General features: G+C 42.9%; 2 protein-coding genes and 1 pseudogene across 7 annotated transcripts; 1 reads left to right on the top strand and 2 right to left on the bottom strand.

Annotated features, from left to right (window-relative positions):
* Nucleotides 1-10,693: 10,693 nt before the first annotated feature.
* Nucleotides 10,694-73,119, bottom strand: LOC147465895 (peptidyl-prolyl cis-trans isomerase CYP40-like). 5 transcript variants are annotated; one of them, XM_086522562.1, is made up of 10 exons: nt 72,969-73,119; nt 71,568-71,878; nt 70,948-71,445; nt 70,781-70,868; nt 70,624-70,676; nt 70,449-70,553; nt 11,513-11,588; nt 11,396-11,433; nt 11,276-11,328; nt 10,694-11,166 (listed from the first exon to the last, which is right to left on the bottom strand). In XM_086522562.1, coding segments are annotated over exons 2-10 (1,083 nt in total). In that variant the 5' UTR covers nt 71,739-71,878; nt 72,969-73,119; the 3' UTR covers nt 10,694-11,165. The 5 variants fall into 5 exon arrangements, with proteins under 5 accessions (XP_086378688.1, XP_086378700.1, XP_086378695.1 ...); XM_086522574.1 differs by lacking the exon at nt 72,969-73,119 and adding an exon at nt 72,706-72,940; XM_086522569.1 differs by lacking the exon at nt 72,969-73,119 and adding an exon at nt 72,742-72,940.
* LOC147465896 (uncharacterized) lies at nt 60,577-63,096 on the bottom strand (annotated as a pseudogene). Its single transcript, XR_015188180.1, has 2 exons — nt 61,129-63,096; nt 60,577-61,022 (listed from the first exon to the last, which is right to left on the bottom strand). The product of XR_015188180.1 is annotated as an uncharacterized LOC147465896 (transcript).
* Nucleotides 73,120-80,920: 7,801 nt separating the features above from the next.
* On the top strand, nt 80,921-92,358 carry LOC147465894 (pentatricopeptide repeat-containing protein At1g03540-like). The gene is made up of 3 exons (XM_086501983.1): nt 80,921-81,104; nt 81,202-81,320; nt 91,531-92,358. Exons 1-3 carry the CDS (start codon nt 80,921-80,923, stop codon nt 92,356-92,358), a joined length of 1,131 nt encoding a protein of 376 aa, XP_086358109.1.
* Nucleotides 92,359-105,182: the final 12,824 nt, after the last annotated feature.

Raw genomic sequence — 105,182 nt, 5'->3', positions numbered from 1 at the left:
ATTGCAATGTAGCATGCCTTCAGCCCCTCTAGTTTGTGTGACAACTAACCGTGTTCAAGCATTGACTTTCTCTATAAGCATGTTGACCAAATCATCTAATGGATGCAGTAGTGGATTCCCAGTTGCCTCCTTTTGGCACTTGTAGAAATTCCAAGGGCCTCATTGGTAGCACGATTCACCCACATCATCTAGATGAGTGCAACAAGTCATCTAATGTGAGCTATCCAATCTAGCAGGAGAATGGAAAGCTACCCTCCTCTATTTTTTTTATCTGAAGCTTTGAATCTTCCATATGCATGATAATACTTTTAGCAAAGTCAGCCCAATTCACCGGCCCCTTCTGGCGTCCATACAAAAAACCATGTGCGAAGGCCTTTGTGGCCTCCAACATCCTACACTTGACTTTGCTTCCCCTCCTAGGCACCTCAATAAACACATGCAACCAATCTTCATCTAGGAAATTCTCCTCCAAACATAACCTTATTCCTTGGCCACTATCATTGAGGTTGTAAACTTTGGCAACATCAAGATGGACATCCTCTCTTGAACTTGGCATGCAGGGGTTGCCAATGAGAAATTATAAGAGGGTTGCTTGTAGGTGTTTGAGAGGAAGTTTTCTTTGAGGTGGTTTTTTCTAATGCAGATTGGGTAGCTACCTTCCTCTTCCTCGTAGGACACACTCATATAGAAGATATATGTGCACCCTAATCTCCCCTTTGTTACTTTACCTATTGGGCCCCTTTTTTCCTTTTTTTTCCCTCTACATGTGTTTGGACTGTTCTGTTGCTGGCACAAGAGGAGACAACTTGTAGAGGTTTGTTTCTTTTACTTACTGTAGCAGAGTGCTTTGCACTCCTCTTCTTCCCCTTCATTTTTGTGATGTCAGCTTTAGTGCACTACTTATTCTTAATATACCATTGGACCCCCAATGTGATTAAGCTATTGGACCCCACCTACTCTCTACTTTCAAAATTTATACTCACCAGCTTTACTTGGGGTTCCACCACCTACAAACCTAGGTTGCTCCAACCATTAGCTACCATCGAAAAAATGGGTAGCTAGTGTACTAGCTAACCATGCATACACCCAAGTGGTTAATCTTGTGAAAATATATCTTTGTATTCAGCTAAAAGTTTCTTTAATTTACTAGTAGAATTTTCTTGTTGAGGTGATAGAAGAGGAGCCGCAAGAGAAGGAAGAGAAGAGAAATAAACATGTGGCATTGAGTCTTTGACTAGAATTGAATTAATAGCAATATTTGATAAAAATGACACAAAGAGTAGCACAAAAAAAGGTTTCTGTATTTCATCATTAGAAGAGATCTTTGTACGCTTGGCTTTACAAATAAGTGGTGAGTAAGGCACATCCTTTTCCCCCAATTGTAGCACATGCACACCATTGGATTCAAACATTGGACTATTATGCTCATAGCTACGACGTAATCATGATCCGAACCCATGAAACCACACCCAACTTAGCATCATATATGCTCTATCCATATCCATTACTTGAAAATCCAAGGTTGTTATACACCCTTGGATCTCAAGAGTTACCCCCTTAACTTGTGTATCCCACACTTCAACATCATGACCGTTTATTGTAGCTACCTTGTAGTAGTGGGAACTAGGGGTCCATGTTAGATTGAGAGGTTTCACTAGCTTGTAGCTAATGAAATTGTGAGATGCTCCGTCATCTACCAGGATTCTTACCTTGTGACCTCAGATACAACCATGCATCATCACAAGCTGATGTGGTTCAAAAAGTCGGTTTCCACATAGAGGCCATAATACAACACTCATGAATCACTTCAGTATGTGTTACATTCACATTGGAATAATGAGAAGAGGATTCTAGGAGAAGCAATTGCACCTTGTTCACAAGTTTCTCCTTACCCTAGGCAGTAGATTTCCCCTTGGGATAATCCTTTTTGCCATGCTCACTTCCCAAATAATTAAAACATAACTTATCATTCTTTGCCTTTTCACATTCCTCACTTGTTAATAGATGGCATCTAGGCCCCTTGGGCTTCTTGGATGCATCAAATGAGGCTACCACAAATTTCCCCTTATGATGACTATGAGATCCACATGCATTTGAAGTGTCTAGTTATGTGTGATATGCAATTATTTTTCATCTGGATCATCATGAATATGAACCTACACTATAGCTTCCTCGAGCACTTTGAGATTTTGGGTTTTAACATGCTTCTTAAGCTTAGAATTTCACCCAAAAGATAAGCCCACATATACATTGAAAGGCATCTAGACTCTCTAGCTTGAGGATAACATCTCTATAATGCAAGATATAGTGTCTTATGCTAACACATAGAACACTTATTCCATGCAATCCAATTTTTATCCTTCTCACTAGAGGCATAAATTTCTTTCCATACACATCCTTGAAGGCAGCCCATGTGTATGGTAGGATGCTCTTTTCTTTGAGCCACAAAGGGAATCCTTTAGAAGAATGACTTATCTCCTACTTTCTATACGGGCTCAAGGACAATTTACCTTGTACATATATCACTTTGGTAAGCATCACTCCACTTTGAATGAGTGCTACAAAGATGCTCTATTTTACACAGATAATTGCAACCTAAAAGGACTTGTGGATGTGGACAACTATACCTTAGAGGCTTTGTGTGCAACCACTCATCATGCTAATTTTGAAGTGATAGTAGATCAAGTTTTACCACATATGCAACAGGAAGCCATAGGAATGAGCTATTACATGTGCAATCAACCTTCTTACCCTAGAGCCTATGGCTATATAATTTATGCAAGTAACCATCACATTAAGAGCTTCCACATAGGTACATATATATCTTAGAGTGCTAGTGGAATTCTCTACTATGATGTTTTTAGAAAAATGAATAACCATGACACTCCATTGGTTTTAAAAGCAGGTGGTTTAAATGATTTTTGAGAAGACCGGACCCTCCCCTTGAAGTTGCAATGTTATGGGAGAGTGGAGGACAAGAACATTGAAGGTTTAGGTGATCCCTTTGAGCTCATGGATCTTGTCAAGAGCATGAGGGCATTGCCATGGATCCTTGGCACAACATGACACCGATTTTATTGAACTACCATCATGTACTCAAGTATGCCCATTTTAGATTCATCTTGCGAGTTTTGAAGCAATCAATTTTGATGGAGGCAACAAGATGCACAAATTACTTTTGGCTATGAATAGTGCACTGGCTCGTAGCTAGCTAGCTACCTTGGCACACTTGAAGTCTCAAGGGAGCTAATAACCCATTTGTCTTGAGACTGTAAAGCCAAATGCAAATGCACAAGCTCAAAAAAGGACAATGGCAATGGCAAGCTTGATAAAGTATCAATGACATTGATTCCTCCAACCGATTGTCTTGGCAATTTGGTGACTATCTTAGTGACTTTGTGTGCAGACTTTGGATATTCCCACCTGTAGAATTTGGCCTGTAGATTGGACTTTGTGGCCACTATTTGGAGTGCAAGAAGGAATCAATCTTTTCCTAACCTAGAAGCTTCAATATGCCCCCTTGCTCGAGTGCTAGCGACAAATTGAACGGCGATAGCTACACCCATTGGACCTTAATTATGTGACTCTGGTTCATGTGAAAAGGCTTATGGGACATAGCCAATGGCTTAGAGCCCCATCCCACAAGGGATCCCAACGATACGTGCACCCACCTTCAAGATGACGACTATAAAAAATCATGTGTTGATTGGGATGCAAGTAATGCGAAGGCAATGTCTGCTATTACAAAATCTCTTACAAAGGAAATTTCTCTAGGCATATAGTCTTTGAAGACTACCAATGATATGTAGTTCAAGCTTGTCAGAATGTTTGATCGAGATTCTACAATGTGAGCGGTCACCTTTCTTGGCTTGATTATGCTTCAAAAGGCCTATATAGAGCTTGTAATTTCGTCACCATGGCCATTTTCGAGAAAAATTACAAAGGTATTGGATAGGCACACTCATTTACCAAAAAAAGTCCACTCTACAAGCTTCAAACGGCACAAAAAAAGCCCCCATTTCATTAAAAAATGGCTTTTATAGTGGGGGGTCTTCAACTTTGGAAACTGCTCTCTAATTGGCCCATCTGGCACCTTAATTTGGTATTTTTTTGGAAGGAGGAAGCCGCCTCATTTTCATCTGCTCTCTTTTGGCTTGTGCTTGAGAAGGGGGTGCACTAGCGACATCGCTAGTGTCCCTTATTATTTTTACCTTTACTTTTTTTGGCTTCATCTCTTCTCTCCCTTTCTATTTACTCCTCCCCCATCTGCTTTGGGCTTTGAATTGTTCTCCTTATCTATTTCGGATTGCCTCTTTGCTTGCTACCTTCGACCAACCTTTGACTAGGCTTGTCTTGCCATCTTGGGTCCCCTCTTTCCTTCCTTTTGGTCCGGCTGGCACTTTGATTGGCTTGTCCACTTCGTCCTTCCGCAGTGGAGCTCTTTGTTGCCATTCTGGCCGCCATTTGGGCTTCCTCCCTTTCCCGTACTCTTTCCCTCCATCCCCACTCTCGGACACACCTTCTTGCCCTCTCTTCCTCACACTCCATGCCCATATGATGCGTCCCCTACCCCTCAGCACTAGCGATGTCGTTAGTGGGGGGGCTTTGTCCTACTCTCAAAAGGGGCCCCTTAAGAGGGCACGAGAAACTACCCCAGTGCCGGGGGCTGCCACGTCATTCAACTGTTGACCATCACTAGCGCCATTGCGCAGGCACGTCATCGCCTACATCAACACCTACACCGGCCAAAACCACCCGGCATTAACGCCCGCAATACACGGCGCACAGAGCTCAACTCACCAGCCGGCCGCTCCCGCCATAGCTCATGAGATGGGGAGTTCTCTCTCCCCTTCACACACTCAACAAGGCTCATGGCTAGCTTATAAAGATACTACCGAATTCTCCCTTATGCGCATGCGATGCGCATGTGGGACAACTTCTTTGCCACGTGTCATCCAGTGGGTCATCAAGCCTCTAAAGGCTTTGAAAATTCTTTAAAAACACCCTCATACACTCTCTTTTTGGGCCCACCTTCCCCCTACTCCCATGTTTTGGATCCACAAGCTACAAAGCCCGGCCGAGACTCCATTGTGCCGACTCCAACACGGGCAAGCTTCATTGCTTTTAACCTTCTTCGAGCTCGCCATCCAAGTTTGTAAAAAACCGAGAAAAAATATATATATGGACTCCACCGCTAAATGCTCCCAACTTTACCAGGATGTAACTCGACGCTTGTGCACCTATTTTCCATGCCGTCTATTCCGGCTAGCTCCATACATCACCTACTAACTTTTCAAACCTTGTCAAGATCTAAAAGATACAGATGGCATGATTTCCCATGCGATCAGTCTGGTCATAACTGGCCTCCGACAAAACTTCAACTGGCCATAACTTGCTATTCAGAGCTCTAATTCACAATCCGAGAAGACAAGCATGCTCTATAATTTGAGCACTACAACTCCATCTGCTGACATCCACTCTAGCCACCTGTCTCTGTCTACCTTGCCCATCGGGGATCTGCAACACCTTCTAAATTTGAACTACAATATCTTGAGCACCGGGGCTCCGTTTGACGAGCCGTCTAGACCGGCTTCTAGAGCATGTGAGTTCACCCAAAGGTGTTTTTTTAACTTCAAAGAGTAAAAATTTATATGTACAAGAAGGGTTAAAAAAAGGAACTTTGAAATAAATATAGAGGTCTATGAAGTAGAAGGGGTCATTTCATTCATGGTGGTGTGTGTGTAGAGAGATTTTATATATGCCTCTTGAATGCATGTGCTATAGGTACTTTGGGAAGTTGAATTCCCCAAGGGATGGGGGTACGCTTGAATTCATGTCTAACTAAACTAAACCATGTATAGAATAATTATATCCAAGAATATCTACTCGAGGGGTGCACCTTTAAGAAACTATTCATATAACCAAGGCCCATCCCTCTAGGCAATTGCATCCCCTTCCATTCTTCTCTTTACACACCACTATCAATCATATTGGTGAGGAGGAGCAGCCACATCTTGAGGTATACTAGCTTGTTGAAGGAGGTCCTTGAGCTTATATGCAAGGACAAGTTAAAAGAAGCCATGACCAGTAGAGTGCAATAGCAGATGTAGACGACATTGAGTTTTCATGTTTCCTTTACCACCCTTGTCTTCCCCATGCTTGAGATTGCACAAGTGCACCATAGATACTATAATGGAATGTTGATGGATCCACCTCGCTCCTAAGCTTCTAAGCTTTTACATACATGGGTGTTTCCCAAAATCTCAAATGCCCTATAAGGGTATTTTGCAAGTTGATTGGATTCCATGCTTTACTTTAGATTGGTGTGGCTCACTTTGTTTCCCTCTCCTCCCTGATGTAGTGCAGCAGTGCCATTACAAAGTATGTGCAACTCTTAGTCTAGATGTTGCTACTTCTTCTTTTGTGGATTATGAGAGCGGTCCTCTTCTCCCACAACGCTTTTGTGTATGACAAGACATGACATCAACAACTCTTTGCACTTCATGACTACGGCACTCATGTCAATTAGTCTTGCTTCATCGTAGCAATGTAACTTGTTCATTAGCCGTGAGAGTGTCCATGGCTATGTGAACACATGAGAAGACACACCTGGGAGTCAAAACCTAGGGTAGGGTCTTCACGATTAATTCACTTCTTGATAACAACAGGTAATAGTTCCTTGAGTTATGAACACCTTTGAGCCTTAGGCTTTCTTTTCATTAAAGTGCACCATCATAGTACTGAGTGGCACTCTCGAGTCTCCACCTACATGATTGGGTTCTAATGCCCAGAGCTCCGACACTCCATCCCCAACGAGGGCCACAACTTGTTGTCTGCAGTACCTTCTTCAAAGTTTGTGTACATGAACTACTTGGGTCCTGAAAGTTGTAGTGGCAACTTGCAAGCTCTCCTCAGTGTTGCCCAAATAGGCAGAGCAGCCTTGTGAATTTTGATTAAGGCAGCAATAGGATTTGTTGACAAATCGGACTCATCCTTGGACTTGGCCCCTGCTTCTAAAGAATTGCGGCTTCTTTGAACTTTTTGGAGATATTGTGTGGATTGCAATTGGTCTTGAGGACTGAGCATGACTTCTAGAATCTAATCATTGTGCTCAATTTGTTGAGTCTCCAAATTCCACCGGGAGCTTTAACTTAACGCAATAATGATTAATAAGAAAATTTTGGATTTGTTTTTAGCTACATATATTCCTTTGTAAGTCATATTGACTTTGCAAATTTTTTAGAGAATGACAAGGGATGTTTTGAAACTTTTGGTTGGAAATACATAAACACATTTCAAGGATTTTTGGCAAAATTTTCTTAATATAAGGAATTTAGGAATATTTTGATACTCTTATTTTCATTTTTGTTTGGTAGTATTTGTCCACTAAATCTTTGTTAGTATTCATCGTTTGAGTGAAGAATGAGAAGAGGGAAAAATTTTAATGTTGTAGGAACAAACAATCCCAAGAGACATCAAACATCTATAAGACATGTCTTGAATCCAATGCTCTAAAATTAGGTTTGGTGTAATCCTGCTCTCTTTCTATTTGTAAGACGAAAATAGGGAATGGTTGAGTGATATTGATATGCACATGAAAAAATAGGGAATGGTTTCTTAATCATGAGAGTGATATTGATATGCAAGGGAAGAAGCATGGAATCAATTTGCATAAACTAGTTCTTATAGCTATTTTATATATTTTGAGAGTATGATGTTTCATTTGACTTGGCTTTCTTTGCCAGCAAAGCATAGTACTTCTTTTTTCTTTTGAAATAGCTTGATAAGTTATTGAGTGTGCTTCTTTGTTGATCCGTATTAACATCATGGTCTAGACTAAAATCCCACTTGAAAAAGTATTTTTTGTGTCATCTATCATGATTATCCTCATAGCTTAGTTGGGGAGAAACCTTTTTTGCTAACCACTGACATTTGAATATCAACTACTTGAAATACCTATCTAATATAAAGTGCAACTCAAAAAAATGTAACTAGAGTGTTTTTGGCAAAGCCAGGATTGTCCACTACATGAATTGTAATGCACAATCTAATAAATAAATAGGTCATCACGCAAATCATGTTCAAGTTGACAATTATTGTGTACCTTTGATAGGCCTTACGCGTCAAGAATTGTTTTAAATAGATTTAGGTTATGGTAGAAATTTCAACCTTTTATTTGTTCAATCTGACAAATTGAGGTCAAGAAAATGTTGTATTTTCAAGCAGTGGCTTTAGATTTTAAAGTTAAAGTTTAAGAGGTTAGACCCTTCATTGTCCCATTGTGCTCAGTAATATTCATAGCATGAGAGAGAGAAAGAGAGAGAGAGAGAGTCAAAAAATGAAGATGCAACCTAAGTAGCATAATATAGAATTTAAAAGGCATCAAGTGAAAAATTGTAGAGCATACACATTGTTACTTTATATTCAACATAGTTACAATTACACTTGACTCAATTTTCTACATGATCATATGGTTTGGCTGAGTGTGTTATCTCGAGCTATCTATTTTTACTAAATCATAATTCATGTCCCTTTTTACAATCAAAAGGGCAATAGACTTTAGGATTTTGAAAGCTTCAATTAAAAGATTGTAAATCACACACATTGTTACTTTCTTTTCAATGCAGTTATGATTTCAATAGTTTCATATGGCTTCACCGAGTGTGTTATCTTGAGCTATCCATCCTTACTTACTCATAATTCATGTATCATTTTACAATCAACAAGACAAAAGACTTTAGGATTTTAGAAGCTCCAAGTGAAAGATTGTGGATTATATACATCGTAACTTTCTTTTCTATATAGTTACAAATTCTATAGTCTAAATTTTTCACATGGTCATATGGCTTGATCGGGTGTGTCATCTTAAGCTATAGATTCTTGCCAAAACATAAATCATGTCATAACAATAAAAGTGGCAACAAACCATACATTGTAAAAAGTGCCAAGTGAAAGATTGTAGCACATTAAGTAGTGATAGTTTTGAGTTCGTTTACATACCTTGGGTCTGTGTATCACACACATATAGTCTCTTTATTTTCTACATAGTTACAAATACAATACTCTTTTTGTCACATGGTTATATGGCTTGGTCAAGTGTGTCATCTTGAGCTATCGATCCTATTAGTTTTCAAAGTAAAATTGATTGCTTGGGGCTATTTTTTCAAGAGATCTATTTGGGTTGCTCTTTAAGACATAATGACCCCCCTCCTGAAGACTATAAACTACCTTGCATGTCTTATATAGGCAATTTTACATAGTGGCCTTGGTAGTGTCAACATCATCTGTTGCTCACACATCATGGTTGAAATTTCTCGATGCCAAGTTTCACAACATCTAGCTTGCATGTCATACACATCTCAACAATGGTCCACAATATCTCTTGCTCAAAGCTCTAATGGAGCCTACGAATTTCAACTAGGTAGATTGATGAAAGCCCATGTTGTAGAGACTTGGAAGGCATTCAAGAAAACTACCTCCCTGCATAAGAGATAGTCCAAGCCTTAATAGTATAGCAACACTCACGTGTATGTGCATGCACAAAGATCACCACCATGTAGCTAAGATGCTAGAAAAACTCGAAATGGATGGAAGCATAGCGAATGTAAAAATTTGAGAACCCTATGCTGAAATTTAAGCAACAAGAGGCCCTTGAAAGTTTGGAATCAAAGGTAATGAAACATCGAGAACAAGTTGTAGAAAGACGGAACATATAGGCGTCTCATGTGTCGGCTTTTCATTCTTTAGGGCAATGTCCCAAGGATGTCTTGGCATATTATCCTAATGGTGGTGTACTTCTAGCATAACATGATTGCAAGTTGGCTTTCGTCGAACAATCATGTGTAAGTGCTTCCCACTGTCCAAACTTGTTTTGAAAGGCCGTCTTACAGAAGTCTTTCTATTTTCCCAGGCCGTCTTCCAAGAGGATTTCCATTGTCTAGGGCCGACTTCCAAGGATGTCTTGACGTGTGATTCTAATGAAAGTGCCATAGACAACTAGACAGCTAGACAATTAGTACCGTTTCTTCTAACCAGACAGTTTTTATTCACATAAATCTGATATTATGCGTAAGAAGTCACTCAACCAATGTTCCATGAAGAAGCTCCAGGCCAGTTTTGAAAATAACAATCTAAGGTGAACCTTTGCCACTGAATGACAAGAAAGAATTTGACAACATCTCAACAGTCCGAAACAAAAGTCCAATAGATTCTTTTTTCTAAAGGTCTCGTACATTCTTTGTGACATCGTCATGCTTGAACCTGATACGTGTCTCACAAATGCCATCTTCTCTTCGAAAGCTGTGTGTAAAAGCCTAGGAAAAGGAACATCGGAGAATGATGGTTCTATCTAAAGATGATTTTGCCGTTAACTTTATCAACACCCTGCCATATTTATAGATTGGGCCTGATGTCGACCTCTTACTTTGTCTGTATGCTTCGGTATTACAAAATTTGAAGAGCTTTCATACTTTATAGCTTCTCATGATTTGCTCATATCTGTGTAATCTGTAGCATTTTTGGCCATATCTGTGAAATCCAAGAGACTCAAAACCCAAATCCAAGTGGCAAGGCACAGGTGTATAACAATGCGTGCAAGTGAGCGAGAGAAGTAGCAAGCATGAGCATGAGAGAGAGAGAGAGAGAGAGAGAGAGAGAGCTATACTAGGGTGTAGTACACAATCAAAGAAACAACTGGGGGGCTCAAGACTTATCAGTGCTGTATTCTCGAGTTATCATATCAAAAAATGTAGGCATTGAGCCCTTAAACTCGCAGTACACTGAGCATACGCACCTCATCCTCAATGACTAAACCCCACATGTCTCGAGCCACGATGTCCATACGCTACACGAAACCCCACCACATCTGTACAAGCCTTTATATGACTCAAAAATTGATTGCTTATGCAAGGTTACCAGTTCGGTCCTCCTCGCATCTCGTTATTAAATAGTCCCCTGAACTCTGACATTTACTCTTGGGTGTGTCCAAAAGTTTTGCCTTACATCCCAGCCAAACAATTATCTTTCCTGGGAGAAATTTGAGTTTTCCTCTGGATAAAATTGTTCTGTCAGCCCCATACCAGATTCATAAACTTTTTGTCCAGCAGCAAAATGGCCAGATATACAAAACCAAGACATCTCCACCGTTTAAGTTAACCATCCTCCCATCTGCATGGTAGCATCAGGTCAGCAGATTGAGACATAATGTAATTTCAATCCTAACACTCCGTATTTCAGTGAATGATATGACTGCCAATAACACTCTACAGTCTATTACCATTGAAACATTCTCGCATAAACACTCCTCTCCTTATCACGCTTTTCTGCTATCTGAAATCCAGAAAATTGGTCAGCCATGAGAAGAAGTTACAGAAACGGCAGATTTCACGAAATTTACCCTTTTTTTGGCTTTCCCCAGTTCTTTCTTGATTGCAGCTGGAAAATTAACACATCAGAAACGTCTTACTGATTATCTAGCCTTATGAACACAATCTCAAAAGCCACCGACCCTTACCATCCGAGGGTTCTAACTTCAAGGCCTTGGCAAAGCTTGCAGCAGCAGCATCCACATCATTTAATGCCATATACGCCTGTACAAGTTTGTCCATCAGAAAAGTGGCAGAAAAAATTGCTGATCTACCCAGAGTATTCAAATTCACAGAGGGAGATCACTGACTTCTTTAGAGCAGAGACTCAGTAGCCGGATTAGATCCACAAGGATTCTATCAGTTTGGTCTCATAGGTCATTTTACTTTGATTTAGTCTTTCACTTTATACCTAAATGAATCCAGGATAAGCCCAGATTCACCCTTGAAGGAAAGTGCAAGGTATGGACCCATGGTAGTCACCCACAAGACAATATAACCATCAGCTCCATCATGCATAGTATTGACTAAATACCACGACATCCCCACTAACATCGTCAGTGCCCAATAGTGGGTGTAGAACTAGGTACTAACATATGCTCTCCAACCTAACACACACCACACACACACACACATGAGCATACATCAACACAAAGTTCAACGTACTGAGTTTCTATCATGACTCCGCAGATCAAATGCAGACTCAGTCGTAATGAAGCCTAGCACTAAAAGAAGCATTAAATCTGAAAAATTAGCACAAAAATGAGGTAGTTGATAGGTCATACGCACCACTAAAGATAGAAAGAACTAGCACAAAATCAACTGGTCGTAACTCGGACGAAAACTTCACAATGTGAAGTCTGCACGTCCGCTATAAGACTAAAAAATATACCTAGATGAATCCAGGATAAGCCCAGATTCACCCTTGAAGGAAAGTGCAAGGTATGGACCCATGGTAGTCACCCACAAGACAATATAACCATCAGCTCCATCATGCATAGTATTGACTAAATACCACGACATCCCCACTAACGTCTTTCACTTCACTTCATTTTATTTTTGTACCCAGACATTGGATTAGATCCACAAGGATTGTATCAGTTTGGTCTCATAGGTCATTTTGGCCTTTTGAAGACGTTTAATATAACATTTCATTTCATCTCTCTCTCTCTCTCTCTCTCTCTCTCTCTCTCTCTCTCTCTCTCTCTCTCTCTCTCTCTCTCTCTCTCTCACTGGCAATCACACGAACGGAGACTACAACAGAAGATTCGAGCCATACTCTCTCGACATCCAGAGTGCAGATGAGGATGGATCCTCACCATTTCTTCCATCTTTGTTTCACACACTGTTACATCCAGTTTACCGGGTACCTATTGTATCAGCTGCTACACCCACGTAGTTTTAGATTGTAGTAGTAGTAGTAGTATTTTGTTCCACTTCTAGTTCTTTTCTAGTTCTTTTGTACCCAGACATGGTATTAGATTCACTATTTTGTAACTGATTGGTCTCATAGGTCATTTTGGCCTTTTGAAGACGTTAATATAACATAACATTTCATTTCATTTCATTTCTCTCTCTCTCTCTCTCTCTCTCTCTCTCTCTCTCTCTCTCTCTCTCTCTCTCTCTCTCTCTCTCTCTCTCTCTCTCTCTCTCTCTCTCTATCACTGGCAATCACACGAACGGAGATTAATAAAATCATCCGCCAAGATCTTATACAGTTGGACACTACGAGGACATGGATAGACCCTACACAAGAATTGGGCACGAAGATGGCCGACTACAAAGAAAACTTCCTACAGCTATCTGAGGATGGTTTTGTGATTCGCCCGAGCTACATGGATACCCACCTATCTCATGGTTTGAGATGTGCTATTGGTCAGATTCATACATCCTCACACCAGCTCGAAATTTGGCAGATTTAGGGGAATCCCACCTGAGAGCAGAATTTGCAAGTTATGCGGAATGGAGCCGGAGACGGAATTAGACTACATATGCCATTGCACCGTATACTAAGAGATACGTGGGCGTTTCCATTGCCTATTTAAAGAAGGCTTTGGACCTCTAGATAGAGTCATGCAATACCAAGATCAAAGGTGCTTAGGCCTGTACCTACTGGAACTACATCGGCACAGGGATAATCTAATGAAAAGACAAAGAGCACTACAACCTCAGAGGCAGATCACAGATTTCTTCGGATCGAGAGAAGCAAGAATGGAAGGAGAAGCAAGAGGCCAGCAGCGAGCACAAAGGAGTGCCCACATTCATACCAAAGGCACCCTCATTGACAGGGCGATTGAGCTTAGGAAATCGAGACGACCATGACCGAGATGCAGAAGCACACTTCACCGAAGGAGACTACAACAAAGGATTAGAAGCATTCTAGCCAGACACCCAGAATGCTCCTAAGAAGTTTATCTAATACTTTGTATTTAGTTTTTCGCATTAATTTTCACACTTTCACACTTTTCAAACATTATAACAGATTCACCACTTTTGTATCAGTTTGGTCTCATAGGTCACTCTGACCTTTTGAAGACGTTAATATAACATTTCATTTCATTTCATCTCTCTCTCTCTCTCTCTCTCTCTCTCTCTCTCTCTCTCTCTCTCTATATATATATATATATATATATATATATATAGCTCGGTTCCCACCCATACACACACCAACGGTACTCTCATTGACCGAGCTATAGAGTTGGGGAGATAGAGACGACCGCAACTGAGGAGGGGAGCCACGCAGTACCGGCGGAGATTGCGGCAGAGGATCCACAGGATTCTAGCACGACACCCAGAGTGTCGACCAGGATAGGCTCCATGCTATTGCTTTATTATACCATGGTGACACTTATCCCCATTTTGTACCTTTTTGGCATGATACCATTGCTCAGCCTACCAGCCACCCATAGGAGTCGGTAGCACTCCTATCTCAGTTCTTTGTTTGTAGTTTTCTTTGTTTGTACCCAGACTTGGTACTAGACTCATCATTGTAATCAGTTGGTCTCATAGGTCATTTTGGCCTTTTGTAGACGTTAATATATCATTTCATCTCTCTCTCTCTCTCTCTCTCTCTCTCTCTCTCTCTCTCTCTCTCTCTCTCAGAGAGTGGGCATGAGAGAGCATGGTACTCACAGGTCAGAGCATGGTTTGAGGGACACGGTCTTGACATGGAGATCCTACCACCATTCCAGTACGACCCCCACTCACCATATGTTCACCTCTCTCGCAGTGAGAGGAACTTGGTATTGAGACAGGATCTGTGGCAGCTATACACTAGGAGAGTCTGGGAGTCACCTGGCTTGGGGACGAGGATGTCAGATTACAGAGACCAGTTTCTCACCATATTGTCTGGGGGGTTCATACAGAGACCACACTACATGGACACATATATGCCACATAGCTCACGGGTGGCGATTGGTCAGCTGAGAGTGGCTTCACACAGGTTAGAGATTGAGATCGGGAGACATACTGGTGTTCCCAGGGAGGAGCGAGTCTGCAAAGCCTGCACAGAGGAGGTGGAGAGTGAGGAGCACTTTGTATGTAGATGCAGAGCATACACTGAGATCAGAGGCAGGTATGAGGCCTTATTCAGAGGACAGCCCACTCTCCGAGAGATCATGGACTCTCCAGATCAGAGACAGCTCGGACGTTTCTTACTAGAGATACAGAGCCATCGGGACACACTACTACAGCCACACACAGCTACACAGACAGAGGGGAGACAATCGCAGCTCACAGACTTCTTTCAGAGGATTGCCGCCCCTCCTTCACCAGACACTCAGAGGGGAGTGACACTCCCACAGGCGGAGGTGAGCCGAGCTAGACGACGACCACGAGTCACAGGCTACAGGGGCGCGAGCTCCCACCACCGACAGATCGAGGAGATCCGAGCCCGGGAGCGCCGTGCCACTGAGGAGCGAGTGGCTCAGATGAGGGCCGACCCGACAGCTTTCATCCGGGTAGCCTTGGCACCAGACCCGCCCATGTACCACATCTTACATCCCCCCATTAGTACAAGATGGAGCTAGATAGCTTGATGCATTCTCATGATTGTACTACCTTGAGCATATAGACATGCATATACCCCTAGAGATAGAGCTCCATCCCTCCTCAGATACTCCACTACCTACATTCAGTTCAGTTTTGTATCAGTTTTGTTTCATTTGTCTTTCCGATAGACGGATGACATACACACCATGTACATTTGATTTGTCTCATAGGCCGATTTCGGCCTGACATAGACGTTAAAAATCTCTCTCTCTCTCTCTCTCTCTCTCTCTCTCTCTCTCTCTCTCTCTCTCTCTCTCTCTCTCTCTCTCTCTCTCTCTCTCTCTCTCTCTCTCTCTGGAGCTGTGGAGCTGTATATTGTGTACAAGAGAGTCTAAGACCATGCTCAATGCAGCCGCTTTCTCAGAAGAAGTACAAACTGCGAGAGTTGCCCTAAGCTGAGAATTACTTAAGTAGGCACAGGTTGAGAAATGAATGTCTATGCCACTCTGCTGCCCTGGAGGAGCCTGCTGATGTATCAACTAGCTGCACCTCCAACCAAACATATGAGCACAACAAGGTAGCAGATGTAGGTGAAGGTTGTGGGCCCAGTATATGAGCACAACACGACTTCCAAATAATCCAGAGTGATGCAACAAGCAAAGACTGTCTCTCGTGGATGGATATCCAACTGACGCACAATAGAAAGAAGCATATCGAGACATCCCCATCTGTAGCCCGAAGCATGAGCATGAAGACCAGACCTGTTAGAGATCCCTCGTATAAAGTATTTGACTCTGGAAATCGCAAGAGCAAGGTGACTGCCCCTCATGTCACAAACCCATCATGAATACAAACAACACATTGCTCGCCAAACTGGCTTTGCATGTGGGTATAACCAAAACCAGTACACTCTTGCTGTTGTCTATCACAACACTCACCTATTGGCTGATGTCCAGTACGTGCAGCCCAAGTGCAAACAGGCAATCCTGCATGTGCCAACATCCACATGAAGTAAGATATCCATCTGCTGACTTTGAGAATCCAAATGCAGGACCAAGACTGCAAAAGAAAATCATTGGAGAATAATGGGTTTCTGCCAAGGCCGGTGGGGGGAGTGCTGATGCCTCAAAAGAATCCACCACCCAATGCGAACAATGTCCTTGAAGAAAGAGACTAGCTCCACATCAATCTAGTCAGAGGACCACATCCACTCACCAAGATCACATATGAACTGTGCCAAGGGGTCTCGTCTTGAGGAAAGAATTGAGGAAGGAAGCTAGGACTTTCCATGGGGCAAACTAGCATTGTATGTGTGCAATTGGAGGCGAGGCTATATGAAATAGTGAAACACAAGAGTTTTGAGTTGAATTCTTTCTTGTGTATGAGTGGAGCTTTCATGACTGAAGAAAGGTTTTCTTCATTACGTCTCTACATTATGAGTGTGTGTGTGTGTGTGTGTGTGTGTGTGTGTTCTCATTCAAGCCACGAGCTCTCACAGTCAGAGACCAGTGTGTTTCCGAACGTACCGCAAACTTCTCGACACAATTTTGGTGAGCATGACTCAGACCCAGTTGAGTTGAGGATTCAAACGCCGTGATACCAAGCTTACAAGCAATGGATCAACAAGAGCAACAAGGGGTGCCGTGCAAATGTTTCATGCATTTTCAACAAGATGCAGAATGGAGAGAAGTGTCTATCACAAATGCTTTACATTCAATTGTGGACAAAATGATGTATCCAAATACCTGCAGCACTAAGTAAGTGGTGGGGTGACTTATTGCATTCTCAGGTGTAATAGAGGTAAGAGTAGCATTGTTTATCACCATCTTATCTCTGCAGTAGGGTCTCTTTGTAAGAAGTTAACATCATCCTCAACCTCCATCCACTCAATCTTAAAACCATGCTCAGTGTTCTTATTGTCTAGTAATAGCTTCATCTTCTCTTGAAGCTCTTTCTCTGTTGCTTGTAGAAGTCTTCTCTACATCCAAATACCTTGTTGAGATGTTGCTGAAAATTGTGCGTAGCGTTGCTCAAACTCCCTAGTAACCTCATAGGAGACAGTCCTTTTAGGCGAGCAACCCATACCAAAGATAGTACTCTTTGTTACCCGTTCAAAATCCTCCATGAAGTACTCTTACTTTAGGGATTTCTCAAGTGCTTTCCAATCTTCCCCATGATCCCTCCTTATCTCCCTTACATGTGCCCTAAATCCAGTAACCACAACCAGCTCAAAACTGACTGCTGTGTTAGTGGCAGACACCCTGTTTAGCGAATCAAAAAAGTGGGGAGTCTTCAATGCTAGATGAGCTTCTCCAAGGGATGCATGAGATGAAGCTCAACATAGCAAGGTTAGAACAGAAGGGACAACTATCCATATTATGCCATGCTCACAGCAGAGGCAGCTACTTCTCGAGCTACTTATGGGCTGAAGATTCAGCATAGGGAAAAGAGTTTGAAAATATTGTAAGAAGTTTGCTAAGTTTTGGTATAATGGTGTGGCTTTGGCTCCAAGAGAGTTGGGAGTTGGGACTCTAGGGTCGTAAGTGCAAATGGATAATGTTATAATTGTGAAAGTATATCTAGTTTCTCATGGTGGTCAGGTTAAACCAAGTGCTTTTCATGGTATGTGAGAAATTTCTGTGTGAAACGAAGGGTAAGAAAGTGGTCAATATGTGGGTAAGCCATTGCTGGTACGTGAAAGCTACCACATAAATTTGGACATGCAAGAGGTTTTAAATGCAAGTAATGCTGGAAATTGTAATTCAAGATTTCACCCGCTTATTGAGGAGCCAAATGAAGAAAAAGTACCATGTTTGACACTACGGTCTTCCACAGTTTGCAGATGAAGAGGATATCATTATGTGCAAGGAAAAGAGTGGCAAAGCACTACTTGATGAGGCTGGAAAGGAATATTTTGTCGATAGGGATGCTTTTGAGGATGTTTGTGAGCTGAACCATATTCATGCTTTGATATTTCATGACTTTCATAAGAATGCTTTTGAGCATATTTGTGAGCTGAACCATATTCATGCTTTCATGTTCCATGACTTTCATAAGAAACATGGAAAAGCACTACCTGATGAGGCTGGCAAGAAGGATTTTGTTGATAGTGATGCTTTTGAGGATATTTGTGATGTGCATGAGCTGAATTGTATTCATGCTTTGATATTTCACGACTTCGATAAAAATCTCGAAGGATAGATATTTCTACCAAAGGTGACGCTCCTGTCTCAAACATGTGGGATGACAAGATATCTTGGGATAAGCAGGCAAGTTTCCTAAAGGACAAGCCTATGGATGCAGAAGTTTTAGAATCACAATTTAATAGTTCGCATGGCGATTTGGAGCAAGTCTATGTACAAGATGTTTTGGTTGGCATTGCTTCCATAAGTTTATTCATGATAAGGACCACACTTGTTACCCTAAACAAGGTTAGTATGTGTGGAGGGTCTATGCATTGGTGATTATGAAGCATTTTGTGTTTGATCCACGACCATGATCCACGACCAAGAGTGCTTGTAAGTGATTCACTATTGTCATTGATCTAGGTGGATCAAATCCTATGGTTTATGGACGTATAACTGCTCACGACGAATACTCTAGCATGGAATCCTAGGTGGATGGAATCCTATGGCTTATGGGCGGGTTGTTCACAATGAATGCCCTAGCATGTAAGAGAAAGGCTTAAAAACTCTTCTTCTGCAAAAATTGTTAAGGATGAAGATTAAAGATGTTGGCACGTGCCAAAGGATGTGCAACTTTAGAGGGGATAAATATTGTGCTACGACACATACATAATTTGAAATGCAAGTTTTAACCGCTGTATGTGCCTTGTGATGTATGAGAGAATGCTACAATATACATAGTGTAATGTGTTTGCTAGCAGAGTTGTTATATACATACCTTATCAAGGAGTCATGCATAGTTACCGAAACACGAAATCAATATGCATAATGGGGAACAACGACGAGCGTGAAATGACATTCCCTATTACAAATACTCGCGTCTGAAACACGGAACGAGGATTCGGAACGGGAAGTTGGAATGAAAACAGGGAAAGCACACCTGAAAATGGCCATTCCTTATAACTATTGAGTCATGGCCCTACGTGTAGCTCGTAAATGGTTTGTCACTTGAGATAGTGCTTTTATGCTTTTAAAATGTACATATGTCAAGTGCATCATGGTAACACACAAGCTTTCATGGTCTTCATTATTCTTGAATAAGTTCTGTGTGTTATTATTCAAGCCAAGCACTCAGACAATCAAAGGCCCCGTACGTCCAACGCCTTTCTAGATGTACCACGAACTTCTCAACAACGGTCTTTTGTCATATCAATGCAAGACCCATAATCAACCAAATCCACAACAACACATGAAAGGAGACATATGAGACATGTCTCGTGGTGCATCTGAAAGCATGAACCGTATTTTCAGCGTCAAGGGCCATCATTGTCCCTAGAGCTAAATTGAGGAATTGCACGAGATAATGCTTGGTACAAAGATCCATTTCAAGGCTCTGCCATAGGAAACAAAACCTAGGCTATGAGATTCAAACACAATGCATACTCTACATCTCTCAATCAATAATGCCGGGGCCTCCCTCCTCTCAAGGCATGATAACAGTGAGCCAATGGGTAGGTCGAGTAACTCTAGACCCCTCAAAACCACCCTAGAAAAAATTGCACAAAGTGCGACAAATGAGACATAGCTCTAGGGTACAAAGTCCAACATGAAGTAGTGAAGCAAGCTATCGCAAGAAGAACCTTAGTCACAATCAACGCTTTGCATGCAAATGTCAAATGCATAGAGGACATGGATTGTAAGATCGGCTAAAACTGCAACTCAAGCGATACATCAATACCCACATGAAAAACAAGATATCTGCAGGTGCGGTCCCATGCAAACCAAGTGATGATCCTACACTCCCCATTGGCACTCCTCAACTCCCACCAAAAAACCGAAGCTCTTATGCCCAATTGATAATGCTAGGTTGGCTATAGTCAACATATGGACCCGTACCATACCGTACCATACGATCTACTACACGGGGAATCGAGATCTAGCTCGTACCGTACAATCGTATTTTTTTTTCTTTTTGGTTTTTCTTTTGTTTTTTTGTTGGCCTTGAAGTGAGTTATTTAGATGACCATTTGTGTGAGCGCTCTTATTTGAGGCTTTTAGGCACTTGTACTCCCTTATCAAACTCAAAACAAAGAGACTATTATCTTGTTATTTTGATGAGACTATCATCTATGATTGATTACCATCCACTTTGTGATCTAAAGTTTTCGAGTTTTATGTGTAATGTAACATTTGAGAGGTAATTGAAGTCTTGTATGTGTTGTTCAATTCTAATTGTTTAGTGTTGGATGTCTAAAGTGGTCCACAATACCGAACAGTCATTTCAAAGCCTCAAATTTTATAGTTGATGCAAGTCTTGGTTTGTAGTTTTACCATTTATGGAGTGATACTTAACATTATATTATAAGCCTCCTAAAGTATTCTAAATTTAAATTTGAAAAAAAAAACATACGAATTTTACATACCTAAAACTCAAACCATTCACACTACGTACAATACGTACCTTACCACTTTCGATAGCGCCACCGTCCATTGATAAAGTAAAACATAGTGAGAGTTGCTCGTAAACTATCCAAGATATTTGGAGCAACGTGAGTAAACAATAGAGTATTATCTGCATGCTCCTGATCTTCTAAATCAAGTTTCCCTCGCAAGGGTATGCGGAGACCACATAATTGAGAAGTCCTCTCAAGTGACGAGACATGGCTTCAACAAAAATTAAGAAAAAAAATAAAGCGAGTATTGCATCCCTGATGCACAAAAAGAGACAAATGAGGCCAATGTCCAACATGACCTCTGATAGTCACAACACTAGAAGCAAATTTAAACAAATAGAAAATGTAAGATCCTCGATTTTCGAATCTCTTTTAAAATAAGAGAATTAAAGTTCAATACGCGTTACTTTAATTTTTGGTCTACAATGCTTGTTGAGCAATGCTAGAAGATTTTAAAATAAAAAGCAAGGTCGTTTCCATGTTTCGATAGGTCAGACAGTGTTCTATTTAGTTTTAGAAAAAAAAAAAGCATTTTCTTGGCTTTTGTGCTTTTTGGTGCTTTTATGTGAAAAGCAAGGCCGCGTCCTTAATCTACGAATCTCGCGAAAGCTAGGGTTCAATTTTGTAAAAATCAGCTTTTTAAGTGCTTTCCCGCTATGTTTAGCTTTTCATGCTTTTTCGCTCTTTTCGATGAAAAGCAACTCCATTTTCGAGTTTGGATGGACGAGAGAAAGATGTGGTTCAAGTTTAGAAATTTTTGCTTTTCTTTGCTTTTTTACGCTATTTTTAGCTTTTTCGTGCTTTTCGACATTTCCGAAAAGCAGTGTGATTTTTAAAATTTTATAAACCTAAACATAATATTTTTAGTCACTGTTTGAGTGAGAAACGGACATACGCCGGAGAAACGAGATTAAAGACAAATTTTACGAGAATTATTTTTTTAAAAGCGGCACCGTAAATACACCGGGGTAGTATGGTAAGTATCGTGATATCACCGGGACACCACAATGCAGTCTAGTTCACTCACGGCCTCATCAGTTGCCTAGATGCGATTTATGGAGTTAATTTCTACATGCAAAATTGGATGGTTTTGGCCAGAGTTTACTTTCAAAAGCTGTGCCATGTTTTTAGCAAAGAATTCAAAAAGCAAGGGCTAAATCTAGCAAAATAGGGGACGCCTTGGACATCACTCTAGCCTGCCGGTGAGTTATAAACAAAGCAATTCTACTCATTTTCCAAGGCCGACAATTGCATTAGAATACCGTAAAACTCTACATACACATTATACGGAGTGGTACAAGCTCTCCATCACCATCTCCATAAGAATTTCTCACTTGTTCATGGGACGCGGGAAAAAGAAAACTTTTTTCTCTACTTGCTACTACAATCTCTTTTCTTTTCACGATGTACGCGCTCTACATCAACTTCGTGGCAAAATCCTCTACATAGCTCTCATCACCACTCTCTTGCGGCAAAGCAAGAAGCCTTCCGATTGCCGTTGGTAATCACTTCTTCATCACAGTAAGAAGCTCTAAACTCCATAGCCATCATCTCTCTCTCTCTCTCTCTCTCTCTCTCTCTCTCTCTCTCTCTCTCTCTCTCTCTCTCTCTCTCTCTCTCTCTCTACTTCTGTTTTTGAGAAACTACGCACTCGGTGGTTACTTTTTTGTATACATAGGTATGTATGGGATTGTCGGATGTGTATGAGGATGCTTCATGGTTGTTTCATCATGGTTAGCACGCTCATAAATACATACGGTGTGTTTATGATCAAGTAGATAAAAAACACTTTTTGCTTTCACGTCACGTAGACGGTAGGGACACTGTTTTATTTGTATCTCCTAAACCACTATGAATCGGATCGAACCCTTTGAGCCAGAGACTAAACACATCATTTAGAGCATTTTCTCTTTTATGTGTCACCTAAAAATTCCACCTGAGTAAAGAGTTATGGTCAAATTCCACCTTGCTGCCCACCGCACTTGGTCAATATCTTGGACTCGGACTCCTTCAAGAAACCACTATAGAGATTGGGGAACCCACTTAGCCATAAATTGATTCGACTTGCTGATAAATGTATTTACATCACCGATATCGCTTTAAGAGTGTGAGTTATTAATCGTTCTTTGCACGGGATTACCTGTACGTGTAGAAGGCCACCTAGGGGAGGTACCATATGGAGTAGTGAGTTTGAGAGTGGTTCATATATGTTCTATGATTTGTTTCGGTTAGTTGATTTTAAGTGTTTGATGTCCATAAACTTATGTGTGGATTTATGGTTAGTAAACTCGAATCGTACGGGCAATAATGCATAAAGTGGCTTTCACAGTTGTTCTTATGAGTTTCATATGCGTGAAGTGATGAGATAAGATATTAGACCATGTGATAGGTAAGCGCTTGGTACATTAGTATGAGGTCAAATACTTTCTTTTGCATATCGTGCACGGACCCAAAAATAGAAAAAAGTTCTACATGGTAACTATGGCATATGCTTGATCGAAGTGGTGGGGCTGTTTTGCATCATGATTGGATTGATTTGGTGTTGTCATATGATGTATGGAAACTCATGAATGGATGTGGATGTCTCGTGTACATGCGTGTAATGCTTTCCACCCTTTCAGGTCAAAACTAGCTCTAGATGCAAGAAAGGTAAGGTGTTGCCATAGTACATCACTGATGCATGGTTAAACATTATCCAAATGGGATTTTGAGATTATGTTTGATCGCTGGTCAAACTTCTTTTTACGTATAAAAGTTCGTCCTTTAAGGACTATATGGCTTGGTTTGGCTGCAGCGTGTATAGTCAAAACTCCAAGTGTAGAAGTTCGGTCAATGAGAAATATGGTTTATGGTCAAGGGTTAAGATCCCTTATGGATTCGGTTGTCATTTTTTATTATGTCTCTTAAATCTTTATTTTTTTGCTATGGCCGTCCTATAGAAATGTTTCCACAATTTTTGCAGCCATGTTATGTGCTAAGTGGTTTTGCAGGATGGATGTGCATCACCCAAGGTAGGGCGAAGTTCTCACCTATGTGATAAAGCTTGGATTACAGTTTATAGTTTTGGATTGGGTTATGAAGTGATTTTGATGGTTTACGTCAAAGATGTAAGGGTAGAGACTCTGTACAGGCTGACTGCCTTGGAAGGATTATTTGTGCATATGCAAGATGCTCTTTTGACTGGACTCATGTGTTATGTTTTTCATGACAGCCTCGATATAAGATTAGGCCGTCTACATCGCTTAGCCTTGGACAAAAGGGTCGATGACATGGGACTTTGCTACATTGGAGGTGTGGAGTCTAGATCTTCTTCTTTTATTAGGCTCATCTACACGGTTACCGCTTCGGGGATTGAATGACCTGCATAGTTAACGCGTCGAGGATCTTACCTTGGCTTGGCCTAAACACTCGATGTGGTACCGAAGAGGCATGGCGTATGGTTGGTGTTGATTTTCTACCACCTGTTGGTATTTAAAATCCTTTTAGAGCTCGAGTTCATGGAGGGAGGCGAAGCGGCCTCTGCTTTTTATTTTCAACATGAGGGGAGCTACATCAACATCAAAACGAGAAATATACAATGGGGGGATAAATCAAGATGTGGGAGGAGGAAATAACCACACAGGTGATCGGTAATGCCATCTACGAGCCCCATGGACAATGGTGTAGAAAGGCCCTGGACGCCAAAGTCGTAGAAATGCCTCGCGGCACTCCCGCATACGGTCAGAGCTGTCCTGTAGCATCTCAAAACGACCTTGAAGTGTGTGGATCAATTCCAGCCATATATCTCATATAGTCTCCACCGATGGATGGGATGAGCCTAGGAGATGTGCAACGGGCTCTCCATATGAACCAGAGAGTCAAGCTGCAGAGAAGCTCCCAACAAAGCTCTCTGTCACTGTTCCACTCTCGGTGCTTAAGCTCAATGATAGCTTGGAGTGTAGGCCGGCCCTCCAGTACCACAATCATCTTGCTAGCTGAGGACAAATCAAACCGAAGTGTTGAGCTGATGAGGGTGGACCAAGCAGAAGCCCTCCAATTGTATTGACTATCTCACGATAGGGCTAGCATTAGCCGAAGAATTTGAAGCCAAATCTACTGCACCAACGGCCTCGGCTTCTGTATGGCTCAAGTAAGTTGGAGGTGTTCTGGCTTGCTCTCGACGAATTGAAATTCTCTCTGTCCGTAGTAGGAACGGAAGTGAATGGGTAGACCCGTCGATCCCACACAGGGTCCGATGCTTCTACTTAGTCATTTACATTTTGAAGTTTTGATATACCCAAATTTTGTTATTGCATTAATTTATGGTTTGCCTGTTTCATTTAGATGGAGCATTTAACAATTCTCTTTTGTCATTCCCCTCTCTCTCTCTCTCTCTCTCTCTCTCTCTCTCTCTCTCTCTCTCCACAATGCGGTGTACACATATGTTCACCCTCCACTTGGTCATTTTCTTCAGTACGCTTTCATTCATACGAAATCAGGAGTAGCACTAGTCGCTAGGTACACCTCTGAATGCAATCCAACTCATGGCTTAAACTCCATGCTAGGTTGGGCATTGAGAGCTCCTCCTCTATACAAATGCTTCCGCAACTTCGATATATATTGAAATTGTATAAAAGTGTAAATTTTATAATTTTCGCACAAACCCCTAAGAGGGGTATCTACTCCACTATCCACTACTATGAAAACTTATCCTCTGCAAAATACCCCTCTAATAACCCAATTCACCTGATTATATGCCTTCACAAAGTCGAGAAGCTTAATAGCCGTTGGATAGATACCATATCAGATAATTATGATTAAAAACATTCTACAATATGGATAATCACTACCAGTACAGAAAATACGCTAAGTATTAATTACAAATAAATATAAATATCTACTTATGCATTATTGAATACATGCAAATATGCACGCATACACATTGACATACATGAACGCGTATACATGTATACATACATACGTCTTCAATCTAACATACATGGATACATGTGTATTGGTGAGTGTGTATAAGTAACAACCAATACATTAAGTACTAATATCAATACGCTTATTTGTCAAACGGTATGAAAAGAGTGATAAATACGAATTTGGATTGCAACCCTGGTCTATCCCACATAAAAGGAAAAGATATGCATCTTTCCTGAACAAAATCAATCAAAGAAGGGTCACAAACGTTGTGCGAGGATAATCAGAGCCGATACCTGATATACAAAGGACATAAGAGTAAGCAGCCTTTACTATCACACACAAGAGAAAACCCCACCTTTGGTAAAAGAAAATCGACCCCGAAGAAATACTGGGAGGCATCCTTTTTCTCTTAGTGATATGTTGCATACTCTCCAAAAGTACATGGCAAATCATATCCCAATGCTACAAGAAAAACTGACATCCTCTTCAAGGCAAGAAACGCAACAGTGAATAGTGCATGATGCATCAAAGCAATCAGAGGCAATCGAAAGAACCTTATATGGGTTTGTGTGCAAAACAACAGGTGAATCGCACAAAGCCTGTGAACCGAGCTGTCACAAACTACTGACGTGTCAAGCCACTGAAGAACGGAGCCAACCTGTAGATCCTAGCCAAGGAGCCTAAACCCTGAGTGAAGAAAATGAAGCAGTAGAAGAAGTTTTACCAACTTACGAAGTCTTATTGAGTGGCCTATTTTTAAAGAAGAGTTCCTACCAACTTATGGGACCACGTCCGATGGGGCCCAAGGGACCTGAAGCCCTTAAAAAAAGCGGGACCACACACACTTAATCTCTTGCAAAAAAGGTTCGACGCGACAGCTATATGGACGCCCGCAATTGACGTTGATGACATGGCAAGCTATATGGACTTTCGCGTTTTACGTTGGACTGTTGATGTGGCAATTGTACGAAATGCCCTGTTTTGCACTGGCAGCTTTTGGAGGTAGAGCTTTTGAAGGCCAGATGCTTTTGAGTATGATTCTTTTTATGTAACTGCTTTTCATAAGCCAAAGGCCTTTAAATATGTGCAAAGAGCTCCGTCCCTGGCACTCTTCCAAGTGAAGGTGAAGAGCGCAAGTGCCGGCATTGTACTTAGTTCAGCAATATAAAGAAATACCGAAATGGGCGCCAAACCAATGCTCTCTCGGGGTGGAACTCCGCCACTCCCCGTCTCATGTGTTGTTTCAATTCAGTGTTATTGGAAGTGCTAAAAGTTGCTCAGTCTGTTCTTTTCCGTTGGCACGTGGTGCCCATCCCTTGTTACACAAGCTCCCATTGAGACGCTCCTTAAAATCTGCAAAGTAATCTCTCTAATTATGATCAGTTTTGGATACACATGTAGATGATAGGTAAATTAAAATTTCTCTTGTTATAATCCACCTTACGCTCAACCCAGAAGTCGTCTCTTGGATAATCCTCAAGTTATCTACATACACATCTTAGTTTGTCTTGTAACTCCCTCATGTACATGCTTCTAAAGAGGCAAAGATGTAGAACCATTCTCTTGTAGAGAGGCTATTATGTAGCCAAATTGTCAGCAATGCTTGGTATAGTGAGGCATCATGTAACACGAATCAGGAATAGACCCTAATGATACATGGAATCTCAATTGCATAGAAACCGGAGCATGATCAAACAAAACTATCGTAGGTCAAATCGTGACAATACCTTAGTTCAAAGTTGCTCATGGGCAAGCATAGAATCTATCCAATCTTTCCAATAACCATCCAAACGTCTCCAAAGTCGGAGGAAAAAAGATTTTGACTAAGGAGTGCGAGTCAAGACAGACACATTCCATGCATCAACACAAAAAAACCACAAAGAGAAACCTATCCCAAGCATCTCTCTTGAAACGAGCAATGGATGGTAAGCCAAGGGACACATCTGCCCGCTAATCCTCCAAACTCTACATTAATAAAATCTCCCCTAGTAATCCAAAAATCCATTGTGGAGAATACATTCACAATACGCTCTCAAAACCAAGCCCTAGAACGACCTGTGAAAGGAGCACACACACACAAAATGCCCCCACCAAAGTTTCCTAAACTTGTAAAGAAAATCACATTGACAAAAAGCCTACATAAATCTGCAAGATACTCTGTACACACCCAATGATGAAGCAAAACCAATTAGTCTGGCCTCCTCTACCACAATGACCTCAAGTATTAGCATACTCACGTAGCATCTCATAAACTCTTAAGGGACTAAGAATCCCTACGTCTGCTTCCAGCATCTCCTTCATTCAACTCCTAAGCTCTCTATGTTAAATCAAAAATAGGGTGAAGTCCTCCAAAATAGCTGTACTCATAATGTGAAGGGAGCAATCCACTCATCCTCCATACTCAAAACCAGAGGAGGATAGAAAATGTAGCAAGCAATCCTTGATATACCACTCCTTGCAAAGTCTCATCAATCTAGCGCTCATACGAAGGACAAACTCATAGTCCATAAGCCTCCTAGAATGCAGTTATATACCCATATAAAACTTTTCACACATTTATGCATTCTAATTTGTATGATACTCGAATACCCATACAAGATGAGAATTTTTTCGATCAAAAACTATTTCCACCGAACTAAATTTCAATCAAAATATTTTTGATGAAAATTCAATTTTAATTTGAAATTTTCAGCACGTTCTTTTTTTATCCAAAGCTTTCTATGATCGAAAAAAAAATGCATTTCGATCGAAAAAATTCAATCAAAAAATATTTTGATCGCAATACAGAGAAATCAAAGGACATGCATAAATAGAGAAATCAAAGGACTTTATTACATTGCATTATACATTAAACGAAAAGCGTAACACTCGCGTTTTTGGGCGTTTTATATGATTGGTCTTTTAAAGCAGTTGTATTGTACATTGGCACGGCAACAAAAGCAATACAAGTCAATGTGTAGCGAAAGGTGTGGTGACAAGGGAGCACATGGAGATAATGGAGATTCTTTGGTGGAGTTTTCCTCCTATTTTTGCTTTAGCTCTCTGTTAATCTCCCTTGTTCCAACCTTTGATATAGCACCCATCGTTTGTAACTCTATATCATCAGTAGGTTTTCTCTATGGTTTGTTGTTATCAAATATCCAAGAGATTTTTCCACTACCACTTCCCTAGTATTTTGGTACACGAGCTGATGTGATCCCTTCGGGCTTGTAACTTAGTTTACAGAATACAAAGGGTTATAAGCCCTCCTTTTCTTGCTCAAAAGAGAGAGAGAGAGAGAGAGAGAGAGAGAGAGAGAGAGAGGGGGGGGGGGGGGGGGGAGAGACTCGATAGGTCCTCTAGGCAATGCCAAGGAAGTAAGAGCAACCGCCTGTGCCTAGTGTTGAGAAAGAAATCTGTAGAGAGTGTAATCCATCCACAAGTCTCTACGAGTTCCCGATGATACTGAAGGTAGGTGAATTTAGTGAGTAAAAACCAGAAGAGATACAAAACCACTGCCTCACCAGACCCTGAAGCGGAATTTGAGTTCTTTGAGCAATTCCTTTGAATAAACTCTCCACACTCATGACATGTCACCTCCTTCTTGGGTCTTCTCACATGTTCCAAAAGTATCATCTTTATGTGTCTTGGTGCTATCCATCCACAAGTCTCTACGAGTTCCCGGTGTTGTTGAAGGCAGATGAATTTAGTGTGTAAAAGCCAAAAGAGATACAACACCACCCCCCTCACCAGAATCGGATGCAGAATTTGAGTTCTTGGGTAACTCCTTCGAATAAACCCATGTTCTCCACTCATGACATATCACCTCCTTCTTGGGCCTTCTCACCAGTTCCAATAGTGTGCCTTATGCTTCTGCTTTGGTTTCTGAAATAGACTTGGACACTCCAAATCAAAGATCAATTGCAACACACGTGAGGGAGCTACAAACAACTGAATAAACTTGAATAGAGGGGAGAGAGAGAAGAGGAGAGTTGACACGGCACAATCGAGCCAAGATGCGATGACCCCAAAGACTGGTGCCCCTTCCGATATTTCTTTATTATTACTTTGCAAGGGTACCAATGTCCGAGAGTCCTCTCTCTCGTAGTAATCCAAAGCTCATCTGCTGAGAGTGAGGCCTTGGGAAGACTTGTAACGGCCCTTAGCCAAATGTATACAATGAAAATCTTTGCTGTGGTTGCTCTTTTGGCTCCCTGTCCACTAGCACTTTACCTTCGAAAGGCCTCAATAGACTCACATGAGATGCATTGTGAATCTTCTAAGTATCTGGTAACTTCAGTCCAAAGGATACATCGTCTATGTTTTCTTGTACCTGGAAGCATCCATAATATCTCATACTTAGCTTTGAAAAAAGTCTCTCCTTAGCCCTGCCGCTTCCGTAATCGTGCTTTCTCATCTAACCCTATGTGCATGTGGACAAGCTAACTCCTATTTCTAGGGCTTAGGACAGCCTAGAAAGTGTTCTTACACCCTTGTGAGCCTGTACGAAGGACGCACATGTTCAGACACTTTAGAGTAGTTGCATACCCTCTGATTGCACATGAGCATAGCCAATGTCTACTAGGTGTAGGAAATGGGGAGTGTTCCCATACAATTGCATTAGTACCCAGCCTAGATATTTCTGTGTATGTGAAGCACCTCTTATTAACTCATTAACAAGAGACATTTTCAGAAATTGTGGGATTTTTTTTGCCATTGCCTGACCCAGCTTTAATCCCATATATAAGTGACCCTAGGGGTCAATTCTCACAGGAAAGCATATCAAGCAGTGTTTTCAGATTTAGCCATCAATTCAGCCAGCGTTTCAAAATTCAGCTCTAGCCTCATCGTCAAATCGTAGTCCCAAGCCACATCATCCCTGACGTTTTAAATTTTTAGCCCTTGGCCCTCATATCCAAGCATCAATAGCAAGATCCCATCAGCATCTCGGACCAGTTGTATCAACATTTGTGCAATCTAAAGCAAATACCTCTGCTAGAAAGGGGGGCCTTGGAGGGGGGTTTGGGACCCCATCTAGTGTTAGTCTTCTCTCTCTCTCTCTCTCTCTCTCTCTCTCTCTCTCTCTCTCTCTCTCTCTCTCTCTCTCTCTCTCTCTCTCTCTCTCTCTCAAAACCTTCACTCACACTATCATTCTCTCTAGTCTTTGCACATCTCTAATGAAGTACAAGGAACTCTCTCATGAAGTCAAAGGAACCTTAGTACGCACCGAGCACTCATCCTGAGCATTCACCATTGATCACTTCCGTAGCACATAACAACTTGAGTAGCACCCAATCATTTTCCTTCAACTGCAAGTCACATCGAATGCCTCTCTGCTGCCTTCTTATGACGTGCTTGAGACTTCTCCAAAGCCTCCCTTACCTTAGCAAAAGCAGTGTCTAGATCTTGTGTATACTGATATGCTTTAAAAAATTTATCCTTGGTGCTCAGAATCGGTGGACCCTTTATGACAACCTCCACAATCTCAAATGGCGCATTCTCCATAGACGTATGAACTGTATTGTAAGCAAATTCCACTAAAGGCAAAACCTTTTCTCACTTAGTCTTCTGATCAGAGATATATGACTTCAATAAGTCTTAAACCACTGAATTGGCCACCTTCGATTGCCCATTTGTCTGTGGAGGAAACGAGGACAAGAATTTAAGTTGTGTGCCTATATTCTCCCATATTGCTTTCCAAATCAAACTTGTGAATTGGAGATCTCTATCTAACACGATAGATTCAAGCATACCATGTAATCTGAAAATATGTGAGACAAACACCTTGGCCAAATGATCCGATTTCATTGTCTTCTTTACCGGGTTAAAGTGAGCCTATTTTCTTAATCGGTCAATGACTTTCCAAATGCTATCATGCCCACTCTGAGTCTCTGGAAGATCTAACACGATAGATTCAAGCATACCATGTAATCTGAAAATATGTGAGACAAACACCTTGGCCAAATGATCGGCTTTCACTGTCTTCTTTACCGGGTTAAAGTGAGCATATTTGCTTAATCGGTCGATGACTTTCCAAATGCCATCATGCCCACTCTGAGTCTCCCAAGGTCGCTTAGGAATAGACAAAGGTTGTGGTAGACTTTGTGCCCTGTGTTTGTCAAACTTGACCTTCTGATACACCAAACAAGCGCATACAAACTCATCTACATCCTTTTTAAGCCGAGGCTAGTAGAAATACTTTTCCACACCTTTCAAGGTATTGTCAATGCCTCTATGCCCAGCAAAAGGTGGATTATAGCACTTTGTCAAGACCTTGTTCCTAAACCCCTCTGTGACACACAGCATGGTCTTTTGCATTTAATAACCTTCTTTTAGAGCATAGTCTCCTACTGTCTCCCCGCTTTGCAACCGATCAAACATGTCTACGAACTCTGGATCTATAGCATATTGATCAATCATATCTTCAAAATTCTGCTGATGTATCACCGAAATCGCAGATACTTGTGGTTTTCGAGACAATGCATCTACCACTGAATTTTTTCTCGTAACACAAACAATTTGGAAGTGGAAGTACGACAAAATGTTCGCCCATCTCATTTGTTATCCAAGAGTTGTTTCTGGGGCAAGCAGTATCTAAGACTCTCATGATCTGTAAAAACTGTAAAATCGGCTTCAAGCACGAAATGTCTCCACTAAGTCAGAGCATGTATCGCAGGTAACAACTCCTCGTAGATTTGTGCAACCCGCTCCGCTCTAGAAAAACGTTCTACTCTCAAAAGTTACAACATGGCCTTCCTGCATCAAAACCACCCCCAGACTGCGTCCACACGCATCACAGTAAACCTCAAAATGTTTATGCAAATTTGGTAAAATCAATACAAGACCAATTTTCAACATTTTTTTAAGAGTCTTGAATGCAACACTTTTTGATGGTCCCTTAGCAAAGGGAGCCTCTTTTTGAGTCAAGATGTGTAAGGGAGAAGCAATCTCCGTGTCAGGTGCAACGGAAGTGTTTTAAATATTTAGCTCGGATCTAGTACTCCGCACAAACACAAGGGACACTTCACTTCACTTGAAGAACTGAACTGAAAGAAAGAGAGACAAGAGAGAGGAAAGAGACGACACAAGGATGTCGGGTCCCAACCCTCAAGGATCCCCTTGCTCTGTTGCCAGAGCAACTACTTTCTTTATTCTTGCAAAATGCTCATACAATAACTGGGTGCTGAGATGTTGATGGTAATGCATATTGATGTCGTGGTACTTGATGACGACGATGACGATGTCGACGACGTCAAGGCTGAAAACTGAAAACGCTAGGTACTTCTGTTGTGGATCTGCTACTGAGGCAGTACTACGGCGAGGATCTACAATCGCCAATGCTTGCAAACCTGAAATGCAAAAACGCTAGCTGATTTGGGCTGAATCTGCAAAGCATTGGGCTGAAACCAAAAACGCTAGGTTGATCTGGGTATTGATGGTCGATATGGCAAGGATCTGCAACCGGAAGGGTGCAATACGGTGAGGGTCAGGGCTGATCTGAAAACGCTGGTTTTATGGGTTAAAAGCGTTGTCTGCTGATGAAAACGCTGGGCTGATCTTGAGAGAAACGCTAGAGAAGCCTAAGGTGCTGCCGATCGGGTAACTGCCTCCTTGTGTCTCTGCATTCATCTCTCTCTACCAGCCCCATGCTTTCTTTTATAGTTCCGTTAACCATTTGCCCTACCTACATTCCAACAAGGGTAATTGGAAAGTCACTTATTAATAAATGACTTATAAGACGTGGTTCACGCGGTAAAATGCTTGCATGATGAAAATGATTGTTCTGTGCAAGAGAGGGTATGCAAGTGTGACCAGCCTGGGCATCCACATCCTGCTAGAGGCTCACAAAGGTGCCAGGCTCAATCCTAAGCTATTGGATCATGCTAGATTGTGGCAAAACATGTCCATGTAGCGCAAGCGAAGTGCGCACGTGACACTCCACAAACTTTCTAATGAACCGCCTCTATTACAAAATAAGCCCAAAAAGCTTCAAACTTCATGTACATTTTTCAAATCTAGCCAATGCATGATGGTTTCTATTCTGACCAGGTCCATCTGTACATCTTTTGCAAAGACGTTGTGTCCCAAAAAGTGTATTTCTGACAAGGAAAACTAGCTCGTTTTCCCATTTACCACCAATCGATGTTGTCGTAGTGCTTGAAAAACCTGTAAGAGACGGTGTCTGTGTTCAGCTTCACTTTTGGAGAACACGATGATATCGTCGAAAAAGGTGCCCAACAAATCACCTGCACTCTCTAGATATCATGTACATCATCCTGTTGAATGTTGCAAGAGCATTTGTGAGATCAAAAAGCATCACCAAATACTCGTACAATCCAAAGGACGTCCTGAATGCATTCTTGTATACATCTCCATGAGTGATCCTGATCTGATAATAACCATTTTTTAGTCGGTTCTCTAGAACATGTACAATCTTGTATACTGTCAAGTATATCATCAATCCTAGGTATCAAAACCTGTTCTTGATGGTGATTTTGTTTAGAGCTCTTTAGTCAATGCACATTCTCCAAGATCCATCTTTCTTTAACTCTAGAAGCATTGGTAAACCATAAGGTGATGTATTGGGTTGAATTAGACCCTTTTCAAGAAGTTCTTTCCCTTGGTTCATAACTTTCTCATTATGGGCTCTACTTACTTTGTAAGGTGGCCGTCTCAACGACATGCTGCCCGGAATCAAATCAATCGTATGATCTTTAGGTCACTCAAGAGGTAGCTCTCCAAGTAAACCCTTAGAGAAACACTCGGCTTGAGCTTGCAAAAATTCTTGTCGTTCTTTCTTTAAGTCTGACATGTTTGACTTCTTATTTTCATTGAGTCCATTAAGTAGATCAAGTAAACAAAGAGACTGGATTTCATTAATTTTGACACAGCCAAAGCCAATACAAGTGGGACAAACTCGCCCTTTAATTTTACATCAAGAATAATTTCCTTGCCCTTTTCATTCTTCAACGTGGCCTTTCTTGCCCGATCATCGACCATGACGCCGTTCTTCTGTTATCATGGGATCCTCAACAGGACGCCACACGCCTCCAGAGGCATGATGTAGAAGTTCTTATGCCCTAAATACCCCTGGCGATGCAACCGAAATTTTCCTATGACAGGTGTATTAACCAGATCTCACCCTGGCGCCGCTAAAACTGCCTCCATCGATTGTCCCATTTCTGTTGATGTGATTTCAAGTCAAGCCGTCAATTCAATCGAGATGAAGCTGGCCTTGGCTCCTCCATCGAAGAAGATAAGGACTTCCTGATCGCGTACTTTGTCCGACACTCTGCAGAGCTCCACACTCTAATCTCTCTATTCTAGGTTTGTCCCCACAAAATCAGGAACCAATCCTGCCTTTGTCTTCCCTTTCTTTGCACGCTCCTCAGCCGCTTTAGAACTCTCTGGTTTATCCTCTGCTTGACCATTTGACGCTTTGTTAGGACACTTCGCAAGAATGTGCCCCTGCTCTCCACAACCGTAACACTTGCCCTCTTTGTAGTACTCCGCACGTTGCTTGACTGACAATTTTGACCCCTGGTTCCTTCTTCTGATGTTTTCCTTCTTGTTATCGTTGAACGAAGTTTGCTCCTTTTGAGGAGACCTTGGCATGTTGAGCAGACACTGGCCTATCAAAAGGGTACGTTAGTGTGTCAGCATGCATATCAAATCCTAGCTTGGCAAGGCCCATAAGTCTCTGAATGGAGTCAGACTTCTTTTGTAGGCAATATTGTCGTATCTCCTTGGCTAAACCGCAGCAAAACCACTCAACCTGTTGCTTAAAGGTAATCTTCTTAAAAGAAGAGGTTGGTAGAAAAGGATTCGAGGCTGTGATGACATCGTCTTCGTATGCTTTTGTAAGCCAAGAAAAAGTGAAGATGCATTTGAATTTCAACCACTTTTATGCTCTTCCTTGCACAACCATAGAGTCGACCACGATGCATTTGAATTTCAACCACTTTTATGCTCTTTCTTGCACAACCATAGATTTGACCACCATGTATGGGCATTCCTTTCAGATAAGACAACGCTCTTCGTACTTTAGAATTTTTGGAAAAAACTTCATATCGAAAAGACCAAATTCTTGTATGGATGCGAGACTTCTATGGGTGTTACTTATAGCCTGAAAATGTCACACTTGAGTACTTGCACGCTCTCTTTAAAATCCTTGGTCTTCCCGCCTTTCTTCTCGAGATGGTCATATTGGTTCAAACGGTACCGATGTCTTCGCTTCTTTCCAAACATTAACTCATCTGAATCACAACTATTAGCGGACGAGGTATCCTCATCAAAACTGTCAGAGTGTTTCCGATGCTTCCGAGATTTCTTATGGAGCCTACCGCTTGTTCTTCTTGCTCTCTTGAGTCTTTCTCTACTTCCGGTGCTTCCCGTCCTCCTCGTTGGAGTTAGAGGAAGAGGAACCCTTCGAGCTATCAGAAGGGAAAGATGAACCAGGGTCATCTGCAAAGCGCACACTATTCTTGGATTTGCTAGATGCCTCAAAAGTAGATTTCCGACCCAAATAGCATGAATAGTCTGTTGCGTGACTCTTGTTCCAGGAGTTGCTCATAGTCTTCATTACCTTATTGACCTGTTGCTCAGCAGCAGTGTCAAGATGAATCAAAAACTTTGCATATTGTGGATCCTTGGAGTACTTGAGCATCTGATTAGCCCAAATATCAACCTCCACTTGACGTTGAAACTCCATCGTGTCTAAGTCAGTAGGCTGAACTAGCCATACTCTGTTCCTAATTCCTCAGAAAGAGGCCGATTCCCACTTGAACCTCTGTTAGTCTTTTTACTCATGTGAGTAGGTGGAATAGTTTCCTTCCTGCCATATTCGCTGCCACAATCCATGTGTGTTGCGGAAAAAGGGATTGGATCCTTCGTAGAAGAAGAATCGTCTCAACTTTGATACCACTAAAATAGACTTGGGCACTCCAAATCAAAGATCGACTGCAACACACGTGAGGGAACTACAAACAACTGAATAAACTTGAATAAAGGGGAGAGAAGAAAAGAGGAGAGTCGACACGGCACGACACAGTTCCGAGCCAAGATGCATTGGCCCCAAAGATTGGCGCCCCTTTCGATATTTCTTCATTATTACTTTGTAGGAGTACAATGTTCAACGGTCCTCTCTCTCACAATGCTCACAAGCTAATCTGCTGAGAGTGAGGCCCTTCGCACACGCAACAAGGGAACAGACTACATTGGTTCTTTGGGTCGTCGGTCTTCTTTTGCAACTGCACAAAAGACAAAGAAGCCCGTACGTTTTGAGGGTGTTTCGAGTTCATCCTCATTTGACAATTTAGATCTCTTTCTTCTCTGATTCCAGCGATGAGGACCGAAAGAGCAGGAAACAAAAAAAGACTCAGAGACACAATAAGGCCAAGAAGAGTAGATCCCATCGAAGATCCAGAAAATTTTCTAACAGCTCTAAGGAGGATTCATCCTCTTCTTAGAGTCCGAACTCTGATGACCAGATGTTTTATTCTAAGCGAAAGCACTTTTATAGAGCCCAATCAATACCACTTTCTTGAGGATAAGAGCAAGAAGACCAAAGAATTCAAGGAGGGTGGACACGCACTAAAATTTAATACCTTTTCAGGGTTTCGAGATGCTCAAAAGGCCCTCACTTTTATTCAACAGTTTGACATAGCTTTTTTTTTAGATCGCTACTCAAAGTACTCTAAGATTAGGAGGGCAGCATCCTATTTGAAAGGAAATGCACGTACATGATGATCCACTCTTCTGTTACGTAAAGCAAAACAAACAAAGTAGTTGGGAGTACGAACGTGATGTGATTACCGCTGGGAACCGTCTTCAAATGACCAAGCAAGATACTTTGGATCTGTATTGTAAGAGATTTTGGAATGTTTTTCTACCTGCCTCTTCCTTTAAAAAAATCTCCTTTAAGCAGCTAATCGAGCGATTCTGTTGTGGACTTCTCAAAGAGATACGAGATTACTGCTTATTACAGAAGTTTGAGTCCATACAGCAACTAATGGGACATGCTAAGCAAGGGTTTGTTATGCATTTGAGTAATCTGACTTATCCAATTGACCACTTTTGACACCAAGGACCAGACAAAATTCGACGAATGATAACAAAAGAAGAGGAAAATTTCTGGAAAAAGAAGGATACTCGTCCCCGACTGACAGAGGAACAAAAATCTGAGTACCTCAAAGCAGGGAAGTGCTTGGACTATGGAGGACAAGGACATATATCCACACGGTGCCCCAAAAAGGCACATAGAGAACAATCAGATGATAGTGCGTCTCAGAGTTCCGATGATTGTAACTAACGTGCCAATGGACAAGGGAAGCTGGTGAAGCTACCCATCGGTCCCACGGCACAAGGAAAGAAATGAAAAGGGAATCAACCGATAGATCAAAGAATTCTCCAAACCAGGATAAGATTTTTTATTAGATCACTATGATCTAGATCTGGATACGGCTTTTTCCAAGAAAGGAAAGAGAAAGGTAAGTGAACGGCAGTTCTTAGTCAAGAACTATTCGACATTGGATGCGAGGTGAATGGAGGAGGAAGATCTAGCAGATACTCCTCAAACAATGGAACTTTACCTTGAGGCTTTTGGTCTAGTTGTGTCTATTCCGAGAGATCCAGCAAATCAGCAAGGTTGAATCTAGTGCAGATGGGATTGCACAAGAGAGGAGTCACTCCAATCCTTTGTCACAGATTACCCAAATGGAATGAAGTCACTGATTTTCCTTTTGGATTTAAGGTATACTGATGTGCTGACAATATTTTGCTTTATGACTTTATGAATGAAGTACTTTAAAATGGAAATTCCTAGAAATAAATCTAATTTATATGTGCTCACTCACGTGATAAGTGTACATCAAGTGTACACATGGATTCAATGTATTAGAAGTGTGCATCGCTCTTCAAGTGTTAAAGGTATAATGTTCACCTCTATAATAGATGGAAATGACAAAAGTACGAAGGTCTCATTAAGTCATTTGTATCTATGTATTATGACCTTTCTTGTAGGTACATGCGAAGATAAAAAGGGTGCTAACAACAGAAGATCATCAATGGCATGTATATATGGCAAGCGATCGAGGACGTTTGCGATTTCAAGAGGGGGGTATGCCACGAGGACATGGCAATCGCTAACCTTAGTTGTTGGCTTCTTTCTGATGATTTTTATTTAATTTTTGGGACCCTCCTTTTGAAGTTGCAAATGGCCGGACATTGTATGGATAGTGTGAAACTGCCGACGGCCGAGAGTTTCACCCGCAAATGGGAAGGTCTTGTCGCCACGAGTTGGTCGGGCCTACCAGCACTTGAATTCGAGCTGTAAAAGGGTGTCTAGGCTTAGTTCAAACTCATTTAGGCCTGTCGCTACAAGTGAATTCGAAGAAATTTTTCACAAGAAAACTCATCCGATTCAAAGAGCAAGTAGCCCAACACGTGCGGGAGTACGAGGGCTCGCTACGGATACGTTTAGCTTGCGAAACGGAGCCCAAAACAGGAAATTACAGCCTGCTGTGTAAATTTGCAGGTTTAGGGTTTCGGCCCTAATTGGTCCCTAATACCCCCATGAGGTCAGGGAAAGCGAGGGGATCGATAAATAGGTGATCTGCCCATTTCAAGGTTGCAGATTCTCGCCAGGTTTTCTAAAGTGTTCGTATGCACCGGGAAAGTCATCCACTACGTGGGGATTTTGTCTATGAAGTTTCCTAGTACAATTATGCTGCCGAAATCGGCCAGAACACGTCTTTTTCAGCCCGGATTATGCAGGACAGCTCGTAGAAAATCACATGTTTTATTCCCTTTTTGATAAGAATAAAGAAACACAAAAGCGGCGCCAATCTTTGGAGCCAACAGGTTGTCGGTGTTTGCTTGGAGCGCTCTAGCTTCCAAGTCGTGTGTGTTCGAAGTGTCAATTCCAGTTACAGGTTTTATTTGCAAAGTTTCTCTGTGTCCTAAAGTCTAAAGTAAAGTTTCGGATGAAAGCCAAAGTCTACCCCTCTACGGGCTGGTTTCATGGTTCCAACTTATAGGTCCCAATCTGACGGGACCCAAGGGACACAAAAAATAAAACACGCTGGCTGGCTGTCCTGGCAAGCTGTACGGATGTTGCAAATCATGCTAGACTGCTAACGTGGCACAACGTACAAATTCCCACGAAAGACGCTGTCAAGTGATGGCATGGCAATGTACGGATTTCCGTATTTTTCATTGACAGCTTTTGGGCGAGAAGGTTTTGAGTTTGAAGCTTTTGATGTATTGCTTTTGAGAGGCCGTGGGCCTTTAAATATGTACCTAGGGCCACTCTTTCTTTCAGATTGGCTGACAAGCACTAAGCAGAGAGGACCCTCGGTTTCTGTAACTTTGCTCAAGCACTACTACAAAAATAAATACCGAAAGGGACACCAAACTTTGGGGCCAATACTTCTAGGCACGGAACTACGTTGGGCCGTGTCAACTTCAAGCAAATGTTTGCATCTGCGTGGCTGTCCAATGAATTCGAAGTCAAAGTTATGATGGATTGGCACCAACTCTCTGCAACTACTTGCAAGAGCTTAGAAGAGTACAACAGGAAGTTCACTAAAGCGTTGTTCTCAGTAACTTCCTACAGGAGATTTTGAGTTTGAAGCTTTTGAGGTACTGCTTTTGAGAGGCCATGGGCCTTTAAATATGTACCCAAGGCCACTCTTTCCCTCAGATTGGTTGACGAGCACTGAGCAAAGAGGGCCCTCGGTTTCTGTAACTTTTCTCAAGTACTAATATAAAAATAAATACCGAAAGGGGCGCCAGACTTTGACACCAATACTTCTAGGCACAGAACTACGCCGAGCTGTGTCGACTTCAAGCAAACGTTTGCATATGCGTGGCTCTCTAATGAATTCGAAGTCGAAGTTATGACGGATTGGCACCAACTCTCTGTAGCTACTTGCAAGAGCTTGGAAGAGTACAACAGGAAGTTCATGTCACGTGACACATCCAACCCTATGTATCCGTGGACAAGCTAACAGCACGACAAGGGTTCAGTTCAGTCAAGTCAGTCTAGATTTAGAAGTGATCTGGCACTTTTGTGAGTCTATTCGTAGACCGTGCATGTCCAGACACTTAGTATAGATACATATCCTCTAGTTGCACACAGCATGATCATCAGTATTTTGACCAGAATCCATCAGATTCCATTAGGGGAATTTTCCAATGCATTTAGCCTATTTACCTATTTTTGACATTTTTCACTTATTATTTTTAAGTGACTTTTGTTGGAAAGAAGGTAGGGCAAATTGAGTAAGTTTGTATATAAGCAAACCTAGACTAGCACTAAATGGCAGAAGAGGCAGCAGGAGCACCTTGCTCAACAAGCAACTTCTCAGCAAGACCAACCCCCGCGACTACTATGGCGTTTTCTCCACAGAAGACCTAGCGTTTTTGCATCAGATCAGCCTTGGCAATTTGTGCATAGGAGATCAACCCCGGCGTCAACACGACACAGCAGATCAGCCTAACGTTTTGCATTTACAGAACCACCGGCGAGACAGCAGGTCAAAAATCAGCCCTAGCATTTTTGCATCAGCCTGACTCCTCAACGTTTTTGCAGATTACCACGACGGAACCTCAAGCAACATCAACGTTTTCAGTTTTCAGCCTTAGACATCGAAGATCAAGTCCCGAACCTTGCAGATCTCACCTTCCCACAGCAGATCTTCGCCGCACGGTCAGTTTCCGCAAAGTTCACAATTTCTGCCCAGACAACGCAGATTTCAGCATCTACGTTTTCAACGCGTCGTCATCGTACCATTGTCATCAACATCGTCATCGACATAGTGTCAGAATTCAACAGATAGAAGATTTGCAGATTTCAGCCCTTAGGTCGGTTTCGCCGTCCCCGTCGTCATCGCCGACATAACCTAGACTTGCATCAGTCACATGCATTCCCATTGTACCAGATTGTGCAATCATAAGTAGACCACTCTCGCCAACGAGAGTGGGGCCTCGAAGGAGGGTTTTACAACGTCTCTGGTGTCGTATCTCTCTTCTCTCTCTATCTCTCAGTCTCATACACTTGCACGCACAATGTCTATTCACTTTGTTTGTGATCATAGCATTCTCTCATTAAGAACGGAAGGCTCTCCCTTCCATAAGAACAAAAGGAACCTTGAGCACAGTTCAGAGCACTCATCTTGAGCAAAGCGCAAACATTCATTCCGCTGCACCTAACAGTTCACTAAAGCGTTGCTCTCGGTAACTTCCTACGGGTTCGTGCCATTGACACATCAGATAGAGAAGTATTGTTGTGGGTTGCCTAAAGGGCTCAGAAACTACTGTACAAAGAACAGAGTGGCCACCCTTACCCAGCTCATGGAGGTTACCAACACTGGAAACGACTTGTTGAAGGGGGAAGACAGTGGATTTCAGGACAACGTCAAAGGGGACCAGCCTAAGAAAAATTCAGCAAAGAAGCCCTTTGTGAAAACGGCTCTTGAAGCGTCACAGGGGTCAGAAAAGTTCAACAAGGACAAGGATTCAGCCGAAACTTTTGGAGCGCAGGCAAAGAAATAGAAAAGGAGGCCTTTTGTGCGCAAGTCGCTCGAGAAAAAGGTCTTGATTGCTAAAAATAAATGCTTTATATGCGAGCAGCCTGGTCACTTTTCTACAAATTGCCCACAAAGGAAAAGACCAGCCAACTCAGATGATAAAGAGGACAAGAAAGGAAGAAACCCAAGCCCACGGCAGGTTTAGTGCTAGACATGGTGGGTGACAGGCCAAGCACGGATGCCAGCAAGTTATGCAAAGCATGGGGTAAAGTCAGAGATCAAACGGCACTTATTTCCTTTGATCAAGGTGCCAAAGTGAACTTTACCTCACCAGAGTTAGCTATTAAGCTGAGCATTAGAGCTGAAGAGATGGGGTACACGTTAGAGCCATGCGATATATTTGGTGCTAGGGCGTAGCCCAGCAAAGAAACCTCCCTACAGGGTTAGTGCGGCTCACCAGAAAGAGATTATGGGCCAGGTTGAGGAGCTTTTTGAGAGAAGAGACTAATCCAACCTAGTTCACCTTTTTGCTCCCCAATGCTCCTAGTGCAAAAGAAGGATAGCTCTTGGCGCATGTGTATTGACTATCGTACGTTGAATAAGAATACCATCAAGAACAGGTTTCCTCTTCCAAGGACTGATGATATTCTTCAACATTTAGAGGGTGCTGCAATTTTTAGCAAGAAAGACCTTAAGAGCGGGTACCATCAGATCCAGAGGATGTGCACAAGACTGTATTTAGGACGACATTTGGTCTCTATGAGTTTTTAGTGATGCCATTTGGTCTTAAAAGACATGGCCAGACTATGCACGATGTCCGAAGCTTCTTGGGATTGTGCTCTTACCATAGAAGGTTTATAAGGAACTTTGCAAAGATTGCTTCACCTCTAAATGCTTTGCAAAAGAAAGAGGTCACTTTCAAGAGGACACAAAAAGAGGTTTCAGCTTTACATCTCTTAAAGGAAAAGTTGGCTTTAAATCCAGTAATTGTTTTACCAGACCTTAGGGACTCATTTGTGGTCCAGCGTGACACGTGTGGCGACAGCATTGGGGCAGTGCTAATGCAAGATGGTCGGGTAGTAGCTTATGAAAGCAGAATCTTGCAAGGGCCAGAGAAGACTATGAAAATCTATGAGAAAGAGTTCTTGGTTGTGATTCATGCGCTTTCTAGTTGAAAGCACTACCTCTTAGGTGCTGATTTTGTTGTCCAAACAGACCATCAGACCTTGCGATACTTCCTGACACAGTCAAAGTTATCGGAAAAGCATATGCGATGAGGAAACATTCTTTCTATGTTCCACTTCCAGATTATGCATGTAGAAGGCAATAAGAATGTTGTGGCTGATGCGTTATCACCAAAACCACAAATTTCAACTATGTAAATTCCTTATCATCATGAACTTGATGACATGAAAGAATAGCACGCAACGGATGAAGATTTCGCAAGGGTTTTTGAACAGTTGCAAGAAGGACAACACCATGAGCACTACCTCCTCAAAGACGGTTTATGATGATGCATGGCAGACTATGTGTCACTAGGCCATTGCGACATAAGGTCATGGTGGAAAGTCATGTCCCATCGTATGCAGGGCATCGTGGAATTGATGCAACAGTGAAAGCGGTAGAGACATTCTTTTATTGGCCTACTTTGAGGAGAGATGTGGATGCCTTTGTGCGAGCATGCTTGATTTGCCAAAAGGTCAAATCTGACAGGCAAAATTCACCAGGGTTGTTACAGTCACTGCCAATTCCGGATAAGCCATGGAAAAGCATTGCTATGGATTTTATCTTTGATCTTCCAAGAACACCAACAAGTAATGATGGTATATAGACCATTATCTGCAGGTTCAACAAACTGGCCCATTTCATTCCTGACAAGAAGAAGATAAAATCTGATCAGATGGCACGGTTGTTCATGTACGATGTGTTTAAGTACCATGGTATGCCACAGCCGATTGTCAGTGATCGTGATCCTCGCATGACGAGTTTGTTTTGGAGAGGATTGCTTCAGAACATGGGCACTACGCTCAAGTTCTCATCTTCATTGCATCCACAAACTGATCGACAGTCAAAAGAGACTAATTCTACTGTCTTGGATCTGCTGAAATGTTGCGTGTCAGATAATAATCGCAAGTGGGAACAGTATTTGCCTATGCTTGAGTATGCGTACAACAATACAGTGCATTCGTCCACAAGCAAAGCACCTTTTGAGATTGTTGAAGGTGGCAAAAAGGTCCCTCCCATTTTGCATACAAAGGAGAAGCTCATTGAGGCAGATTGATATGTTGAGAACATGGATGAAATGTATAAGAAAATTAAAGTTTCCTTGGAGAAGACTCATGTAAAGCAAAAAAAGTGCTACTGATTATCACCGACGTGAACTATTGTTTTCACCTAGTGATTGGATTCTATTGAGGTTTGAAAAGGCAAGGTTAAAGAAGATGAAGGGCAAGGAACGGTTGTTTCCTAAGCTCAATATGCGTTACTATGGGCCTTTTCAAGTGCTTGATAACATCAACGATGTTGCTTATAGGCTAAAATTGCCTCACACTTAGAAGATTCATAATGCGTTTCACGTGAGTCTTCTAAGACCCTTTGTGGGTGATGTGCCAGAAGATAAGCCACAGGAGGATCAGCCAGAAGTTAATGAACTTGATGAGATTTTGGTTCCTGAGCAGATTTTGCCACATAAGGAAAGAAAAGTTAAGGGACAGGTTGCAAGACGCTATTTGGTGAAGTTCAAGAACTATCCACCTATGGATGCAAAGTGAATGGAAGAGCATGAACAGTTAGAGTCACCAAATGTATTGCAACTTTACCTTAAGGCCTTTGGGTTGCCTACGTATGCCCCAACCAAACGTGTGCAAAGGAGGGGTAATGATAGAGATAGCACATCAAGTGTACACATGGATTCAATGTAATAGAAGTGTGCATCGCTCTTCAAGTGTTAAAGGTATAATGTGACCTCTATAATAGATGGAAATGACAAAAGTATGAAGGTCTCATTAAGTCATTTGTATTAATGTGTTATGACATTTCTTGCGGGTACATGCGAAGATAAGAAGAGTGCTAACAACACAAGGTCATCAATGGCATGCGATCGAGGACGTTTGCGATTTCAAGAGGGGGCTATGCCACGAGGACGTGGCAACTGCTAACCTTAGTTGTTGGTTTCTTTTCGATGATTTTTATTTGATTTTTGAGACCTTCTTTTTGAAGTTGCAAATGGCGGGACATTGTATGGCTAGTGCGAAACGACCGATGGCTCACCCGCAAATGGGAAGGTCTTATCGCCAAAAGTTGGTCGAGCCGACCGACACTGGATTCCGAGCTATAAAAGGGTGTCTAGGCTCCGTTCAAAGTCGTTTAGGCCCCTCGCTACACTTATAAGTTGGTGGGTACTAGGGCATTACCTCAAAAGAGGCAAAGTGGACACTTGGCGGGTCCAAATGATTTTGCCAAGTCCAGCTAAAGAGGGGGCGCCCAAATTGAGAGGCGGTTGATTTGCTTCATAATGTGACCTACAGTAGTTGGTGCAGGTGATGAAGCTTTAATGGAAAGCATGCCTTCTCCCTTGCATTATATAATGCAATGATTCCACTCTCGCACACCTCTCCCCGCTTTTGAACACAGAATCGTGATGCCCCGCTCGAGGAATACTCATTTGTATGTACACTTATGTGGGTTCATGAGCGTATGCCGAGGCAAGAGCCTCTTATCCAAGTACTCGATTAGCTAACTGCTAATCCCCCGCAGGTACAAGTAAATTCGGAGAGATTTCACGCGAGAAAGCTCGTCTGATTCAGAGAGCAAGTAGCCCAATAGGTGCGGGAGTACGAGGGCTTGCTATAGATGCGTTCGGCTCCCGAAACGGACTTCAAAACAGAAAATACAGCCTGCTGTGTAATTTGCAGGTTTAGGGTTTCAGCCCTAATCGGTCCTTAATACCCCAAGGAGGCCGGGGAGAGCGAGGGGATCGATAAATAGGTGATTTGGCGCAATTCCAACGCTAAAAACAGAGAATTCAACGTGCTGCAGATTCTCGCCAGGTTTTGCAAAGTGTTCGTATGCACCGGGAATGTCATCCAATGCGTGCGGATTTTGTCTATGAAGTTTCCTAGTACAGTTATGCTGCCGAGATCGGGCCACAACAGGTCTTTTTCAGCCCGGATTATGCGGGACAGCTCGTAGGAAATCACACGTTTCATTCCCTTTTTGATAAGAATAAAGAAATACCAGGCACCAGTCTTTGGAACCAACAGGTTGTCAGTGTTTGCTTGGAGCGCTCTAGCTTCCAAGCCGTGTGTGTTCGAAGTGTCAATTTTAGTTACAGGTATTATTTGCAAAGTTTCTCTGTGTCCTAAAGTCTGAAGTAAAGTTTCGGGTGAAAGCCAAAGTCTACCGCCCTACGGGCCGGTTTCATGGTTCCAACTTATAGGTCCCAATCCGACGGGGCCCAAGGGACACAAGGAAAATAAAACACGCTGACTGGCTGTCCTGGCAAGCTGTGCAGGCGCCGCAAATCATGCTAGACTTGTCACGTGACACATCCAACCCTATGTGTCCGTGGACAAGCTACAACACGACAAGGGTTCAGTCAGTCTAGATTTAGAAGTGATTTGGCACTTTTGTGAGTCTATCATGTCCAGACGCTTAGATTAGATACATATCCTCTGGTTGCACACAGCATGACCATCAGATAAACCATCAGTAGCATTTTTACAGTGCATACACCTATTTTCCCTATTTTTGACATTTTTCACTTATTATTTTTAAGTGACTTTTGTTGGAAAGTAGGTAGGGCAATTTTGCTAAGTTTGTATATAAGCAAACCTAGAGCTAGCATTTTTTGGCAGAAGAGGCAGCAGGAGCACCTTGCTCAACAGGCAACTTCTCAGCAAGACCAACCCCTGTGACAACTCTGACGTTTTCTCTCAATAGAAAGCCTAGCGTTTTTGCACCAGATCAGCCAGCGTTTTTGCACTTGCAGATTCCCGACGACAGTAGACAGCAGATCAGCCCTAGCGTTAGCAGATTCCCACAGCAACACAGCAGATTTCCTAACGTTAGCAGATTTCCCCGTAAGTTTAGTTTTCAGCCCTAGCATTTTTGGTTTGCAAATCAACCTCAATGTTTCTGCAGATCTTCGCGACAGATTCAGCCCTAGAACCAGCGTTTTCAGTTTTCAGCAGTCAGACATCGCAAAAGAAGTCCTGAACAACGCAGATCCCATCTTCCCAAAGCAGATCCTCGCCGCACGGTCAAATCCAGCGAAGTTCGCAGTTTCAGCCCTGATAACGCAGATTTCAGCATCTGCGTTTTCAGCGTGTCGTCGTCGCCGCTATCGACATCGTCCCCAACATAGAGTCGGAAAGATTTGGAGATTTCAGCCCTTAGAGTTTTCAGATTTCAGCCCGTCTCGTCGTCGACATCGTCGGCAAGTCCAAGCATTGTAGAGATTTGTGCAATCAATAGTAGACCACTCTCACCGACAAGAGTGGGGCCTGCAGAGGAGGGTTTTACAACGTCTCTGGTGTCGTATTCTCTTCTCTATCTGTCACGTGACACATCCAACCGTGTGTGTCTGTGGACAAGCTACAACACAACAAGGGTTCAGTCAGTCCAATCAGTCGAGAATAGGAAGTGATCTGGCACTTTTGTGAGTCTGTTCGCAGACCGTGCATGTCCAGACACTTAGATTAGATGCATATCCTCCAGTTGCACACAGCATGATCACAAGCATTCCCATCAAAATTCATTAGAATCCTTCAGGGGAATTTTCTAGTGCATTTAGCATATTTTACCTATTTTTGACATTTTTCACTTATTATTTTTAAGTGACTTTTGTTGGAAAGTAGGTAGGGCAAATTGAGTAAGTTTGTATATAAGCAAACCTAGACTAGCACTAATTGGCAGAAGAGGCAGCAGGAGCTCCACCGCTCAATAGGCAACTTCTCAAGCAAGAACCCCTTGGGGGCGATTTCCCTCAAGCAGATCCTCATCCTTGGAAGTTGGAGTTTTCCATCCGCGAGCTTCATCGCCGGAGACCCCATAGTCCTAGCGTTTTTGATCCCAACAAGCATCGCCAGAAGTCCTCAAGTGCTAGCGTATTCCATATTGGCAGCCTAGCGTTTTTGGAGCCCATATCGCCCTACCATCCCATGGCGATTCTCAGCCTAAAGACCATCAGTTTTCAGCAGATAAGCACCGACAATTTTCAGTCATAAGGACCAGCAAAACGGCGTTTTTTCAGCAGCAGAAATCAGCCTCAAATTCATTGTTTTGATTTGCAGCAGATTTCAGCCTGCAGCGTTTTTGGACAGCAGATAAAGAGTAGCAGATTTCAGCCCTTAGATCGGTCTCGCCATCTCCGTCGTCGTCGTCAATCTAGCCTAGACTTGCATCAGTCCCATGCATTCAGTTTGTACCCATTTGTGCAATCAATAGTAGACCACTCTCCCCGACGAGTGGGGCCTTCGGAGGAGGGTTTTACAACGTCTCTGGTGTCGTTTTGTCTTCTCTCTCTATCTCTCAGTCTCATACACTTTCGCGCACAGTGTCCATTCACTTTGTTATGATCATTACACTCTCTCATTAAGAACGAAAGGCTCTCCCTTCCATACGAACAAAAGGAACCTTGAGCACAGTTCAGAGCACTCATCTTGAGCAAAGTTCAAACATTCATTCCGTTGCACCTTACATTGGTATCAGAGTTTTGACAGTGTTCTGTATCACTCAAGGAAAGAACCACAAGAATCACAAGAATTTTTTTGCTTGTTGCGATCCCACGAACCCAAGTTCGCTTGGGCGTGTCGATTTCTAATCGTGTTTTTGAAGAGTGACAGGAATCCCAAGAAAGAAGGGCTTGTCAGCCTCCCCTTGTGCCTCTTTTCACTCATTGAGAGTGGACCGTGCACTTAGCGGCCGGCCAATCTACGTGACGTAGGAAAAAGCAACCTTGGTGTGAGCACAAGGCCTCCAAGGGTGCGCCCGCGGAAAAAGCACAACTCGGATGAAAAGAAGATCCTTCTCTACCACAGATTGCAAGCGAAAGAAGAACCTCCAGACCCTCAAGAACCCAAGAACTGCAAGAACCCAAGTTCCTCGTGAACTTAAGAACCCAAGACCACAAGAACCCACGACTTCAGAATGGTCATCACTCGTAGCGAAATGGATACTTCGCTTAGAGGCGATGAGCATGAGAGAGGCGAAGAAGAATTTTCCCCACCAGGAGGTTTTCCGAACCTCCCCCTTCCCCATCTATGTCAAGGATTGCACTAACTCCAATGGAGGCTTTCGACAAGGCGGTGATGGACATGAAGTTAGAACGCAAAGCAAGACACGCAGAAAGAAAAGCAGAAATGGATCACGGACACGTAGAAAGAAAAGCAGAAATGGATCGCAGACAGGCAGAAAGCAAAGCAGAAAGAAAGGCAGCCAAAGCAAGACAAGAACAGAGCGACCCACACATGCAAGAGTTCTTACGACTCTTTTCTCAAGTGCAGGCACAGATGCAAGAGATTCAGGAGACGAAGACTCTCTCAGTCTCTTCTTCTCCAAAGCATGACACATAGGATTTGCATGATGATTTGAATGACAATGATAAGCATGATGATTTGGATGATAATGATGATTTGCACGATCAAGATGTGATTTCTCACAAGCAAATCATTCATTCCATTGCACCTAACATTAGTATCAGAGCTTTGGCAGTGTTTTGTATCACTCAAGGAAAGAATCACAAGAATCACAAGGATTTTTTTTTGCTTGTTGAGGTCACACGAACCCAAGTTTGCTTGGGCGTGAGCGAGGTGGGAAAAAGCAACCTTGGTGTGAGCGCAAGGCTGCCAAGGGGTGCGCCCGCGGAAAAGAGCAGAACTCGGGTGAAGAGAAGATCCTTCTCGAGCACAGATTGCAAGCAAAAGAAGACCCTCAAGAACCTCAAGACCCTCAAGAACCCAAGAACCCAAGACCCTCAAGAACCCAAGTTCCTCGTGAACTTAGAAACCCAAGAAAACAAGAACCCACAAAAACCCATGACTTCAGTGGATGGTCATCACTCGAAGCAGAATGGGTAGAGAGGCGAAGAAGAATTTCCCCCACCAGGAAGTTTTTCCGACCCTCCCCCTTCCCCATCTACGTCAAGGATTACACTAACTCCTATGGAGGCTTTCGACAAGATGGTGATGGACATGAAGTTAGAACGCGAAGCACGAAAAGCAGAAAGAGAAGCAAAAAGAAAGGCCTACAAAGAACAAAGGGCAACCATAGATCGTGACTACGAAGAAGGAATGGCAGCCATAAGGCGTGAAGCACGATTGGAAGCCAAAGAAAGACAAGCTGAATTTCATCGCGAGAACAAAGCAAGACAAGAGAAGGGCGACCAACACATGAAGAAGTTCTTGCGACTCTTTTCTCAAGTGCAGGCACAGATGCAAGAGATTCAGGAGACGGAGACTCTCTCAGTCTCTTCTTCTCCCAAGCATGACACACAGGATTTTCATGATTATGAGAAGCATGATGAGTTGAATGATAATGATGAGCATGATGATTTGAATGCCAATGACTTGCATGATGATTTGAATGACAATGACAAGCATGATGACTTGCATGATCAAGATGTGATTTCTCACAAGCATGATGATTTGCACAAAGATGACGTGATTGTTCACAAGGATGATGAGTTAGTTGATGCTTTTTAAGCGAAGCTAACCTTGTTGCAGTTTCGATCAATCACGAAGGATCGACCTTGGCTATGGAGCCTAGGTCCAAAGAACCCCTTCAGGAAGAACTGATCTTGGCTCTTGAGCCTAGGTCTCAAGAACCCTCCCAAGGAATGATTCATACACATGCATTGTACGAGTGTTTCATTCGTGATCGTTTCCTGTATTTTAGTCAACGTCTTTATGTGATCCCTTTTCCTAGGCATGACATATTGTACGTTGAGCACGTTTCACTCATAAATGAGCACGAATGTATGCGGATTGTTCATGAAAAGCTGAAAAGTATGTATGTAAGGAAGTCAAATTCCATGTCCCTTCCTTGGCATGACACATTCGTAGAACGAGCACATGAAAGTATGAGCACCAAGCATTGGGCATTTCCGTTGCGAATTGCCACAGTTGATTGCTTTAGATCATAAGAGAAAGATTCGATCTCATTGTTTACATGTGTGTGGTGAACGGTTTGGCACTCCGTCTCTTTGTTCATCTACATTGCATGCACAGTCTTTTAGGAAGACAAGATTTTTTCCACTCACTTTAGATGAAATAGGTATGTTCATGGTTTTGTGTTGGAAATGGTTTCAGGAATTTTCAGCCATGGAGATTCTTGAAGAAGAAAGAAGCATGACTCTCGACGAAGTTGAAGCATTGAAGAAGCCACAAAAGACTTTGTGTCGCTTTCGACGCGGCCCAAAGAAGCAAGCGTTGCAGACCTTTATGAAGTTCAAGTACCGCACGACCCACGCATCAGAGTGGGCCGGCGAAGAGTCCCTTCCAGAATTCCGGATGCTATTGGCGATCTCCCTCGACGCCATACAGTTCGGTACCAATACCTCACTTTGAAAAGGAGGGGATGTCACGTGACACACCCAACCCTATGTGTCCGTGGACAAGCTACAGCACGACAAGGGTTTAGTCAGTCCAATCAGTCTAGATTTAGAAGTGATTTGGCACTTTTGAGAGTCTGTTCGCAGATCGTGCATGTCCAGACGCCTAGATTAGATGCATATCCTTTGGTTGCACACAGCATGACCATCAAATTCCAGTCAGAAACCATCAGTAGCATTTTTACAGTGCATACACCTATTTTTTCTATTTTTGACATTTTTCACTTATTATTTTTAAGTGACTTTTGTTGGAAAGTAGGTAGGGCAATTTTGCTAAGTTTGTATATAAGCAAACCTACCGCTAGCACTTTCTGGCAAAAGAGGCAACAGGAGCACCGAACTCGATAGGCAACTTCTCAGCAAGACCAACCCCCGTGACAACTCTGGTGTTTTCTCTCACCAGAAGGCCTAGCGTTTTTTGCACCAAATCAGCCAGCGTTTTTGCACTTGCAGATTCCCGGCGACAATAGACAGCAGATCAGCCCTAGCGTTAGCAGATTCCCACAGCAACGCAGCAGATTTCCTAGCGTTAGCAGATTTCCCCACAAGGTTAGTTTTCAGCCCTAGCGTTTTTGGTTTGCAGATCAACCTCAGTGTTTTTGCAGATCTTCGCGACAGATTCAGCCCTAGAACCAGCGTTTTCAGTTTTCAGCAGTCAGACATCATAGAAGACGTCCCGAACCTCGCAAATCCCACCTTCCCGCAGCAAATCCTCGCCGCACGGTCAAATCCAGTGAAGTTCGCAGTTTCAACAACCGAAAACGCAGATTTCAGCATCTGCATTTTCAACGCGTCATCGTCGCATCGTCGCCATCAACATCGTCCCCGACATAGAGTCAGAATTCAACAGATAAAGATTTGCAGATTTCAGCCCTGTTTTCAGATTTCAGCCCGTCTCGTCGTCGTCCTCATCGTCGGCAAGTCCAAGCATTGTAGAGATTTGTGCAATCAATAGTAGACCACTCTCGCCGACGAGAGTGGGGCCTTCGGAGGAGGGTTTTACAATGCCTCTGGTGTCATATTCTCTTCTCTATCTCTCAGTCCCATGCACCTTCATTCACAGTGTTCATCACTTTGTTTGTGTCCATTGCACTCTCACTAAAGGAACAGAAGGCTCTCCCTTCCATAAGTAAAAGGAACCTTGAGCACAGTTCGGAGCACTCATCTTGAGCAAAGTTCATCATTCATTCCGTTGCACCTTACAATACTGCTGACGTGGCACAGCGTACGGATTTCCGCGAAACGGGCTATCAAGTGATAGCGTGGCAACGTACTGGTTTCCGTGTTTTTCATTGGCAGCTTTTGGGCGAGAAGATTTTGAGTTTGAAGCTTTTGATGTATTGCTTTTGAGAGGCCATGGGCCTTTAAATATGTACCCAAGGCCACTCTTTCCCTCAGATTGGTTGATGAGCACGGAGCAGAGAGGACCCTCCGTTTTTGTAACTTCGCTCAAGCACCAATATAAAAATAAATACCGAAAGGGGCGCCAGACTTTGGGGCCAATACTTCTGGGCACGGAATTACACCGGGCCGTGTCGAATCTATTAAGTTGTGATTAAGTTTGTGAAGTGCTTTAAGTGATTCTCTCGTGTGTCGTGCCAGACTTCCGACTTGGGGTGTCCAAGTTTGTTACAAGCATCGAACTTTTGATATTGTGGAAACAATGGCAATCCTCTCAAGTAACTCCTGCAACTCCTCGTTATGAGGAGAATTTGGCAAATACAAGACAATCATCCACCACATCTTCATATGTTTGTTCTTTTGTGTCCACATCAAGAGAACTCTCTGCGACAGTCTTCTTCTTCTATACCATTGTCAAGAAACTCTAAGGCCACAAAGTACAAACCAAGCTTCAAGGCTGCCAACAAGCTTGCGTTGAAAGGGATCTCCAAACTCCTCAGCAAGGGCATCTACACAAGCTGAAATCATTCAAAAATCGGCCCCCTCTTACCGCAAAAGAAAATGTCCAACCGGCTGGCTGAAAAAGCTGCAAAGGTGCCGGGCATGAACCGTCGCACTTCTCTCCCTTCTGGCCTTCCAAACGCAGCCCAAATCTCGTCCAATTCCTCGCTAGGAATCAAAACACTCCTCAAACGTCTTCTCGCTTTAAAACACAAGTACACAAGGGTTCTTCACAACAAAACTGCAAAACCAATCAGCCCTCTCTTGATACAAGAACATTATCTAGGGATGTCTTCGCGACAAAATTGCAGCTACAAGTCACCTTTCTGTTGACTAAAAAAGGAAGCCCAATCATCCCTGCGCCCTTCACATGCTCCAAATCCAATCGGCGTCAACAAGCCTAGCCCTACTTGTTATGGCCCGTCCTAACGGAGCTGCTAGTGCCCCAATGTCTCCTAGGGGCTGATCATTGAGAGTGGGAACCTGTTTTGTAGTTGTGCCCGGCCTATGTGAGGTAATTTTCTCACTATTGGCCTGTTTTCACCATTGTTTCGCCCCACCCTACACGGTTGGTAGTGTCATATAGTTTGCCTCTAGGTGGCCCAGGCCGGGGGCATTGGTGTGCTGCATCATCAACCTCCTCCCCCTCCCCCTCTTTATAGACGCACCAAAACTATACATCTGCCTGCGCAAGACAACGCTAGAACTCCATATCAGCCTACATCAAGTCCTCCATAGAAATAACTTTGTAAATTACTCTACAATAAAAGTCGCAATTGCAAAAGACACAGTAGATCAGTCTACCTCCTCAAAGAAACGTAGCCATAGAAACCGGCTCCACAGGTATTGAAGAAGATTCCACAGTTTTCTTTCTGAAGAAGAAAGCCGGAATAAAATGTACTCCATTAGGAAGTGAACGGGGCCTCTTTATTTGGCACTATAAGGGAATGTTTAAAGCTTAAGCCAAGTTTGACCAAGCTTAAAAGAGAGGGCAAAAAAGCCTATGCTAGGATTTTAAAAAATGCCATTTCCATATTTTGTATTTGAAAATAGTCTATTTAGTAACCCAAAGGAGAGGTGGGTAAATGAATTTCAAAATGTCTTTTTCCCACCCCTCTCCTCTCTCTAGCAGAGCAGTTTATACATGCTAGAGATATACTGGTAGAGGTTCTTGCAATGTTGTTCAATCGTGCCATGTGTGAGGGGTTACCTGAGACTTGGAGGTTGTCTACTATTGTGTCTATCTTCAAAGCAGGTGATCCTACAGAGCCTGAGAATTACCGCACTATTATGGTTGGGCACACATTGGCACGGTTGTATGCATCCATTCTTGAGCTGCAATTGAGTAATTGGGCAGAGGGTGAGGGTGTACGAGCAAAGGGCCAGGCCGATTTAAGGAGGGGTTTCTCCACTCTTGATCATATTCTGACACTGAGAGCCATCATTGAGGAGGGCAGGACACATGGGAGACTGATTTATTGTAGCTTTGTGGATTTCCGCAAAGCATCTGACATGGTTCCAAGAGCTCGATTGATGCGCAGACTACAAGAGATGGAGATGCCTATAGTGTTGATTTGGGGGATTATGGCTCTATACAGTTCAGTGATGGGACATGTAAGAACTCCGGAGGGGATGTCTGATTTAGTTCACTCCACCATTGGGCTGAAACGGGGTTGCCCATTGTCTCCTACTCTATTTGGTACGTATGTTGATGAGGTGTCTGATTACATTGACAGAGAGGGTGACAGAGGTGCTCAATTGGCAGGGACGTGGATCCCATTGTTGTTATATGTTGATGATATTGTGTTGATCTCTGACTCACCAAAGGGTATTCAGCGACAGTTGGATGCATTACAGAGTTTTGCAAAGGATAGTGGATAAAATGGAGAGGCGCTTACCAGATAAGTCTCCTTTGCGCACAGCTTGCGGGATACTACTAGAGACAGATATGCTAGACTGGCCCTTGAGTCTTCCAGAAAGTTAGCTCTTCAGAGGGGCACTTCATGTTGGTATGCACAGATGACATCATGGTTTTAGACGCATGGCTACACCATCATAGTCACCACCCGAAACGGAAACGGAAGAAACGGAAACGGAAAAACCGGCGTTTCGGAGTTTTGTCCGAGGCAAAAACGGTTGAGAAACGGCACTTTTTTTTTCCAATTTAAAAATGATGAATTTTATAAAACAAGTAGCCCAAGAGCCTAGAGAGACCATGGGTATACTCAAAAAGTTAAAGAGGACAAGTCACAAGTCCTAAATCCTAATATTAAACTTCAAAAATTGAAACTTAATGCTCAAAATCAAAAACATCAAACCTACAAATTACCACTGACAACTTATAACTTCCAAGACATGTCACAGACTCACAGACTCACATGTCAAAATGTATGACCGTGCATAAGCTGCAAGAGTCATACTATGCTTAATCCAAATATCAATGTCAAGGCTCAAAACATAGCCAGTTGAATTGACGAGTCGTGACTCGTAACTTCCAAAATCCAAATCACATAATTTCATAAATCATAATTCACTGACAATTGGATACATAAATCACTGCTAACTCAAAAAGATGTTGGGGTATAGGCGTCTGTGCCTTGCCCGGCCACCCAGAGTCTGGGCGCCCACTGACTTGTATACCTTATACATAGCATAAGTGTATAGGGGACTGCTCACTCTTGGAGTCTCCCCACCCACATCACGTGTGTGTCTCCTTCTCTCTCTCTCTCACTCTCCGTCTGTGGTGCTCCCCGATCCCCTTCAATTGGTATCAGAGCGACAGGTGTGAGAGCGTAGATGGACGGCTTCGCGATGAACTCGTCAGCTATGGCGGAGAGGTCACAGATCTGAGCAAAGAAATAGAGGAGGTTTGTGGACAGCCATACAGAGGCTTGCAGGAGAGCTCTCAGGAGCTTCCTAGTGCTCACAGATCAGAGTTCCTCTACAGATCAGCCCACAGTGTACATCATTTTCCCTCTTCGGGCAAGCTTTGCAACAGCTACATCGGCGACAGGTTGGAGCTTGGAGCTTCCATAGACATGGAAGCATTGTGAGATTGATGCATTCAACTCACGCATCGAGGTGGGAAGTGAGTTTGAGCCTTTCTATGAGCTCAAAGAAGCACAGAAGAAAGTCGTTCAGTTTTTGGCAGTTTGACAGCAGTCTACTGTTTTGCTCATAACTTGAGCTACAGAGCTCCGATTTCAAAACTTTTTGGTTCAAAACGGAGCTGGCTTTGAGCTCTACGACTTTGTAGAAGGAATCGTTTTCTGATTCGGAGTGCAGGTGGGTCTGAAATTAAAAACACAGGGACTGTTTTTCATGACAGTTTTGGGCTCTGTTGTTTTCTTTGCTGCAGACAGCTTACCCGTGTACACTGCAGGTAGCAGGCACATATGAGGTGTTACAAGATCGGGTTTGACACCCAGGTACAGGTTGAGTCTAGTACTCCCACAGGTGTTGCCAGTTGCAGTTGAGTGGTTCTTCTGCAGTGTTGTGGCTTACATACATGGTGTTTGAGCGGGTAATGCTCTATGTATGCTTATGTGGTGAGCAGTAGATCTTGTGAACAAGTGCAGAGGTTGGTTATGGATGACATGTATAATCACCTATGGTACTCTTTGTGAGCATTTGTTGGACACAGGTTTGCAGAGCTTATGCATGTATATTGAGTGTAGTTTGATGCGCATTGATTGCTCATTGTATTGAGCTTGCAGGACAATGGTTATTTTGTGTTGATAGCCATTGTGCGTCAAAACTCTGGCGAAATTTTCCCAGGAGTTTTATGTGTATCATTTATGCGATCTAGGTAGAGATTGCGGGTTGCACTCAGCATTTGCGTGCGGTGTTCTCTGCAAGTGGGAGATTTGTGCGTGTGTATGCATCGATACCGCACAGTGTGGGCTTGGTGATTAGCTCACAGATTGCAGTGTGATACTAGAGCATGCGAGGCTTGTATTGACATTGCGGGAGCTCTATTTTGGAGTGTGTCTCACAGGTTTTACATTGTGTTTCTGGCCATATTTGTAGACAGTTTCCAGGTGTTGTTGGTGAGGTGGTTCTGCTTTCTATTTTGCTACATTGTGCTCATGGCAGAGACAGGTGATCGATCAAATTGTGACCTCTCACAGATGCGCGTGTTTGATGGGTCAGACTTTGCGGCATGGAGAGAGTGTATGCTTGATGCATTGACACAGCGAGGGTTGCATCGACCATTGAGTGGTGATACAGGTAGACCTTCAAACATGTCTGACGATCAGTGGCAGGAGCTAGAGGAGATGGCACTATCTACACTCTCTTTGCACCTTGCGGAATCTGTATATGCTCTTGTTATGTATGAGGATACTTCGAGAGCGCTTTGGCGCAGATTACATGATATGTATGATAGATATGAGTCATCAAGGACTCGTGTGAGACATGTACATTCACGAGTATGCCGACAGGTGACATGTTGGTATTGTGGTGATTCTGGACACATTAGACGGTGTTGTTTTCGTCGTATGCGACATCGTAGGAGACATGGCAGTCTCAAAGATGTATGTAGTGATGCCATGGACTCATTTGCTTTGACAGTTGAGGCAGATGTAGTGTCGGAGTATACTAGTGACGGGGATGTCACTTTTACCTCGAGCTATGCAGGAGATGCTATACATGTGGATAGTGCACTCCCTTCGCAGTGGTTGCTAGACGCAGATGCTATGTTTCATGTCACGCCGCATCGTGCATGGTTTTGTAGCTGTTCTAGCGGGATGCTTGGCAGTGTACGTTTGACCGATGGATCGGTGCATGCGATAGCAGGTGCAGGAGATGTCAGACTGTCATTACCGAGTGGTGCATCTTACTTGTTACGACATGTGCGCTATGTACCAGATTTGACAGTGAGTTTGATCTCGATTGGTCAGCTTAGAGATTGTGGATGTCAGATTTCGCTACGAGAGCGAGATTTTATGATGCATTTGGGTTCGCTAGTGATTGTGAGAGGTGCCAGGAGTGGTACAGGTTACCCATTGCATGTGGATCACACGAGAGACGGTGTTGTCTCTGTGATCATGCAACCAGGTAGAGAGCGAGAGAGCAGGCGAGTCTCTTTTGCTCATGGGTTGTAGGGTACTTTGCATGGAGTGCAGAGTAGTGAGCTCGTTGTGCACATAGTTGGGGCACGACTTGAGCAGTCACACAGAGAGGTGACAGAGTCAGACATGCATGCTTTGCTAGTGACTGAGCAAAGCAGAGAGTCAGTTGTGCGAGATACTTCTATGCAGGATAGACAGGTAGAGCGGTCTTGCTCTAGTGAGTCACGACAGGAGGACGTTGTTCAAGAGTCTATGCATACGGAGTTAGAGCACGAGAGCTCTAGTGAGTCACAGCAGATTGAGTGGTCATGTTTACAGTGGATGATTGTAGAGGAGGCTGAGATGTCAGCGATTATGCAGTCATTCCTTTCTATGCTCGACAGTGAGCATGGGGATATAGTTGTGCAGGATATGTCTTCCGGCAGACACCTAGAGCAGCTGGTTTGCTCTGAGGTTGCACGGCAGGTTGATGCGTCTTTTGTGGACAGTCAGGAGATGCATGTGGCTGACACGCCTTGTCAGTCAGAGGTGCCTATTGCCAGGGATATATATGTTGATGCATGCTCCGTAGAGCTAGCAGGGCCCGCTAGCATTGCATCCGCATTTGGTGGTCTCATGTATGAGATGCTGATCTTGAGACCGGATATCGCAGCTATAGTGGGAGCATTTGCAGTTGGGGTTGTCAGTCGTTTGTTGACTGATGATGGCATAGTGCACGAGGGAGATATGCAAGTATTGCGTACATACTTGCAGTACGTGTGCGGACGTCTGGTGGTGTATGGACATACACGGGAGCAGGTCAGCCGGATGCACACGATCACAGCCAGCCAGTGGGCATTGGTTGAGAGCGGTTTTCTCTCGCCTTTTGTAGTCTTTAGACTAGGTTCTCTTGCTTAAAGGCACAGTCGCCTTTAAGTGGGAGGTTGTTGGGGTATAGGCGTCTGTGCCTTGCCCGGCCGCCCAGAGTCTGGGCGCCCACTGACTTGTATACCTTATACATAGCATAAGTGTATAGGGGGCTGCTCACTCTTGGAGTCTCCCCACCCACATCGCGTGTGTGTCTCCTTCTCTCTCTCTCTCTCACTCTCCGTCTGTGGTGCTCCCCGATCCCCTTCAAAAGATAGGTTCCAGACTCCAAAATAATAGATGATAAATGAGTCAATGACAATACTAAACTATCATCTATGATCAAATCAAAATGTAAGTACTAAGTAGCAATGAGCATGCTCAAGAATCTGACTCCTCTACCTCATCCTCTACGTCATCCTGTGCCTCATCCTCTTCACTCTCCTCACTGGAAGAAGAGGAGGAGGACTCTTCTGCACTCGCTGAAGCTCCAAATGCACTAGTGCCACCAACTCAAGCTTTTCCCCTTCGCCGCCTCTATCCCCTCGTATCATGAACTGGAGCAATAGCCTCTTCATAGAGTAAGGCAAACAAATCGCGCTCGTGTTGTGGGATATCTGGAATGTCACGCACTTGTCTAGACTCAGGGGAATTAGAAAGCTTCTCAAGCAGCTGTAGGTTGCAATTACAAAAAACCAACCTTAAGATTGTGAGCTTATTTCTCTTCTTTGTATGAAAGAGAACCCAAGTACTCCAATTCCTCCAACAGCACAATCTTGTGAGAGGACTCTAATGGCAAGGCGTTTCTGCAAACAACATATCACAATAAAGAGGAAAGAGTTTAAAACTTGGTTTTGCACAGAAATTCAGAATTTGCAAAGCGTAGCACTAGAGCCTAGAATGTAGTGTAACGTGGGAGTAGCATTTACCAAAGTAGGTGCACAATTCCCATACTTCTCCCACCATGAGACTGGCTGAAGCTGTGTCTCTCTAAGCTTTGCAATGGCTCGACCAAAATGGTTGGTTTCATTTCGAAAGGCCAGCAAATCCTTTTCTATCCTGCTTGCCATTGTTACATCACCACATGTGTACTTTGCCACATACTCTTGAAGTCCATTGTCTAGCTCTTCTTCCCCAAATTGTTCTTCACTACGCCATAAAGGATGTAACAAATGCGCCACAGCATAGATTGGTTTATGAAACCAATTCCATCGTGATTCCCACACCTCCCGCAACTCACCAACTCTGTTAACATTTAACAACATGAACATATGACATAAAGAAAGGGGCAAAAGAAATTCAGCCTTTTATGACATGAGATTTGAAGTAGTTACAAAGAATATAAACTTACTTCTCCTCTGCCAAGTATGCATTTCTGTTGAGAGCTTCCCCAATTTTGTCCATGTACTCATAGAGTAGGCCTAATGTGCTTTCCTCCATGTCGGTAATGCGCAAAACTGTGTAAATAGGATGAGGGATTTTACTAGTGCCTCTGCCTCCAACCACCAAGTTTCATTGAAAACATTGCGTTGAAACTCTGTGAACCGTGGCTTTCTAATTTGATCGCAAGCAAGCCATTCATCACAGCTAATCATGCGTATGAGATTTGGCCTCACTCTAATGAGACGCTCAAGCACAATGAACATACAAGCAAATCTGATGGAAGAGGGCTTCAAAATCTCAAGAGTACTGTTGGCCCGAAACATGCTAAGTGCTTTAGGCCTCTTAGTCACAAACTTGACCATCTTCTTAGCAATAGCAAAGAGCTCATGTATCCAAGGTTTCTTGCCAATATCCTCAATGAGCAAGTCCAAGGAATGAGAAGCACAAGGTGTCCACACAATGGTAGGAAATGCAGCCTCTAACAAGTGTCCCATAGACACACAATTACTGCCATTGTCGGTCACTACTTGCACAACATTCTCTTTTCCAATTGCATTGATGACCTTTTCAGTTTCTACAAAAATGTAAGCACCTGAGATAGTGACACCTGCACCCATCTATGGCCTTCCAAAACATAGTTCCCTTGCATGAAGAACTCAAGACATTGTAGACACTTCTATTCCGCACATCTGACCATCCATCACAAAGTATAGTGCGTCCATACTTCTTCCATGTTTCCTTGAGGAAGTCAAGCTGTGTGTCCACGCATATCTTCTCCTTTTTAAGCTCCCGTGTGCGCAAGGTCTCGGAGGAAGGACCCTCCCACTCACATCCTATGCGACTCGTTGCCTTCATTGTCTTCTTCCATTGCTTTGTTCTAGCCACATTAAAGGGAATAGCACACCTTCTGAACAAACGTGTCACCTCACAAGTAGCTAGCCTCATAGCTTGCTTTTGAAGGCCAGCTTTAATGCTTGCAGCTTGCTGCTTGGAGAGACGGTGACCCCTTTCTCCCTGCTTGAACATTTGGCAAAGGAGTCCTTTTTGCACAAGAAGTCAATGACACACCTGCACTTTCTGTTGTGGACTCCAATCTACTCCTTTTAGAGCTCACTTGGCTTACTTCTCCTGCACTCTGACTTGTTTGAGTCTCTTCTTCAATGTTGACCAAATCCAAGCGTTTTGCTTTCCATACTTCAAGGCCAGCTTTAACATCAGCCAGGACATTTGCACAAGGCGCCATATCCTTGCCAAGGACATGTCCAAAATGGTGTTTCACATGAGTTACACTCCCTGTCTTCTCAATCCCACAAAAGTTGCATCTCCATTTTTTTGAGCCCCCTCCTTCGTAGCCGACCAATTTGGTGACATATCTCCAATACGGGTCTGTCATGGTGTTTGTGAAGCCCTTGCAAGGTAGGCACATGATGAACACGCTCAACCCACACATGCATCTCTCTCTCTCTCTCTCTCTCTCTCTCTCTCTCTCTCTCTCTCTCTCTCTCTCTCTCTCTCTCTCTCTCTCTCTCTCTCTCTGGAGATCCGAGCCCGGGAGCGCCGTGCCACTGAGGAGCGAGTGGCTCAGATGAGGGCCGACCCGACAGCTTTCATCCGGGTAGCCTTGGCACCAGACCCGCCCATGTACCACATCTTACATCCCCCCATTAGTACAGGATGGAGCTAGATAGCTTGATGCATTCTCATGATTGTACTACCTTGAGCATATAGACATGCATATACCCCCTAGAGATAGAGCTCCATCCCTCCTCAGATACTCCACTACCTACATTCAGTTCAGTTTTGTATCAGTTTTGTTTCATTTGTCTTTCCGATAGACGGATGACATACACACCATGTACATTTGATTTGTCTCATAGGCCGATTTCGGCCTGACATAGACGTTAAAAATCTCTCTCTCTCTCTCTCTCTCTCTCTCTCTCTCTCTCTCTCTCTCTCTCTCTCTCTCTCTCTCTCTCTCTCTCTCTCTCTCTCTCTCTCTCTCTCTCTCTCTCTCACACATCGCGTACGCGGCGTGCGCATACGCGCGCGTAGGAAAAGGGCTCACCTGTAGGCGGGTGCAGTCTGCAAAACTGTGTGCGTGGCCGAAAACAGAGCAGAGCCAAGTTCGTTGTCACGTAAATGCTCGCTGTCCAATTTTTTCCCAAAATACCCTTTGGCCAATTTTGAAATTTTCACATGGCGAAAACGTCGTTTGTTCCGGTCCGAAACGGTCAAGAAACGGCGTTTCCATTTCGTGTGACTATGTACACCGTGGACAGGCTGCCCCCTTTCCAGTAGTCTCTCCAGCACCCTCGATGTCTCTCACACGGGAGGAGATTACTAGACTCATTCGTCAGGACCTAATCCAGCTGGATACCAAGAGGCCATGGATAGAGCCGCCACAAGAGTTGGGCACGAAGATGGCTTTCTATAGAGAGCATTTTCTCCACCTCACAAGAGATGGGTTTGTGATTCAAGTGTTTTATATGTTAGAGAAATGAAATGTTACATTAACGTCTTCGAAAGGCCAAAATGACATATGAGACCGATCTATTACAAAATAGTAAATCTAGTACCATGTTTGGGTACAAAAGAACTAGAACAAAGATACTACTACTAGAATCCATCCTCATCTGTACTCTGGATGTCGAGAGAGTATGGCTCCAATCCTCTGCTGTAGTCTCCGTCGATGCTGTGTAGCCCCTCTGCTCAATCGTGGCCGTCTGGATCTCCGTAGCTTCAGTGCTCGGTCGATGAGAGTGCTAGTAGTGGTCGAATGAGTGTGGTCCGAGCTCTATATTGATGGCTGCTCCTCTGGCTGTCCCATATCTAGTGAAAAGAAATCTGTAATCTCTCTCTCTCTCTCTCTCTCTCTCTCTCTCTCTCTCTCTCTCTCTCCCCAGTAAAGTGTCTCTATATCTGTGTAACTCAAATAGATATAGCCCAAGACATCTCTGATCCTTATAACTCATGACCCTAGAGAAAGGACATAAACCCTCTCTAAATAAGCAGTGGAAACGGCCCCGTATCTCATAGTACACTGTGCAATGACATGTAATGTAGCTCTCTCTCTGGCTCTAGCTGGCATAAGCGGCATATCCTACTGTCTGTTGGTATCCCTCTAAATCTACCAGTCTCAATCTCCAGCTGATGTGAGCATGTGCATATTTGACCAATGGCACACCACAAACCATGAGACATATGTGTGTCCATGTATGCTTCAGTCTACTTCGTTTGATTCCTCCACAACGGTAACAGGCGGTCTTTGGCTGGCCTTTTCCTTTGATTTTCCCTTATCCATGCCCTCAAGACAAGTAAGGCCAGAACCATGTACCAAGAAATGGATTGGGTGCCTATGCACCCCATGCCAAAGTCTATGAGATCATCCTCATCCTCTGTCCTGTAGTCCTGTTCAGTGAGCTCTTTAATAAACCTCAACAAATGAAAGCGAAAGTTTTTGTCTGCCGCCTAGAGATGTTTTAAGGAAATCCACTGGAAGCCACGCCGTATCGGATCCCTCAAAGACTATAGCATATTCTTCCATGTGTTGCGCTATGTAGTCAAGAAAGCTTTCGAATGCCTCTGCATGAAGGTTGGCAATGGCTTGCATGTCAATTGTCCCCTCAAACACATTGACTAGTTCATGCGCTCGATCCGCAAGTCCTACTTTTTCTAGTTGTGTGAGAAGTGCATCAAAAGACGTTGCCATGGATTCGTTCGCGAAGAAGATGCGAAGAGAGCTTAGAGCTAGAGTTTTGTGAATGCAAGAAATGAAGTTTAAAACCTAGAAAGTCACTTATATACCCAAGGCCACTTTTTAAAAGACACTTAAAATTAACTTAAAAATAACTTAAAACTATAATTTTAAACAAAATCACGCGACAAAGCATTGAAAGACACCAACATTGAAAACATTTGCGCTCCAAATCAAAGAAATTGCACATTTCGATCGAAAACTTGAACAAGTTGAGAATGAACAAGTATGCACAGAGACGAGATTTTAAACACCGTATGTATTAATGAGAGCAAAATCAGTTACAAGCTTTTACAAAAATACATCGCGGAAACGGGATGTTTTCACACAGATAGCTCCTCTTTTTTAATGCGAACGACCTTTTCATTGATTACAAAGAGATATTGCTTGGACAAGGTATATTTGAGATTAAGATACTCGCGAAGGTGATTGAGGTGTCAGTCGTTATTCACTACAATGTCGTGCACTGCATTGTCGTGGAGGCATATTTGCAGGTCAATTGATTCTCTAGCAACAACATCAAAGTCTAGTGCCTCCCATTCTCTGATCGTCAGCTTCCATCTTCTGTAGGGAAAGACCATTGACAAGCTTTGCTTTGCAATATGGTATTTGAACACCACATTCTCAGCAACTTTAGAGCACTTGATTCTATCTCCCTGCTGGTTGACCACCTTAGTCTCCCATTCAACTGTAAGGAATCCGTAGATTGCACTTCCCCCTTTGTAAGTCCACAATGTTAGTATCCTATGAACACTCTACAGTCGAAAGATAAACACAAACACATGAAGAGACATAAACCATGTTATTGTGGCTTTATGGGAACCATAGGTGCACTTCATTGCTGCTTGCACATCTGCTTCGATTCTCCTTTTGGTTGTTGCGATCAAGGCACTATTTAGTTTAGGCCATTCCAGACTCTACAAGGTTGGCGAGTGAACCGGAGAAAGATTACCATACCAATTTCGCCTAGACGTGACATAAGTACGGTTATAAATTAAAAATTCTTGTGAGGCAAGCTCAGAGGATGGACAACCAACAAACAGCAACTTACCAAGGTCAACGTGGATGGCCTCAAAAGTTCCTGTAAAAAACTCTATGGGCTCTCAGGGCTCTCACTCTACAAAATCGGATGGAAAAACATCTACAGCCATGAAAAAGCAATGGAAATCTTACAATCATCAAAAGAAACGTACACGACAGAAATACAAAATAGACGATCTAGAAACTTGACAAAAGAGTAAAATTACAGCTTGCAGGAAACCTCAATAAAGCCACTGTTGTCTCTAGCTTCAGTTGTGAAGCAACATAGACATGTTGCACCTTCGCAAGCCACTTGCCGTCTTGTGTTTGCTTGAACTTCATGATTCTTTCGTTCCAATGGTGTGTGCTCAAGAAGCCATGTGTCTCCTTGAGACCTTGTGTGCACCTCTTGAGCTGGGCTGCACTGTCACCCATATCAATTGTTTCAACTCCATCGTCACCCAACATCCACTGTCGTCTTGTACATTGCTGCATGGGTTAGAGTCAATGACACTCCTAGGTCGTAGAGTACCTGATGATGCCATGGAAAATAGTGGCACAACCTACAGACAAACACTTATGATTAATCACTGCACATCCATGTTCTTAGTTGTATAAAGAGCAAGATTCTTGATGGTACACAAAGACAGTTGATGCCACTTACTGCTATACTGCTCCATTTGCTTGTTGGTTTAATGGGGAAGATAATGTTGCAAAGCTTGAGAGGAAAGTAGATCCTCTCTAGAGAGCTTAATGGAGAAGGAGCAAGAAACCTGTTGAAGAAAGAAGGAAGGAAGATCTAGCAGAAGGATATGTTGCAGATCTTCAGCTTTAGGTAGAGGTGTTTAGTGAGACTGGAGAACTTCAGCTTGAAGAGAATGCAGTAAGCTTGAGGAGGGAAAGGAGGTCCAAACTTCTGTCTGCAAAGCTTTTGGGAGGGAAAAGTGAAGGGAAGGAAAGAGAAGCAGCTTGCAAGGTGAAGTAAAGAGAAGTGAGAGATGGTACAGTAGAGAGAGGGAGAGAATGATCGGCACGTTTTTGGAGGGACCCCCTTTTAGGAGAGAGAGAGGGAGAAACTGACAACCACTAGAGAGAGAAAGGATTGGTTTTTACCCAGTTGTTTAAAAAAAAGGTTTAGTTTTTGAATGTATAAGAGATTTTTTCTTTATTATATATTTTACAAGTTTGACCACTTACTTTTAGGCCCTGCCATACCCACCCTTTTAATTCACATGGCATCCACCCATTTGCCCCTTCCATAATCTGCTTTTTAATCCTATGGCAAATAAAGAAGCCCCCTTAGACCCCATTCCCTTCCCAATGTCATGGATGCGAAAGCCACACACTTGCTCCAACAGAACTCCATCTGGGAAAACCAAAGCAATTCAGCAACACTCCACATCTTGAATGCTCCAAGGAGTTCCCCTTGGTGAAGAGAGGTCGCGGTAAACAAGGATAGAAGCTGGGGAAGTCATAGACAAGAATCCATAGCCTCCACGTACCCAAATCAAGCCCAAACTCCGAAAAACATAGGAAACAAACAACAAGCTTCTTCTTTCTCAATCAAGTCCAATACGGCACCGGATTAGCCTACAACGAGAAGGCAATCGAGACACTAAGGCTCTAAAATAATGTCAAATCGGACGACGATACAAACTGGCCTCCAATCCGATGGACACCTTGACACCAATCTAGCTGGACTTCAAAAGGATCCTATGATACTAGAGACCGCCTACAATGCCACATACAGACACAAGGCAACTGTGGAGTAGAGAGATCATTGAGGTAGAAAGAGACGAGATATCTGAGAGAGAGAGAGAGAGAGAGAGAGAGAGAGAGATCTGGGAAAAGCTCTCCATGTTAATACAAAGTTGAATACACACTTCAGGAAAACCTATGGAGATCATAGTGACATAAAAACATGTTTCGGCCCTCCAAAACCCCGAAACCTAACGTTTCGACAAAATGGGTGAAACGAGTTCATTTCCCCCCCCCCCCCCCCCCCCCCCCTCCTTTTTGACTAGTTGACCTCAAACCACTCATTTGGGGATTTTTTAAGCCATGTACAAAGGCAGCCTCAAAAAATCGATACCCTTGTTCACTAGTGACTCAAGTCTCACATCTAGATTTTGATATTTCACATGTCGTGACAAGTCAATTTGTATGTACATTCAGTGTATAATTATAGGTACGTACATGTAAAACGGAACCTGTGTTTTGCTTTCTTTGAGCTCCGAAAAGAAACCTTCCAGAAACCTCGAAGCCCCGAAACGCACAAAACCCCAAAACGATTCATGTCACGCTGATGGAGATCCAATCCGTGCAGAGGCAAAGTACTCTTGGGGGGTGCAGGTATAGGAGAGCAGAGGTCCTCATTCCTATGGAGGGAAGCTATACACATGAAGCTTTGAGGAATGAGTCTCTCTAGATCTTTCTTGGTGCTAGGAGGAGGTGCCTTTATTGTTTTGCTCTCAGAGAAGACTAGGGTTTATGTCCATATCGAGGCCAAGTCAGAGGTCCGCCTATTGGAGTAGATGGAAATAGTAATAGCAATTGTGTACTAGAGGCTATCCATCGAGGGCTTGTCACATCTATACAGTACTACCCTTGGACATCAAACTGCTAGGGAGATCACCCAACCGCTTAAAAACACAAGCAATGCTCAATGATGCGTTATTCTAGTAGTCTCTCCATGGCTCTCCCCGATCAACTGCTGCGATGGAGTAGACTATGTCCATAAATTTGTACCTCACACAATAATGTGGACGTCCTCGATGTGTCAAACAACAAAAGCTTAGTGTGCAACTCCTATAATTGTACCAATGAGCACATCTGCTCCAATTTTACAAGGCCTGCATGTCCTCGTGTCAATCTTGAAGCCGCCACCTCTCATAGATAAAAAGGATACTTTAAACTAGCTCCCACATGTGTGGGACTCTACATGAAAAAGAGGGGTGATGCCCTCACTCTACACTGCAGTCACCTTGGTCTTGCCAAGGTTCAAAGACCGGAAGAATAGGACTAATAAAGTCATGGGAGCAATACCAAGAGACCCTAAAGAGAGAAGGTTGAGAGTCATAACGCTCCTCCAAGGAAAGTGTTTCCTCATGGATTGCCACTGTTAACACCCTTATAGACGTTTGTTTCATAATTCAAGAATCTGATACAACTTTTGAGGGCATAAAAGAAGATTTTGCAATGTGCTGAGTTGTTTTGTACAAGCTTAGCGTGGCCCTGAATTTCCTTAAAAGCATGAAGTAGACACTCCAACATGTCCACACACACGTCCATAGAGCCTGTTCCAGAAATGGAATCCTGGAGAACGTTGACACCCTTGTAACACATCCAAGCTGAGCTCACCATAAGGAGAGTCCTATGTCTGCTTATGAAAGGTTCTACCATGCGAGGCAAGAGCCCCGAAAGCAGCGACCTTTCAGACAGCAGCCCTCTCCGATGTAAATCAACCCAAACCTGAAAAGTGGAAAATGCAGCCAGAAAAAGATCTGCAATAGCTGAAAATTAGAAAAGTAGCCAATGGCTGAACTCACAAAAGCAAGCCGAAAACTTCTTTTGCAAAAGCGACAGCTAGAGAGAACATCCAGGGCTAGACTCTAGATAGAAGATCAGCCTCCTAGAGAGCAATTCCAGTGCACAATAGGAGAGGGAACTCACAATCAAGCTAGGCCCACAATTATAGGGAGCAAAGCGGCTAGGCGAGCCAAACAGGAGCCAGTAGCTTGTAATTACAAGAATTACAAGCTACTTATCCACCTTCAGCATCTGTAGGAAACCCTAAACCTAACACCTATCACATGTGCCTATCACAGATCTACTTGTAAACTACCCTTTCTGCATTGCTAGAAGTCTTGAAGGCATAATCCGTGTTACTACTAAACACCTGAGCTAAGAGCACTAGTAGTGATATTAGTTTACATGATGCATGCACGAGTATCAGAAGCACAGAAATGGATAAATAACTCCTTATGTTATCACTTTCAGTATTTTATTGAAAGAGCCTAGCCAATAGGCTTGTAGCTGCCAACCAGAAACACTTCGAAACAGATTCAGCATGTACACGGGCATTCCTAGGCCACATTGCCCCTCCAAAAACCTTCCTCTAGTTCAATTTGCAACATGCATAGTCCACACCATGCAAATTTGTTGTCCTTGTTCTGTATAAGCGGGCAATGTTGATTCCTTTCCTACAAGAGCAAGGACCTCTCAAACTTCAGACAGAATTGACAATAGCAAAAAAGTTCACAAAAAAGCTTTTGGGAAACAACACACAAGTATCAACGGCTGTTGTTTGTTCCAAGGATTGTGTAAAAATGGGTAAAAGGAGCAAAAATGGGTAAATGCCTTCTCTAAAACGCCCTCCGCAAGTTACTCAGAGAGCTGCAAGGAGACCAGTTAGTAGCAGTGCCCTAGGTCCTAGTTCACAAGACATGCATACTTTTAACACAAATCCAAAGTAAAACCAAAAAGGTTTAGTCAAAAGAGCATGAAATAGAAACCTGGCCTTGACGAAACAAAGCCTTTGCATTTTCAATTCCACTACGGGTTGCAAACTCTGTATCCAGCAGAGCACCTCTTGCATCTCCAAGCTTCAGCTTGCAGGCCTGGAATGGCAATTCAAAGATCACAGTCTGACTGAAAGACAAACAATACTTGAATGAATATGATACTCACCGAGCTATTTGATAAAATATGAGTTTTCACCATTCTCAAATAATCAGTTTTGTCTGTACACAACATATGGACGCAGCACAAAGAGGTTCTAATTAGATGATCACAACTTAGAGTAGAGGGAACACACTGTCTTTAGACCAAGGCATGTTATATTCACCTTCATCTAGGCCATCTTTCTCCCAGCAGACATCAAGGTACCTTAACGCTTTCCTGTACTTTCTCAAAGCCATCTTGTAGTCTCCTTTCTAACCATACGAAGAGTGATATCAACATAGACTTACATACCTACTGTGACCTTAAATTATTCAAATGCCAATGTCAAACCTTGTAGCTGTTGTTACCAAACGTCTTTGAAGAATCCACTGCATCAACCCACCATGAGCAGCTCTCAGGTTGTTCATCAAGATCAGCCGGATAATCTGGATACATGTCCCCATCTTTGAAGAATCCAGCCACACCATCGTCTTCTCCTTCCGGAATTTCACCACAATCGTCTATAAGAACCTCCCTGAAAGGTTGACCATCTTCATCTGTTGGAATGTGTTCTATACTGCGAATTACTCCCATCCCCTTCACCACCTTTCCAAAGACCACATGTTTACCATCCAATTGTGGTAAACGAGTTGTAGAGATGAAAAACTGGGAGCCATTCGAGTTAGGCCCTGTGTTCTCCATTGAGAGCATTCCCTTGCGCTCATGTTTTAGCTGAAAGTTCTCATCATCAAATGTTGGGCCATAGATTGACTCCCCACCCGAACCGTCATGGGCTGAGATGTCACCCCCTTGTATTAACCCTCGCGCCACACGATGGAAAGGAACTCCCTTGATGCCAAGAAAAACAAATAACTATTAACATTTAGCTCTTTCCGTGAACAGTGGGATTGACCTTCCTTGGACATCTTAGGCAAAAAAGAATAAACACGGGTAACAAAAGCAGTCATTACCTTATAATGTAGTCGTAGTCCAGTTTTTGTGCTACAACCTAGTTCACCAGTACAAAGCACTCTGAAATTTTCTACTGTAAGTGGCACCACATTAGGATATAGCTCGATGACTATCCTGCCCTCCAATTCTCCCCCAATGCTAATGTCCAAAAAGCATTGAGGATTTACCATCTCATACGAGCCAGCTCAAACTGCTGTGTGCAAAGGACGCTCACTGAGAAGGCTCACAACCAATAGCCGGACACACAAAGGCTACTCTTTGGCAACAGAATGGCAAGTTCCCAACCTGATGAAGGAAATCTTCCAGTAACCTGGAAGCAACAGAGGACAGTGAGCAGAAATAGGCATCATAGCAGAACACAGAGCTGCATAGACAAAGAATGAAATGAAAATCATCGAAAACAACTTGCAATAGCACGCTTATCACATCCACGCCCAGAAAGCCATAGCTCAAGTTTTCTAGTATGATAAGCTTCATGCAAAAAAAATCCACATAAAAATTTGTCAATAAAGCCATTAATAAGGTTGACCAAATCTGTCAAATGGCAATAGAACATACTACGTCATAGACTGTAATCTAGTTGAGAAAAGGCAAGTTTAAAGACACATACAGCAGGCGAGTTAACATTGGCCATGTATTCATGCATGATAGCAGGAAATATTTAGGAGAGCAGAAGCTAATCTAGATCCCTAGCATTGGAGAACACACACACAGACTCTCTCTCTCTCTCTCTCTCTCTCTCTCTCTCTCAAAAAAGAAATATAAGGTGCAAAAAACAGAGTGGAAAGCCATTGTCACTATTTGAGAGCAAAATGCAGCATAATACAAACAAGTACGTTGACATTTAACGTCAAGGCCTTTAATTCGTATACTATACTATCAGTTTAATAGAGTCGGAAGAAAGGCTGTTACAATAAGACTTTGTTGGGGACATTAAGGACGGCAAGGGCACAATAGCATCAGCTTAAAGCAGAACAATGATAACATAAACTGATCACAAATAAAGATGAGAGCTGAGAGGTCAATGATAAACCGCCAGACGATGAGGACAGGGAGTATTAGCTAGGGCACAGCTGCACGAGAGGCAGAAAACTTGCGCCATTCAACGACTGAGGATCTCCATAGCTAGCTTCTCACCTTGGGTAGTGAGAGTGGTGAACAATGAGGCCTCACCTCATGCATGGGCTTCAGTCTGCGTAGTAAGAATCGTTCAGAACTGCCATTTCTTTGGCGGTGCAGAAAGAGACTTACGAAACACGTACTATTCAAAAGCTGGGAGAGGGTGGCATAAGCATAAATGAAGAGCTAATGATGACATTGGCAAGATGATGTTTCAAAGTCGAGAAAAATGCACGCAATGTCGACCTAGAGAAAAGGAAGTGCAGCTATGGCGAGCTTACCTGGAGAAGAAGAAGCTGCAGAAACTTCAAAGTACGAAGGCCTCGTCATTCGCACTGTGTGAGCTTCCTAACGCAAGTACTCGTAGAAATTAAAGACACTAAATATGGCATGTTTTATATAGTGGAGCCCTCGGGATCTCCACTTTTTGTCCCCTTTAGGGGACCTTTCCCACCGGGGCCTCACCGGGGCCCGGCCCAACCCCCTTTCCAGGACTTCTCTCTCTAGGCTGTTGTGCCCCCTTGGAATTTTGAACTTTGCAGTTCCATGTTGTTAGATCCTGCTGCTGATTTCATAAGTAACCAACACGGTCCACCAGGCTCACGTCCAATCCATTTCACTTGCACACACCTTAGAAGGGTTTCACACGAAGGCGAAGGTAGAGTTCCACTAATGTCAACCACCTTTGTCCATGTGTGAGTTGCAAAAGCTGTCGCTACTATTGTTTGATCTTTCGCCTCCACACAACGAAGCCTTTGACAGCTAACTCCGCCATTTTTGGTAGAGTTGGCTCCATTTAGGCTTCATTCTACACATCACTACTTGTTTGCAAGCGCTAGCAAAATTGGATGAAGCCACCTTCAACGAGGATTTGCCTTTGTGCGAAAGCGTCCTTAGAGGTGTTCACCCACTCTACACTTTTGTCATTTTTGCTTGCATAGCCCATGTCTAAGCTGAGGTACTCCCCACAAGAGGACTTGCACCATTTGAGAACTCACGTTTGATACCCCCGAGCGTGCCATTAGTGGACAGCCTCATAGATCACAGGTTTCTTAGGGCTTTTCAAAATGATCTCTCCCTAAAAAGTATCAAGCACAATCAGAGTAATTTCTCTAACAACTCCTCAAAAGACCTATTGTGACCTATAGATCCACAAACAACAAAGCCTACACACCAAAAACACAACGTGTGCACTCGCCCTACAAGGAGGTGCAACTTGGGTTTGGAGGGTGGGCGAAGTGACCTCCAAATGGTGGGGAGGCCATCTTAGGACCTAAACTTTGTGTCCACATGATCATATGATGAGTTGGAACTCAAAGCATTTCCTCATTAACGTGTGCAAATAATCATGTCTTCGTTTTGGCAATGTCTTCATAATTGGAAACAGTTCAAGTTCTGATGTTTTCATGCACCTTTGTGAATTTCTTATAAGTAAGTCTCTCTCTCTCTCTCTCTCTCTCTCTCTCTCTCTCTCTCTCTCTCTCTCTCTCTCTCTCTCTCTCTCTCTCTCAACCAGTCAGCTCTTTCCCTCTTGCTTTACTTTCTCATGTGCACATATGCTAGACATCCCAAGCCTTGAATGATTGATCTCCTATGCACCCGTCTTGAGCACAAAGAGAAACTATTGCATGCATGATTTGGCGGCAATTGTCCTTCCATTACCAAGTGTGAGCAATGCAAAGGGGCATGGGCTCCTCACACAGCACAAGGGCATGAGCTTGCTGAGAGGGCTCCCCCATAGACCCAATAAAGGGGCTATTGGGGGATCCTATATTTTTTTATGCAAAGTCCCATAGTCCCCAAAGAAGCGTTTAATTGGAGGTAATTCCTACCTTTTAGCCCGGGGTGCCTCAATCACCCCCTAGCTAAAAGGTAGCACCATTTTGACCTCCTCTAGCATGTGATCAGGTGGCCATTTCTTGGACTTTTCATTTTTTGAAAATAGGTAGAGGCTTTCTTGGTGAGTCATTTGGTAGCAGTTCCAAACTTTGGGTAGATGGGGCACCCACCATTTATTTTGAAGGGTCCTTCAAGAGATAGAGTACCCTACAAATAAAAGGCCCTTTAGCGGGTCTATGGGGGAGCCCTCTAAGTCGCACATGTATGCTGCTTTGTGCAAACAAGGAGTCATGCCAAGTCTAGAGATTTTGTTAGATAAACTTATGGTTAAAGAGCAAAGGTTGAAAAAGTTTTTGAGGCAAGGATAGGAAAGAATAAGGAGTTGCATTAATTCTTGGAAAAAAATTCTCATAAAATCCTTATTAAGTCCTTAGTTTACAGCATATGATAAGAAGGATGTATCTTGCTGAACATGAGGGTGCAAATAGCATCTCTCACCTCCATATGCTCTCCTCGCCTCTCTCTTCTTTTGTATTTAAGTTAGCCATACCCTATGGACGTGATGAGTCCACAAAAGGGAACCAAGCCCAAAGCTTTGAAAAAATCTTTGCAGTACTTTGCATGAGGCAATGCCTTTGTGAACAAATCTGCAAGGTCCTGTGTCAACACATGACCCAAGCTAATCTCTCTAGTTGAGAGTCTCTCCTTAACATAGTAATAATGCACCTCAATGTGCTTTGTGTGAGCATGAAAGATTGGGTTCCTTGCAACTGCCGGTGTGCTTTGACTATCACTGTAGATGAAAGTGTCAAACTCCTGTCCAACTCCCATCCCAAATCACTTGCAGGGGGACTTATTAACATCTATATGGTAGTGATGTGTTTGAACACACTTAGGACTGCCAAGGAGGGTTTTTCCCCCATGCTTTGTCTATGTGCCCATCACTCTAGGGCCAACTTATATTGTATTCATGCACTTCATAAAACATTCTCCCATATAAGAGGAAATGTTAAAGGTTAATATAATTAGGTCCTCCTTATTGATCCAAAGCTAGTCCTTGTATACATCCTTCCAAGGTCTAATACCATCTTTATAGCATATATAGGATCTTGTGTTTGTAAATTGGCCCAATCTCTACTAGATAGTACCAAACTATATTGAGTCCAATACCAAATATGGGATATTCTATTTGCAGCTTGGCCCAATCTCTAAGAGGCAACGCCAAACCATATTAAGTCGTGCATGCAAAAAGGATGAGTACTAGGAAGTCCATGAGGGAATCAGATGTGTTTCTTCAAAAGGAACCAAGAACTTCAAAACATGTAGACATTAAAAGAACCCTTAGGAGTAATATCTAATGGGCAAAGTAAAATATCCCTTAGTTGTAAGTTCTTCCGAGCCATGTACTTAGAGATATGAAAATCCTTGATATTTCGTTTTATCAATAAAGCTCGTTAATCATTTGAGTGTGTTCTCACCTGTTTCCATATGATTATCTATCAAAGCTAAGCTTTTGCATTGAGGAAGAGGGATTTTGTTAACATCTTCTTTTCCTCCCCAAAGAAACATTTTGTTCATTTTGTATGAAAGCTTTATTCATTTAGTAAACATATTTCCAGCATTATATAAAAAAGATTAGAGAGGGAAGCAAATAATGGTTCAAACAAAGACGCTAGAAGCTAGAGTAGGTTTCATGTTCTGTTGGGAGAACTCATTTCTTTTAAACTTGCCCAATATCCATTCCCATCTTTGATTAAGAGAAACATTAAAGCCCATAGGAAGATATGTCCCGCTTGGACTTTCTAGTGACCAACTTGAGTAATGAGAGCAGGGGTCTCAGGGGTAAACCTAATGAAGATCTATGACCAATTTTATTGTGATTAATTCTATAGCTACCAGTGAGAAAAAAGATTGCAAACACGATCGAAAGTTCTTTGCAGAACAAGCATCTTCCTTGATCAAATCATTAGTGTCATCAACCTTTTTTGAACTTGGGACTTTGATACCTTCAATTTTCACTTGTTGTATGCAATCTTGAACAAGCCAACCCAATGAATCAAAAGCAATGGCACACAATAGAGGAGAGAGGGGACAACTAGGTGTGGTAGACCTCCTAAAAGGAATGGGACTAGAAACTTACCATTGATTGCAACCTTAGTAAATGTATTACCAAACAAAATATGCAGATATTTGATGAAATCTTTCCTAAAGCCAAATCTTGCAAAGACTAGAGAATGAAGTCCCACTCCATCCCTTTTGTTTTTTTTTACTTACAATTGTGAGTGGCTTATATTAGCACCCCAAAAGAATTACAATTACTAGTCATGCTCGTGTCAATGACATCTTCCTGCAACCATCAGTACAGTATTAATAGGGGGGCCACCCCGCGGCAAAGGTAAAACACTTGGCTTGCTAAGGATTAGACTCTTACCCATGTAGTTCCAAAATTGTTGCAGTCACAACCTTGTTCCACCCCGCGGCAACGGTATAATACTTGGCTTGCTAAGGATTAGACTCTTACCCATGTAGTTCCGAAATTGCTGCATTCACAACCTTGTTCCACTCTACAAAGTTCCTCCATTTCCCAATGGAAATAATCGCTTCCTTGCTTTCTTGAACGATCTTCGTAAAACTTGTTGTTTCAAAGACATTCTCAAAAAGTCAACAATTCCCGGCCTTCCAGACGTGTTTAAAGTAACAAAACCTGACAATTTGTGTATTGATTAGAAGTGGTTGGCTCTTTAACGCCTTCCCAAAGAAGAAGAGATCATTCTTGCAGAACCCAATCTTCCATGTCTTTTGAACCCACTTGCATGTCTTTCCTACCAAGCAATAGATCCCTGAGCAGTCCTTGAATAGGTGGGGGAGGTTTTCACTTGTTGATGTGCATTGTTGGCATCTATCTGGACCAATACCTCGAGCTAGGACCTTCACCCCAATTTGCAAGGCCCCGCAGAGTACCTTCCAAACAAAGACCTTCATCCCAAGCGGCCATAGTGGGCACCAAATGTTCTTTACAATTGTCACCCATCTTGTCTCCGGCCATTGCTTGCCCCATTGCCTGTACAAGGGGGAGAACCAATCCAGCGAGACCATGAGGATGTTATACACCTCCTTGGTGTGTGGTTTACAGAAGTGTTTGTCTATAGGCCACCGCCACGCTTTCCAATCAAACCTAGACTCGTAGGTCGGTAGGCAGCAAGTGGCAAGACGTTCTAAGACTGGAAGTCCCACTCCATCCTATCATAAGCTTTGTCATACTCAATTTTGAAGAAGAGAAGGCTTTTTCCTATTTCTTGAGCATACTCCATACCTTCCCACAAGATATAATAACATCCAAAATAAATGTGCCTTTGTTGAAACCCTTTTGCTTCTTTCAAATAAAGTGATCCATAAGAGGTCTAATTCTTATAGCGAAGGTAAGGGGAAAAATTTTGTATATATAAGTGAAGACATGTGATGAGTCTTCAATTGGATAGATCCTCCTTAGAGCCTTTTTTATTGGACAAGTTCAATGAAATCATCATTAATAATGGGAGAAAGAGCTCCTAGGGTGGTAGATTTTCACAAATAACAAACTTGCTTGCATTGTATCCCTATTCTACATGATTCATCGTGCCTTTGTGTTCTCACTGCTTTTTAATTTCCTTTCTATGCCTCATAGATTATTTAGCATAACAATGATTGCTCGTTACCTAGAGGCTAGACCATGTCTAAATTCAACACCTAAAACACTTAAGAGAGAGTTAGGCATCGTATCGAGAGAACTACCCATGAGGAAAATTTTACAAAGACTATGTCTCTATCACTTGATGCTACATCATGCCTTGGTTGTGAGCTCATTAGCATAAATTCCTTCTTTGTCATGCCATTTTCTTACTCAGCCTTTGTGGGACATCTTCACTCGTGTATACAATTTGTGGCAAGTTATTCAATATCTCGATAATCCCTGTTAGATCATGAGAGAGAGAGAGAGAGAGAGAGAGAGAGAGAGACCTTTAATAACCAACCCAACTTTCATGAACAAAAGTATTTGTAACTAATAGAACCTCATTTTCTATTTATCTAATTTACATGTCCACACCATCTCAAGAGAGATGTGATGGACACATTGTGCAAAGGACTTGAAGGCCCAATCAACAGAGAAGACAAAATGGCCTCTTAATATACAATGCAATGCTATGTTGCTTCCACTGTTACTCATCACCCTCATCATGCCCACCTACCACACCTATGGGCCTTTAACATATATCAATTGCCATGATAGAGTTGTTGTCTCTAATAAAAACCAATTCTTGCCATTGATAGTACTAGTCATAGCACCTGTACCTAGCTTCTAGTCTTTTCAATCCAAGAAAATATATATCTGCTAGTTGGTGGCCATGCTTGGTCATCTTACAATCTTAGTCCCCCTCTGATTGATGTTGTTAAAAGACTATAAAGAGTCATGGCTTCATAGAGAGAGAGAGAGAGAGAGAGAGAGAGAGAGAGAGAGATTGGGGTCTTCCTCAACTTGTTTCTATGGTATCCTATAAAGTGTCCCTACTACCTCCCCCCATGACCTTACTTATTGTATGAGACCTTGCAAGGCTGATGTCTGAGTGTGAACAGTGGGCAAAGAGAGAGAGAGAGAGAGAGAGAGAGAGAGAGAGAGAAAGAGAGAAAGAGAGAGAGAGAGAGAGAGAGAGAGAGAGAGAGAGAGAGAGAGAGATGCTATATGATAGTATAGTCGTGCAAAATGATGCATGGAGCTAAGGGGTTCATGATCCAAGATGAAAATAAATGTAAGACATTTCCTTCTTTGTGATTGCGATGAATTTGGAAAGGGCACAAAAGATATTGATGTAGCATGGCTTCAAGCTGTGAAATTACTTGTGGTTGAAGCCTCTATGAGCACAATTCTAGGAGGCTATCCAAAAATGCTATTTGAACGCATCACTTGCACATGGAAGCCATTGTGTAGTTTAAAGACCAAAACAATCTCCGACCCCTCCTCTACTTGACCTGCTCTTTGATTTACTCACTACATTCTTTGTTGCACATTCATGCCCATGTTAAAATTACATCCCTATTGTTGATGATGCACTCCCATAATGGTTATGGTATAACCTCTTATGCCTACAAACATTGCTAGTCTAGCTATCGTTCCTCTTGACTATATCCACATCCTCCTTCAAGGAGAGGCCCATATTGCACCTCCTCCTATCCCGTAGACACATGACGAAGGATTGTCCCGATTCTTGTCTCCAAAAGTAAAAAAAGGTGCCTCTCTCTTGTTTTCACTACCCAACAAGATCTACATGGCTCACACTCAGGGACTCAAGATACTCGAGGGTGGAAAAAAAGAGTAACCATTCAAGTTTATGAGGGAAAAAATGGATAAACAAGTTGTGGCCAAGTTCTAGTGGTGGGACTGACTGGACATGTAGGTATAGCACTATTCTTTGTCTACATAATGTTATATATCAGATTTTGGTTCATGTACATCGATTAAAGCAATTTTTTGTGCTTTAATGAAAAGACCATAGACGGCATGCCCATCAATCATAATGTAGCTATTGCTGCAATTTGGAAGAGCTATGGTCTTATCTTGCTAGCACATACACAAATAAAATGGCTAGAGGTTTCCAAGAAACATATGTTTGCTCCTAGGAAAGCGGAGTAGATTAAACACTATCAACTTGATTTTGTAATTTTTTCTTGGTTTTGGCAATTTTAGATCGTATAGATAAAGGTGTTGCTGCATTTTTTTACCATAGTAGTGCACTTGTCTTCTACATATATAGTTGGGGCTTGTTCCTTGTTTAGCCTAGATCATCTTATTCCATCACCCGAGGGATCCACTCTTTTTAGAAAAGGACATGCCACCTACGAGAAAACTGTTGCCATGTATATGGTAGTGATGTATGAACACACCCATCAGACTAGGTCTATCTTATCTTGTATTTACATACTTAGTAATATACTCTTGTTTCGTGTGCCTTGATCTTCTTCTCCATCTCCAAGCTGTGCATGCATTCCTGCAACCCTAACTCCAACAATTGGTATCAGAGTAGGTTGCATCCCCCATGCATAGTTGTCAGCATTTCCAGCACCCCTCTGCTCACTTTCTTCAATTTGTGTGATCTTTGGTGAGCGTTAGCAGGTCGATAATACTTTGGAGAATTCGTAGAGTTCGTTGTGCTCAAAATTCCAGAAGAACTCATTTTGGGCTTCGTTTCCACTACTGCAAGTATTACACACGTAATTTGTCCATTTGTATAGAATTTATTTGACTGCAAATTTCTACATGATAGATTTTTGACAGCTAATTACTTTGGTTTGTGCTATATAGAACAAACAATTTCTACTTCATTGGGACATTTTCTACGTACATCAAGTCGACTCTTTCACTATGGATGAGAGCAATGATGTTTTCGAGATATTGTTTGTTGATGACAAACTAGATGGAGACAATTATCCATTGTGGGCTTACATGATGCAACATGTACTCATTTACAAAGTTGTAGGGACTATTGTTAAAGGTTTTGATGTACGCCTAGGTTCTTTGGATCTAGGTTTTGAGGAGGATGTTTCAGGTTCCAACAATTTTTCTCCTACTACTCATGTTGTTTTACCTACAGTTGAATAGATTCATTGGGATAATAGAGATACACCTAGGTTTTTTGTATTCAGGTTATGTGGAGGATGTTGCAAGTTCCAACAGCTTTGCTCCTACTGCTTGTGTTGTTTTACCTACAACTAAACGAGCTCATTGTGATAATAGAGATGCGAAGGCAGGCATTGATTGCAATGTATGTCAAGTGCACGATTACTCCTCACATTCATTCAACAAAAATAAATAAAATCTTGGGACATTCTAACTGGATTGTATGCAAGTCGCAATGAGGCAAAAATAGCATACATGCACAAACAACAACAATAAAAAATAATGCATGAGGAAGATGAAATGGACAATTTTCTTGCTAGAATCAAAGATATCAATGAGCAACTTATTACTGCAAGTGAAGTCATTCCTGACCATTCACTTGTGTAGACCATCTTGGATGCATTACCAAATTCATATCAGACTTTCCTTCAACTTTGAAGCCTGTTGCATAGGTTTGTGATAATGCTGCTAAGTTTGATGGGTGGTCAGTTTGCTATTACAAGAGGCTATCTTAAGGAAAAACAAGGCAAAGAAACGTGCTATTGATCAGGATTTTGTTGATGCACAAAGAAGAGGAAGCAATAGCAATGCTACCACCTCCAAGGTTCCTTCTTCAAGTAGAAAACCATCTATGACAAATGCTTCCCATAACAACAATACATCAGGTAAATCTACCGAGAAAGGAAAGAAAAAATTGTGCTGCAAGTGTTGTAGAGCTATTGATCACTTGATAAAACAATGTCCTAAGCTAAAGGCAAAAGAGGCATGTAAGAAAGAAAATGAATCTTCTTCAAATATAACCATTGTAGAATTTGCAAATTTATGCTGATGCAGAACAGGATTTAGTGTGTAGTGCTAATATGACCCTCCTATCCATGATGCATGCATGATTGAAGGTTGCAAGCTCACATGTATGGTATTTTGACAGTAGCGCTAAAAGCACATTATATCTCATTGTGACTTGTTCACTTCTCTCGATGATGTCCCTGATGGGAGTGTTGTCAATTGTGCCAACAATGTCTCTTATCCAATTCAGGGAGTCAGAAAGATTGTACTAACTACAGTTGATGGCAGTTCCTTCACACTTTTTGATGTACTTTTTGTGCTTGGAATCAAGATTCAAGAAGAATCTGTTGTTTGTCTCTGCATTAGTAAGACTTGGTCTTGTTCTAAAGTTCGTGGACCACAGATGCATTATTCATGATCTTACTTCAGGTGATACTATTGTGGCATGGGGTACATTGTCTCATGGGCAATACAAGCTCAATTCTTACGATGAGTGTGTGGAAAAATTTACAAACACAGTTGCAAATTCTAAAACTATTGTAGATGCTAAACTATGGCATGCATGTTTTGGACATCTAAATTTAATCCATTTTGATGCATTTGCAAAAATCTAATATGGTTACCACATTGCCCTCTTTGAAGGCACCATCTAAGCATGTTTGTGAAGGCTTCATTTTGGAAAATATGCAGCATTCTAACTTTTTGAAAGATGGATTAGTGCGAACTACTCGCTTGTTTGTAGTAATGTTTACGAACCAATGCACAATCCTTCTTTTAGTAACAATTTGTGTTGGGGTATAAAGCCCAATGTGCCCGCCCAGGTAAGTGGGTGGGCCGCCAGGTATGTACACATATTCTTTTGTAAAAACCTAATAAGAACTCACTATGCTCTACACATTACAGTAGAGCGAGTTCACCATATCTTCGTGCTCTTCTTCTCGCACTCTCTCTCGCGTCGCACTTCCGCTCGTACTCCTTCAAATGGTATCAGAGCTCAGATCGAGGCTCGGGGCAGCATTTGCAGGTAGCCAGAGTCACCTGCTTAGATTGGAGTGAGATTCGACAGGCGAAGACACGGCCCCGATTCTTGTGGGTCATCTCGGTCACCGTTCGGCTTCGACAAAGTTCTGCGCAGACCATTTTCGACTACGTGGTCTTGGCGGGTGCAGATCCGACTCTGCAAATTTAGGGTTTCGGCCTACGACTGCAGGTGCTGAGGATATCGGCACTCCCAGAGTGTTGATTTGTGGCTGTCTACACATCGAAGGACGGCTCACAGTTCTTGGAGGTGTGTCACATATGACACGGGCGCATCTACACACAGATTGTAGGCGACATCCACTAGTTCATCAGGTAGCTTGTGTTTGCTACTTGATATTCCAGATTTCATCCTGACATTGCAGGTACTTCCACATGGGATGTATTGTCAGAGATGATGTATGTCTGTTGAGGGTTTGCTGGCTGTGAGTCACGCAGCAAACAACCGCCGCAGCGGTTACAGCATACAGTGGGAAATTTGTGGATGTATGACTTTGTGGGAAGTCTATGTATTGTCAGATTTACTGCAACCTTTGTTGAGGGTCAAGTGAGGTTTTATTGAGCTGGGGGATTCTCGAATGTTGAGATCCTTTTGGTGATACAGGTCTTGGAGCGATCCCTCGAGCACCCTTAGATAGGCAGCTAGGATGTATTGACTGTGAGTTAGACAGTTGGGATTGCATCTTTGCTTTACTGCCGTTGAGGCATTGTCGCAGTCTATGCTTACAGGTTAGTGACAGGATAGTGAGAGACAGTACATGTGCAGGACAGGTTTACCCACAGCTTATAGTGTTAGAGAGACAGTGGTTTTTTGAGTTGTTTTTGGTATGTTTTTGAGTACACCAGAGCCATTTTACAAAGGAGACTCTACCAAAATTTCTGCAGAATCTGAAGCTTTCTTGGTTCATTTGACTGATTGATATTGGTTCAGAGGTCAGTTTACAGGGGAAACTCTGCTGAATTTTTCCCAAGAAAGTAAACTATTGTGAAGCGTAGCTATGGTTGGATCACAGGACACTGCTCTTTACAATATCAAGAAGCTGGATGGAACCAATTTTCCATTGTGGAAGAAGCAGATTTTGCACGTGTTGGTACAAAAGAAGCAGATAAAACCTATAAAGCTCAAGGGGATAAAACCAGAAGATATGGACGAAGATGAATGGAGCGAAATGGATGAATTGGCACTTTCTACCATTATGCTGACTTTGAAAGCGTTTACTTCAATGTAGCAGACGAGATGTCGGCTTATCAAGCATGGTTAAAGCTGAGTGATCTTTATGAGAAGCAGAGTGCAGCTTCACAGGTATACTGGCTTAAGAAGCTTGTTGACTTGAAGATGAAAGAAGGGACACCTATGTCCAATCATCTGAATGAATTTGACACAATCTACAGTCAGTTGTCAGCTCAAGGTGTCAAGTTTGATGAACCTGTTAGAGCTATGTTTCTGTTGATCACATTGCCGGAAAGTTGGGACACTTTTCGCACAGCTTTGAGTAATTCTGCACCTCCAGATGGTTTGAACATAGCAGGTGTAGAAGGAAGTTTGCTTACTGAAGAAACCAATAGAAAGACAATGGACAAAGGCAAAGGAACAGCCTTACTTGTCAAGGGAAGGACCAAAGAAAAGTACAAAGGTGGAAAGAGGAATCAGTCTCGTAGCAAGTCTCGTAGTGCTAAAGGCAAGAGTGACATAGAATGCTACCATTGTGGCAAGAAGGGTCACATGAAAAGAGACTGCAGAGAATGGAAAGCAGAAAAAGGCAAAGAGAAAGCTGAAGACCATGGTGAGAAGAACAAGTCCTCAGTGAAGATTCAAGAAATAAATGTGACAAACACTGTTGCAGAGGATGACAGTCTAGTGTCAGGAGACATCTGCTTCTTGAAAAATACAATGGACTCAACTCTTCTTACAGCATCTGATGGAAATGCACTGAGTGACTGGATTATAGACTCAGGGGCATCACTTCATGTGTCTCCAAACAAGGAGTGGTTTACCTCTTATGTGACCACTAAAGATCATGTTTGGCTAGGCAATGGGCAGACATGTGAGATCTTAGGTGTTGGAGATGTTCAATTGAAGTTTCAGAATGGCTCTTCTTTCACGCTGAAGAATGTGAGACATGTTCCCGCAATTACAAAGAGCTTGATCAGCACAGGTTTACTTGATGATGCTGGCTACGTCACCACTTTTGGACAGAACATGTGGAAGATATCCAAGGGTTCTATGACAGTAGCACACGGAGTAAAGTCTGGAGGACTTTACATGATTTATGTATCAAATGTCTCTAAAAATGTAATCAATGTAACCAAGCAGCCGAACGTTTCTTTGTGGCATAGCCGGTTAGGACATATGTCCAAGAAGAGAATGGAAATCTTGTCTCGTTCTGGTTATTTGCCTGGCTTGTCATTTAATGATTTTGAATTCTGTGAACATTGTCTGTATGGTAAGCAAACACAGCAGCCACATAAGCATAGAAGCAGTAGAAGAGATACACAGTTGGCACTTGTTCATAGTGATTTGTGTGGACCTATGCCTAACCTATCTCTAGGGGGAGCTTCTTACTTTATGACATTTATAGATGATTACTCGAGGAAAGTATGGGTTTACTTTCTCAAGCACAAGGATGAAGCGTTTAGTGTTTTCAAAACGTTTGTGACACTTGTGGAGAATCAGAGTGGCAAGAAGCTTAAATGATTACGTACTGACAATGGTGGAGAGTATGTTTCAAAGGCCTTTCAGGACTTTTGTGAGTCAAAAGGTATAAAACGTGAACTTACTGCTCCTTACAATCCTCCTCAAAATGGTGTTGCTGAAAGGATGAATAGGACCATACAAGAGAAGGTCAGAAGTATGTTGTCTAATGCACAACTGCCAAATGGGTTTTAAGCCGAAGATGTATCAACAGTTGTTCATCTTATAAATAGATCTCCTAGCAAGGTTTTGCAGAAGGATTTAGTGGCAGAGATGGTATGGTCAGGCAAGATGCCCTCATACAAGCATCTCAGAGTCTTTGGCTGTGAGGCATATACTCACGTTGCAAAGGAATTTAGGAACAAACTTGAGCCAAAGAGTAGAAAGTGCATCTTTCTAGGCTATGGTAATTCTGGTGAGATGGGGTACAGACTTTGGGATCCCGAATCCAGAAAGGTTATCCGCAGCAATGATGTTGACTTTAATGAAGCCAAATATCATTCTAAACCAGAGAGGGTTGAGGAGATTAGAAGAGTTGTCTTCCAAGAAGATGGACCTGCACGTGCAAGAAAAAATGTCAGGGCTCAAGAGGAGCAAGGACAGGATACATTGGAACCACAGGTTGTGGCTGAGCCTGAGCCACCTATTGTGCGTAGATCTGGACGTATCATGTGACCTCCTGATCGGTTTGTTCCATCTATGAACTATGTCATGTTGACTGATTGCAATGAGCCTTCATGTCACAAGGAAGCAGTGCAAATGAAGGACTCCGGGAATTGGCAATTGGCCATGCAGTCAGAGATGACAGCTCTGCATAAAAACTAGACATGGAAGCTAGTTAAATTACCACAGGGCAAAAAGGCTCTACCTTGTAAATGGGTTTACAGGTATAAGATCACCGCTCATGATAGTCAGCCAAAGTACAAAGCAAGGCTTGTTGCCAAGGGCTTTAAGCAAGAACAAGGCATTGAATTTGATGAAGTCTTCTCTCTGGTGGTCAAGATGACTACATTGAGATGCTTTCTTGCATTGGTTGCCATATTAGATTTGGTGTTGCACCAAATGGATGTCAAGACAGCGTTCTTGCATGGTGATTTAGATGTGGAAATTTACATGCAGCGGCCAGAAGGGTTTGTTGAGAAAGGCAAGGAAGATTTGGTATGCCAGTTGTTAAAGAGTCTTTATGGCTTAAAACAATCACGAGGGCATGGTACCATAAATTCCACAAGTTTATGATTTCTCAAGGCTACAAACGTAGTGAGTTTGATCACTGTCTATATACAAAGAAGGCTAAGGATGGTAGTTGGCTGATCCTTATTTTGTATGTGGATGACATGTTGATTGCTGGCAAGCACTTGGAAGAAATTTCAGCTTTGAAGTCAAAGATGGCAAAATCATTTGACATGAAATACATGGGTGAGGCAAGTCATATACTTGGTATGCGCATTGAGAGAGACAGATCAAAGAAGTTGATTTGGTTATCTCAAACAGAGTATATTGACAAGGTTTTGCAACGTTTCAATATGGAGAAGGGAAAGGCATTGAGTGTTCCATTGCCACCATATGTGAAACTTAGCAAACAAATTGTCTCGTGTCTGAGGAAGAACATGCTGAAATGGATAAGATTCCATATGCTTCTGCAGTGGGTAGTTTGATGTATGCAATGATTGCTACTCACCCAGACATTGCATTTGTAGTGGGAGTAGTAAGTCGATACATGTCAAACCCAGGCAAGAAACATTGGGAGGCAGTGAAAGGAATATTCAGATACCTGAAAGCTACAAAGCGTATGCATATATGCTATGGGAGTCAGGAGCTAAGTGTAAAGGGTTTTACAGACTCAGATTATGCAGGTGACTTAGACAACCGAAGGTCTACGTCAGGGTATGTCTTTACATTGGCTGGTGGAGCAGTATCATGGCGTTCTAGATTACAAGATTGTGTTACTCAATCTACTACAGAGGCTGAATATGTTGCAGCATCAGAGGCATGCAAAGAATCAATTTGGCTTAATCGACTAGTAATAGATTTGGGAATCAAAGAAGAGATGCCTGTGTTATATTGTGATATTCAAAGTGCTATACAATTGGCTCGCAATCCAGTTTATCACTCAAAGACAAAGCATGTGGATGTGAAGTATCATTTCATCAGGGAAATGCTTGAGGATAAGCAACTTCAGCTTGTCAAAGTTCACACCACAGAAAATCCTGTTGATCTACTTACAAAAGGACTTCCCTCAGAGAGATTTGCGCATTTTCGCAAGCAGTTAGGTGTAGGGTAGTACATCACTTCTCTACATCTCTTGTATATTAGCTTGTATAGTAGCTTCTCTCACACTTAAAGTACCACATTGGACTTTAAGTGGGAGGTTGTTGGGGTATAAAGCCCAATGTGCCCGCCCAGGTAAGTGGGCGTGCCGCCAGGTATGTACACATATTCTTTTGTAAAAACCTAATAAGAACTCACTATGCTCTACACATTACAGTAGAGCGAGTTCACTATATCGTCGTGCTCTTTTTCTCACACTCTCTCTCGCGTCGCACTTCCGCTCGTACTCCTTCAATTTGTACTTCATGACTTTCATTGATGATTACTCATAGCACACATGGGTATATCCGCTTAAGGCTAAGTCTGAAGTGTTTATGTGCTTCAAACAATTTTTGTTGCTGATTAAAAATATATCCAGCTATATTGTGGGCACCCTCCATTCTAATTGAGGGGTGAGTATATGTCAACAGAATTTGATGTATTTCTGGCTGGTAATGGGATAAAACACCAATGTACAATGTCATATACACCTTTGAAAAATGGTGTTGTTGAAAGGAAAAATAGGTCACTTATGGAGAGGACATGATGCATGGTCAAAAGCAAGCTTTTCCACATGATTTAAAAGCTAGAGGCTGTCATGTGCGCCACCTACATACTTAATAAGTGTTCCACCTAAGCTTTGTGGTCTATGACTCCATATGAGACTGGCATGAAGAGAAGCCATCTATTGGTCACTTACGTGTTTTTGGTTGCTTGGTTTATGTCATAGAACCACAAAAACAACGCAAGAAATGATATGATGAGGCTATCAAAATATATCTTTGTTGGTTACAGTGCTGAAAGCAAGGGTTACATGTTATATCATCTGCAATCAAAACGTATCTTGACTTCTTGGGATGTTGTTTTTTTGGAAGTTGCAATTTATTGTCATGTACTAAAGAGATATGTGTAAGCTCATATGACATTTTTTATCCCTTGTGGACTCTTTCAATGGCGGGAATACAAATATAAGTCCAAATGAGGAAAATATTTAGTCTATGCAAGTTTTGACTAATGTCATATATCAACCTATTTCTTATACAGATGTAAATGATGTACTTGATGAGGACATGGCTAAAAATGAGAAAGCTAGTTGTTTGCCCAAATAGCTTGTACATACTTTGCATGACAATAAATTGGATGCATCTTTGCCTAGTTGTACTTGTTTGGGTTCTCATCATGGTTCTTGTGCATCACATTATTATGATTTGGCTATGTAAATCATGTGTGACGAGGTTGAACCCCTTACATTTGATGAAACACAAAAGTTAAAGAATTGGATGGCTGCTATGCAAGATGAATATGATGCACTTTTGAAGAACGATGCGTGGTCTTCATGTGACTTGCCTCCTGGCAAGATGGCCATTGGTGGGTTTATATGTTGAACACAAGGCAGATGGTACTACTATTGATCTATACAAAGCAAGGCTTGTTGCAAAAGGTTATGCTCAACAAAAGGGCATTGAGAATTTTGCTCCCACTTATCGTATGATTAATATTCATTCCATTTGTGCAATGGCAGCTTACTTTGGATGGGATGCACATCAATTGGACATTAAAACCACTTTCTTGAATGGTGACTTGTATTAGGAATTGTATGTAACACAGCCTCGTGGTTTTATGAAGAAAAGGTAGGAAAAGAAAGTGTGCCAATGTAATAAAGCATTGTATGGTTTAAAGAAATCTTTTCGTGCTTTGAATGAGAAAATGGACAACCATTTGACTATAGGTGTTTTCCGAAATAGTCCAACTAAGAGCACTTTGTATGAAAAATGTGTGGGGATGATGTATACCTAATTGTTGTGTATGTGGATCAATTACTATTCACTGGTCCAAATGCAACACATATTGTTGAATTTAAGACTAATTTGAATGCCACATTTGAGACATTAGATTTGGGGCTTTTGCATCAATATTTGGGCATTCAATTAAGCAGCGTGTTGAGGGTATTGCATTCTGTCAGGCAAAGTATGTGCAAACTTTTAAGCAGATTTGGATGATGATTGCAAGCCAATTGCCACTCCTATGGAGACGTGTTTGAAGTTAGGTCTACATGATGCCAGGGACCCCGCAGATATTACCCTCTACCAGACAACTTCTGGTTATGTATGCATTACAAGACTAGATATTCAATTTATAGTCTTGAAAGTGAGCAAATTTATGCATAGCCTAGGGTCTAAGCATTGGCAAGCAGTTAAGAGGATCTTTCACTATTTGAGTGGCATTGTATATCTTGGGTTGTTTTATCCCAAGAAAATAATTTTTGCCAGATTTACATGCATTTTTTGACTCAAATTGGTATGGTTGCTATGACGCACAAGTGTCCATGTTTTTATTTTAGGCTTGATAGTTCATGTAGATCTTGGGTGAGCAAAAGGTAACCTACTTTGGATACCTTTAGTTGTGAGGATTTGTACATGCTCACACTCCTAAAGGCTGATTTGGGAGTTGGATTGGAATTGGCACTCTCATCTACACTAACAATCTAAGCGCACTGGTAGTTGCCAGGAATCCAGTCTTTCATGATCGCACAAAGCACATTGAGATGCGTTATCACTATGTCAGGGAGAGACTCTTAGTTGGAGAGATCAACTTGGATTACGTGCCAACATAGGACAACCTTGCAAATTTGTTCTCAAAGGAATTGCATCATGAGAAGTAGGAATCTTTTTGCAAATCTTTGGTCTTGCTTTCCTTTGTGGAATGATCATGTCCATAGGGGATGGCACTTCCCTATATGTGCTAGCTCTCGTTCACTGCATCACTCCTAGGGGATATTTTTTGCCATGTTTATGGTAGTGATGTGTTTGCACATGTAGGACCACCATGGCACTTTTGCCCCTCACGAGGAGTTTTTTCCCCGCGTGCTTTGTCTAGGGCTATCTTATCTTATATATGCACACTTAGTGATATACTTTCGTTTCGTTTGCCTTAAGCTTCTTCTCCATCTCCAAGCTATGTCTACATTCTTGCAATTCTAAATCCAATGCAGGAAGCCTTCCAAAAACCCCTATTTATAACTAGTATATGACAATTATGACTCCCTTCTTACAATTATTAGCAAAAAAGTAAATTTTTTTATTATACCACTATCTAACATATGAGATTTTGTACGGTTCTTCTTGCAAACACACTATGGCCAAATCTATTGTGCAATGAAACTCTCTTTTTACTACGTTAGCGTAGTGGGCAATTCCAAATTCTTGGCATGTCGTTAGCCCACATGGCTCCTCTTTTTAAAAAACAAGTGAAAGGGTCACGACGGCTTTCAAAAACAATAAGAAAGTGATAAAATTGTTAAGTTGAATTAAATTGGTATCAGTGTTTTGGTTGACATGTATGCCAAGTGTGGTGTACTTTTGAAAGCTCAACAAGTTCTTGATGAGCTTCCTGATCGAGATGCGGTCTCTTGGAATGCATTGATTGTAGGTTATGCCCAACAGGGGCAGGGCCAAGAAGCATTGGATGTTTCTAGCGGATGCGAAGCGAGGGCTTCTCTCTAGATGCAGTCACCTATGCTTGCATTTTGAAGGCATGTGGCACTTTGAAAGACGTCGACACAGGAAAACAAATTCATGATGAGCTTGTTAGTCGAGGGGTGTTGCCAAAAACTGTCGTGCTTGGTAATGCTTTGGTTGACATGTATGCCAAGTGTAGTGTAATTTCTAAAGCACAACAAGTTCTTGACGAGCCATCTGTCTGGGATGCAGTCTCTTCGAATGCATTGATTGCAGGATATGCCCAACAAGATCGGGGCCAGGAAGTGCTTGGCTGTTTTTATCGGATGCAAAGTGAGGGCTTCTCTCCGAATGCGGTCACCTATGCCTGTGTTTTGAATGCATGTGGCATTATGCAAAACGCTATCATGGGCAAGCAGAGTCATGATGAGATTGTTAGGCAGGGGCTGTTACAAAAAGATGTCGTGCTTGGCAAGGCTTTGCTTGACAGGTATGCCAAGTGTGGTGCACTTTTGAAAGCACAAGTTCTTGACCAGCTTTCTGTCCGGAATGAAGTCTCTTGGAATGCACTGATTACAAGATATGCCCGACAGGGGCAAGGCCAGGAAGCTAAGGGGTGTTTTCAACGAATGCGGAGAGAGGGTTTTTCCCCAAATGTAGTTTCTTGGACTGCACTTATAGGAGGATATGCCCAGCAAGGGCGAGCCAACATGACAGATTTTCACACGGGCTCCATCGTTTTATCGATGCACCTAGGACAGCGATACGCACAGGGAGAAGGGTCGGAGCGTGGACTCTTGGCTATTTTTACAAGCTTGCAGGGAGATGCAGGGCTCTCGAGTCTCTATAGCTTTCTAAAGCCAAGGCAGGATCGCAGCCTAGCCCGCGTTAGAGGCTGTTGAAAAAACCTGTCCTGCTTCGCACTTTCTTGAAGGGCCAAGTTTTGAAAACAACCAGTTTTAGATGGAATCACTTATGCATGCATCTTGAAGACTGTGGCTCTATGCAAGATGCTGATGTGGGCCCAAAAAAATAACAACTATGTTGTTACTCATAGGCTCTTGAAAAGAGGGCTCTCTATAGCTTTGTAAAGCTAAGGCAGGAACGCAGCCCCCGGCCACTAGAGGTTGTTGAAAAAAACTGTTGTGCTTGGCATTGTCTTGGAGGCTTGAGTGCCAAGTGAAGCGAGGGCCTCTCTTCAGATGGAATCACCTATGCATGCATCTTGAAGATTGTGGCTCTACGTAAGATGGTGATATGGGCACACGAATTCACAACTATGTTGTTAGTCAGAGGCTCTTGATAAGGGGTGTCGTGCTTGGCACTGTCTTGGTTGATATGTATGCGAAGAGAGGTCGCAGCCCGGCCGCTAGAAGCTGTTGTGCTTGGCACTGTCTTGGAGGCTTGAGTGCCAAGTGAAGCGAGGGCTTCTCTTCAAATGGAATCGCCTATGCATGCATCTTGAAGATTGTGGCTCTATGCAAGATGCTGATATGGGCACGAATTAAAAATTATGTTGTTAGTCAGAGGCTCTTGATAAGAGGTGTCGTGCTTGGCACTGTCTTGGTTGATATCTATGCGAAGAGAGGTCTTCTCTCCAGATTCAATCACCTACGCGTACATCTTGAAGGCATGCGGCTCTACGCAAGATGCTAATATGGGCACAAAAAATCACAATTATATTGTTCGTCAGATTCTCTTGAAAAGAGATGTCGTGCTTGGCTTTGTCTTGGTTGATATGTATGCAAAGTGAGGGCCTCTCTCTAGCTACAATCACCTATACATGCACCTTGAAGGCATGTGGCTCTACGAAAGATGCTGATATAGGCACAAAAATTCACAATTACATTGTTAGTCAGAGGGCCGTTGAAAAAAGATGTCGTGCTTGGCACTATCTTGGTCAATATGTATGTCAAATGTGGCGCACTTGAGAAAGCACAAAAAGTGCTTGATGAGCTTTCTGTTCGGCACTGATTGTGGGATGTGCGCAACAAGAGCAGCTCTACAGGCTGTCATGCTTGGTAGTGTCTTGGTCGAGATGTATGCCAAATGTGATGTGCTTGAGAAAGCACAAAAAGTGCTTGAGTAGCTTCTTGTCTTGAATGTTGTCTCTTGGATGCACTGATTGTGGGATGTGCGCAAGAAGAGTAGTGCCAAAAATCTCTAGGCTGTTGTTTTCAACAGATGCAAAGCATTGAAATGCATTGGTTGCGGGATATGCACAATAGGAGTAGGTCCAGAAAGCTCTAGAATGTTTTCACTTCCTCAGCATAGTGTGGACTCTTGGAATTTACCGATTGTAGTATTTTCCACAGGAGAAAACTTAGTCTATCTACACCAAATGCAATCGCATACGCATGCATCTTGAAGGCATGTTGCTCTTACGCAAGATGCTCATATGGACACAAAAATTGAGATTGATATTGTTAGTCACAGGCTGTTGATGAAAAAAGATGTCGTGCTTGGCAATGCCTTGGTCGATATGTATGCCAGATGTGGTGCGCTTGAGAAAGCATAAAAATGCTTGAGGAGGTTCTTGCAAGGAATGTCGCCTCTTTGAATGCACTGATTGTGGGATGTGCACAACAAGAGCAGGGCCAAAAAGCTCTAGGCTGTTTTCAGCGGAAGCAAAGCATTGGAATGCACTAGTTGCAGGATACACACAACAGGAAGCAGATGCAAACGAACCGCTTCTCTACAAATGCATTCACCTATGCTTGCACATTGAAGGCCAATGGCCTTATGCAAGCTGTTGACATGGGTGAGAGAATTAACGACGAGAAGGTACCAGGTTTTGCGTTGTTGGTAAGCCTATGTCGTGCTTGGCAGTGCTTGGTTGATATGTATGCCAAATTTGGTATTGTCATGAAATGTCGCCTCTTGGAATGCACTGATTGCGGGATGTGTGCAACAAGAGCAGGGCCAGAAAGCTCTAGGCTGTTTTCAACGGATGCAAAGCATTGGAATGCATCGGTCATAGGATACACACAACATGAGCAGTTCCTGAAAGCTCTATGCTATTTTCTGCTTCCTATCCGGAGTGTGGACTCTTGGAATGTACTGATTGTGGGATTTTGCCCATGGGAGAAAGCTCTAGTTTGTTTTCGCCACATGCAATCACCAACGTATTCATCTTGAAGGCATGTGGCTCTACGCAAGATGCTGATATGGGCAAATTATTCACAATTATATTGTTAGTTAGAGTTTGTTAAAGAAAGATGTCGTCCTTGGCATTGTCTTGGTCAATATGAATGCTAAATGTCGCCTCTTGAAGTGCATTAATTGCGGGACATGCGCAATAAGAGCAGGGCCAGAAAGCTCGAGACTGTTTTTAGCGGATGCAAAGCAAGTGTATCTCCATAAACTCAATCACCTATACTTTCGTCTTTAAGGCCATCCTTACATTTTGGGTATGTGGCTCTCACAAGTTCTCGAGGAGCTTCTTGTGCGGAGTATGGACTCTTGGAATGCACTGATTGCAAGATTTTCCCCAATGTCATGGCCAGAAAGCTCTTGTCTGTTTTCAGCAGATGTGTCCTCTTGGAATGCACTGATTGTGGAAGGTGCGCAAGAGCAGTACTATCTTGATCCATATATATGTGAAGCGAGGGCTCAAGGGCCTCTCTGCAAATGGAATCACCTATGTATGCATCTTGAAGGATGTGGCTCTACGCAAGATACTGATATGGGCACAAGAATTCACAACTATATTGTTAGTCAAAGGCTCTTGAAAAGAGGTGTCGTGCTTGGCACTGCCTTGGTCGATATGTATGCGAAGCGAGGCCCTCTCTCCAGATGCAATCATCTACGCATGCATCTTGAAGGCATGTGGCTCTATGTAAGATGTTGAAATTGCCACAAAAATTCACAATTATAATGTCAATCAGAGGCTATTGAAAAAGATGTCATGTTTGGCACTATCTTGGTCAATACGCATGCCAAATGTGGTGTGCTTGAGAAAGCACAAAAAGTGCTTGATGAGCTTCCTGTCTGCCAACATTGATTGCGGGATGTGCGCAAGAAGAGAGGCTCTAGAGGCTGTTGAGAAAAGATTTCATGCTTGGGACTGTGTTGGTTGAGATGTATGCCAAATGTGCTGAGCTTGAGAAAGCACAAAAAGTGCTTGAGGAGCTTCCTAACCAGAATATTGTCTCTTGGAATGCACTGATTGCGGGATGAGCGCAAGAGAAGTAGCTCCAAAAAGCTCTAGGCTATTTTCAAGGGATGCAAAGTATGAGAATGCACTGGTTGTAGGATCTCTCTCCCGAATGCCGTCTCTTCGAGTGCATTGATTGCGGGATACACACAACAGGAGCAGGGCCAGAAAGCTCTCAGTTGTTTTCAGCGGATGCAAAGTGGGGGCCTCTCTCCGGATGGAATCACACACACATGCATCTTGAAGGCTTGTGGCTGTAGCAAGATGTCGATATGGGCTTGAAAATTCTCTTTAATAGTAACTGTCACAAAAAATTGCCGTGCTTGGCAATGACTTGGTTGATGTTTTCCAGCGGATCTGAAGTGAGGGACTCTTTCCAGATGCAATCACATACACGTGCATCTTGAAGGCATAAGTTTGTACACAAGATGCCGATGTGGGCCTCTCTCCATATGGTATCACCTACGTGTCCACATTGCAGGCATGTGTCTCTATGTAAGAGGCTGATACGGGCACAAAAAATGAGCTTTTTATTGTTGTTCAGAGGTTGTTGAAAAAAGATGTCGCACTTGGCACAATCTTGGTCGATAATTATGACACGTGTGTTGCGCTTCAAAAAAGTGACGGTTTCTCGCCAACCGAAGTCTCTTGGAGTGCTTTTATATCCAGTTATGTCAAGCAAGGGCAGGTGAGGAAGCTCTGAAATTAATTTCAAAGATGCAATATGACATGGGTATGTTCTTCATGACGATTTTGCCCGAAATGCTGCTTGTTGAATGCATTAAATGATGGGAATGGCGTCTCTTTCAATGCATTGGTAGCGGGATACGCACTGCAGGAGCAAGCCCAGAAAGCTCTAGGCTATTTTCATCTTTCTATATGCAGTGTGGACTCCTTTAATGCACTCATTGTGGGATGTGCGCAATAAGAGCAAGGCCAATGAGCGTTACATGATAGAAGTTTTGCTTGGCTTTGCTTGGGACTATGTGTACGTCACATAAGGTGATCTTCAAAACGCACAAAAAGTGCCTGAGGACCTTCCTGTGCAGAACGCCGCCACAAGATTGCAAAAAGAATCTCTATCCAGATGCAATCAACTACGCCTACAGAGGAATCTGGAAGGCATGCGGATCAGCTGATGCAATCACGTACGCAGCCATAGATATTAGAATTCACGATATGATCGCTAGTCAACGTTTGTTGGGGGTACAATTTCATGCTTGGTGGTGGTTTGATTGATGTATACAAAATGTGGTGTCCTCACAATAGCACAAAAACTTCTTGAAGGGTATCCTCCCTGTGGTGTCGTCTCTTGTAGCGAGTTAAGTGCAGGAGATGCCCAACATCGTTGATGCAAGGCAGTCCACTGGCGATAGACATTCAATCGTGCGGTGAGTAAGCATTATCATTTTTTTGTAGCTAACAAACGCATTGAAAATTGCACGCTGTCGTAGGAATGGCACGTTCCCTCGTATTATAAAATTTGGGGAAGATTGTGCAAACTCCCCCATGCAAGGAGACTTGCATATTTTCTTTTTTTTGAAACATAAAAAATGGAACAACAAACAATGACATTGACATCTTGAATGATCATGAACATTGAGCTCGACAAAACTCTTAACACTCCTTGTGGTTTTTGACGAGGTACCCCTCTGAAGCATTACGATTAGTAACCAATTTTTGTGGAGGTACACCACTGAACCACGACGATCGGTATCCCAAACACTCTCAGATAAAAAAATCTAACACTCTTTCATGAAATCTCTCTCTCTTCTCTCTTTCTTTCTCTCTCTCAGTTTCCAATATTTTATTCGATCTCAATTAGATCTAACATAGCTAACGAAGCACTCTAGTTTTTAAAAGGATTAGTTTCTCACTATACGTTGTTGGAATTCTCCTTATTCCTAAGCCTCTAGTAGACTAACACCATAAGAGAACAAAAATCAAGAAGCACTCATTCATTAATTCCCTAAGGTATATGTGCAAGTATGCATAAACTTGAATTGATTTATGCAAAAATGGTATAGGTCTTGTAATATAAAAGTCTAACTTTTAATTGAAATTGAATGAAAATTACAAATTTTATGCTAAGTATTTCTGAAACTCTATATCTATGTATGTCAATGGAGATATATGTTATTGATATGCTTCCAATGCATCTTCATATATATCAATGTCTCTTCGCCTTTCTCGTGCCACCTCCCCCCTTGATTGAGACATATATCTCACCCCCTTACTTGTAAGTTCAAAATGGAGGGACTAACCCCTCATACGCTTATTTAGCTTTTTGAAAAATACCCTTGGATTTATGTGGTACAAGCCTATTTGGGTTCCATCACCACTTTCATTTTTCCACCAATTTTGGTGCATTGGCTATTTGAGATTCAAACTATAGGCACTCACACCATTTTAATGTTGTTTTGGATTGCGTTTTCAGTTGGTATCGCCATGAATTACCAACAATTTTTCTTTCTTTATAAGGGAGTGGAGACTTGCTACAAAGAAGGGCTACTTTTTTGTTGTCTTTTTGGCTACAAAGTTCTCCATAGAGTTCTCTATTGAGACTTGCTTGCATGAGTTACCCTTTGAAAGACTACCATAAACCACCACAAAACTATAATCCATTGCACGATGAGGTTGCATGTGGATGTGATTCTTAGCCACCCTTAAGAACATTAATGCAAAGTGCACCTGATTGTGCAAATCGAGGAACACAAACATTCCTGGCACTATGAGGGCAAGAAATACCAGAACCACTAAGGAATAGGTTGTGTATAAGAAGATGAGCATGACACTGATATATACCAATTCTTGTAGGAGATGTATGTGCCATTACATGGGTTGCCCATTGAGAGCGTGGACTCATCCTTCATAGAGTTTAGGCTTGATGCCACAAAGGTGGACTTGAGGGCAGCCCACAATGCCATTCGTGCTCACATCTTACAACTTGCAACATACATTAACTTATTGTGTCCTATGCACAATGCTATGTCACTTTTAGGATGTACCGATTGCTTTCAAATCCTACCTACCGAACATATGTAGGTTTGCCAAGTCTCTGGGAAAAGTTTTTTTCGAGCGTTGATTGTTTCACATATGTAGGTTTGCCAAGTTTTTGGAAAAAAGTTTTTTTCGAGCGCTGCACAGAGATGCAGCCGTCAGCTCTCTCTCTCTCTCTCTCTCTCTCTCTCTCTCTCTCTCTCTCTCTCTCTCTCTCTCTCTCTCTCTCTCTCTCTCTCTCTCGCGCGGAGGGGCCGCCTCCGGCTATGGATGCAGGGCTGTAGCAGCAAGCGTGCCACGTGCTCTCCCTCTCTCTCTGGTGCAGGGCTCCCCCGTACACGCAGGGCTGCGCATGGCACGTGCCAAATACACCGACCTCGGTCCTCAAGGCTCTCTCTCTCTCTCTCTCTCTCTCTCTCTCTCTCTCTCTGTGTGTGTGTGTGTGTGTGTGTGTGTTTTACTCAGAGCCTCAGATGACACTGCCTGAGTGCCCCGGAGTGAGGAGCTTACGACTATTAGTACTAGTAAAACGGCGCCGCCTCCGGCGGCGGCATGGCTGACCCCCTTCGACAGCCTCTCTCTCTCTCTCTCTCTCTCTCTCTCTGCACGTGTTATCCGCCTGTGTCATTGGCTTGCAAGGAACACGACTGGATCAAGCTGCTTGTGACACTCGTTCTCCATGCCATTTGCTTGCCTTCAAGATGCAAGCGAATGTGATTGCATCTAGAGAGACACCCTCGCTTCATATCTGTCGAAAATAGCACAAAGCTTCTTGGCCCTGCCCAGTTGGACATATCTCCCAATTAGTGCATTCCAAGAGACGACATCCCGGTTAGGAAGCTGCTCGCGCACTCTTTGTGCTTTATGTGGTCCACCATGTGGTTACGGGGGTTAAATGTCCTCCTTGCACTGAACAATCGACATCTATCCCGCAATTAATGCACGCATTCCAAGAGACGACATGTCCCACAGAGTGGCTTCCTGGTCAAAAGGCTCCTCACGCACTTTTTGTGCTTTGTGAAATGCACCACATTTATTGATACATGTTGACCAAGGCGGTGCTCAGCACGACGTTTTCTCTCAAGAACCTCGATCGAAGAGCCCCGTCCCACCACGTCCACCACGTGGTTACGAGGGTTCAATGTCCTCCTTGCACTGAACAATCGACGTCTATCCCGCAATTAGTGCGCGCATTGCAAGAGACGACATCTCGATCAGGGGGCTCCTCATGCACTTTTTGTGCTTTATGAAATGCACCACATTTATTGATACATGTCCACCAAGGCGGTGCTACGCACTACGTTTTCTCTCAACAACCTCGGTCTAAGAGCCCCGTCCCACCACGTGGTTACGGGGGTTCAATGTCCTCCTTGCACTGAACAGTCGACGTCCCACAGAGTGGCTGCAGCGCTTAGCGAGTTTTGTTTGGCACTTACACTGCATTCCTTGACAATGCCCTACAACCCCTCTAACAGCCGTGGGGGACGTAGCTCTAACAATATCATGGTGAATTCTATGAGCATTGAATAGATTTCTCAGAAGATGTTGGATCAAAGGTGGATCAAAGGTGGAGCCAGGTCCCAGAAGCACACACGGCAGCATTGCTTGAAAAATCATTTTTCCAACCATACAAAATTCCTTTCCTTGAATAATTTTTTTTGTGGATTTTTACACTATTTTTCTCTCTTTTGGGGCGGAACATCTCCTTTTCCCCTCGCCCTCAAACAACATTTTTGAAATTGAAAACAACACGATATTAAGCCGAGACACATTTTTCCCGAACATAGAATCCCACCTACAAAATTTCTCCTAGGTATGTTTGCAAAGATATTAGAAAAAAGTTTTTTTCGAGTAGTGCTCTGTTTGGGAAATATGTGTCTCACCATAATATCGTGCCCTTGACCAAGGCGGTGCTCAGCACGACGTTTTCTCTCAAGAACCTCAATCGAATAGCCCCGTCCCACCACGTCCACCACGTGGTTACGGGGATTCAATGTCCTCTTTGCACTGAACAATCGACGTCTATCCCGCAATTAGTGCGCGCATTCCAAGAGACAACATCTCGATCAGGAGGCTCCTCATGCACTTTTTGTGCTTTATGAAATGCACCCATTTATTGATACATGTCCACCAAGGCGGTGCTACGCACTACGTTTTCTCTCAACAACCTCGATCTAAGAGCCCCGTCCCACCACGTGGTTACGGGGGTTCAGTGTCCTCCTTGCACTGAATAGTCGACGTCCCACAGAGTGGCTGCAGAGCTGAGCGAGTTTTGTCTGGCACTTACATTGCATTCCTTGACAATGCCCTACAACCCCTCTAACAGCCGTGGGGGACGCAGCTCTAACAATATCATGGTGAATTCTATGAGCATTGAATAGATTTGTGAGAAGATGTTGGATCAAAGGTGGAGCCAGGTCCTAGAAGCACACACGGTAGCAGCATTGCTTGAAAAATCATTTTTTCAACCATACAAAATTCCTTTCCTTGAATAAAGTTTTTTTTTATTTTTACACTATTTTTCTCTCTTTTGGGGCGGAATATCTCCTTTTCCCCTCGCCCTCAAACAACATTTTTGAAATTGAAAATGGCACGATATTGAGCCGAGACACATTTTTCCCGAACATAGAATCCCAATACAAAATTTCTCCTAGGTATGTTTGCCAAGTTATCATAAAAAAGTTTTTTTCGTGTAGTGCTGTGTTTGGGAAATATGTGTCTCACCATAATATGGTGTCGTTTTCAATTTAAAAATACCGGTTGAGGGCAAGAGAAAAAGGAGAAATTCTGCTCGTTGGAGAAATGATTTTTCTCGAACACTGACTTGGTGGCACCTCTCTCTCTCTCTCTCTTTCTCTCTCTCTCATGTGCTAACACAAACGCAGCACGTAAGATTGAAATTGAAAACGACATTTTTTTTGAACACTGAATCTCATAGGCAGGTTTGCCAAGTTATTAGAAAAAAGTTTTTTCCAAGCACTGGATCTACATGCTCACACAGACACATAAACCCGAACATAGAATCCCACCTACAAAATTTCTCCTAGGTATGTTTGCCAAGTTATTAGAAAAAAGTTTTTTTCGAATAGTGTTGTGTTTGGGAAATATGTGTCTCACCATAATATCGTGTCGTTTTCAATTTAAAAATACCGGATGAGGGCAAGGGAAAAAGGAGAAATTCCACCCATTGGAGAAATGATTTTTCTCGAACACTGACTTGGTGGCACACCTCTCTCTATCTCTCTCTCTCGCACGTGCTAACACAAACGCAGCACGTCGGATTGAAATTGAAAACGACACATTTTTTTCGAACATTGAATCTCATAGGCAGGTTTGCCAAGTTATTAGAAAAAATCTTTTTTCAAGCATTGGATCTACATGCTGACACAGACACATAATATCGTGCCGTTTTCAATTTAAAAATGCCGGTTGAGGGCAAGGGAAAAAGGAGAAATTCCGCCCCTTGGAGAAATGATTTTTCTCGAACACTGACTTGGTGGCACCTCTCTCTCTCTCTCTCTCTCTCTCTCTCTCTCTCTCTCTCTCTCTCTCTCTCTCTCTCGCACGTACTAACACAAACGCAGCACGTTGGATTGAAGTTGAAAACGACACATTTTTTCCGAACATTGAATCTCATAGGCACGTTTGCCAAGTAAGTAGAAAAAAGTTTTTTTCAAGCACTGGATCTACATGCTGACACAGACACATAATATCGTGCCGTTTTCAATTTAAAAATGCCGGTTGAGGGCAAGGGAAAAAGGAGAAATTCTGCCCCTTGGAGAAACGATTTTTCTCGTACACTGACTTGGTGGCAGCTCTCTCTCTCTCTCTCTCTCTCTCTCTCTCTCTCTCTCTCTCACATGTGCTAACACAAACGCAGCACGTTGGATTAAAATTGAAAACGACACATTTTTTTCGAACACTTAATCTACTTGATGACACAGACACAACACGTCTGGATTGAAGTCGGAGCCAGGCAATGCTCGAAAAAAACCTAGGTTTAGTGTAATCCCACCTCTAAATTTTATATTTGAAGGTTAGAAAACCTTCAAACTTTGTCGATTTACCTATGGTGTTTCACGTATGTAGGTTTGCCAAGTTTCTGGAAAAAAGTTTTTTTTCGAGCGCTGCACAGAGATGTAGCCACCGGCGTGCTCTCCCCCCCCCCCCCCCCCCCCCCCCCCCCCCCTCTCTCTCTCTCTCTCTCTCTCTCTCTCTCTCTCTCTCTCTCTCTCTCTCTCTCTCTCTCTCTCTCTCTCTCTCTCTCTCTCTCTCTCGTAGAGGGGCCGCCTCCGGCTGTGGGTGCAGGGCTGCAGCAGCAGCAGGCGTGCCACGTGCTCTCCGTCTCTCTCTGGTGCAGGACTCCCTGTACACGTGTCACCTGGTGCTGGGCTCCCCCGTACACGCAGGGTTGCGCATGGCACGTGCCAAACACACCGACCTCGGTCCTCAAGGTTGGCGCTCACTCTCTCTCTCTCTCTCTCTCTCTCTCTCTCTCTCTCTCTCTCTCTCTCTCTCTCTCTCTCTCTCTCTCTCTCTCTCTCTCTCTCTCTCTCTCACTGTTTGGCTCAGAGCCTCAGATGACACTGCCTGAGCGCGTCGGAGTGAGGAGCTTACGACATGTGTCGGGGGGAGGGTGAGCCAGAATCCCCTCCCCCATTATCTATTAGTACTGCGGCGGCATGGCCGACCCCCTTCAAGAGCCTCTCTCTCTCTCTTTCTCTCTCTCCCTCGCTTGCTCTCTCTCTGTGCGTGTTATCCACCTGTGTCATCGGCTTGCAGGGAACACGACTAGATCAAGCTGCTTGTGACACCCCTTCTGCATGCCATTTGCTTGCCTTCAAGATGCAAGCGAATGTGATTGCATCGAGAGAGACATCCTCGCTTCATATCTGTCGAAAATAGCACAAAGCTTCTTGGCCCTGCCCCGTTGGACATATCTCCCAATTAGTGCATTCCAAGAGACGACATCCCGACTAGGAAGCTCCTCGCGCACTTTTTGTGCTTTATGTGGTCCACCACGTGGTTACGGGGGTTAAATGTCCTCCTTGGACTGAACAATCGACGTCTATCCCGCAATTAATGCGCACATTCCAAGAGACGACGTGTCCCACAGAGTGGCTTCCCGGTCAAAAGGCTCCTCACACACTTTTTGTGCTTTGTGAAATGCACCACATTTATTGATACATGTTGACCAAGGCGGTGCTCAGCACGACTTTTTCTCTTAAGAACCTCAATCGAAGAGCCCCGTCCCACCATGTCCACCACGAGGTTACGGAGGTTCAATGTCCTCCTTGCACTGAACAATTGACGTTTATCCCGCAATTAGGGCGCACATTGCAAGAGACGACATCTCGATCAGGGGGCTCCTCACACACTTTTTGTGCTTTATGAAATGCACCACATTTATTGATACATGTCCACCAAGGCGGTGCTACGCACTACGTTTTCTCTCAACAACCTCGATCTAAGAGCCCCGTCCCACCACGTGGTTACGGGGGTTCAATGTCCTCCTTGCACTGAACAGTCGACGTCCCACAGAGTGGTTGCAGCGCTTAGCGAGTTTTGTTTGGCACTTACACTGCATTCCTTGACAATGCCCTACAACCCCTCTAACAGCCGTGGGGGACGCAGCTCTAACAATATCATGGTGAATTCTATGAGCATTGAATAGATTTCTGAGAAGATGTTGGATCAAAGGTGGAGCCAGGTCCCAGAAGCACACACGGTAGCAGCATTGCTTGAAAAATCATTTTTCCAACCATACAAAATTCCTTTCCTTGAATAAAGTTTTTTTTTGGATTTTTACACTATTTTTCTCTCTTTTGGGGCGGAATATCTCCTTTCCCCCTCGCCCTCAAACAACATTTTTGAAATTGAAAACGGCACGATATTAGGCTGAGACACATTTTTCCCGAACAGAGAATCCCACCTACAAAATTTCTGCTAGGTATGTTTGCCAAAATATTAGAATTTTCTTTTTTCGAGTAGTGCTCTGTTTGGGAAATATGTGTCTCACCATAATATCGTGCCGTTGACCAAGGCGGTGCTCAGCACGACGTTTTTTCTCAAGAGCCTCAATCGAAGAGCCCCGTCCCACCACGTCCACCACGTGGTTACGGGGATTCAATGTCCTCTTTGCACTCAACAATCCACGTCTATCCCGCAATTAGTGCGCGCATTCCAAGAGACGACATCTCGATCAGGAGGCTCCTCACACACTTTTTGTGCTTTATGAAATGCACCACATTTATTGATACATGTCCACCAAGGCGGTGCTACGCACTACGTTTTCTCTCAACAACCTCGATCTAAGAGCCTCGTCCCACCACGTGGTTACGGGGGTTCAATTTCCTCCTTGCAATGAACAATCGACGTCCCACAGAGTGGCTGCAGCGATCTTCGAGTTTTGTCTGGCACTTACACTGCATTCCTTGACAATGCCCTACAACCCCTCTAACAGCCGTGGGGGACGCAACTCTAACAATATGATGGTGAATTCTATGAGTATTGAATAGATTTCTGAGAAGATGTTGGATCAAAGGTGGAGCCAGGTCCGAGAAGCACACA

This window comes from Adiantum capillus-veneris, chromosome 1 (assembly GCF_014529385.1).
Source record: "Adiantum capillus-veneris isolate H3 chromosome 1, ASM1452938v2, whole genome shotgun sequence".
NCBI classification, from domain to species: Eukaryota; Viridiplantae; Streptophyta; class Polypodiopsida; order Polypodiales; family Pteridaceae; genus Adiantum; species Adiantum capillus-veneris.
The sequence above is the reverse complement of the archived record's forward strand: the minus strand, read 5'-3'. Positions and strand labels throughout refer to the sequence as shown.

Bases quoted from the DNA above. Each gene is read 5' to 3' on its own strand.
- LOC147465895 (XM_086522562.1), bottom strand. From the start codon at position 71,738: ATGGTAAATCCTCAATGCTTTTTGGACATTAGCATTGGGGGAGAATTG. The intron at 71,446-71,567 runs GTAATGACTGCT...CTTGGCATCAAG, and splicing joins GACTACGACTACATTATAAG to GGAGTTCCTTTCCATCGTGT. The intron at 70,554-70,623 runs GTGAGTATCATA...TTGCCATTCCAG, and splicing joins ATATTTTATCAAATAGCTCG to GCCTGCAAGCTGAAGCTTGG.
- LOC147465894 (XM_086501983.1), top strand. From the start codon at position 80,921: ATGGATGAGAGCAATGATGTTTTCGAGATATTGTTTGTTGATGACAAA. The intron at 81,105-81,201 runs GTTCCAACAATT...TTTTGTATTCAG, and splicing joins TTTTGAGGAGGATGTTTCAG to GTTATGTGGAGGATGTTGCA. The intron at 81,321-91,530 runs GTATGTCAAGTG...TGCATTTTGAAG, and splicing joins AGGCAGGCATTGATTGCAAT to GCATGTGGCACTTTGAAAGA.